We start from the raw sequence: 137,972 nt of genomic DNA on the forward strand, positions 1-137,972 counted from the left end.
TCACGACGCGAGTTCACGAGTCTTGAATGAATATACGCAAAACATAGCAGCAGTAGTTTGAATCGGTACAATGCGTGAGTGGATTGCGCGACTAGATTAAGACACTACAGTTTCTTGTTTAAAATTTGGAAAATGGTACTCGAATAATTAAGGCTAAATTTACACAACTTTTCTGTTGAATTTTTCTCCATTGGGGTAAATCATATATAGAGGAAATTATTCAATAAACACCGTACATATAGGTCGAGTATATCTTCGTTGCAACGAATATGGCAAGCCATGTGGGACAAACACTGCATAATATATCCGCGTATTAATTCGAATATATACGCGTATTAATTCGAATATACATGTGTTGTAGCCTACATGTGTAAAGTTTCGCTTTTTGAAGCGATCTCGCGAGCCCGCCAAAACATTTATCGTTGGTATATGTACACAGCAAGAGCGGAAATGTGTATATTCTAATTAATCCGTGCATATTTTGGATTTAATCCCCATATGTACTTTATTAATACGTGTATATATTCGAATTAATACGTGTATATATTCGAATTAATATATATATATATATAATCGAATTAATACGTGTATATATTCGAATTAATACGTGTATATATTCGAATTAATACGCGGGTATATTTAAGCCATATGATTGGCTAATAATATATACGCGTATATATTCCAATTAATACACGTATAAATTCCAATTAATACGCGGATATATTATGCAGTGTTTGTCCCACATGGCTTGCCATAAACGAATGGATGCAGACATTTTGGTAACCACGAAGTGAAGGTTTCTGTGGTTATGACGCAATTTTTCGACCAATCATGGGCGACTATTTACACATAAATGCAAAACCTGATTGGGGCAAAAATCGCCCCTCCCCGCCCTACCCTTGCAAACAGCTCGGAAAACCTACATCGTGTCGGGAAGATTGATATATTTTGCATGTACCTTTATATAGTTGAACTCCGACTTGAGTAAGTCTAAAAATGATATCTCAGCGTCACTATATATAGTGCTTGAATTTTTAAGGTAGTTTTTATTCATTACTTTGTTGTTGTTGTCTTGTTTTTACCCTTGATGCATAACGAATATATATCAAGTTGTTTACAAAATGTTTGATAATAATAATAATAATAATATTATTATACTCCTAACAATAGGCTATAATATAAATAATAATTTCAATATTGCATTATTGCTTTACTTTCACCGAGAAAAAAAAATCGCAATCAAACCAAATATCAATTTGAAACTCCACTCCCAAATTGGCAACTCCTAACCGACATGATGTACCTCCAACACAAAAAAAGGTTGTGCACAGCTATCTGTGAAAGTTGTTCTTCACAATCCTCTACTGACATAATAGACTTTGGAGGTGGATTTTTCTTCTCCAATTTAAACTATTTTTCTTAGTTTCCTTATAGTGTAGCCTATAAGCTCCAACAGACAAAACCAGTTTGGCGAGGGGGACCCTGTCTTTTTACATCTCTGTCCATAAATCAACTTAATTTGTAAGAATCCTGTAAAGAGCTAAACATAGGCCCGCTGTGATGATAAGATCAGTGTGAATTTGGAAGGTTTCTAACGAACCTTGAAGAAGATTTACTTTTGTTCATAGCAAAGTTGTTGATACATTATAACCAATAGTTAAATGTGTGGAACAGAATGGGTGGTACAACACTATGTATTATATTATACAGCGACTAGATTTCGCGTAACCGGTTTAACCAAAGTTAGGCTCAACTTGGGGTCAGCGGAATCTAGAGGGACATTGATTTTAATCGTCTGGAGAGGGGTAAGGGGAGGGGTCCGTAACGACATAGGAGTCCCCGCAGGGAGTCAGTTATGTTGACACGAGTAACATCTCAGAAACAAACAAAAAACGAAAGTTCGACGAATTTCATCTAACCCTATATAACCATGGTGGAACTGAGGTTACTGGTGCTACTCCGTTTATATGTCGAACGGGGTGGGGGTCCGTGTACATACCTTCATTGTCCTAGCAGGGTGGATCTAGGATGTTAAAAGGGAAGGGGTGAACGGTTGGGACGGACTCCAAATAGGGGCCCTTCAATCAGAAATATTTTTAGACGTGAAATGTTGGATTCATATAGCCACAGGCAAGTTGTAAATTGAGTCGTCTGTAATTAGTTCTACATGCAAGGTTGGGCTGTAATAACGATATAATAATAATTTTTGATGTGGGATTGAAAAGGTGGGTAACACCCCTCCCCCACCCCCACACACAATCCTGTATCCGCGCCTGGCTAAGGGTCTATGTGTAGAGAAAGGTTGAGATCCTGGATCTGAAACCATAGTGCGGTTTACAGTTGTAATGGACTGTAATGAGTGTGTGTTATGACTGTTACATTTACTACGCATTGCTGTTCTCTCATGCCGTAACTAAGCGTGAACTATTATCACAATTTTTAAATCGTACACTAGGACGCAATAGGTATATACATTCTTGTACAATAATTACTGATTGGATATCGTATCCGTATATAAACCGATCGAGATCAGTGGAAAACAATAGATGTGCGGATAATCCGGGTTTTACAGCATTAAAGTGAGATAAGCCTACGTCATCATCTTTGATAAAAGAAAAAGTCGAGGTTCTATAGAGATTCTAAAGAGTTCGTATGACAGTATTTGCTTTTTAAATGATCAGACTATAATGCCAGCATTCATTCACTCAGGCTTTATCAAAAGTAATGTCGGGCACTTTTATAACGACGAATTCTTGAGAACTGAGTAACTGAACCTAACTTTGTGCAACACTAAACCTTCTTTGTGTATATTGGTTACCTATTTGATACAAACAACCTTGACTTGCTGGTACAGAGAAACGGTGTAAAATGTTCAACAGAGCTCATTCCGCCGATTGTAACGAAGATCACATAGTCATGCATATACATTTCCGCCTTCACTTCTCCAAGCCCAAACGAATAGTACATTATTGTTCTGGTTTAGACAGATAGCTCGGAGTTTTATTCTGCAACCCTTATGCACAAGTTATTTCGAAGAGGTACTGTGAAGTTATACGCACAAAAAGGATTAATATACCGTACAGTGTAAACTTCACAAACTTCTTACCTTGAAGAGATACTGAATTCTGTTGGTTCTGTTTTGATGTGTTCAAATCCTTAAAGCATATTTCATTATTTTAGAAGCGTTGTGTTACCCTGCCCAAGTTAAGTCTCATTCAATTGAATAAACTCAATCTAAATAAATTAATGACAATCTAAATGGTTAAAGACAGTTCATGCCATTAACGAAAGTTTATTATTTACCGTGACCACGACATATTACAAATCAGCAGTAATTTACATTGCTCCATGAAATTTATATAACGTGCATTTTGCTTAATCGGCAAACTTGAATGTAGCTCACACCTACATGACGTCATAATTCGCGGTACCACTTTATTGGAAGAGGAATCATAGGCGTACGAGGCGGGGGGGCAGGGGGGCAGACTGCCCCCCCCAAATTTCCAGAGGACAAGAAATTCGGGCAAAAGTCCTGAAAAATTCGGGCAGCCTAAGAGGAGAAAAAAAAAATATATATATAAATACCGGGGGGGCACATGGGGCACGTGCCCCCCCCACTTTTCCTCAGGTTAAAAATGTGCCTTTTTTCTAGATAAAAATTGAGGTGCCTCAAGTTAGCAAGAGGCCAGGGAACCAGAATGAACACTCGGGGAGGGCCGTTTCCGGCCATCTGAGGGGTTTGTAAAACCAAAAATTTTCTAGTACGCTCCGCGCCAACCGATGGTGGCGCTCCGCTCAGATAGTCTAATTTGAATGGAAAAATATTAACAAGAAAAAAAAACTCTAATTCGGAAGATAGGCTACATTAGCAACTAGCATGATTTCACATCATTTTGTCTCAAAAGAAAACTTGTTCCTTGTTTCCCAATTTGCGCATTGGATATTGCAGTGCTAGTATACATATTTTCTTTGAGGGGGGGGGGGGGGTGTTGATGGAGTGATGTGTATACGCAAATAAGATAATACAATAAGAGTTATAAAGGGTACTAAATATAAGGCTGCATCAGTCCAATCGAATTTCTGCAAAGTGCCCTTTGACGACGGTGCCCCCCCCCCAGATTAAAGTGCTTCCGCCGCCCTTGACCTGGACATCCCCGACATGAGTGTATATAAGAAATATATTCTTTTTCATGGATGGTGGGGGGGGGGGAGTGCCTACAAGCCTAGAAGTACAGGTTTATCATATTCTTTGTTATATTTTATACATTTTTGTGAGACAAATTGCAGTCTCACCCGACACAGCGACATTATCCCGCCTACGTGTCGTTGAACAATGTATGTTTTTCTGGAGGTAGCTGAATACTGTGTTAAAATAATAAATAAGGTAACTAAATAGGAGCTTAAAAAAATATACTGTCCCATTTTTCCCCTTCAAAGTGATGTTACCATTTTTTCTTCTTCTAATTTTACAAAATTTTTTGGGAAGTGTAAATTTATAAAACGTGAGATTATAAAATAAAGAATGTTTAGATGCAACTTGCAAGGCCTCAGAAGTGCCGTTTCCGGCAATCTGAGAGGCATTGTTTGCCAAAAATTTTCTTGTACGCTACGCGCCAACCGATGGTGGCGCTCCGCTTAGATAGTGTCACGGGAACTTTCGGGCACAAAAAGTTCTGCCCCCCCAAACTGAAATGGTCCCGTACGCCTATGAGAGGAATGTACAAGCTTATGTTTCTAGAGATCTAAGGATATTAATGTATACCAATGCTCATTGAAATACTGTGTGCATGGCACAAATAGGTCATGGCAATAATTTAGGAAACATAAGTCAAATCTGTTTTGATATATATATATATAATCATATCTATACAACGTCAATGCTATTATATTATTATTATAACGCGCTTCTTACAAAATTGTAACACGAGGCTCTACATTGGGGGACCAAGTACCACGTTAGGATATTCTGAAATCGCACGTGCTTCCGGATAGTACCTAGGTGTGAAATGTGTCGGATATTACTGTCCGCAAAAGCCCTTTTTTTGAAGTGAACACATTGCTGCAATCCGTTTACCTGCCGAAGGTTAAAATTGTCTGTCGTAACATGTCCTTCCAATCTATGTTATTCCGGGATGATATTTTATGATTTAACGAGAGATATAAATCTCTTCATTTTATGAGCATCTTACGAACATCAGTTTGACGCTAGCATAATTAATTTCACACAGAAGCGTGAAAACGAAAACTGAAAAAAATTATAAATATAAAGGTCTAGTTTCGAAAATTATAGATAGTTTAAGATCCTACTAGTCGGCAGATATTTTCGTTTTTGTAAGATTTGCCTTTTCTTAAAATCTTACGCCTTATTTTGATATGATTTACATTCTTGAAAGGTGAGAAAGGTGGCATATATATATATATATATATATATATATATATATATATATATATATATATATATATATATATATATATATATATATAGGCAAATGATATAGGCGCTCTAATCGATATACATCGCGATATCTTAATACCGGTATAGTCATAGTCATCCTGCGTTGACCATTTCCCGAGGACACTTATCTATTTACTCTGGTTAATATACATCCGATAGTCAGCTTACTTGAATCTGTTTTCAACACTAACCCATGCCTGTATGAAGAGTGACATTTACATTGTGTGTGAATAATAGTCATTATAACATTACAATATATTTTAAATATTGTCCCTATTGTGACATAAAGCAAAATCAGTACCTTGTTATTTCTGACTTTGCAGAACTATAATTTTCATAATTCCGCAAATCTTTTAATTTATAAGTTACACGTGAATATGCAAATCTATACAAAAAGCTATCATATTAACACCTTCCTCCTAGAGATACTTTTCTCCCGTCATATTCCAACCACTTTTTTTAATATTTCTTTTTCATATCTCGAATAGTTTGCCGGTGGCATATTTTGAAATGATTTGATTCAAATTTCTCCTTTGTTGTCTCCAAAATGGCTCGTTGACGTCAGATTGGAGAAAACAGCAGTCTCACATTTCTCGGCAATTATTTTAGATCGTAAACAAAATTTGAAGAGAAACACCCGGCAACATTGATGTACCACAATGAAAAAAATATATATATCGAAACTTTATAGCAATTAACAGTGTGATATCGCTTAACGAAATAGAAACCGACTTGGTCAAGTAAAATTTACAACCCGGTGTGGCCAGATTGAAAAGTAATGTTACGTTTAAATGGTACCGTAATTAAATACGTTTAAATAGATAATACAAAAAATGGGGTGGACGGTAAGATTCGGGTGATTTTAATACAGTACGTCATAAATGGTAATTTGATGCCTTTTATTTCGGAAAAAAACGTGAAAAATCTAACCATAAACGGAAAGAAATCGAGATTTTTTACGTTACAACTGATCTCATATAACAGACATAGTTGCAAGACTGTTAATGAAAAAAACAGCAAACAATTCTCAAGTACTTGGAATATGGTATAAATAAAATGCCAGGAAATGTTCTTATAATTGGACGTGAGGAAGCATAAGCATGCAGCTGTTGGGGTGTCTTTGACACATATTACTTGCGATTCGAGTCAAAATGAACACAAAAAAATAACGATATTTCTAATCCGTGGAAGGATGAGAAACAAACAGTTCTCTCTATGGGCAAATTACCACTTAAATTTAGTTTCAGCCTATTAATCAAATTGTTCCCAGGATTGACATATTACTTTCAGTTTAAGAAAAAGCAACAAAAACACAACAGACTTTTCCTTTGGGATATTAAAAAAAGAAGTAAAATTGTAGTAAATTAGGTGAACATTTTTTTCTTGAAAATTAATTTTCTTTGTATGTTTGTATGTATCGGTTTATCTGTCTCTTTGATTTTGTTTATTTTGGGGCCAGCTTGTTTTTTGTGTGAACTTGCTTGACCCTTCCCATGTGTAAGATGGTGCGACAGGGTCACTGCTCTGAGCGGGGGGGGGGGATGCAGGATTGCATGAAGGAGAGTGACACGTCTGCCCCTGGGATCATTGAAGCAAGTGCCCGTTCAAGGGGAAGGGGGCCTTAGAGTATTCTCACCCCTCCCGTATACCCCTCCCCCTTCCCATTACAGGTTATGTATTATACATTCTGAGGCACGTTTAGACTATAAATTCGGTATAAAACTAGATGTCAACGCAAGATTGTGCTAATAACAAATATTCATTTTTTATATTTGGTTGAACTTAAAAGGGGAAGTATCCCTCCCTCCCCCACCCCCCACCCCCTCCTTGGATTTGCGTATGATACTCTTTCTTGCCATTGATTAGACATGGTATTTTTTCCATGCATTTGATTTTTGCTTGATTTTCAATCGAAACTGTATCTATTGCATTGTTTATTTAAAATATTCCCTTTACAGTTGTCTTTGATTTCCCCTCAGATTCAAAAGATATATAGTTTTAAATGTCACGTGAGTCTCTGAAGGATTCTTGAAAATTTTCTCATGTACCCGTCTACGTATCCCTCAATTTAGAACACATATATAATATACATAACAACTTCGGGGAGTTTTTCGTTGCTAAATTGACATTTTCTTCTGACATTTTCATCTGTTGATTTTGTTTCCAACGTTGTTGATTTATTACTATGTTATACGTGAGTCGTTGACCTATACGAAAATTGATCTTGGCAGATTATATTGATGAAATTAGCGATAATGAACTCTGGGAACGCAGGTAATCAACTTTGAAGTTTAAAATATAAAACCGATTGCCGTCGGGGAGTTTTAAAATTCTGAGACGTAAAAGGCGTGTGTAGTTTAAATATTAAAGTCCTAATGACATCCGAGGGCTGCGAAAGTTTGTAGTCGGACACAGTTAAGGGAGTCTTACAAAAACAACAACAAAAATGGGTAACGGCCAATATAATATTGACACAGCTAAATTGTTGCAAAGAGTTTGGCATTTTAAGCTAATTATTTGCAATTAAGTTAATAACGGCAACATTTATGTTGCGAACGGGCACGAATCGGAAGCATGGTCACATAAATGTATGTCGGCTAGGAAACCTTATAATAGAACTGAACACATCTCCTGTTGACTTACACGATAAATAACCAAGGTAATGTTGTGTCCCAGGTCTGGTATATATAGAGGTACCCACAAGATCAATGTTACCCCTCACTGGATAGCTGATACTGTAGCTTTTTTTTTTATAACAGTGAGATTCCAATGTTTTCTTCACTTGTGAACACGCCTCTTTACCCACCAGTAAACAATGTTCCTACACTGGTCTACAATTTCCTCAATGTCCCCAATGTTCGCACTAAATATTCTTCCATTCGTGTCCTTTGATATCCAACTTCTGCACTGAGCGTGTGGAGGTCTGGGGAGGGTGGACCTGTGTGTGTGTGTGGGGGGGGGGGTGTTGTAACAAGAACCAAACCAATAGTTTAACCAGAGCGCTACTATACACTTGGACAGGGTTGTAAACCTAACCAACTAATATCTGAAAAAGCAAACGGCGCACAATGTTGAGACTTATCATGGCGGTGATTTCATTGTAAACGAATGACAGTTTATAGGACATTTAATCATTTGGGTATATCCACATTTGCTCTTCCATATTTTTCTGTCACGTTTAGTCAACAAGAATTAAATTACCCTTTATGCGTCCCATGGGTTCAACTTCATCTGTTTAAAATAGAGAACAAAACTGGGAATTAATATTCCTCGAGTAAGTTTAATCCAGTTTGGGAGCCACATGTCACACCCACAGTCCTGTCAAATTCCACATACGGTTTACGTTCAATTCTATAGAACGCTAAAAGGGTCACAGTAGGTCGTGTGTCAGTGTAGTGAATCTGCTAGTGAAATATTCAAGTCAGATTTTTAGCTTGAGGAAACTCTTATGTTGGCAATAGATAATAGATTGCAGTAGCTGTGTACTGGAGGTCTAAAATGGCCCTCTGCATGAGTTTAGGTCGCTATACATACGGTAGCTTAGACAATACACTGCCATAGTCCTTCCTATCAAACGTTACATCCTACTTCTTTAAGGTGATACAATACAGGAACGGTGCTAGACAATGACTAGGCCACTATTTCTGTGAGGAGGTATACCTCTTCTTTGATAACCTGCCCCCCTCCCCCACCCCTAACCCATTGAAAAATAAGTTAAAAATTACCCACTCAAAAATAAGTTAAAAAATGAACGACATTAAATAATCTCAATTAAGGTAGTTAAAGTGACTATTCAAGGATTATGATGTGTTTATTTAAGTCAAATAGAACATTACTTGTCCCTTCAGGGCTTCCATACTCATGATCGGTTTTAAGGTAGCATACGCCCATTAAAAGCCCCATTGACTTACACACTAAATCACAAAAGTAATGTCTTCTCTAAGCCTAGATAGAAGTTTTCACTTGCTAAACGCTACCCATCACTGGATAGCTGACAAGTTGGCCTTTCATGGCACCATCAATTTTCCGTACCATGACCATGTAGATTTTTTGCTACGAGAGCCGGAACTTTTCGTCACTTGTAAACAAACCTCTCCACTCAGTGGTAAACAAATTTCCTACGCTGCTCCTTGGAGGCCTAAAGGGGTCTAAAATTGCCTCAATTGACCCAATTTTTTAACCACATGTGCTTCCATTTATGTTCTTTAACATCAAAGCCACAAAAAAGCACATCCTAATTGATAACATAGCAAAAAAGTTGTTCTCCTGTTCCTAATTGGCACTTTTCCTGAAGGAGAACATTTGCCGCGGATTGATATAGAGGCTAATAGGAGTATGCCACCTTAAGTTAAGCAAACTCTAGTCAGGGCTTCAATTCTTCGAGAGAGAAAAAAAAAAATCAGAAATAGCTAGCGCCCTCTAAGATATATGTCGATAGTTCACAGGATTATCATGCATGGGCAGCAAAAGGGCTATACGTCATGCTATAGAAGTCTATTATACACATTATTCATTGTCACATATTTTAATGGTGAGGTAATACGAGGTTAACCCCGATGTATTTATGCAATACTCATGTGTTTGTGGTTTTGTCTACCTGCTGGATATCACTGGTGGAAGAAGCTACACCAATGTACACTTCAGGCTCAGATCGGAGAGGACATTTTATCTTGCTGATGAGATCGAAACATGGAGAAATAGGCTGATCAAGCTAACCAGACCTAACCCAAACCCAAAACAGCGTAAACAGAAAACCCCGTCCTTCAAAAGAAATCATGCTGTCCTTCTGAATAAGAGCAAAAATACTTAAAAATATATTCGTTTTAAGGAACGGCAAAGATTGTCAGTTTGTTTCTTGTTTTTGTTTGCAATCTTTGCGTAAAAAAAATTACTTAATTAAAATGATATGTGTTATCCAAATTTGATCTTTTGTTTTTATAATTTATTTGTAATATTCCCTCCGTCAAGTGAGGACGAAATGTTTGGCAAAAAGAACGATCTTAAAAACATCTGCTGTTGGTTGGATTTAGGAATCGTATAAAGTCGCCAGTGGGGAAAAGCTATTAGCGATGGAGTGCGGACGGTAATGTTAAGAGGGCGCTCTACTACAAATGGAATGTAGCAGGGTGGGAGGGGCTGATTGGGGGTAAAGGAACGGGAAAGAGGATGTGACACATATAGACTACCTTCATACAATGGTTTATGGTCATAATGTGTGTGGATGCGTTGTGGGGGGGGGGGGGGGTGGGAGAGGGGCGTGATGAGTCGGAGAGAGGATATGTGGGCGTTGGAGGTAAGTGATGTTGAACGTTGAACTAACAAAAAGTACCTATAGTTTATGCAATGATGACCTACGTTTAGGTTAAACTTGAAAAAGGAAGTATAGCCATGGCTTTCACTACTGGCATTGGAAACATAACTTATTAACAGGTGATAGTTTTGTGGGCTTCGGGTGAGTGATGAGGGGGGGGGGGGGGTGCGTCGTGGAAGGGAGTTCTTGACCCTTGCATGGAACACATCCTGCATGCAAAATATGTCAGAAGATATTTGGTTATTTGAGGGCATACTAAACTCATATGAGGACATAAAGGAATGTCTGATTAAATACAAATTCCCAGGTAGGCTAATATATGGTGTTACATTAATACTTGCAGTCTGGTTGTTTGATATTGATGAACACAACACGACCATATGCTTTGATTTCATACATTTTATACATAAATTCTAACATGCTAATGAAATTATCGAGATGACATAAGTAACTTGTGCGTCTTTTATTAAATATTCCAAGAAAATCTCGGTGAAAACAAGTCAATTTGCAGATTAATATTTATGAATTAACTTTCTTTTAATTTTCTTTCGTTTTCATTTTTTTTTTTAATTTTTAATTTTTAATTTTATTTATTTTTTCATATCCATACATTTTCTCCGTACAGTTTGTTTTTTTCAATATTGATTTTTTAATTTTATTGATTTATTAATCAGGCATATCTATATAAAGCGTCTATTTCTGTGGTAGAACATCGGTTTCTTGTACGTTCGTCCAGCTTCCGTTTAGGGCAATCCTCAGTCGACGGATCCTCTTACTTTGTCCGACCGCATATCTGTAAGATAAAAGAAAAAACAAAGGACTTTTATATGATTTAGTGCTGTTTATAACAATAAGTATAATGAACGTTGTAATCAAACTATCTCAAAGAAAAGCACATCATGTCCTTAAATATCGAAATGATGAAATTAATGAGGTGATGAAATACATGTGTTTTTTATGGGAGTAGGGGATAGGTGGAACCAATACACTTCTGAAGTAGCATTTTCTACTAAGGATTTTTAAGATATAGGTCTATTAATTGCTACTTACCAAAGTTGTAAATTTGTCTCCCTAAACCTCACCTCCCTATGACTTCCTCTGCCCTCTCTCTCCACCTCCCTCCCCCCCCCCTCCCTCCCTCACCCTCCCTCTCCCGGGTTATTTATGGAAAAAGGCATAATTAAAACAGTTTTTCCCACCAAACTTATCAGAGGTCAAGTCAGGTCAAGTCAGGTCATCGGTTGGTTTCCAATATAAGTGGGTACAGGTATACAACTGATGTATGCCACTATTACGCATTTTTCCAGAGTTATCATTTTTGACTGTTTGTATATTTATTTATTTTTTGTTTACTGAGCAGTTATAAGCCCTGGTTTGAGCTTGTTAAATCATTAAATGTTTTGGAGACTCAAAGTGGGAAAACAGAGCCATTTGGAGGACTATCAATGCCCACCGAGTTCTCAGTATAGGAATGTGACATCCTATAGTCACACAATGAGAAGGTCTACATATTCACGAGAAACTGACAATGGACTTGATAACGAACCCTGACCAGAATTATATGCAGGAAGGCTGCCGAAAGTGTTGAGGGCCAGGGAGATAGGGTGGTGGCGGGAAGCCACTACGCGCAGAGCCAGTTTCAGGGAGCTCTTGGAAATATGGGAGGAATAATCCTGTCATGTCATAATACACTTAACTAACCAAAAATGAAGAATTTGAAACAGGGCGTTATGGCTTTCAACGCCTCTGCGTATATGGGACAGTATATGGTCTTATTTGGGAATGAATCATTCAGCACAACCTACGTAGCGTATACAAGGGACGTAAAACATGTTCCTTACCCGGGGGAATGGGTTGGTAAGTTTAGATATAATATATAAAAAATATAATTTACAAAAATATAATAATTATTTATAGGGGAAGCATTACTGAGAAAACTCGACCCAAACCTCTACCGGAAAAGTGTTAAGCAATTTGGCTGAAATTCTTATTAAACAATGATTTTTCGGAAGAAAGAAATTGTTCTTTATACAACTGTTGTCCCAAACAGTGTTATACCCATGCATTCACAATACGATAGGTCTACTGCATATTGCTTGCACTCGAACATTATAACACTATGTGTAGCCTATCCATACATTATTGTAAGTGTTATTAAACATCATATACTAACATCATTGTCAACCTGGTTATTCGTTGCCGTATTTCTGTTTCTTTTCCTGGTTGCTAAGTGACCTTGCGTCTTCTCCAGATCCGATTTGATCTCATCCAACATAGACATGACGTGTCGGATGGCTTTCATCCTCTCGTTAATCTCATTCAAGACATTTGAGGTCATGGATTCAAATTCATCTCTTTCTTTTTTCAATCTTTCGCTTCCTTCTTCCGTTGACTTCAACACTTTCTGCTCTTCCTCTGAAACGTCTCCATGGCAACCTTCAGCCTGATCCATTTCTCCCTTCAAAGACGTTACTTGCTCCATATTTGGATGATAACTTAGCAATTCGTGTATGAAGTTACCTTGGCCTTTAGTCGCCTTGTAACCTGTTTCATGTCAGAACTATCTCATGCTATACAGTAAAATTCCCGACGTTCTAAAGCGAATTTAATGCTACAAAGAATTTGCCTGGAATGGTAGGTATTCAGCATACACGATTTGCATCACAAATAAACGCACAGCTAGATGAATACATTTATATTGTTATCTCTACATAGTACTCTGTCTAATTGCACTCTTACGAAAAAAGAAAGAAGTTGGACATTGTTTGGTAAATATAACTTTAGCGTAATTGGTAAACGAAGGCCTTTTGAAGTGCGAATTTGTTACATTGCGCCATCACTTTTGGAAGTTTACGTATTACTTACGGAACTCGGTCTTAGCAATTCCAAGTGGTTAGAAAGCCAACAGAAGCTCAATCCGAATGATTGGTCGTGAATGAACAGTGCAAAATGATGTACATCAGCATCTCATCACTTTCTCAAATAACGAGGGAGATAGAGGCATACCATTCTTTATCACTGTGGTGTAGCCATGGTGGGCGAAATTGTTTCAGACTAAGTGGCGTCGCCATACGTTTCGAGATGGAGGTAGGGTGGGCGAGGGGCACAACAAAATGAGAGCAACATGCGGGGGGGGGGGGCAATGAATGCAGGTAATGTAAGTTGGCACCACGGAGGCGTAGTAATATCGGCATGGGGTCCAGTGGCCCCCACAGGGCCCAGGTGCCGGTGAAGCCCCCCGAAGCTTGGTAGTTTTTAGCTAAGATGCGTGTACCTTCCTGCCTAGTTTTCCTTTGGCATTGCCTATTTCAACTGTGTGTGGGCGCCAGGGAGCCTTCATTGAAATTTGTAAGGGGTAGTGCCATCCCGCCCCAACCCTCGGTGAAGCCACTGTTCAAATTCCAATTTCCAGATTCAAGAAGACTCCGACCAGCAACACTGCAGAGGAGCAAGCAAGTTTGAATAACTCATTAGCATCTGTCCCATCAGGATGAGGTCTTTAGCTTATATGTTGTTGAGCGGGCACTGTGACCGCTACAAAACGCCCCTCCCTCCCGGCTCATACAACCAGGGGGGGGGAGGGGCACAACAAAACGAAAGCAACATGCGGGGGGCACAGAATGCAGGAAATGTAAGTTGGCACCACGGAGACGTAGCCATATCGGCATGGGGTCCAGGGGCCCCACAGGGCCCAAGTGCCGGTTAAGCCTCTGAAGCTTGGTAGTTTTCAGCTAAGATGCGTGTACCTTCCTGTCTAGTTTTCCTTTCAATTGTGTGGGCGCCAGGGAGCCTACATTGAAATTTGTAAGGGGTAATACCCTCCCGCCCCACCCTTGGTGAACTGCCACTGTTTAAATTCCAATTTCCCGATTCATAACGACGGAAATACCAAATCCAAGAAAATTCCGCCCAGCTACACTGCAGAGGAGCAAACAAGTTTGAATAACTCATTAGAATCTGTCCCATCAGGATGAGGTCTTTAGCCTGTAGGTTGTGGAGCAGGTACTGTGACCGCTACAGAACGCCCATCCTTCCCCGGCCCATACAACCGCTTCAATTTGCCAATGTTATGAATAAAAGATAATAAAGATAAAATCAAATAAGATGTTAAAGCAAGGTTCGTGGTTGCTCTCGCACATCGACCTTCACCTAAAACAATATTATATGAAACAATTGCACCTTGGTTTGATCAGTAACTTAAGATACATTGTTTAGTCGACTAGCAAACAGGATCATTAGTCCCAGCTCATAAATTAGAATAACGATATCCACGGAAAACTACCCAAGATCACTGCACCAACTGCAGCATGCATAATAGGTCAAAATTATCATACATATTATGTTAACAGTCTTCGGGCTATATCTTCCTGATCAGTTCAGTCTCCCCGATGTCCCCGATACCTCTTATATGTTTTCTTTGTACCGGTACCGTTACGTATCGATCCGCTGACGGATTTTACTCTCCTTCTTGTGTTAATTCTTGCAGATACAGGGCATTTGCGAGAAATTTATATTTGTCTCTAACACCAACGAGTGCTATGTCACCCCTTTCTTCTTTCTCCGAGAAAACCAGTTCACATCTTTAGCGTGAAACTTCCCAAAATCGAGTACAACGTTATTGCGATTCGATCGATCCCTTGTTGCTACGGTGCTTGAAAGTTTATATATGAATATTCATATTACTTATATACATCGTATTCTTCAACATTTCAAAAATATTTCGAGTTCTAAAGGGGGATATTTTTAAGTGCTGCAAAAAGATATGTTTATTTCCTAAATTTAGCAGATTTATATGAAATCTAGAGTACTAATTTGATGCAAATTTAAAAGAAAAAGGAACTGCGTTGGTTTTTCGCACAACAGGTGCTCTGTAGGCACGATCACCGGCCTGTTGCTTTTTCGCTTGGTATAGTACGGAAGACACGTTATTTACATTACAATCAGAGAGGCAAATTGAAAGGCGGACGAAGGTACGTGATGACAGTATTCAGTCTGTGGAGAAACAACGAACGAGGAAATCGATAAAAGTTGATTGAGTAGACCATGATGAATGGTGTTTCGAAGTGAGTAGATCTTTGGTCAACTTATGCTTAACTATGGACGATGTTAACGTGTTTATCGCTAACATTCATGTGATTACATTTACAGTAGCCTAAGCGAATTACGAAGAACTCCGTTTCTAATTGACAGTGTTGTTAGTGCTAACATTACTACGATAACTCCATTGTTACAGCCACAATCTAAACCAAACTTGATCGGTCCAGTATTTTGCCCTGAGATCTGTTTGCAGCAGTGTATTCTCAAGAAAGTGACTAACAACGGTGAATGTAATGTACAGGTGGGCATAACTAAGTACTAAATTAGGCAGGTACATTAGGCCTAGTAACAGTTTGGTTATATAGGCAAGAATAAAAAGGCCTAACTTGGACCTAGACCTAGGATAGCCTATGCCTAGCCAGTGTCACTGGGGTGGACCTAGGACAGTTATTTAGGCGAAAACACTTGATATCTAACTAAGCCAACTTTATATGAGCTGTGTTTTTGTTCCAGTAATTTGGTTAAATCTTAAGCTAACCCTTTCTCATATTTATTGATACTACTTAGTAAGTTGAGTCTCGTCTATCCGACATGCTCAGTGATTAACCTCCCGCCACGTATCACAATCTTGCGCAATGTTTATTGTTTCCTGGAAATTGTTAATGTTAACGTCCTTTAATTGTGACTTTATTTTTTGAAGCAAGGTAGTCACAGGCCTTCTTACTGGTTTAGCAGTATGTCTCAATGCTTCTCTTACTAAGACCCTGAATATGGAGAATGCAATACATCTGGTCATTATTTGATGTGATCCCTTCACACTGTTTTGGAGGTTTTCTCTCCATATAAAGCCAAAGAGATAAATGTACTTGGCCATTTTTACTATGTAATAGCTGTCTCTGCATATTATTGTACGGTATACCCGTTGGGAGCTGTCTTGCATACAAGCTGTGTACCATGTTGCAGAATAAATCAGAATGATCTGCTATATATTAGCACATGATGTAAAGTCATTTATGTTAAAGTTGCAAGGGCATTTGACATGTAATACAAATTTATATTTTGGTACTGTAATTGGTAAAGGTGATACACATGTATGCCGTATTCATGAAAAGGAACCATGTGTAAACACATATATATATAAACCATATATTTCCCGTATGAAAAATATTTAACCATATATACGGGATGTAAATCGTACAGTAAGCACTTTTCTTTCTTTAAAAAAAACCCAATTTCTTCTGAAAAGAACCAAAATTTCTTCCAATCCTACAGATGATTGATTATGTTTGAAAACAAGTAAATCATAACAATCAACTGCAAGGTACAGGGTTAACAAACTTTCCATTACATAGATTTTCATGCTAATAATAGTCAATGATGCTTTTCCAAATTTTCCCTGATCTGATTAGCTAATAGTCCCGTATCCTTTGTCTGAAAGCATTCTTGCATCCGTAGTGCTCAATGAACGTAACTTTCCCGTTTTAGAGATAGCAAAGTTTGTGCTACCATATATGCACTCAAATATCACAACGTTAGGCCTAGTTGTCATATAGGTACATTTTGACAACATGCGCTCATTCATGCATGGTACAAGATGCACTTGAATTTCTGCACCTATCATGAAATATTTGAATTGTTTTGATCAGAAATGTTGTGAGTTGAGACAATCTATGAATTTGTGGGAAGCTACATCTCTGATACTGAAAGGATTTTTCATCCTCACAGTATGCATGTCTGTTCCTTCCACATTGATAGAACTTTGCTAATTAATGTAAAATGTGCATTCATACCACAGCAATATCATTATTGCCAACTTGTGTAAATTTTCGAGTCCCTTTTGGCCACATGTTTCAGTCAATTTTTTGGTGCAACGTTCGTGTGTAAACTACTGTGCTTCATGCATCATCAAAAGTATAGTCATTAAAGTTTAATATTTTTTAATCAGCATTGTGTAATACTTGGGCCTACTGTAATATTCGTGGAGCTGGTTGTTAGCAAACACTGCAAAGGACCCAGGGTAAATGTTGGATCAGGTTTTGAGCATTTGCATATGTGTAGTTGAATCTCCGAAGTTCGAATGGGCCTATTTACATGCACTAGTTAACTGTGTGGAATTTAGCGAGAGATCTGCTAACTGTAGGTTCAGGAATTAATGAAGAGTTGCTTGTTGGTGAAATTGATGCAAGGTCAAAGCATGGAGCTATAACAGAGTAAGAATGTAGCGAGTAGGGAAGTACAAGGGCGGTTGAAAAATTCGTTGAAAGGGGCAGGGCCGGCAAAAAGAGGGCCGGGCCCTGTAAAACAGCGAATCTAGGGCAATGGGCCATCTGCCCTATATATTGTGCATTCACAAATTATAGGCAGTGATGTCATAGCATGTTTACAACTACACTAGTAAAAGTAGGTCATACAATAAACACAAGTGGTGTTCGATCGGGATGCAAGCTTTTTTTCACAGGATGCAAACTTTTTGGGGGCCTTGTGTCCCTTTTCTATTAACATTACTGAACACCTCAATCAAAACATTTTTTGTTGTTGAAATTTCATCAGAGCACCCTTGGATGACACTCAATGTCACATTCATCCTTGAAAAAATTGTAAAGCATTGTAAACATATTATTTGAGGCCATAAAAACCTTAAATGCTTTCCCAAAAGTCAGATATGTTTTGTGTAGCATATCTGAGAAACTGACTCAATGGTCTGCGTAGTATATATATATAGATTATAAGCAAAGTCATGAATTTCTGCTGTTTAAAGTGTTGTTGCTCAAAAGTCTAAAAGTGGTAGAAATACAATCAGCTTTGATAGCTGTGCCTTTAAAAAGTCTACATTCTACAACATGTCAAAATTTAATTATGTTTCTAAAGTCTTCCTGTACAGTAGCATGAGGCCATTTTGCCAAGTTTCTTATAAAACTTGACTGATATCGTCTGCATTACATAATTTGCGTATGTTGTGACGATATAAGCCGATCTCATTACATTGCTGGTTAGATTATCAGTAATACTGTACATCTGTATATACTCTACATTACATAATGTACTTTATTGTATTCCAGTATGGAATTTTATGATGCCTCTATTGTCAAAATTTGGTAGATTCATCTAAGAATGACCTCTTAAATTTTAAGTATCTATATAGAACCCACTGAGAAACCAATCATTTTTGCTGTTAGCAAGATGTAATTAGATGTTTGAACTAGAAATTTAACCGTTCTATCTTCTAATGGCAGTCATGAAAGGGAAGTTATATATGATCCATCATGCAAGCGTTTTCGGAAGATGTATAAATGTGCTATGTGTACTGGACTTGCTAAATGGTTAATTTGCCGTAAATGAAGAAATAACTGAAGATACAAGGCATTTTAGTGTTTATTATATAAACATACAAAATTGTATTTACAGTACAGTAGGGAGGTATCTAGTATTAATAACGTCAGATGTGATCCAACACATCTCTGATCGTTCGTTCATGGAATCATGAAATGTTACAAGTGAGACTGTAAAATATAAGCAAATCATTTACATATTGTCCGTTATCAAAATCTTGAGTGATTTTTTGAAGCAGTGAAAAAACGAACTGCATGCTAACAGCGTGTTTATAAGAAAAGCTTTTATGATTATGGTCTCGGCTTTTAACGAGATGACTGTTTCAATAGTCGTGGATTTTTTTCCCTTTCAATTTTGTTTCATTTGATTGATTTTTGTCCTTTAGATGATATTTTGCTTGAGTGGTTCAATGTACTTACTGTACCATGAACTTAATGACTTCTTAGAACATCAGTAAATTTACACAGTTAGGTAGAATGAGCACTTCATCTAATTGAAAGCAGAAATTTGTCGTCTTCTATGGGAAATGTGTTCATGTACAGTATTAGTCAGTAAATATCAGTCTGGCTGATATCACTTTCATTGCTATTGCCTATAAAATATTTATATATATCATCTTTAAATAGACTATTTAAACAATCTATGTGCACTGTGATGAAACGGTTTTGGGAGTGTGCTTAAGTTACTCATTAAACATTCATAAAACTGTATTTCGTATAAGATTCAAATGTAAAAGGTTTTCCCAAGTTTTGATCAAGTGAAATTTTATTTTGTGTAATATTCAGATCAAATGATCAAATGTTCATGACTGCCTTTTAAGTGGGTACTTGTGTAATGACAGTTTTGTTGTCAATAGAAGCTGAGGTGATAACTGTTTTGCCTTAAAACAGGGACATTTATAAGCTTGTAAGCCTATTCTACCAGCTTCTTGTGGTCATAGAAAACCCAGCTCTTAATGGGTAAAAAGTGGATATAAATAATTCTGATTTATAGTATGGTATAGTATGCTGACAGAAAAACCTCCAGGAAGTGACAAAATAGAAAGTAAGAATGAGTTTCTCTGAAGGAAAACCTTTAAATAATAAAGTTAGATTAATTCGATGTTGCAAAGTTTCACCAAAATTGATGAAGAAGTACAGTACGTTGAAACTGTATCATATTGGAAATACTTTGGTCATACAGTTTTAGAACTGACCAATACGTAACATTCTAGGGTTCAAGGGATTTCCAACTGGCAGACAAATTTTGCCACTAACTGTATATAGTACAACTGAAGGGAATACAAAATTATTCTGCACTGCTACAGTACAGTAGTTCAGACTCCCATCTCAGTTGATAGGCCTAAGTACTGAATGTCTTGTTGGAATCAGTTTCTTGTATGAAGGTATTAGGGTTAATGTTTTTGTGGGATTAGGCCTTCCTTAACTGGATGTTTTTGGTGATTTGTCAGTTTAGGCTTTGTTCTCAGTGTTTTTGAAGATGTCTTCAATATGTATATATCTTTGTATTTATAATTAACATGTAATATATTCCTCTAGAATAAATTAAATTGCCTTGAAGATGTCCCTTTGACCTCACAGTTTAATACCAGATCTCAAGTTTTTTTATAAATAAATACAAATGGAACCTGTTAATATACAGTAGTATGGCAGTTCCAGTATTACCTACAGTAGTACAGGTAGCATCAAAATTAAATTTACTGTAAACTGTAAAAGTTTTTTGAACCTGAAGGAATCGTATACCGTAAAGCCTTGACTCCTCGGTATTCGTTTCTCTTAATAACGGATTGCAGAATCCGACTTTCTTGTGAGTGAGAGGACAACATTTTATGGAGGTATATCAAATCAATGTCATTTTCTATAGCAGGTTTGGTGTCAGCTGTACAAGGGGATACTGCAATCGGAGACACGTTGAAATGAAGCCAAATGGATACGACAATACAGTTTATATCTAAGCCAGAGTTGTAAAGAATCACTTCATTTTAAGGTTGAGTTAAGGAAGTTATTTTCTTAACTTGACTGTTTGGGAAGAAACTGTCCAGAACAAACATGTTTGAGTTGAAGTTTTGAAAATTTATTGACTCGATATTATGACTGGCTGCTCAAAGTACAACAGTAATCAAAGCGCTTGACTGCGGTTTTATGTAGAGTTTATAACATCTGGGTAGTAATAATTAAAACACTTTGTTTTCTTCTACAGGGTAACAGTTAAGTACATTATTTACATAAAGAGAAGATGTGTACCTACACAGCAGGGGTTCTCCATTGATGAGGGTGGGGGGGGGGAGGGGGTTCATAGGCCAAATCTAGCCTGTGAAAGATTTATGGTATATTACTGTATAAGGGAACCCTAGACTAGAGAAGCCTTACTTACACATTACTCAATAAACAGTTACAGTAGGTATAGTGAGATTTTTTATACTGTATGGATCTTTTGCTCCAACCAAAGTATTCCTTTGTTCCTCTCTTACATGTCTCCAACACTACAAGCAGGGGGTTGGGGGGGGGGTGCAAGGCTAAACAGATACACTCATGTCAGTTAAAGGTAAATAGTAAAGTTCATGTGTAGAGTTGGAGACAGACATGTATGAAGCATTGCTTGTACATACCTGAACCAGTTTTGGGGGATGTTCTCTACAGGTCCATTGGAGAAAGATAAAGAGAAAACCTCAGGCTTTTGAATATGCAAAAATGCAGTCACTGTAATCTTGTAGAAAACACTTGAGGAGACAAAACATATTTGAGTTTCAACCCATTTTGTGTTTGGTCTGAACTTTATTGGAAAAGAGACAAGATGTCCCTACAGTGTTATCATAAAATGGACTCTCTTCTTTTTGTATCTCTCTCAACAGGTTTACACTTTTGAACGGCATGATGGGCTGAATCACATCGAATGAGAGAAAATTATCAAACTGTGCCTTTTCATCGTTTTGCCACTGATCTTACCATATTTAATTTCTTCCTTAAAAGTTACGTCATGCAGTTAGTGTGATGCAATACGTCCAGAAATGTAATATGAACATAGGAGATAGTACCAATATAAACTAGGCTCCCAATTAAGGGTCAACTCCTCCCCCACCATTCCTCTCCCCCTCATCCATCACCATGCCAAGCGGGTCAGTTGATTGGAAGGAGAACCAGTTAACGGTGAGTATTACAGATATTGTAGTTCATAGATAAATGAGAGAATTTAGACTGAAATTTGTCTTTTAACTGTGCAAATTTCATCAAGGTTGCAAAGCTGAATTCAATGTGATTTTCTTTTTACAGTACAATTGAGGCTCTTCCGTTGCGAGGAACTCCTTTCAGACACAATTGGACCAAGTTTTGCATTTTCGTGCAAAGCATCAAGGGTTTAAAATTAAAATTGCCTTGAATGTGAATATGACAAGACTGAGAGTGATAAAGTTGTAGTAGTAGAAATATGTGTGTTACTTGTCTCCTAATTATCGTTCGCCGGGAGAATAGCCAAGAAATAAATGGATCTTCAAATGAAAGGCACATGGTCGACTTTATATGTGCAAACCCTCAGGGTGTATGAACAAAATAATGTAATATACCAAACGGATAAAAAACAGTTTTTTGTAAGGACTCTTATCAAAAATATTACATGATAAGTGTCTTAATTTCTTGAAGAAATTGATTCTACATTAAATGGATATTCTATTTGAGTGTTATGAAGTTGAATATATGCCTTACTATAAACTACTGAAAAAACACAAACATGATACATTTCAACCTGAAAGAAAAACCTGACAATGTGTTGTGCTTTATGTTGGAAGATTATGTTGTTGGACAGACAAGGGCCACATACCTTGTAAAACAGGTCAAGTTTTAGTCACAAAGACTAAACAGTAGTTTGTAAATTTATGACTTGCTTTTGGCATTTATCTGTTTTATATTTTATTATAATTTGTCTAAATATTTTATATTTTATCTTTCATATATTAAATAATAATATACTAATTAAATATTATTGGGGATACTGGATATGTTTAGAATAGAATAGAATCGTTTATTAGATATGCTAACTACAGTTAAGTCGGTAATAGAATGGAGGCTTCATCGACTAGAAGTACCTGTTTTGAAGATTTACGTGTGTCATTCTCCATGCTTACAGGTTGCTCTCCGCATCAGGCCGCTATCGAAGGACGAGAAAAATGCAGGTGCCACCGGGATTGCCCAAACCGTGGACGATCAGGTGAGCTCCATGGAACGTTTATTAATATCCTCTATTATTACTGCACTACACATGTATTCAAAAGGGTGAATCATTTGATTTACTTCCAAGATTTCCACCTCCCCCACCTCCATCCCCCCACCAAAAAAAAGTAAAAAAAGTTGAGAATATCGATATCGATCGAATATCGATCCCATCCTGAAAGAGAAGATCCAGCGTTGAATAATTTAGTGTTCAAGTTTTGTGGTGCAGTTTTGTAGACTCCTGTGTAGCTATAGCTCCTGTGTACAAAAACAAAATCTATATATATATATCATTGCATTTGTATAGCCGTTTGACCATTCCACATGTTGTTTTGCAATGGTGCTACTGAATGAATGACTCGCTGTACAAGTGCACAGCAAACTGTGTCAAGTAAGTTTTTAAGTATTACTTGCACCCCTGCAAAGTAATTGAATTTTTCTCAATGTGGATCAACCATGCCACACAGAACATATACTGGAAGGCATGTAAAATGCCTACTATAACCAAGTTTATAATGCTAAATGAATGATGTTTGATGTGAACAGATTGAACTGGCTGGTGAAACTGTATCGATCAATTGTAGCTACTGTATATATTTTTTTTTCAGATTGTAGTATTGATGGACCCTGCTGCGGACCCCTACGATGTCCTCAGAGCTAAACGTTCCCGAGAAAAACACTTCTGCTTCGATCGAGTGTTTGGTCCACAGTGCCCTCAGGTTAGTTGGCTATTATTTATTTACCTTGCCTCCTCTCTAACCTGTCTCCCCACAACATCAGTACTCTCTCTGAGAGTGAACTTGTCACAGTTTTATCACTGTACACCCTCAGCAGCTGGTCAATGACCACCTCATTCTAACATCTAAGTGTTGGAGAGTGTTTTTTTTTTGTGGCTAAGTGGACTTCTTCATCTGTTCGAATCTGCTCATCTGGCTTTGAAATCAAGACATCTTTTGGTCTTCATCTTGTTATTAGGTCTTTAAGCCTCCCGGCATGGGGCCCCCATAAGTGTCCTTTTCAATTTGGAGTCTGTGTCTAACCTTAGCACTAATTGCACAATAGATGTCATTACCTGTATTGCCTCTTAAAGTTCTTCCTTCTTTTTCTTCCTTTTTTTTCCTTCTTCCTTTTTTTTTGATCATCTTCAAGTGTCACTTTAAATTACAGTACTGTGGTTTTTAGTCATTTGTTTAGATAAAACCTTAAGATGAAACAAATGTTCTTAACTGCACAAGAACTAGGCTACATGATCTTGCCTGAGGACATGTGTGATATGTGTGATATGCTCCATAGTACTGATAATTCAAGTTTATTGATGGAGTTTGAAATTCAACATGAATTTTTGCAGTTTGCATACTTAAAACTTAGCGTTGCGCCAATGATCCTTTGCGATATTGGTATTGGCCGATATTTGCAATTTTGGCAGCATGTCGGTAAAATTTAGCCTCATTGCCGATAACGGCAAACTGATATTGAACATTTATTTTTCTTTCACAACAATGCCACTAATATTGTACCTGCTACCAGATTCACACTTCCACTTCTTTATATGTGCATTGCTTCCTCACTTACCTGTCTCCTCAGAATTATAGCACTCATGATTGCTTTATCATACATGCATTGGCCCATCTAAATGATGTGAAGAATTCCTTTCCCTTAATGAAAATGTCTGTTGTATAATTAAGCAATCACAGGTCTGATAATGGCTAAGATTTCTACCAATTAAAAGCCTCATTAATTCATTCCATTACTAATTTGAACAAACTGATCCCTAACTTTTACACTCTAGTTTGATAGTTAATGTTAATAAATCACACTTGAACATGATGATTGACTTTTTATACAAAAATTCTGGCCATTTCACAGAGAAATAATCGGACTAAAACATTCAGACATAAAACTTTGTTTGGTGTTTGTCGGACACACCGTCACAAACTGAATCAGACTTTTGCACGATACTCATCTTTTGTAGCACTTAGTGCAACAACCTTGCAATGGCCTTGTTTGTACAAGTTTAAGTCACGACAGAGCAAAACATCACTTTTAACATAAATGTAACGGTAAGAGTTCCTGACATTTACCTAGATGCTGGATTTGCACAGTTGATATTGTAATTTGCTATCATTTTTTCTTCTTCTCATTTTGACTTCCTAAATATAATTATTTTGCTTAATGTTCCTTCTGACACACAACAAGCAAATTCCCCCTGTTACATCTTGAACAAAACAGTCAATGCTTTTTAATGAGTTCTCATTATTAGACATTGATTATCACAATTCTCTGGTGATTAAGCAAGGCTTTGTGTAATCGTCCCCTAAGGAAGAGATTACAATTTATGTCCCAATTCATAGCAATTACGTTTGAACCAGGACTGTTTGATTTCAAAACAGAGAAAAGAAGCGGAAAAAAATGAAAGAAAGAAGGAGAGATAAACTAGGTCAAAAAACTTGAGTACAGTCAACTTTTCAAGGCATTATGGTATAATGTTTAATCCATTCTAATCCTAGTTTACTTGTGTTGTCTGCTTTCATTATATCCTCCGTAGATATAGAAATGAGAAAAATGGAATTATTTTTTAGTGATGAATATGGAATATACAGTACATATATGATTAGATTTTTTTACATTAAGTGCAAGCTACTGTATGATGGAGACCTGCTGAGAATATGTGTTCATTCTCTGGCACAGTTGCTTTGGATGTGTGACCAAATTTTGATCTGGAATGTTTTATAGTCATCATTGCTATTCGGTGTTTAATGATCTGTAAACATCCTCTCAATACATGAAGGTTACATTACCATTTACAGTACTGTACCTCTCATTTTAAGTATGAGAACATAGACATGTGGACATAAATAGCCATTTGATTATTCCTACTAAATTTATTATAGTAGGATTAATCAGTTTGCCATGTATCCCCTCCAAATTATCCATACCTTTGCTCATGAATATTAATATATGAAATGTTCTTGTTTGTGAAGGATATATACGTTATGTACTACATGCTTTCTGTGTACAAGACTAATACATCTTTACAATTGTATAGCAATTTGACATGTTTGGCATAGCATTTTGCCATGCGAGACCGGATACATTATTCCCCCGTAGGTGGAGGAAATGGATTCCTGTCTTTCATGGAAATGTACAATTCTTCACATTAAAACTTCTTGTGCATGCCTTAAAGGTATAGGCCCCAAATGATAGAATGCTGCAATTGCTAGAAGTTTTCAAAAATTAATTTACTGGAGGTCTTTGCTCTCCAAATTGTTCTCAGACATTTTTAAGAAACACACAAGATGACTGAATGACCCAGTGAGGAAAGTATCCCCGAATGTTGTAATCAAAACAGAATTTTGACCAAAGGTGACCATATCTAGCATATTTGGGGTCAATACAGCATATCTTTAAAATTCAATACATGTCACAATAGGAGTTTAGTGATTCTTCCTGATATTACCATACTACGTACAACCAAATTTTGCTCTTCCTTGAAGATCCCTAGTCAAATCCAAATTTCCAGTTGGAGAGCAGTGTGTGTGAGATGACATGAGAATTCCTTCACACACATCATCCTTCGCAGGTTGTTTTGCGTCTATGTGTACGCTTACGATAAACAGAAACCTCACAATCAATTTACAGTTTGTTTATTTGTCTGTAAGCTGGGAGAGGCAATAGAATGTTACATGGATATTAATGATGAGGAGTGAATCAAAGGAAAACGGCGAATAATTTAGTGTTTGCATCTATTGCGTAGCAGGTTTGGAGTAAAAAAATTACTGGAAATACTACATGGTAAATGTGCACAACAATTGCTGGACATCTTTTGTTTATTTGTGTAACATTTTTACAATGCGATAACAGATATATAATTCACTGCAATTCACAATTTTAAGGTGTTTCAGATAGACAAAAGGTAGTAAGCATCTTACAACTAAAAGCTGTTCTATTGCTCGTTAAGAATTAAATGACATTAATAATGATACAAGAACAATGGGACTATCTTGCGTCTTAACAGAGGGCGCTGTTGCATCGGTCCTACTGTGCATCATCCGTACTGTTAAACAATCTCTGAATTGAAGTAAAATGATCGTGTGAAAGCGCTCACAAGCTGCAAAACATGCCCGATTAACTTGCATACTGATGCGCTGGGTGATGGTTCGACTCGTACAGTTTCGCCAAAGGAAAGCATACTTTAGAATATAGAAAATGCACGTTTAGGTGATTAAAACAGGTACAGTTGTAACTTGATATGGGACTTGGAACAAAATATGTTTCAAAAGATTCCTTCAGTAATTACTCAACCAAAAATATATTCTACTATTGATGAACTCATGGTACCATTATGACCTGCAGTCATAGACTGCATCTGGTCAAGTTTCGCGGAACTTAGTGCCCTCTGCTACTTTTAGGTGTGGCCGGCGAGCCTCATTGGATGAAACTGGTTTTAAAACATTGGTGTATAATAAACAATCAGATATATATTTCCCTTTCCACCCTTTGGTAGGTTTTTATAAAATAAAATGTTTTAGTTTTTCTTTGTTATCATTTCTGATGATCAGAATGGGACCAGTTTGTGCCCCACAATAAGTTTTGTGATCGGGAAAGATTTGTAATATTTCTACCGATTAAAAAGTACAGGCTATTGGAAATTAAAAATTAAAATGCTCATAAAAAAATTACCCCATTTGCCTTAATTTTGAAAATTTTCTCTCACATATTCAAATTCCACCAGTAGGATGATAACACTGAGTTTAGGCCTTAAAGGGTGTGAAGACTCGCGCAAAAAGAAACGTCTAATGCCGGTACTTTGACCTAGTTCCGAATGAGGTGTAACAGAAGTGTTAAACACTACCATCGATCCCAGAAAATACACACACAGCTTGCTACCGTCGGTAATTAGACACTAGTGTACAGTCAGTACATACAGCTGCGGTCAATACCCACAGCACAGTATACAAACGATACAGCGATGGACATCTCAGGTCCAGCTAAAGATAACAATTAAGGTATCACGTTTCATTACCGTCTGCATTTTGTAGCGACACGAACAAAACGTCACATGCAAGTAACAGAAAGTTAACTTTTTCAGATGGCCGCACGCGGTTTGGGGCGAGTCTTCAATGCCTTTAACTCTGTACCCTGGCTTTCTTTGCTTGAAATGAACCTACAGCTGATCAGTTCCATCTCTCAGAGATCACCTCAAATACTTGGTTGTTCTTTCTACTTATTTGAGTTTACATTAACGTTTACTTGCTACTGTTTTTTCAATGAAACTGCTATTTGCTTATAGATAAGAACCCCCCTTGATTGAGTATCTTTGCTACTCTCACCGGCTTCGGATGTTGAATCTGAATCAATAAGACGGACCTTGGGGATTTGTTTATTCATCTGTTTAGAGGGATCAATTGTTGACTCTCTTGAACAAAAGTAGCTCTCTTTCTTGGTTGTCAGTTATAAGTAAAGTATCAGTCTTTTGCATTTCTGTTTATCAGCTCAGTAGATTATTAAAAACAGAAACTTAAGGATGAGAATGATACAGCCTGAGTAGCACCAGATATTACAAGAATAGACACGGATAGGCGATGTAATGTATGTTCCATTGGCTGGGGGCCTTTGTTATATCACTGCTAGCGATTCTGTTTATCCATTTTTGTGTTTTTTTGGTTGTTTTGGAAAGTGAAGAAAGTAAAGAAAACGTACACCTAAACAATGAACAACACTGAATAAATAAGAAAAACAAAAGTAGTAAAAATAATATGGTATGTAGTGTAGGTCCTTGCAAAAGTCTCTTTATACAAACACTATCATGCATTGGTTACTGCAAATGTCAAAATATGTCAAGTCTCTTTTCAACAAAAATCTTCTCACTTGCATAATTTGTTCCCAATTGTGCAAGAAACAAAGATTCCGCTTCTACATATACTATATCCACCATATATTCACCTGAATTATGTGAGTTATGTTATCATGTGAATTATGTGATGATGTGACTTATGTGATTATGTGAATTATGTGAATTATGTGATAGTGTTGCGGCTTCTCATTGTACTTTATACAGCGTTGAGGATAAAGTAGGGGCAATAAAATGAAATGAAACAACGCATGCACAGATATATTTATTGAGTTTTGAAATTTATTGCAAAAAATATGTTACAAACTGCCTCCGATAGTTTGAAAATATTTTAATTAAGGTAAGATAAATTTTTATAAACATTAAATAATACTCAACATTCCTGTGGAACATTTTCCGTACGGTAAATGGGTATGTAACACATATATAACACATGTATACCAGTTCCTCGAAAATTTTCATAAAGAAGAAATATGGATATTATCAATATTTTGCTGTCGATATGGTCATACCGACGGACCTTAATAGAACAGAGGTGCAGGTTTTCTAAGTTCTACTGCTAGTCCATATATGTGAAGTACAGTATCCACTGTTTTGAGTTTGTTTTTAAAATGATCAATTCACTTTACAAGTACAAAGAAAGCTTTTAAATTTGGTCGTATTTGTAATCATAGAGTCTTGCCCTGGTGTTATAAACAGTTTGATGTGAACCCTTGTCTGTCTTCCAGAGAACTGTTAAACATTAAAAATATTGGAAGCTTTTACCGCAATCCTGCAGAGAGTAGTGAATGATACGCTCTGTAACGTAACCACAGCCCAAGATTAATTTATTTCTTGATAACCAGATGAACTATTTGAAGTACAATGCACTTCAACATGTGATTGATCATGTCACTATAAAGCAGATAATATGTATATTATTATATATGTTTCAATAAAATATCAGGTAGAAAACCTGATACTTAGAAAAGATATGACAATGATTGAATTATAGAGAGTAGGCGGTAGTGATAGATACTAGAGTTGGACTAGGCATCACAGCTTAATTCCATTTAGTGGTACAAAGAGACATTTAATTAAACAGTGCATGACTTAATTCCATTTAGTGGTACAAAGAGAGATTTAATTAAACAGGGTATCACAGCCTTTATATCCCACTTATTTGTACAGAGGGAAAGTTGGACAGGGCATTTCAGCATAATCCCATTTATAGGTACAGAAAGATTTAATTGAACTAGGCATCACATTTTATATCCCACTCATTGTAAAGAGGGATAGTTGGACAGGACATCACAGCTTAATCCCATTTAGAGGCACAGCATATATATCCCACTTATTGTGGACAGAGGCAGTTGGGCAGGACATCACTGCTTATTCCCATGAGAGGCACAGCGTTTATATATCCCACTTATTATGGACAGAAGCAGTCGGACAGGACATCACTGCTTTATCCCATTAGAGGCACAGCATATATATCCCACTTATTATGGACAGAAGCAGTTGAACAGGACATCACAGCGTACAGTTATTGCATTAAATGGTTCATTTTAGAAACATTTGTTACTTTGTAGCAAGTATTAGAACCATTCCTCCAGAAAAAGTCTCCTTAATGATTCTTTTGTACTAATGAGATCCATACATTTTATTTATGCCAGTTTTTTAAAATATTTTTCTTATTAGGCACCACATATAGGATTTGGACATAGTGTTAAGCAAACTGAATTTCCTGTGACACAATTCATTCTGTACTGGTATTAATGCTGTGTCTATGGACTAGTACAGTTTCTTTAACAGTTCGTGCGTGCATGAGTGTGATTTACTGCCAAAATTTCCCTGCATAATAAGAAAGGCAACCTTTCTCTTGTATAATGTCAAACGTCTCCTTCAGGACCTTCATGTTTATATGATCTGTCAATATCAATTACCTTCCTGGTGTCAACGTTTGAACAATTTACTAGTAATTTCAAGGCTAAAGCTTTCACTAATAAGAGAGTATATAACAATGGAAATGGCTTTACTTTCACAGTCTACGATACTAACTGTCATTTCAAATTCCATTAAGATTTAAATTTTTAATTTTGTACAAACTTCTTTCTATGGCGCGCCTGCTCGACGGGAGAATCTCATACTTTTCCTTACCTCTCGGCGGATTCATCTACGTCAGATGGTTGCAGGTCAATTACAGCACTTTCTTTGAGTCCCCCCCCCCCCCCTCAAGATTTAGATTTATCACCTGTCAATAAGAATCGTGAGCCTGCTTAAATTGGAGTTCTGACGAGTAGGGACAGAAATTAAGAATTCTTTTTCAGCATTCTTGCCATTTAATATGCGTGAGGTTTTGTTTGCTTCTAGAATGGTTCTTCTCAATCAAAGTGTGTGGGTAGTTGATTAGAATCCATTTCACTGACAAAGGGAAATTCCTTAAAGTAGTGTGCTTGATGCCAGGCGTGATGGATTATCAAAATTAAAAGTCGGAATCAAGGTTGACCTTCTCAAGTTACTAATTTTGATTACCGCAGCACAATCTTGTCTTCTTGTTATGTTATCTCAAGTCTCATCTTGGAGACCTAAACTATCTGAAACATATACACCAAACCCCCGACTGTGTTGTTCTTTTCAACAAACAATATTTTGGTCTGTCTGTCTGTCAGTCAGTCAGTCAGTCCTTTCTTGTCTCCTCAGACATCAATGTTTTACTTGCTAATTTGCAATATTTTTTCCTAACAGAGATAACATACTCTTTCCTTCTTTGCCAAAAAACACATACTGACTGATTGCTTTTTCTGCCTTATCTAGATGAACCTTAATTCAGCCATAATTATCTTGTCAGTCGCTTCGTTCCTTGTACTTGTAATGAATCTTCTAAACTGTATCAAACCAATGTGAAGGCTCTGTCTCATATCCAGGCCGGCCTGATCCTTCCGTGTTGCATCTCCTGAGCAGTGGCGGAGCTAGGGGTATTGGTCAGGAGGGACGAGAATGGTCTGTAGGGGCGTTTTCGACACTATCTAAGCGGAGCGCCACCACAGGTTGGCGCGTAGCGTACAGAAATTTTGGGAGTAAAGATACTCCCGAGATCGCCGGAAATGACCCTTTCCGGGCCTGGCTAATTTGCAGATAAACGAAGAATAAATAGGTGTCATCGCCAAATTACACCAACAAAATGTGACAAATGTCAATAGGTAGATGAAAGCGCAATAAAAAAGTCAATAATCGCGGATAAGTAAAAAGTGGTAAAGAGCTGAAAAGGGCGCCAGCAGTCCATTTGAGTCTGTCAGGGGGGGCATCCGCCCCCCCCGACTGTATGGACGCTCCGCCACTGCTCCTGAGCTATTGGTATCTATACTTCCCTGCACTCACAACGGATGATCTCCGTACGTCATCACTCTTGAAAAGTAACACTTAATACTCACATCTGTTCTCAAGAGCATTTTCTCTATTTTAAAACATCACTAAACGTGTGTTTGGACTTTGGATATTAGGTGCAATATCAATTCTCTCATTGATTAATTGATTGATTGATCTATCCAGTAGACAAAACAAATGCCTGATCTACATTCATACAGAAAAAGAACCCATATATCATTAAGCATCAATTAGCATCCTTGTGGAGAGGATGATGCGTTGATAGGAAATTGCATGCACAAACTAGACTATTACTCAGTGCCAAGTAAAATGGCAATCTCCATAGATAATACAAGCTTTGCTACAAATTGTAACTTGACCATGTGCGAGCAATTTTGAAGAGCTCTCTCTGCAAATGTTTGTCTTATGATTAAACGTCATGAATAAATAAACTTGGTTACTCTTCTTTCAATAGCAGTGCAAGTTCTGTAAGCAATTTGCTCAATTTTTTTTCGGTATCAATTTCTTATTTGTGAATGTCATGATAGGACACTTACAGTGTGCCTGATAGAGGAGAATAGTACTTCAAATGAAGACACTAGTTTTAATAACAAGATTCAAGTGAATGGCAATGAGAAAGTCACTTGTAAATGAATCCTGTCGTCTGCTTCTCGTGTCTATGTACATTTGTGTACAGTCCCGATAAGCAATGCGTGTGTCCAAGCTACAGTCTGATTGTTGGATTCAAGAAAATACTCAAAATGTCGATTTTGGAAATAAAAAATGGTGGTAAACAATTGTAAAAATGTACCCCTGAGCTTGATTCAATTGTTTGCTTAGCTTCACCAGATATGTGGTGCAGGGGCTATGAGATCAGGACATTAGTTGTTATAGAATACACATTCAAGGAGTATAATAAGAGTTGAGTGCTACAAGGGAACAAGTAACATGACCCACCATGGTTGGTACATTTGTTTTTGCGTGTCTCCAAATTTGACGTAGTCGGTCCAGATTTATATGCTGATGTTAGTCACCTCTGGTCATTAACCATCTTCATTTCTACTGTACCACTCAAATAACCAAGAAATATTTCCTTAAACATGAATTTTGATATTCAAACGAATCTTGATTCAGATGAGTTCATCTCCAAACATTTGATCAGATGATGAGAGAATAACTTGTGGTGCAGTATTTGTATTGCATGGCAAAAACCAGGTACATTTTTCTCTGCACTGTACTGTACAGTATATATCTGGAAAATCTCATTCAAAATTCACTGTGTAAATACACATTCACTCCATAAACGAATACAAATTTTGAAGAAATAATTGTTCATCTATAACACCAAACCTGCTCGCAGCTAAATCGCTTTTGGTGTGAAACGTATAAACTCTACCAGAACGTATATATCAAGAAACAGTGTGTAGGAATTAAATGAAACTTTCACCAGCATTCTCAGATATAGTTCATGTTTTACAGGTCAGAAAAGAAAAATTTGTCTGAAGTTTAAATTTCTTTCAATGTATTCAGGGCCAAAAAATTTCTTAATTTTAGCTACTTGCTAAAAAATGCCAGTGCATAAAAAAAAATCTACTTCCCCAAATCAAATTCTCATTGGCATTTTACCTTGAATTAATATAAAAGCAACATGTGTCTATAACTGGCAGACAAAATGACAATGTTTTCCTTTGTCTACTGGCAAAGGACTAAATCCACTGGCATTTTAGCCAGTAGAATTGCCTGAATTCCGAGGACTGGTACTATTAGCACTACTGTACATACAGTACATGTCTCGGATGGTCTGTACTTTATAGTGTACTGTCATGACACCTCATCACCAGTATATGTTGCATAGATCTGTCAAGATCTCAAAGCATTACCAATTACTGCATCCCATTGCCTCTTGACAACACTCACAGCTTATTGAATATTCATAGGTATTGAAATCCAGTGTGAAGCTTCTACGGAATGACATAGAATTTTTATGCATTAAATTTGCTGCAACTTTAGGTATACAGTATATAAAGTACAGTACCATAACCCATACTCAACCATATATAGTATTAATAGAATTACTGGGAAATCATTTATGATTATTTTCTCACTATTTGCCCTTTCTGTTTAAATTTCATGTTCTTCTTCATCAGGACAATTTTGAACAGATAACAAAAACACTTTAATTGACTGTAATGTCTCTTCTTCTATCGATACTTTCTCTTCTTCCACCCACTCTCCCTCACAGATTTGTTATTTATCGAGGAATAAGCAAACTATTTTGTTCATTCTATCATCTTTTTCCTTGTTTCATTTACAGGAGGAAGTTTACGCAAACACAACCAAAGTCCTCATGAGTAGTGTGACAAATGGATTCAATGCCACTGTCTTTGCATACGGGGCTACAGGTATTAACATCTTCTTTGTTTCGTTGATGTGGAAGGGTATATTCCAGGGCTGCAATCGTCTGTCCTTCTGGGGGAGGTGGGGGGGGGGGATTGGGTGGAGAGACATTACTAAAACATCCTAGTGTACAGTACTGACATAAATATACAAAACGTATCTGCAGTATACAACCGAAACTTTGTTTAAATTGTAGCGGAATATGACACTATTTTCCATGTAAGCCCCCTCCATTTGTTCCAAAAATTTATCCAGGGCTTCCATTAGACCCTTCCCTCTACCGCATAAAATCTTAACCCCCTCCCCCTCCAGTAATAAAATAGTGGTTGCACCCCTGATATATTCCAAAATTTATTCTACTTAAGTGGGAGTTACAGTCAAGTAAATCCCTACTACAGTCTTGCCAACAACAAACGACCAGGTTATGTAAGGTGTGATGCTTCAGTATCCGCAGATCACTGTAACAAAGACCGCTGCGTAAAGAACGTTATAAAATTGACTTTCAAGGGAGTAGAATGTTCTGGAACAATATCCTTGACTATTGCCTATTCCTACAGTCCAGACGGTGACATAGCAGGCAGTTTTCATCAAGGATTTGCTCAGATATAGACCACAATATCATTGTAAGATTTCCTCCTAGAAATTAATCAAACATGTGGCCACAGCTCAAATGACTCGAGTTTTTAATAAATACATTAAAACACAATGATGTTGTACTGCGATCTTATGATACAGCCAAGGCTCACAGATACTCTTTGTTCTCTTGGTAACCGGTTATGCAGTAACAATAAAAAACAAAAACAAATATTCATGATACAATTAGCTGTCCTAGTTTGGTTAGTATTAATGATGTATTGAAGCAAGCACTGCTTGTAATATTGTCTAGAGCCCACTGTGATATGTAGGAGTTTGTATTACTTTATAAAGGCTATATACTCAAATTGTAGTCACAAGTGGACTTAAAATTAAGCATACCCTGGTATAGAAACTATTCTACAAGCTAGGCTGCCATGGGCCCAGAGTCAATTGTCATACTACTTAGACATAATAATTATTGATTATCAATTATTCTAAAAGATGATCAGGAAATTTTATTTATCTGGTATCTCATCACAAAATGTTATGCAAAAATGGGCAAATTGTTATGCAAATTATGCAAATACGGAGAGCTGTTTTTTGTTCACAGGGACCATACAGTAGTTTATTATGTACAGTGTTTAGAGAAAGTTGAGAGCCTTCGAAATTGCTGCACAAAATCCGAGGACTTTTTTACATTCCCTGCTGATGCATTTAGTTGCTGATAGGGGCCCTGCACTGTCAGAGAATAAATTTATGAGTTCTTAAAAGTTACCACGTGTTGCAAATCAGATAAATAAGAATTGTTTTTTTTAAAACAAACGCATGATTCTGCAAATTTATCCAACCCGGTCTTTTTTTTGCTGCAGGTGCCGGTAAGACCTATACGATGCTTGGGACGGACGAGGATCCGGGCATCATGGCCAGGGCCCTGAATGACCTCTTTCAGGAAATGGAGAGGACCAGTGAAGACAACGTCTATGAAGTCTCTATGTCATACTTGGAGGTGAGTATTTTTTTCTGGGGAGAAAGTGGTTTTTCAAAATTAAAATTCTAATAAAGTTTAAAAAATAAAAATTATATAATTTACATTGTTTATATAACTAGTACATAACAAGGCATGGCTCACGTACTGGATGTCAACCCTTCTACCAGGTTTTCAGTAGAATTTTCTAGTCTAATTCTCAAGTTTTATTTTGAGGAAAATTATAGTAGTATCCAAAAAATGAGTTTGTCATAGTTTTTCACCAATGATGGCATATGAAAATCTACTTCTTGGTGGTAAGTATTGGCTTGAAGCCAATGGACACTTTCTTTGCATTAGGAAACGGTGGCATATGTTAGGGTTTAATTGACATCATAGCAGGGATGTGAATTCCGTTTTAGTTTTCACCTTTAAGACTGTATGGAAGCCTCTAAAAGCCAGCGGAGGTCAGTGTTGTTCAGCATTGACTAAAATTTGTAATTGATCCCAATTGTTATACCTTTAACCATGTACCCATATGTTCTTTTATGGAACCCTCTAATTGAGGGCTTCAGTCGAGTGTTTGTAGTTGACCTTAATTAAAAATTATTTAATACTTGTAATAAAATCGTAAAATGTTCCATGTGTCTAGTATGATCGTGGTACTGTATGTTTGTTAGCTGGTTATTATTCAACTTTGGAGATTAGTAAATAATGGGGTTGTCTGAGACTGACTGTAGAATTTGTGTTATGGCTTGTCTAGATGCATGAATTCTGATATTAATATATACATCCATATATATATATATTTATATATTAATATATGTTTGCATGTATGATATTAATACATACATACATATTTATATATATATATTTATATATTTATATCTATTTATATATATATGTATGTATTTTCTAGCATACAGTACCTTAAAACACTTCCACCCTACTTTGCACCTGGTCACCAACAGAACCACCAGGCACTAACACATCTCTCTGTGATATTCCAGTTTTCTAATATGGTAGTGCATAATATGAGACAATGTCGCCATTTTTCAAAGTGTCTTTTCATCGTAGTGGGGGGGGGGGACTGTGAGGGAAGGTGATGGGTGTGGGTTTTCTGTCTTCCCTCTTAACCTTCCAGCTATTGCTTGAGTTTGTATTGGTCTATGTGTCTAGATTGTAGCTGAAATTTACCTACTGTATAACACTTCAAATATGTCTGTACAACTACTCCCTAGTCATTAAAAGAAAGTGGCATGATTAACTCTGTCGTGTCACAATTTGAATTTTCGACATCCTCCATTAATAATAGTACGATATGAATTTTGCTACAGAGCTTCACATTCTGAAAAGATTTTTTTTGTAGGTCATAATATTACCTATTTTTATATACAAAGGAACAGGAAACTTCTCCAACTTTTTTTTCAATTTGATATCAAGAGCTCACTTCATCTCTTTCTTCTCCTCTTCATTTTTGTTTTCCTTTTTTTCTTTTAATATCTAAGAATCTCTTATTATTAACCGTATCCCAAAATAGCACGACTGCAATGTGTTTTCACGACAGAAGACTGGGGAAGATCAATATCTATTGTCTAGGCTGGTATGAAAATAACCATAGTTATATATATTAGTGTTGCTGATAATCAATAATGGCACCCGACTGTAACAGTCTCTTTTGAAGGTCTCAAGAAGACAGTTACTAAAACACGACGATGAATGTCAAAATGCCATGTAGGAGTTTTCATGGCACGGGATGGTTGTCGATTGATAAGACCAGAAAGGTTCTGGGGAGGGGTTTTTGAGGAGGAATAGTAGGGGAACAACGGTGGACGCACGAAGGCGTTAGCAGTGGCATGGAATTAACCACTTTAAATTCAAGATTGTTTAACTAACAAAACTAACTAATAGATTTAACTAATGTTTAACTAATAGATTAATTGTAGCGAGAGCTGTCCAATCAAGGTCATTTTGATGATTTTCCCCATTCCTTAAAAAAGTGCATCAAGAAAACTTTCAATATTATACTATATTATAAATATTATTCGCAAAACTGTTGGTTGAAGTTGTTTACATTGTCATCGACCAAGCTTAGAGCTGGCTAATCTTCTCTGTTGCGCAATATTTTTGGATAGAAACAACAAATGCTGCATACCGTCAGTGGCGGCGGAACCGGGGGGGCTTGGGGGGGCTCAGCCCCCCCAATAAAAAAGTTGAGGGGGCAAATGCATGATAAGCCCCCCCAATATTTACCAAGGCTCCGAAACGTGCATCTGCCCATTTTTCAATGCATACTTGTCGAACTGTCCGATGCACACGTATACTCTATAGGTGTAATAATTTTAGTAATTGCTGGGGGACCCTCGGCCCGTCCCCTGGCTATAGACCACATTGTCACCCCAACCGCGTCTTCACGCGGTTGGGAAGCAGTGAAAAGTGGAAGCAGTGAGTGTGAGTACCTGTAAGTGTAACACAACTTCGTCTTAGGCTAATGACTTGCCTCATTTCAGCCAGTTCTCCAACATCCCCTTACTTAGTGGCGGAGCGTCCATATATACAGTCAGGGGGCGGATCCCCCCCCCCCCCATGACGGATTCAAATGGACTGCTGGCGCCCTTTTCAGCTTTTCAGCTTTTTACTTATTCGCGTTTTTTGACTATTTTATTGCGCTCTCATATACCTATTGACATTTGTCATATTCTGTTGGTTTAATTTTCCGACAAAATGGCGACGACACCTATTTATTCTCTGTTTAGCAAGGCCCCGGAAAGGGTGATTTCCTGCAATCTAGGGAGTATCTTTACTCAAAAATTTTCTGTACGCTCCGCGCCAACCTGTGGTGGCGCTCCGCTTAGATAGTGTCGAAAGCGCCCCTACAGACCATTCTTGCCCTCCCTGACCAATACTCTAGCTCCGCCACTGCCCTTACTACACTCAAAAACATCTTTGCGAGTACACTACGAGTAATAGCTACTCTTTTAAAAAACCATCGAATATACAAATTACAATGTTTTTACAGACTTTTACGTGCAATCTGAGAAATTGCAGGCTTGAGACCCATATTTTAGGGCTGGGTATTCGCAGCATAAAACACTCGGAAAGTGCCGTTTCCGGCCATCTGGGGGTTTGAAAAAACCCAAAATTTTCTTGTACGCTCCGCGCCAACCGATGGTGGCACTCCGCTTAGATAGTCTCCACACATTAGCCCCCCCAATAATTTTTCCGTTCCGCCGCGCCTGCATACCGTAGTGTTCATATACCGAAACAGCTGTTGGGGAAATGGGAGTTGATCATGCAGGAAATACACCAAACATTGTACAGTGTCTTCGCAATGTCATACATGCAAACAAGTCATCATTTTATTAAATTTTGCTCAGACATTATTACCTTTGAAGAAACAACCAGGTCTCAATATTGTCATCTTATTTATCTTTGGTCTTTGGTCATCTCGTAAGAAATCATTTGTAACAGTCGCTCTCTGCCAGAGTTTTTAATGTTTGTTGTAACCAAGGTTACTAGCTATTGGCAAAATCTTTTTTTTCATTTTGAAGTTTGCAAATAGAAGCATTATTTATTCGTTATGAAAATAAGAGTAATTATCACAACCTTGACATGTTTGAGTAACGTTTATGTAGCTGTATCGTTAACCAATGGCTGGAGACGGACATGAAGGCCACTGCCTACGTAGTCAAACTGTTTGTTTGTTAGACTTAATCAACTGTATAGCAGTTTTTAATAAATAGACATATATGCTTTTATGAGAAATCTTTGAAGTTGTCAGCTTTTTGCAAAGACAATGTTGTCGTCTTTTGTGTGTTTTTTTTCTCATAAAATTGACTGTTTTTTAGGATCTCCCTTACATTACAGAACGAAATAACAAGGGTTGTTTGAGGAGTTTTATGGCTTCTCTCGTTGGTTCATGGTTGTCTTTTTTCATTTGAGTGAATTTGTTTCTTCTTTGACCACATGATATAGACCATTGAGATCTCATGTTTAAGGGAACACAAATCCAACCGAAATCTTTAATTTATAAGATACGGAGCTTTGCGAAGAACGACTCCCCAAAACAGCTAAGAAAATATCTTGATTCTTTTGGGAGAAATATCCTGAGTTGTGTCGGGGAGATGTCATTTGATAATTCTGTGATGTCACAGTGCCGCTACAGACTTAGGATCTGAATCCTTGTACATTCTCTCTGTTTTTATTTTAATTTTTTTTCAAGGTAGAATGTTAACAGTGATGAAACCAATTTTTCGGGACAAGTTCAGAGGTTCAATATGTAGAATCGGCGTTTGTAAAGCCCATCTCCATTGCAGAAACTATAACATTGTACATTGTAGTAAATAAAAGAAGAAACATAAAAAAAAATGGAAGCACATGTATGTCGGTTGATGATGTGAGATTTAAACTTGATCAAGTCTTCAGCCTTGTTTGTGAACTGGAACATTAAATCCACGGAATCGCCCAAATGGAATAAGATCATTTTTGTAGCTATTTCAGGAAGTTCTTTATGACAGTTTGATCTCTACCACATAGACCAATAATGACTGTTGTGTGTTTGTGTCTCCTGAAAGGAAAATGAGGTGAGGAGGAGGGGGAGGGAGGGAGGGAGGGAGATGGGGAGTTGTTCATGACAGTTTCATTAATCTTTATTACATAGACCAATAATGATCGGTGTGTGTTTGTGTCTCCGGACTGTGGAGGATGAGAGGAGGGGGAGGGAAGATAATACCGCATGTGGTGAGATGACTTGTTGCTGAAATTGGTCTATTTTGTTGGACCGTGTCATTGTTGGACATTCAAATCATTAGAGCAAAAAGTTCATGCTTGGCCTGATCTGTATTCTCCCTCCACAGATCTACAACGAAATGATCCGTGACCTGTTGAGTCCGTCCACCGGCTACTTGGATTTGAGAGAGCACGCGTCCGGAGCGGTACAGGTCGCTGGCATTTCCGAGGTTTCGACCAACTCCTCGACAGAGGTACGTATACTTACCTTGCAATACTTTATACAGATACTGCTGTCCATGTTTTCGTTATTGATTTCTGATTATTAAAACATTTTGAGGCTCATCAATGAAAGCGGCTGGATAAATCAGTCTAACCTATAGACCATTTGTGTCAGTTTCTCAGATGCAACACAAAGTTCTAGAGGAAATCAAAGACATTAATGAACAAAATGATGTTGAATGTTGGGATCCAAGGGTGCACTGCTGCTCATATAAAAGTTAAAAGATGTATGTTTTGTTGAGTTTTTACAATTTGTCAACAAAAAAATGGATGATCATCAATTCATCATTAACATTTAGGTCTACACCGAGGAGCCAACGTCATCTTCATCATCATCAGTGTAGCCTTAAAGGAGCATTCCAGACCCTAGCTCTGAAATTTTTTTTTTTTTAAAGTTTTTTTTTTCTTTTATCTTTTTTGGTTGAACCATATCATACCAAAGACTAAAATTCTGCCTGGAGTCATCCTTTAAATTATGTACCGTAATCTGACAACTTGCGGTAATTGTAATTATGCCATAATTAATGTGGAGCGATTCCATAGGAGCTGTATGGTTTTGTTGTTGATGCCTATTCAGTAGCGGTTTTGTAATTTTACACATGTATGTCATTAAAATCAATATCAGACTATGTGGGTGGAATGTAGGTGTGTTTTAATGAAGAAGGTAAACATACTGTGTCCATGACTTCCATGCAATGATGACGCAAAGACGCGCTCTGAATTTACTCTTGGCCTCCTTCTTTCTTTTTTTTCGTGTTTGGGTGTCTTACTGTTAACTCCACCGTGAGCTTATTGTAATTATGCAGTTTACTTAATGAGGAGCGCTTCCATATGAGCTGTATGGTTTTGTTGTTTCAATGCCTGTTTAGTAGCGGTTTTGTAATTTTACACATGTATGTCATTGAAGTCAATATCAGATTATGTGGGTGGAATGTAGGTGTTGGTGATAACTGAAGGCATAATCAAGAAGGTAAACATACCGTGTCCACGCAATGATGACACAGACATATGCTCTTAATGTAGTTTTGGGAGGGGTTTTTTTCGGTTTATGGTGTCTTACTATAAAAAACTTTACAATTCCTAGAAAGGGACTTTGATACATTACGAAGAGAATTATCCTTCAAGATAAAATCTGAGATCATTCAGAGATCTTTGTCTAAAAAAAGTTATGATACAAAAATTACAATAAAAAGGAAAGCAATTAAAGACATTGAAAAGAAAAGTAACACAATCAACAGTTTTGAAATTTTAAGTTAAACTGGGAATGATAAAGGAATATCAAAAAGTATACATTAAATCAAATCATTTAAAATTCCATTTTGAATTAAGATAGATGCTCTGTATAAATATGAAATTTTGAAAATTTAAACCCTATATTTTGGTTTTATTGCACGATTTTGTAATTTATAGTTAGTTTGTAGGCAAAGAGAGTTGAGTTCTTTATTAAGAGGTTGTTTACTATCCTTATGAATATTCCTGGTGATTCTAATAAATTCACTTTTAGCTGCACTGTTGTCTTCACAATGGAAGACTGTACATTCTGTTTAGTGTGGTAACGGTCAGTGTTATTTTGTAAATAGTGAGCACACTGAAGGAGAGAGTTCTTCAACATTGACAGAGAGGAATAAATGTTTATTGAATCAACTCCTATCGTCCATGCCACTTCCCTGAATAGAATGTCCATGGTTAAATTTAATCTCGACCTGTGAAAGAGTTAACATCATTTCAGCAATTAAAATTGAATTGTTTTATATACTGTATCAAAAGTGAACTTGAAGTAAGCAGGTACGATTTCATAAGAAAAAAGTAACAAAGAGCATTTTGGTTTTTTTGTCAAAATATATAACATACATTCTAGCTATCCATAGCCTCCTTGTACAAAAGTTGAATTAAGTTTGTTGGTTGTTGTCAATGTGCATCCACTGTTTGATGTTTCCTTCAATTTAAACCGTTGCTACAAAACATGACAACAGCTGTCAATATCTCCAAAAAATGACGTATAAAGTAAGTTTCTCGTTTATGATTTCTCAAACGAGATCCACCTCTGGGGTTTCTTCATTACTATATATTATATAATGATTGATTGCCAAACAGGTAAATTCCCTCCCCCCCCCATTTCTTTATGTTTCACATTGAACTCGCTGCAGGAACAAACACCTGTAGGAATCCATAAGGTTGACGTTCATAAAGAACAATATTTTGAAACAGTTGCTATAAACAGAGATGATTGTTTCAATGTTATTGGCGAGTTGCTTCCATGTCGTTGTGCAAAGTTCATTTAATGTGGGTCTGCACGTTTTTTAATCAAGAGCGAGCGATTCCGGCGTAACGGAAGACTTGAACTTTGAATCCCGTTTTCTCAGTCGCATGAAGGCTTGTTCCGTTTCTTTCTACCAAGGCCTTGCCATCTCAGAAGGCTACAAAGAAGAGCCGTTTTGTAGATATAAAGAGATATAAAAGATAGAATGGTTTATGTTGATCTATATCAACGAGAAACATTCTATTGATCTCTGAAGAATAAGAAAACGGAGAGAAAATCTGTGTGGTTTTGGGGATGGGAAGAGAGTCTTATGGGTGCAAATAAATTATTGTTCTTGAAGGACTTGGGTAATGCAGTGCTCTGCACTTTTTCCCTTGAGAACAAAAGCAGAGGATATCAGTACAAACTTTACGACTTAAACCCTTACAAATAATTTGAACAAATATTCAAATATTTTTGATCTGAATACTCTCAGTCATGTTAGATATAACCATCACAAATAAAATATGTCTTATTTTTTTTGTCACAAGTAAAGTATTTCATGAATATTTATGCATCTGTATTTATGGCGAATTGTTTAGTTTTGATTATCCGGTCAAGTTGTTACGACCGAGTTGGACCGACTTTCCTGACTCAAGTCAAGTCACTGTTATTAAACTCAAGTCACTGTTATTTAAACTCAAGTCACTGTATCAACTCTATCTATAGGCGAAAAAACTTGACAAAAATATCAAATTGACTTCGCTTTGGGATTCAAGAGAATCAGGTCGCGACTCGTTGCTAAGTCTGCGTGTCATTTCACGTTCAAGTATGCGGCTATAAAATGAATGTACTGTATGAAGCTGTTTGAACTTTTAGGCCTTTAGCTCTACCATTCATCTTGAGCGTACTGTCGGTTGCTGCGGAATATTAAAAATCATGTTTCTCCGTACACTAGGACACTCAATATTAAAAGGTGGCTTTTATTTGTCCTTATTTTGTGGTTTATTAACTGCACTTTTGTATGATTTCTCCTATTAAATTGTATGCTTTTTCTTAAGGGGTCATGTTAAGGTCATGTGTTCTGAAAGTTTATAATTATATGCTATTTGCATCTTAAAATATGAGCATATCTTTTCATATTTCTTTGTCTATTCACCTCAATTGTCTGTTTTAGTCAATAGTGACTTTATCCCACTGCTGCCACCATTGTTCGGTTACCACATTGGAAAATGTTTAATCTTTAAATTTTTAATCTAGAAAAAGGTCTAAAAAAAAAAAGCATGTGGTGAAAAACAATGCATTCAAACTGGTATGAATACGTGGTCACCATGAAGGGTACTGCGAAGTTCAATTCCATTATCTCGTTGAACTTCCTGTACTTTATTTCTGTTCGGACTGAGATTTTTAACCTTTAGAACTACACAATGATCTAGTTTCATTTATGGCTCAAATTTTTTGGACATCAGTTTCTTATCTTTGAAAGTATTATTATAGCCTCACCGTGCAGTCGTTTTAATTGTCGTGCCATCAGGTTATGAACCTCTTGATTCGAGGTAACAAAGAGAGAACCCAGGAACCCACCGCTGCCAATAAGACGTCTTCCCGGTCCCACGCCGTCCTGCAAGTCACGGTGCGTCAACGAGACAGAGTCCGAAGTATCAACCAAAGCCAGAGGATCGGAAAACTCTTCATGATCGACCTAGCTGGCTCAGAGAGAGCTTCCCAAACCAAGGTAAATATATTCGGAGGTTTGCATAGGTTTGCATCCCTCGACAACCTGCTAATAGTCCTTTGGTGGTTGAGAAAAAGACCTATCAAAACCTTATCAAATAGAGGTATTTTCATAAGGTTTTTTCTATAAGTTTGTGTCTCATTTATATAGGTTCAACTCTTATGATAGTCCTGGTTAGCTTAATGAAGACCTCCCAAAACCAAGGTATATTAAAATAATAAGGTTTTACACAGGTTTATCTATCATCATTTGACCTATTGCTATCACAGAAACAAACACTTTACTAGAAACACCTTAAACACCTTAAAGAATCCCTTAAACACCTAGAAACACCTTACAAACACCTCATTAAACCAAGGTCATCTCGGATATAAAGTACATAGCTAGCAGAGAAAGACCTGCAGTAAGTACCAAGCCAAAGTTAAATTATGAGGTTCTTTTTTAAACAGAGTGTGTGAACAGAGGGCGCCGTAATGTCGGTCCAAATATGCGTGAATTGTACTGTTTACGGATCGCTGAATTTAAGCGACGGGATCGAGTGAAAGGGCTCACAAGCTGCAAACACGCCCAATAAACTTGGCATATTGAAGCGCTGGGCGAATGACTAGTTCATGGTTCCACTCGTGTAGTTTCACTGACGAAAAAGTTGCTTTAGACATCACACAGTTAAGGTTCTTAAAGCAGTGAGCTTGTCTTGAAACTTTGAACACATGTTTCAAATGATCTCTTCTTCAATAATTAGGAATAAACTAGTTTTATACTTCTAGTAATCTAACTCATGGTACCTCGATGATCTGCAGTCATAGATCGACAAGTTTTGCGGAACTAGGTAGAACCGATGCGCCAGGGCCATTGGTTGACTTGGGGGGAGGGGGGGCATGGCTGGGAGGCCTCATTGTATGTAGGTTATTTTTATTATCTTCCTGTACTGAAGTTGGAACTACCAGATGCAGAAAAGCCTTTCTAAAAGCCTAGAACTTGTATCCATCACGTAAAGACCCTGTCAATGTTGGCGTAGGAATATGGTCTTAAAGACTCATTTTCATATTTTTTTCCTATTCAGAATCGCGGTAAGAGGATGATAGAGGGCGCTCACATCAACAGGTCGCTCCTCGCCCTTGGTAACTGTATTAATGCCCTCTGTGAGGGTGGAAAATATGTCAACTACAGAGATAGCAAGTTGACCAGACTGCTTAAGGTGAGAGTTTGTCATTTGTTGAGGTTGTCATTAATATAAAACCTCAGAGTAGAAAACTGGTAGATTTTAAAGGAGTTTATACAAATGATCACAGGTTTTTTTCAATTAATTTTCTATAATATCCAGATGCAATGGAAAAGTATGAATATTTTGTCAAAGATTACATTAGACTACACTTGAACGCCAAGTAAAGTTTCTTTGTCAATAACAATTTATGGATGGAAACAATCTTTTTGGCCCTCAAAGACTATTCGCTAGAATTTTAAATGTTGATGTAATATAAGTTGATCATGCATTGAAATGCTTTGGACGAATCATATAATTTGTGTTTTACTTCATCAACAGAAACCCAGTTTTACCCAAACTGTATTATTTTCTTCCACCTTATTTGTGCCAGCTTCCTCTCGTAAACTTTGTAACTATGTATTTATAAGTAACATCTTTTTAATTGTTACTCTTTTGTGATATATAGTTATATTTTTTAATTTTTATTATCTTTGACATATTTACTCTCAATCTCCACTCAAAATCAATGCACTCCAATGTATCTAGCTACTTTCAAAAGTTTGTAAAAATCATTTTAGGACTGCACCCCCCACTGACCCACTTCAGGGGCAACGCCTACTTCCTCATCAATTATGAAAAGCTTATGCCTCAAAGTTTCAGGTGGAATGACTCTTTAATATCATACATAATCATGTTGCCTAATATTAGAACTGAAGCAGATTCTTTTCAATATTGTACTCATGTGTTTATTCTATAAACATGACACGTTTCTTTCTGTTTTGGTAAATAGGGTTTTATCTTGTTGGTAATTGCAAGAACATCATGATTTGCATGGTTAATAAATTTAGAACCGAAAGACAACCAGGTGACTTAGCTAATGTTGCCTCAATCTACAATTTGATCCTCGATCGATCTACAATTTGATCCAAGTTACAATTTGATCCTCTTCTCATTTCCCGTTAACAGGATTCTCTCGGTGGGAACTGTAAGACCGTCATGATTGCGAACATCAGTCCGGCCAGCTTCTTCTTTGAGGAATCGAGGAACACCCTACTCTATGCAGATAGAGCTAAAAATATCAAGATGAAGGTAAAATTTCAAACTTAATTTCAAACTCCTGAAACAAAGGCCTGTCGAAGTAAATCAGATGCAGAATACCTCACTGATCACCTTATCATCAGAGTTAGGCTTAATTATATGGATATATCCGGTAGAAAGTTGCATTTCCATGAACAATACAACACACTTCTTACATATAGATATATATATGTATCTTTTGCAAACAACATTTCCTAAGGATATTTCATAGGGGGGAGGTAGTGAATAATTGGGTGAATAAAAATGTCAGGATTTTAATATTTAAACCAAAGATTTCTGGATTTTGAATTTTACAGTGTAGTATTATTTGTTATTTCTCTGATCTCTGAGGTTTGAATACCATGCTAGACAAAGATATTTTTCTTGTTTCAATTCAATATTTTGCAATGATACAGAGCATACTACGAGAATGGTGGTAGAGATCTATCTGGAGCTATGTTTTTTTTTCAAAGGGCCCCTATTCTGAAGGACAAACAAAAACAGAGAACAAGAAGTCAAAAAACAAAAGAAAAGGGCAGTGGGATTAATAGATTAGAATCTGGTCTGTAAGATCTAAACATGGACCACTGGAAAAAATATAATAAATTCAACCCTCAGTTGGGTATGCTCACCCTTAAGGCACTGGGCACACTACCACCCTTACCTTAACATTTTTCAATGTAGGTGTTGTGATGCTGCCAGACACTTTGCTCCAAACATTGATCATCTCTGGCCCTCTATGAAAACGAATTGAGACCTCTGGTCCATTTCTATGGATACGTCCATTAGTTCGAGAACCATCGCTCTCAGTTGATATTAAGAAGTCCTTGATCATTTGGTAATAAAAGGTTGTTACACATACGGATACATTCTTATGCTCTCTGTCTGTCTGTCTATCCGTCCGTCTGTGTTCGTGCATGCATTTCTTGCTTTTGTAAATAATTGTTGCCTTACTTTGTCTTTCTGCTGTATCATTTTTAAATATCAGATAAAGTCTAACACCACCAGTGTGTCGTACCACGTGGCGCAGTACACCAACATCATCTCCGAACTCAAGCAAGAGATTAACAGGCTCAAGCAGAAAATATCATCTCATGAGGAGGAGAAAGGGTTCGGAAAAAACCTCTGTGAGTTGAGAACCAGAATTAAGTTTCCTTAAAAAGTGATAATTATGTTTATTAAAAAATTGCTTATGCTTATCTAGAATTAGTCATTGGAGAGTGTTGCAGAATTGCAGAATTTGTAGACAATACAGCCGTTTCACTGTGTTACAAAGATGACAGCATGGCCAGGTCAGGTCATGGCATGGTCAGATTGTCTGCCCCCCCCACCCCCGTAATTATTAGGTTTTCGGCTCAAAGCCCAACCAGGAATCTGAGTTTCTATTGACCTATTCAAAACTACCCCTGGGCAGTGTTGTTCACCCTGGATCTGTTACATTTGGTTATGGGGGATATGGGTCGAGTGATTTCCAAAAAGAAATTTGTCTGCAAGTGCTGATGAATGTGGGAGGGGGGGGGGCTGCCTTTATCCTCCTCAGTATTTGACAAAGTGTTCTGATGTTGAGGTTTACTTTGTTGTCTCTCAGATGGGTGCATTAACTGGCGGTCACGGGAGCAGGAATGGGGTGAAACATCCCTCACGCTCGCCTCATAAACACTTTGAAACACTTATTGGAAGGAGAGGGCCTAGTATAAGTCGATGTTCGTCAATGATCATTACATGAAAAGGGTTTCAAATGAGCTTTAAATGGGCTTCCTAACCCTTGGCATTATTTAATATTTATTATTATTATTATGATTATCTAAGCTATGTACATCTCTAACTTGGGTAGTTCTTCTTTAATAATAACATGTATCTCAGTTAAATGACTTTGCCATAGAATGATAGGTTACGAGCAGAAACCAAACGAAGTTGTAGATTTATTCCTCGTCTTGAACTTTGACCTCCAGCCATCGATGCTGCCAGCCGAGCAGAGATGGACCGTCTCCGGCAACAGTTGATGTCAAACTTTAACATTCAGATGGGGATACGTCAGGAACTGATGCATGTAGAACAGGAGACATGGCAGCTCTCACTGGAAGCTAACAAACAGCTGTCTGTGATAGCAGAGTAAGTTATTAGATACCAGTGGTTTACAGGTGGTACAGAGGTAGTAATGATTGGTGTGTGAGTAAACATTGATATATATGTGGAAGGTTGTTAGTTTGTCTGCATCTTAATTCACTGAATAAACATCAAATAGGGATGCTTTTAATATGAGCTGTTGTTTAGTGACAGTCATAGTGTTTAGTGACAGTCATTACAGGGACAGAGTTTCATAGGGGTTACGGTAGTGCTGTATTGAGATTCACAAAACTTAAGTGAACTAAACTAACTTATAAGGCTCTAGACTAGACTATACTATAGTATACTGTTCTATACTATAGTATTCTATGCAATACTACACTATACTATACTAAACCCACTATACTTTACTTAACTAAAGTACTCTAAACTATACTATACTGTGTGTCATCCAGACTTGACTGTTGTAACAGCCTTTTATTTGGTCTTCCTGCTTACCAAATCTCGAAGCTTCAGCGCATTCAATACATCGCCACCAGATTAGTTATCCTCACAGATAACAGATCCCACATTCAACCCTTTTTCTCCACCAACTTCACTGGCTTTCCTGTTGCTGAAAGAATTAACTACAAACTTCTCACCCTGACTTACAAACTATCCATGGTTTTGCCCCAAACTATATTTCCAACTTACTCACCTTACAAACTCCAACTCACTCACTCAGATCTAACAGTGCGATTCTCCTAAAGCCACCTCAAATTAAAACTAAAACCTATGGTGAGCGTTCTTTTCAATTTGCCCCCCTCACATTACATCACACTTCATGGAATGCCAGTCGGGAAAGCACTACACATTGAAAGAAGCCGAAGTGACCTAAAACTAGTTGAATCTTGATAGTTCATTGTCGTAGGCACACACTCGCTGCATGACTATCCAAAGTTTTCCACGTTGGGTAAGGTCAAATTCATTGGGGGCAGTATTTTGAATCAGACTAGAAAGAGGTATATTGTAAATGAGAGGAGGAATTTGGTCTTGATCATTAAAACTATTTGCTTTTAACTTTCTTCTTTTTTTCTCTTTCGGTAGATGGGAACAAGAGCAGCTGAGGATGCAAAGCAAACACAAACCCAAATTGAGTCTGACTTTCAACCACAAGCAGAAAGGTGAGTGCAAGCTATAAGAGTTAAATATTGAGGCTGGGAGGTGGGGTGGGGGGTGAGGGAGGGGATACAGTTTGAAAAAATAGATACATTTTATCATCCTTTCTGGTGCAGAGCTTCCCTTATGCTTCTTATTTTACAGAATAGATCCGTAAACTTTTAAAACTGCTAGTATCTCCATTAGACCATTGAATATTTGTTCTGCTGTAATACAGAGGTAAATAGTGACCTCCTTCTGCATAGTTGACCTTTACAGAGAACCAATCAAATAATCAGTCTATCGCCATCTCTCTCAGTCAAAATTAGTATACTAGCTCAAAAAGCCAATTTTAATATTCTGACATTGCATAGTAAGCTCCTGCATAAAATGGTACAATTTTTCCCCTCAAATTTAAAAGATTCATGGCATATTTTCTTCACAGAAGCTAAGTATTTTTTAATATTTTTTTATTATAATTATAACAAAGTATTCATAATCTTCAAAAATTACTATGTGAAAATTCAAATACTAAATTAATTCCATGAAAGCAACTGCAGTGTCAACTTTGTTGAAATTTTTCTAAACTTAAATGTGATATTTAATATTTAATATTGTAAGTGAAATAAAATTTGTGTAATAACATTTTTGTTCTGCTCTTTGCTGACAGAGAGAGAGCTAGATGATATAGATGCCAAGAGTACAACCTCGGAATCACCAGAACCAGAAGAGGTCTCGGATGCGAGACAACAGCTCTCAATCATCCTCAGACAAAGAGCCGATCGCTACAACAAGAGATCCGATCTGGAAGAACAATTAGAAGGCGTCAGGAAGAAAGGATCCATCATGGAAGAGGTATGTACAGACTTTCCATACACCCTCCCTCCCCCCCCCCCTCGTACCCCACATAAAGACAAGAGTGATTTTGTAAGCCATAGATGCAAGATTAGTGATGGTGGCTTTTGTTGTATAGCAAATAGCACAACCAGTTATTAATTTGCGATCTCCCCCTGCCCCCCCAAAAATTTGTCACTATTTACACCTCAAACCAGACCTTGTCTGGTTCCATTTATTTCTTGTCCTTGTGAAAGATGAATATTTTCACATGACCAAAAATACCATATCGGTTCGTGATATGTTCCAAATTAACCCTCATGCCCTGACATATCGTTATTACAGTCATGTCACTGAATTCTTAACTCTAAAATCCAGAACCCATTGGTTCAGCTTCCCCATCTCCCCGCCCCCTCCCCCACCCTCAAACCTTTATTGGTAGGCTTCTGTGTGTAACTGAGGTATAAAAAAGAAACGTGACATCCATTGTAAAGTCCATTATGTTGCCTCAGATTTTATTTCAAACGATCGATAATAAGAAATTCAAAGTCGTTTAAAAGTGGTACATGCTTGTTTTTGTTCTCACCCATGACTTAAAACTAACTCTCAAAGACTAAGGTAACTTTCATAATTACTTACCTAGAAGGACTACAGTTCTCAAAAAGTCTGTCGATAGTCTGTTGTTACGTTGACCTCATGACACAAACATTCCATTCCGCTGGAATATGGAATGCTGAAAAACTTCTGAAAGATTAAAAAGGAAAATCTCAACTGAAAAAGTGAACATGAAACTGAAAACTGGACTGAATTGCTGAATATAGTGGAGTTTGGAAATGCAGATATTTTTGTTTCTTTCGGTTTGAAGAATAGACTTACCCCTGGAAATTGGATGTCACATTTTGTTTTTCATACCTCAATAACACAAACAAGCTTACGAATGGGGGGGGGGGGAAGGAGGCTGAACCAATTGTTTGTTTTGGGCTAGCTCTATACTTTAGACTCTAAGAATTCAGTATCCTAACGGAAGAATATGCGAGAGTTAAGGTCATATCTGTGAGTTTAATACTTTCACCAAAGCTTTTTCTTCATTTATACGGTTGTTCCTAAAAACGAGGTGTTTAGTCACTGTGTTACAGTAAGATGATATTACAAAACTTTGTATATACATATTATTAGACAAAAGAAGAGAAATCAGATATTATTCATAGTTGACAAATATAGAGTATAGTTTTAGAAAATATATTGGAATTTTTCGGTCCCCCTGGGACCTTTGTCAGCAATACTTGGCAGTGTAATGAAAAGTACATGTAATGACCATTCCCCTCCCCTCCCACCCCCCAATAAAAAGAAAAACTTAATTGATCAATGACTGTGAAATGTTTTCTTGCATTTTTCTAGAACTTGCCAAACAAAACAACCAGTGATGAGCAGAGAGAGATTCTAAGCATGCTGTGTAAGGTCCACGAGCTGGAAATCGAGAGTATCCTTTCTGATTAATGTCAGGTAGTTGGAAAAGGATGAGGGAGGGGGAGGGGTGACCCCTCGCAAACATGATGGACCCTTTTAAGTTTTTCTTCCATTTTTTTTTTTTCATTTTGATTTCTATTTAATCATTTTTTTTTTCCATTTTTTTCCGTTTTTTTGTTGAGGTTTGTTAAATGTTTTATTGTTAATATTAAGATACTTCAAAGACTGTCTTTTCCTTAGCGGTCTTACCCCCTTCACCAGACACCGAGTTGAAGTCAGAAGCCCTTGTCAACACCCATGTGATGGAACTGAAGGATGCAGTGCATGCCAAGATGCAGAGCCAAAGAGAACTCTGTGACAAGATCATCCATCAGCAGAAGGAACTATTAGATGGTGAATAAAAATTCTAATATTGGCTCCCAAAATTAAAAATGTAATAACATTGACATCGAGGTCCTTATAGGTCAGAGTTCAATAAAAAACAAGCTGTCCACCCGACAGTCAACGGTACTGATCTTTATTTTCGAGGACAGAAGTTCACAGAGACGAACAAATCCGATCTTTACCGTTAGACTGTGTGATAGGATAACTGATAAACAGCTTCTCTAAACAGCTGAGAAATATCTTATCACGTTCAGGGGATATCACATAATTAACGTTCCTTCGCAGAAAAGGCTGATGACTTTGATGAAGTATAAATATGACATCATCTAGCAACTTTGGGCTTCAATTAATGGTTTTCTTTGATTTATTACAATGTTTTAATTCCATGTAGTAGTGGAGATTGGGTTTGCAAATGCTAATTCTAAAATATTTAAATTCTTAACATGATCATGATGATGATGGCATTGGTTTTCAGTATCAAACACTGTTGACATTCAACCTTGAAAATATGAGAAGTAAAACAAACAGTTATGTAAAAAGTTTCAAATATTTAGTGGCAGTGTGCCATCACATCCCAGGCACGACATTTAAAACTAAGATATTTTTCCCAAACGGTGCAAAATTTATACATATTGATTTATGCACATTGAAATACATATACATATTGATTTCATGCATACGATATTCTTCAGGCACAACAAAGTGAATAGTTGTTTAACCTCCTTTGTATGAGTCATGCTGTACGTTCTTCAATTGCCAATGATGTCATCAAAAAAAAGTCATATATTTAATAAAAATGTTCTAGCAAAACGGTTTGCAATTCTCAGTGGAAGTAAAATGTGACCTTTATCACTCCAAGAAATGGATGATATTTTGATAAATTTTACTTGTGTTGTAGTTAAATTATAAGTATCGCCTTGTGTTACTGAATTGTGGTATTTCTATAAACTGTTTGAACTGTCTGAACTATAACATTTAGAACTTTCTAATAATTTACATCAATTGTAATTTTAACTGTTCCTGGTTGCTTTGCTTTTTTCCCCCAACTTTCTGTTGCAGAATTCTAAATGTTATAGTTCAGTCCCATTAAAGTCTCTCAACAAACTCCATTAATATTTTATCCTCTTACAACATTATATCTTGCACCTCTTGAAGTAAAAAACTCTATAATTGGCTTTCTCTAAAATTCGATCTCTTGGAAATTTTTTGAAGAGTACTACTACAATTTTTGGAAGAGTACTACTACAATTTTTGGAAGAGTAGTTAAAATTCCGTTATTCAAATACTTAAATAATTCCTCGCTAAAATTTTTTTGTTTTCTTTCTTTGCTCGTAGAAAACCACGTTCTCTATACGCAAGAACTGGAGGAGCTGTACGAGCTGTATCAATCAACCGTGCTTGAGGACATTCCAACTTGGAACAAAGACTTAAATCTGCCTCATATTGAAGGCATCAAGGTAAACAAAAACAAAAATAATTATCAACACTTTCTATTCATATCTTGTCGTAAGAACATTCATTCACAGGGCCCTTTTTTTTCCCCAGTAATTTTTACCAAATTTTGCAAATAAGTGGGAACTTTTCTTGTCATACTGGTAAACATAATTTACTGAGACGTTTTTTTCTAAGGTTTACTGTTCAACATACATTGCAGCCATTGGATTCCTTGCAATTTATCTGTGTTTAATTAGGTTTGTGTGGATCTAGTGATTTTAGAAAAAGGAAACCCTTTCTATTGAGATGGTTTCTCATCGTGTTTAGCAAGCCATCCGCTGAGAGAATGCACACGCTAAACAGTGTTCATCCTATGTTGCTGTCATGAGCAGGCCTGCCAAGAGGAAGCAGGTGGGGGGCGGGGGGTATTCCCGGGCCGAGGGGCAATTGGAGGTACCGGGAAAATATGGGATATAGAAGAGTGTATTCTCATTTCACAGTATAGTTAACGTAGGGAGTAATGAAGCGTCACAATAAGGGGGCTTGATGATCGATAATTGTTCTGCGCGGATGTCTCTGGTCATGATAAAACCCCACTGGTTCACCCTGCTATGTTATCGTGCATTCTCATGCGCTTGCATGAATGGACGTGTCATAGCTTTGGTCAATTGTTCAGGGAACAGAGTCATTTATCTGCACTTGGGGCACAGAGGTCAAAAACTGCAGCAGCTTCAAATTTCCCGCTATGACGAGGTTAATGAATAAATATCAAACAACAGAGGTTATATCCCCTGTAGACCAGAAGTGTCTGTTGTGTGAAACTTTGCAGCGCAAAATATCATGTCGTAAGGAGCCTGGCTGCAGCCAGCATGATGGATGCAGCCCCCCCTCCCCTTGAGAGCGTTGCGGTCAAGTGGTTAAGGCAGTGGACTTGTGATCTAAGGATTGCTGGTTCTAGTCCTGGCCAGATCATTTTGTTTTGTCATAGGGCAAGGCACTTTATCTCCATTGCCTCTCTTCACCCAAGTGTATAGATGGGGACCTATGAGATCAATTGTCAGTTGGGCGCTGTTTAGCTGCTGCCATGTGGAGGGATTGTCTCTTTGTGTGACAGGTTATCGTTGACCAGGGTAATATTGTGATGCGCTTCAAGCCATTGGGAAAGGCACTACATAAAAAAAAAATGAAAATATATATGCGTCTGACTTTTGACACGGTGCTTTATGACAGTTCATAAAGTGACGGCTATGCGGCTATCTATCCATCTATACAAGAAACGTTATTAATCCCCAATAGCAATCAGGTAAAAACAAGTCCAGTATTTTCATAGACACCCCAGAGGGGAGATCCTCTGTATTAAAACGACACCTCAGATTCACACAAAAAGAAATGGGGTGAACGGGAACAGCCGTAATACGATTCAGGGCATCAGAGTTTGTGTGATTCTTGGATTGTTTGTTAAAATGTGAAAATTTATACATCTCTTCTTAATAAGAGACTATAAGAAAAACAAAATGGGTTCTTGACAGTAGAGGATTAACCAGTATAGTCCTTTGAGAAAGAAGCATCATCATCAACATTGGGAGGACAGTCATTTCATTTTGATGATGCCCTGTAACCAAAGTGGTACACAAACATTTAAACATGTAAACAAAACAAAAAACAAACAAAAAAGAAGAGGCAAGAAAAACAAAGAACCAACCTTTTGAATGCAAGAAAGAAGAAACAAACTAACCATCATTTTTTGTTGAAATTATTATTCATGCAATAAGTAACATCTTTATCCTTGAAAATTGCACTGGTTTCTAATTTGCAAAATGGTATCAAATTACCAAATTTTTTGTCTTTATTCTTTATGCCTTTTACTGGCTTTCAGAATTATCCCCCCCCCCCCCCTGATATCGCAGTGATTGGTGTAATAGGTAAAATTTACCATACTTGATACTTTGGGATCTTTTCAGCCAATGTATATCCCTCATCTTTAATTTTTTTATTCTTTCTTTCTACCTGCTGGAGATTGGATGAATGCATGAATGTTTATCCACTACTTAAATCTCCGACGATAAATAAAGGAGATCTCGATTTAAATCCCACAGAAAAATTTTCGGGGTATAAAAATTCAGTCTCCTCTTCTGATTATAACCGTCAGTGTTACAAAAAACATCACACGTTCACTTCATGAAATCCATCGACTTATTCCTTCATAGCTCCACAGCATCAGTGTCATTTGTCGTGTGTTTCTTTTCAGAAATATTATGCAAATCACTAAATAACAGACTAATTACGTTCTTATCATTTTTTGGCACGGGGCCATTGTATATCTGACATCAGAGATAACCAGTTTATTTACACTTAGATCGCAAAATGATCAACTTTATTTCTAATTTCAATATGTGCGTCATCTTGAAATGGAGTCTTTATATACATTATCACATGCGTTTTTGAATGCTTGTGTAATTTAGTAGTGGGGTGGGAGGGGGGTGGGGGAGGAAAGAAGGAAATTGCATGTTCAATTTAATGTGCTCCAACAATGAGATTTATTGAAAAAATATCCTTGACTTTTATCAGATCCAGTTTGCTATGAATTTTTCATTTTGACTATTTTGAAATTTGAAAATAGTTATTAAGAGTTATTGCAAAAACTTGGAAATTGCTCCTTTGCGGCTTTTTCTTCCAATGTTTGATGAGATTAATATTTTCAGTTTCACAAATCTATGATACTTTCTCTTGCTAGGAAAAGATTAATGTCCCATGATCTGCCATCGCCTTTCCTCGTACCCCATCTAACCCCTTCTCTCACCTCTTCCACCTTTCCAAAAGACACAGCATTTGTTTCATACCGTGTTTACAGCACTTTAAAATACAGACAATATCAAAAAATTAAAACTAATACTCTATGAAAATGAGCTACTGTGTTATATATTGAACAAGAAATAATTGTATTCAAGTTTAATAGAGGGCCTAACGTTTTGATCCCAACCCTATTAACCAACTTCTTAAGAAGGCGAACATTTTTAAACCTCTGTCTGGACCCCTAACTTTTATAATATTTATTTACCTACTCAGCTTTTTGAAGTAGATGAGGATTAATTATTTATTTTCTTCCTCTTTCTTGCTGTCTCCCCCTCTCTCTCTCTCTCTTTGAAACATTTATTCTGAGATGATCATTGCAACATACTGCTTTAAAGCGTTACATGGGCTCTTGCAAATTTTTTTTTTAACAGTTTGACTGTTAAAGTAAAAGAAAAATTGACTAATAAGATATGCATAGATGCCTTGAAGGTCTGTGAATGCAATTGCATACACAATCAACTGACATAGAAGCAGTTGAATGAAACGAGACCGGGTACAATTCATCTATTTTCCATCGTTCTAGTACTGAACTGTCTATTTTCTACCAAACCTTACAGAACAGCCTTTTTACACAGAGGCAGACCGAAGGCTCGTTACTTATTGAATTTGTCAAATGACACATATCACTTTCAATTTATGAAGGGGAAAATAGTTTACTTTCCATTTCCCCACCCCCCCCTCAAAAAAATTAAAAAATGAAGAAAGAAAAAGAGGAAAAAAGAAAAAGAAAAGTCTACTGCCTGCGGGTGACTCGAGTTGGTGATGGATGAGAAAGCTCACCGATTGAAAACTGTAAAGAAATGGACCTCATTTAAAATGCAGAAATCATTAACGGCAGGAAGGACAGGTTTTGCGACTGGTTTCTGGTGGGATAACCGGGTCGAAGAAACCTTTGTAATGTTTACCGTTGAAAAAAGCAAGGAATGTTAAATGTGTTTCACAGAAAACCGGACAAGTAGAACGGGTAGTGAGAGTTTAATTAATATGCTGACATTTTTCGGTCCCAAAATATGTGCCGAGGGTAACACATTTATATTGAAATTATTATGATTGTTTGTGTGACACCATCTTAGGAGAAAGATGTTACATTGGGCTATTTACTGGCAACATGCCAGTAGATATTTGCATATTTACAAGTAGTCAAAAAATACATATTAAGGATATAAACACATGGCATTTTAGTCGATTGAGAATTGTCGGTCCAAAAATTTGGGCACGATATCCGTACCTGGCAGTCGCCCCGTCCCCTCCTATTACTGCTTGACATCAAGCAAATATTAATCAGGCTTTTCCCATCTTTACCTGATGTTTGCTGTAATTCAGGAAAGTGCCAGTGGGCAGTTGACTTTTAGGATGTTAGATTGTTTACAAAACCACTTGGATTTTTTTCTTTAGCAAGTTGGTGGCTAAAATATTGTGAAATTCTAGTTCAATATGATACCAGGGAGTTGTTATGGAACAACTCCCTGATGATACTATGTACTGCATACTTTGAATTGATAGGAGACAGGAAACTCGGCAGTGAATAATTTGAAAGTGAGGTAACAGATTGGATGTGAGGTAACGTCAAGGACTAGTTATGAATTGCAATAGTTTTTTGTGTAATTGCCGCTTAGAATGAATCTGTTTGAGTCATACCACACTACTTATGAATTGGTTGGAGAGATGAACTTGTGAAAACTCATCTTATGCGTCAAGCATTCATCTTTGTTAAACCAATGCTTATTTTGTTCATTTAATTTTTTTTGCTTTCTTTTCTCTCTTTCTCTCCGGCGCCATGAGCACCCCTTTCCTGGTGAATATTCCCGCGTTATAAATCACCATTATTATTATTTTTATTATGATTATTATTACCTAAAATTCAAAATACCAAACCATAAATAGAAGCTACTCCTTATCAGAATTAAACTCCTCATGATATTACAGCATCTTATCGTAAGACACAGTTGCAGAAAAGAAATTGTCACGACATCAACTCACCTGAGATTAGAACGTAATAATACAACAGTTCAGAATTAACAGGGGTTTTTTTCTCTTACGTTTTCCTTTTGTTTATTTATTTATTTATTTATTTATTTATTTTTGTTACAATATAGCATTGCTTCTTCTGGAAGGCATAACTTGAGAAAAGAATAGGAAGAAAGAATGAAAAACCCAGAACTGTTAATCAAATGGCTTATCTATTGCAATTAGGTTCTGTAGGGTAAATAAAAGTGAAGGGGACCTTGTGTTTAATCCTAGAGGGATCTAACTGTAGAGACAGGGTGCCTCAACAGATCCCTGCATGCAAGGAGATCCTGCTAGGATCAAAAGGATGTCACACCATAGATCTGACTCTCTAATACACAGGCATAAAGTGTGTAAGTTGTTATATACAAAGCCAGTACCTGCATGTGTGACGATCCCTGCATGCGAGAAGATCCTGCAAGGATCAAAAGAATGTCACACCATAGATCGGCCTTTCTATACACAGACATAAAGTGTGAAAGTTGTTATACAAAGCCATTAGCTGCATGTGTGACGATCCCTGCATGCGAGGAGATCCTGTTAGGATCAAAAAGAATGTCACACCATAGATCCGAGTTTCTTTACACAGGCATAAAGTGTAAAGTTGTCATATACAAAGCCATGGCTGCCTGCATGTGTTCATTCTTATTTATGATTAGGTGAAATAATCGCCTCTTGATTTCACCAAAATGGGGGAGGGAGTGAGGGGGGGGAGGAATTTATCTGAGTGAAAAAGTGATTTGATCATGTGAAACTAAGAAGTCCTCCAGGCTTGGATAATTTTTGTTCTTGGTATTATGATGCCAACCAGGTGCATTAAGGTACAATAATGTGTCTCATTGAACATTTGAGTGTGATGTGTCAATACAGCCCGAAGGCTAAGGGAGAGTAAAACAACATTTCTTCCCGCTCGGATGTAAGAGAGAAGAAAAGGACAATACAAGAGGAGTAGACAGAAAGATTAAACAAGAATTGACCAAAAAATAAAATGGGGGGGGGGGGGGAATCGAAGGCGATCATTCATGTGGAGCCTCTGTTCCGAAGATTTTCATCAGAGTGACAAAGATTTGAAAGCGTCCCCAAATATTTTAAGCGGGTGAATTGCCTCGAGGGGAAGCTCATCAAGACAGCGAAAATGTTGTGAAATTTTTACTTCCACTTGGAGATTGAAGTTGGGGGAGATATCGATATCGCCGTGAGCTGTTATATAAAGTACAGACTAAAGAGGGTTTCGAATTGCGTTTCATCAACAGATGTCTCTCTTTTCTCTGTACGGGGGGGGGGGGGGCAAGCTGGACTTGCTGTCAGTGTTTAAAGGAATATTCCTGTGATGAATTCTGAATACATAGCACATTGGAATAGCTACTTAGCAAACATCTCAAATGAACCACATTTTCGAAAGGAAAAAAAATCAGAAAAATTTGAAAAATTTTGAAAAATTGTCTATCAAGATGACATATTAAATGCCCCCCATCTACTGTGATTTCCACTTCTTGGAGTATGGGAGGGTTTAACCAGTCAAAATAAGTTTCATTTTAATATTAGTCGACAACCATATCACAAATTAAGGACCAGATATTTAAAGGGGATGTTTTCTCTCTTTAAGCTAAGACTAATATAACGATTATCTACCACTGGAATGGCCCTTTAACTCTTATTACACTCCCTCAAGAAAATGATGGAACATCAGATTATTTCTAGATATCATTGGATTTTTTTATCATTTGATCATTTTTTTTATAATAAATTATGTTGTTTATATCTCTGGAGATATAGTGTCAAAGGGATTGATGGGTACAATGACATTTTCTGCAAATATTATCAAAAGTTGGCTTTGATGAATCTTGCAGTGTGATCTTGCTTTCAAAGTTTTTTTGTCAAAGATGCCTTTAGCTGAAGAAAGAGAGAAATAATAATTTCACATGTATTTTTTATTAAGCATGTAACATGTTTTTTATTTTCTCTTTTAGTAACTGGTTTCTCAATATACATAGCCAAGAGGTAAAATAAAATTACGAAGCAGCGCCAAAAAAAAATCTTTTTTCTTTGATGGCTGCCGTTTGAGTTTTAAGAAAACTTATTATATTAGCGTATTATTGCCCTTAGCGACTGAATAATGTGGAGCTCTTTTTTTATTTTTGAGATAAGAATACATAGTAAAATGTAAAGTAATATTATTAAAGTCTGTATATAAAAGAGGCTCAATCTCAGTTGGAGCAAGTGTAGCAACACTTCTTCAGCAAGTTTTGACCTTTATAGAGCGCCTACTACATCTAAAACCAGTAGAGAAACACTGTTTTTCCCTCTTCCTTCAAAATTATAAAGTTATGGCTTCCTCTGAGCTAATCAAATAAGGAGGACTTGAAAACTAGTGAGTGTGATGGGAGCGAAGGTATGGGATGTGTAGGAGGATGAGGGCGTAATTAAAGTCTCGTGTACCAAACTTGACTCGAGTACCAATTAAAATGCACACTTTTGAAGAGATCGTGAAACTTTTGTAGTTCTTTAAAGATTCAAAATTTTGTGTTTTTCCCGAAAAATATCGAGTACCAACTAAACTACACACATTTGAAAGTAGAAAAAAACAATGTGAAATTCAGGAGTATAGATTCGTATGTAGAGATGATTGCATAAGTAAATGGCAGTTATGGAAATGATGAGACTGAATACTCCCAATTCAATTAATATATAAAGCTATTTGTTTTGTCTTTGTGTATATATATATATGTTTTGGCTGTAATTATGTCAAAAACTTGGAAGAAATCAGTCTGTAACAATCAAAATTATTTATGGAAATTTATGGACAATGTCTTTGCAATCGTGTCGCAATTGTTGACCTTGCCTGGACGAGTATTTTGCTATTTGATAACGGGTCAAAAAATTTAATTCCCTGGTCTATTACCTTCTACTTCTGGCTTTACATCGCAACAAAGCTCTGATCAAAAATTGAAAAAAAAATTCTCGGCATAATTTTTCGTCCAGCCGCGGCGACGACAAATTGTTTGCATCGTGCGTGTCGTAGAATAGTTAAACATCAATTACACATCGTGCATCAAATTTGGAATGTCGCATTCTGTCGTTAGATCTCATTTTATGCCCATTATTCCTTTCCTTGCTTTTTTTTCCTCTCTCTCATACCTTTAATACTACATGGAGAGCTATGTTGTTATGTCCCCAAGGGAGCTGTTTTGACTTAGCGATACACGAATGCTTCCCCCCGAAGAGAAACGAAGCAGCGAAGAAACACTCGCTGATAATGAACTGCAGCCCGTTCTCCCGTCATGATTGTAGAATACCCCTCCGTACCTCCCGGGTTGATTTTTATCTCTTTCCCACGCGAACGATTTTCAGTCCACACTACTCTTACCGATCAACGGGAGCATATTTAGCTTTTATGGAAAAAGGAGAAAACTTAGGACTATTGATTTTTCTTCTTTTCCTTCTTTAGTTCTCTTACTTTTAACCTGGCAGAGGGGGGGGGCTCTCATCATTTCTTGTCGACTAGTTCCGTTTTTTTTTTTTTTGATATGCGAGCGGCCGTTAATAGTACGATAACGTTTGAAATTGGATGGAAAGCTTTTTTCCTACACTAGAGGGTGTATGAGACAATGTCAAAAATGTTTATAAACATCAACTTAAACATACAGACACGAAATCAAACCAACATTTATGACCGTAGTGACCAGCTTTTGCCGAAGTTACAAAACGTTTTTATCGTCGATTTTCTTCATAATTTTGGGATACTTAATCTTTGAGACCGAGGTTCTTTGATATTCGTGATAAGGTTGATTCCTCATTCTTTTGGGTTTATATTATGTTCTCTATTTTTTTTATGTCTCTGTTTTGATTGGTTCCTGTGTTTTCATTGGTTGCGGTTTTCCTTCTTCTCTTCGTGCAGGGCTCGTCGATGCTGAATTTGAAATCTTCGAAGACATCGGATCTTTATTACGACAACGAGGGCGATGAAATCAAAGATAGGGGGACGGAGAAAACCGAAACGAGAAAACCGATGAAAAAGACCTTAGATATGTACGAGTAAGTAGACTTGACTTCTAAACGATGGAAGGTGGAAAGGGGGGAGGAGGAAGCAAACTTTATCGTTATCCTTGTCTCTCTTTGACAGAGACGATCGGAGTCATCGAACTAAGAAACGATACTTCATACAGTGGACCGCAGTCTAAAAATGACATCACAGAGCCACTGACATTTGGAAGCTTTTAATGTTTTCTTGAAATTCATTACATGGAAAGACATCGTCTATAGATGACAAAGTCGATGAACCTATTATTGGCATTGCTTGCTTTCAGAATTCACAAAATTTTGCACCCAAAAAATAATGAAATAAATGGCCAGATATGTGGCAAAGTTTGGAGTGAACTGAATATTCCCTACTTTTACCATGAAAATAAAAATAAAAAAGCAAGTTTTTACCTCCCAGTAAAAAGACTCTCACAACACACATAGAAAACAAGACGCAACTGCTGACCGAGCTCCCAAAAAAAACAATGTTTTTTTTTAAACTGTGACAATCAAGGGAGATATTCATTTCGAGTATCTTTGTCATATATATTTATATATATATATATATATAAATATGTGTTGGGTTCACTCCTGATAGTTAAAAAAAACTACTGCCTCTTGGTTGAAGTTGGTTCAGCATTTCCTTTACCTGTTAAAACCCCAAACCATTATAGCTTGCAACTCTTGTTGGTATCAACTCTTGTTGGTATGTACTGTTTTGGCAGGGTGTTACAAGTTCATGCCAATAAAAAGTGGTAGAGGTCCTCAGATCATAAATATGTAAAAAAAAATGGCATAATGCAATGCGTATATTATTTCAATTTCATGTTAGTGGTTGTTCTTCTGGAAGGAGAAGTGCGCTGGAAATCTTACCGAATGTACTATTTCCTTCCCCCACCCCCCTGCCACACCCACATGGCTATTCACCCAACTTCCCACTTACAAAACTCACAATCACACTCAATAAACAGTTTAATGTTTTGCATTATGATTAAATCATAATAATACTTCATATTAAATTCTTTGCACAGACAGACAAAACTATCTTTTGAATCCTGGACCCCACACATAGCCCAACCACCCCCACCTCCCTCCCTTTCATTCTGATCACCAAGTTTTATACTAACAATCCTTTTCATTCTTTTCATCCTTTTCATCATAACTTCCTTTTAAGAAATAATTCCTTTTCATCATAACTTAGTACCAGCAGATCCATTAACAGAACTTTTCACAATTTTTTTATTTTGGCTCACCGCATCACCTACTACTTTCTATCCTCCCCATGCCTTCTCCTCTACAACCCCCAACCCTTCCTTCCCCTTCCCCTTCCCCCTCCCCCACCCACCCCTCCCCCTCCACCACCCACCTCTGTTTGCCCTAATTGTCTTGCAAAGCTTGTAGGTCACACAGGTTATGTTATTCCTGTCACTAATCTTTGTAGAGAATATGACTCTCAATCATAGAGATTTAAAGACTTTGTCGGTAGTTAACTCCTTTTGCACTTTATCTTTATAGTCATTCTGATGACGGAAACATATGTCTTTGGCAGTGTCATTTAGAGTTTAAATTCAGTCAACTGTAAAAGCCAGTTCATCTTCACTAGTATATCGGCTAAGCACTTCCACTTTGATAATTTTCCGTGAATTCTTCGGGGAATAATTTCTGCTTTCATGTCAATGGTTATTTCCGATTGTTAATTTATTTATTTATTGTCATTTTATTTATTTATTTTATTTATGATTATTACTGTTATTATTTGGTTTATTTTGCTTCTCAGTAAAATTGAGAACACTAGATTTTTCAGCCCTAGTCCAAGGAGTAGACAATTCAGGGAGAGAATGGACAAAGTACCTTCAGTGCCACACGTACGGATTCATTCCCCGACGCTGACGCGGCACGGTAGCCTTGCCTCCCTGGGAGAGAGGAGAAACAGGCCCGTCTCGCCCCATCTCAACGGACTTCATCCCCTGTCTCCGGAACCGACCACCACGAGGCAACACAAAGAGAACAGGAAGGAAATCATCTTTCAGACGAAGAGCATCGCGGCCAAAGCAGCCAAGAAGAAGACCACGGGCCAATACGACCGTAGGAAGACTTTTGACCGGACTCCGGCGTCTCTCCACTCCCTGCAAGAGGTCCAGGAAGTCAAGGAGGAGGATGATGAGGAGGAGGAGTACGAAGCCTACCTGACGGCCTCCAGACTCTCGCGCCACAACGTGAGGTCGAACAGCCGCAACTCGCAGGTGGCGAGCCGGCTGAGCAATCTAGACGAGGTCGGATCGATCGGCGGGAAGGAGAAAAAGGCTGAGGGCGCCGACAAGAGAGTGAATTATCGGGGAGGCGTGAAGAAGATACACATCAGCAATCGACAGGTGATGCAGCAGAAGATGAAGAGACGAGGCAACGACAGTAACGAGGAGGTAAGTGTCGGCCGATTAGCCATCTAAGGAAAAAAAACAAAAAACATCACAGTTTTGGTGAACTTTAACAGTGGGCGGAAATTTGTTTTTTTGGGGGGGGGGATGGGAGTTGCTTTATGCTTCTAGAAACAAGCTCCGAGGCATGTAGTACACAAACATTGATCGTATCAAACAAGAACATCTTTTTATCCTTCCAGTGACTGCAAATCTCGCAACAGGAAAACAAAACAAAGCTCTATTTTACAGTGTAAGATGGAGTAGTTTATGTTTTTAGAAAAAGGCCGTAAACTTTTGCCCATCGGTCCTAGTTTTTTCTTGATTAAACATGTTTTTGTTCCTTGTGAGTATTAAAGACCTTTTGAGAAGGAAACAACTTGTCCTCTTAATAATAATGCTGACATTAGATCTCCCAAGAAATTCTGAAATCTGATGTGGCATTTGGAAAAATTGCGAATCGAAATCCCTAAAGAGTGCCTGGATCATTCGTCCAGTACCCTGGGAGTCTAGTCTTTGGTGACGTATGACATCGGCTGCCAAAATGATTCATCCACAGTATAGCAACTGCAACCCTCTCATTCCTGAAAGAAATGAGCAGAACTAATGAGATTAAGAGAGGAACGCCCCCTTCAAAAAGGATTATGAATTTGCCTGGCTATGTGAGATGTAATTAATATGATCCAGCTTAAGACAGGTGCCTTGGCAAAAACAAAACCCTCAGGCTCAATGCTCAACAAAATGTTTGACTTGATCATCTACATTTTAAGGTTTGAAAATGAAACCACATACTCAATAACCGACCTATCTTCACCCTTTTATCTGTTTTTTAAAGGCCTCGATAATTTTCAAAGGGTTCCATGCGGAACCTCTAATTACAAGAGAGAAGACTTATGCCATGAGGATCGAAAAAACCTTTCAATATCTAAGAATTTTTTTAAATATCCGAGAACCACCTTAAAAAACACGGTTTGTTTCTTCATTCTATGACTAAAGAAAGAGAGAAGGGGGGGGGGGGGGGAATGGCTCTCAAACTCCTTTAATGAAGAACATTTTTTTTATGAAAGTGTAGAAAAGTGACTGGCAAGAGATAAAAACATGAAATTCTATTAAGGAAAAAAGGGATTGAAAGTAGTCGACTACTTTATAATCATAAAAAGATACTTTTTACAGAAATGATAAAATCTAAGAAAGCCTGGCATTCCAACCCCTGGTGGATTTAGACTGACCTATTCCGGCTAGTAACAAAGTTTACAGAGATACAAAGATACACAGTATCATCGTGTACATATTTGATTTACATGTCCAGGGCAGAATTTGAAGGATTTTTTCGCTGGTGTGTCCCTCGACAACCAGGTCTTACTTTGTTGGTCGTCCTACAGCAAATTTGGCCCCCCCCCCCAAAAGAAAAAGGGAAAAAAATAATGTAGTAAAATAACAAAACAGACCAACATGTACACTGTTGGAGAGATGTGTAGGTTTGGTAAATAGAATACCAGCTGTAGGCCAGTATATCCCCCCCCCCGACCCTTCGATTGGATCATAGGACCTATCAATAAATTTGTTTTATTTTTGGGTGTCTCAAAATTGAGAGAGGATGATGCCAATTTATTATCAATCAAGACAGTTTTCAGCTTAGTGGCTATGATGTCATTATGACTCCTGCTGTTGTCAGACGCATTCATAGAATAACAAAATTTATAGAAAGTTGAAATATCTGCCGTATCAAATGCTGTACGATTCGACCCCAAGATGCAGACGATTTTTAGTAATTAATTAAAACCATGGTCAGTCAGTATTGGCCCCACATTTTAACAGACTAGTAAAAAAAATGTATCAAAACTAATATCCTTGATGCTCTGAAAACCTACCACAAACATCTCATACGAAACAATATTTCCCCGCAAATTTTGTTTTGTGAGTTTCAACTCGTGCGGTCTACTCGAAGAACCTTTATGTATAATATGTAAACCTTTGACGACTTCTTTGAAGTTTCATAATTTTTTATTTCTCATTGATTGATATAATCATCTTCTTTGAAAGCAAAATTATATGAAATATTAATAATTCTTCATGTTCGTTATAAAGCCACATGACAAACTCAGCACCTGAGTTCTGCCAAATAATTCTCACGCCTTGGGTGGGAAAACATTTTGCGCGTGACTCCACAGCCATAAGACTGCTAATTAAACGTGAGGAATATACACCTGGAGATTTCTCTACCCTTGAAAATTATGCCGCTCATTATATTTTCAAAGTCAGCAAAACCTACAGTGGAATGAGACATAGTACCACTCGTCTGAACAGCTTGTGCTTTATACTCTGACGTGATGTCTCTATCAAAATACATCAGAAATGTCATAAAAACAAAGTTTACAACGTTCGAAAAATGTCAAAATATTTTAGCCCTTTTTTTCGACACAGTCGACCCCAAACAGACACTTGTAAGTTGAATGCAAGGAGAGAATGAAATCAATAACTTCGTTCAGAGCTTTTTTTTTTTGCCTATATGGTAGGAAATAGTTTCCTCTCTTCACTTAGTGAAGAATTGGCTGGGTTTGCCCCATCATCATTCACATTAAGATTGACCAGCGCGAAAAAAGAGACAGGACCATTTTTTCATACTGGATGTTTTGTTGTGTCATTGACATTTGGCGAACAAGATGCCCGTGTAGGTCACGCGTTAGGTAAAAGGATTGTAAAGCTCGTTGAAGTACCCATTTTAATTACGACTGCCACTAAAGAGTGTACGAGAGAGTGTTTTCGTCAGGGTCTGAGGGCTTTTAAAGCGGTATAATTTGTGACTTTAAAGGAAAGATTTTATTTTTTTTCTATAGGTTTGTTTATCGATACTTAAATCGACAGTAGCCGAGGAATCGCCAAAAGATATAACATTTTCAGTGATTTCTGTATTTAAGGAGAAATATCACTTTATCAGTCGTGCTTGCTACTAAATCATGACATTGCAAATTTGTGTCCCACATAAATTTGATTATTGAAATATTATAACCCTGGTAAACTTGATATATGTGAGGGGGAGGGGGAGGAGGGAAGGGTTGTGAGGGGGAGGAGGGAAGGGTTGTGTGAAATGCTGAACAGTTTGATGATTTTCATCGTTAAATATTTTGTGATCAGTCGAGATTATTAATAAATATAAACTTTGTTTGAAAGTGTTCATAGTTTAAATGGAAGTTTTGGTTCAGTATAAAAGAAGAACCATTTTTGGGGGTTTGGAAATTTTTTGGTAAATAAAATCACTAAGTTTATAGAAAGTTGAGTACTTTGTGGGGCGTTTTTTTTTTTGGGGGGGGGAAAGGACCACATCATGTGTAGCCCTATCATTGGCGTGATTAACAAGCATTCTCTCAAAAATGTCATTTCAACGAAAGCAGTGTTGTAAATATTATACTCATTCCGATAAGTAGAAACTGCTATTTTATTGTACATCAAACTTGCAGGTGTTTTTCTTCACAAGTTAAACAGATGATTACTTGTAGGTTTGTATATATCATTCCTGTCACACCATCTGCATTAAAGTTGGTTTTTAAAGATGCAAGTTGTCACCATAAATATCCCAAGATAATTGCCATAGTCTTCCAAATCTACCTGTGCAAGAGAAGGTGTGAATCTCAGGTTCAGTTAAGTAATCCAAGGAGGGGTTGGAGTGGCATGGAAGGGGCGGGGGAGGGGGAGTAGGAGGGGTGATTGGGAGGGCTTGGCAAGAGAAGGTGTGAACCTCAGGTTCAGTTTAGTCATCCAAGGATGAGTTGGTGGGGCATGGGAGGGGTGGGAGATGGGGAGGAGGAGGGGTGATTGGGAGACCTTGGCAAGAGAAGGTGTGGACCTCAGGTTCAGTATAGTCATCCAAGGAGGGGTTGGAGTGGCTGGAGTGGCATGGGAGGGCTAGGGGAGGGGGAGGAGGAGAGGTGATTGGGAGGCCTTGGCAAGAGAAGGTGTGAATCTCAGGTTTAGTATAGTCACCCAAGGAGGGGTTGGAGTGGCATGGGAGGGCTGGGGGTGGGGAGAGGGAGGGGTGATTGGGAGGAATTGGCAAGAGAATGTGTGAATCTCAGGTTCAGTTTAGTCATCCAAGGAGGGGTTGGAGTGGCATGGGAGGGCTGGGGGTGGGGAGAGGGAGGGGTGATTGGGAGGAATTGGCAAGAGAATGTGTGAATCTCAGGTTCAGTTTAGTCATCCAAGGAGGGGTTGGAGTGGCATGTGAGGAGTGGGGAGGGTGAGGGGTGATTGGGAGGAATTGGCCAGTCATTCTTTCCTCTTTATTTTCTAAGTGTTGTTTATTTGTTCAAACTCGGTGTTCATTTAGTCTGTCCCGAAAAATAATCAGTAATTATTGTGATTGTATAAGATTGTAGGACCCACAGTAAAAACCCTACATACTAACTAATCTCAAGCACTGGGGGTGATTAGGAAAGTGGTCTCTGAGAATTCTGTCTTTCCTTTGTTCTTTAAATCTTTCCTTGATCTATTGTTGTTTTGCTTTGATCTTTTGTCTTTTCATTTGTTAAATGTATATTATGTTTTTATGTATATTATTCCATCCATGGTTCTATTGTTTTGCAGATCTTGCCTTTTCAGAGGAAATACTCCACTCTGAGTAATTTAGCCATCAGTGAGAGTAAGCAAGCTGGCAAGAAGGCATCAAGACTCAAGTATCCCATCAGCCATCATTCTGGTGAGTGCAGCATATTCGTAACCATTGGTAAAGAAGTACCAGATAAAAAAAAGAATTTTGGTGGCTACCTACCATTGTCGCTACTTTTACCATGTCATTCAAAGACTTCCTTACCCCCCCTCCCCTCCCCCAACATTTTTCCTTATCCCCTCCCCAATTCTCCCTCCTTTTCCCCTCGAAAGAGGGGGGAAAGTGCAGGCCCCCTTTTCCCGTCGAAAGAGAGGGAAAAGTGCAGTCCATATCCACAAATGAACAAAAAGAGACAAAAACAATAAAACAAAAACAATAAAACAAAAACAATAAAACAAAAACAATAAAACAAAAACAATAAAACAAAAACAATAAAACAAAAACAATAAAACAAAAACAATAAAACAAAAACAATAAAACAAAAACAATAAAACAAAAAGAGAGAAGTAGTACTTGAAATGTTACAAGTTTTAAATTCTGTCATCTGAAGAAAACCCTCTTCGCCCCTCTTCGCCCCTCTTCGCCCCTCTTCGCCCCTCTTCGCCCCTCTTCGCCCCTCTTCGCCCCTCTTCGCCCCTCTTCGCCCCTCTTCGCCCCTCTTCGCCCCTCTTCGCCCCTCTTCGCCCCTCTTCGCCCCTCTTCGCCCCTCTTCGCCCCTCTTCGCCCCTCTTCGCCCCTCTTCGCCCCTCTTCGCCCCTCTTCGCCCCTCTTCGCCCCTCTTCGCCCCTCTTCGCCCCTCTTCGCCCCTCTTCGCCCCTCTTCGCCCCTCTTCGCCCCTCTTCGCCCCTCTTCGCCCCTCTTCGCCCCTCTTCGCCCCTCTTCGCCCCTCTTCGCCCCTCTTCGCCCCTCTTCGCCCCTCTTCGCCCCTCTTCGCCCCTCTTCGCCCCTCTTCGCCCCTCTTCGCCCCTCTTCGCCCCTCTTCGCCCCTCTTCGCCCTCTTCGCCCCTCTTCGCCCCTCTTCGCCCCTCTTCGCCCTCTTCGCCCCTCTTCGCCCCTCTTCGCCCCTCTTCGCCCCTCTTCGCCCCTCTTCGCCCCTCTTCGCCCCTCTTCGCCCCTCTTCGCCCCTCTTCGCCCCTCTTCGCCCCTCTTCGCCCCTCTTCGCCCCTCTTCGCCCCTCTTCGCCCCTCTTCGCCCCTCTTCGCCCCTCTTCGCCCCTCTTCGCCCCTCTTCGCCCCTCTTCGCCCCTCTTCGCCCTCTTCGCCCCTCTTCGCCCCTCTTCGCCCCTCTTCGCCCCTCTTCGCCCCTCTTCGCCCCTCTTCGCCCCTCTTCGCCCCTCTTCGCCCCTCTTCGCCCCTCTTCGCCCCTCTTCGCCCCTCTTCGCCCCTCTTCGCCCCTCTTCGCCCCTCTTCGCCCTCTTCGCCCCTCTTCGCCCCTCTTCGCCCCTCTTCGCCCCTCTTCGCCCCTCTTCCCCCTCTTCGCCCCTCTTCGCCCCTCTTCGCCCCTCTTCGCCCCTCTTCGCCCTCTTCCCCCTCTTCGCCCTCTTCGCCCCTCTTCGCCCCTCTTCCCCCTCTTCCCCCCTCTTCGCCCCTCTTCGCCCCTCTTCGCCCCTCTTCGCCCCTCTTCGCCCCTCTTCCCCCCTCTTCCCCCTCTTCGCCCCTCTTCGCCCCTCTTCCCCCCTCTTCCCCCCTCTTCCCCCCTCTTCCCCCCTCTTCCCCCCTCTTCCCCCCTCTTCCCCCTCTTCCCCCCTCTTCCCCCCTCTTCCCCCTCTTCCCCCCTCTTCCCCCTCTTCCCCCCTCTTCCCCCCTCTTCCCCCTCTTCCCCCCTCTTCCCCCCTCTTCCCCCCTCTTCCCCCCTCTTCCCCCCCCCTCTTCCCCCCTCTTCCCCCTCTTCCCCCCTCTTCCCCCCTCTTCCCCCCTCTTCCCCCCTCTTCCCCCCTCTTCCCCCCTCTTCCCCCCTCTTCCCCCCTCTTCCCCCCTCTTCCCCCCTCTTCCCCCCTCTTCCCCCCTCTTCCCCCCTCTTCCCCCTCCTCTCCCCCCTCTTCCCCCCTCTTCCCCCCTCTTCCCCCCTCTTCCCCCTCTTCCCCCCTCTTCCCCCCTCTTCCCCCCTCTTCCCCCCTCTTCCCCCCTCTTCCCCCTCTTCCCCCCTCTTCCCCCCTCTTCCCCCCTCTTCCCCCCTCTTCCCCCCTCTTCCCCCCTCTTCCCCCCTCTTCCCCCCTCTTCCCCCCTCTTCCCCCCTCTTCCCCCCTCTTCCCCCCTCTTCCCCCCTCTTCCCCCCTCTTCCCCCCTCTTCCCCCCTCTTCCCCCCTCTTCCCCCCTCTTCCCCCCTCTTCCCCCCTCTTCCCCCCTCTTCCCCCCTCTTCCCCCCTCTTCCCCCCTCTTCCCCCCTCTTCCCCCCTCTTCCCCCCTCTTCCCCCCTCTTCCCCCCTCTTCCCCCCTCTTCCCCCCTCTTCCCCCTCTTCCCCCCTCTTCCCCCCTCTTCCCCCCTCTTCCCCCCTCTTCCCCCCTCTTCCCCCCTCTTCCCCCTCTTCCCCCCTCTTCCCCCCTCTTCCCCCTCTTCCCCCCTCTTCCCCCCTCTTCCCCCTCTTCCCCCCTCTTCCCCCCTCTTCCCCCCTCTTCCCCCCTCTTCCCCCCTCTTCCCCCCTCTTCCCCCCTCTTCCCCCCTCTTCCCCCTCTTCCCCCTCTTCCCCCCTCTTCCCCCTCTTCCCCCTCTTCCCCCCTCTTCCCCCCTCTTCCCCCCTCTTCCCCCCTCTTCCCCCCTCTTCCCCCTCTTCCCCCTCTTCCCCCCTCTTCCCCCCTCTTCCCCCCTCTTCCCCCCTCTTCCCCCCACGTAGAGGAGGGAACATTTTTCAACGATAGCATTAACTCATGGAGTGCCTAATCATGTGAGTAACGCACGCTAGACCGTTGATTAACCCCGTTCATTCATACACTACCATTTGTGTGGGGGAAAAGTCATAAAACAAAACAATTTTGGTTACATATAACCAAAGATTTATTAAAGTGATGCCCCGTAATTTTACCGTGCGTTACTCACAGGATTAACCACGGTCAGCTGACCTGAATGGACCAATAGGATTTAGGAATCTTTACTAAGTATGAATGAACATGGATTAAACCACACAATACAAATTAAATCTGCCAGTACTTAAATTTCCTATTTTGTCATTTGGGGGAGGGGGGGTGGAGGGAAGAGATAGAAGAGGGAACATTTTTATAACAAAACTTTGTAATGAATCGATAAGAATATGGCTAGGAATTCATCAGACCGTGAAGCACATGTACGAGCGTTCATCTCATAATTTTGTCACAAAATCCAGGACTCGGGTCATTATTCTCAACCGACTTTTGCCGTCCCAAGAGCCCAAAGGCCATAAAGATAATGACGTTTGTTTTCACAATGCATGCTGGCAGCTCTCTGCGGTAATTGAGGCAATTTTCTAACGCAGCGTAACACAGTCTATCACCTTCGTTTACCCAAGATATCGCTGACGGAAATAATCCTGAGAGCTTTACGGCCGATGCGAAAATGCTCAAAATCATAACAGCAATGAAATCGTTCAGCTTTTTTTTCCCCAGCGACTTGCCATATTTGGAAATGTCGGGTTTTTTTTATTCAGTGAACTTGGATTAGTTTCCATTTTTCAGTTTGATACTTTGATTAAATTATTTTTCAGCGTGTGGCTTCTCATGAAACCGTCTCTTGTCTTCGTTGTGCTATGAGAGTAGGACAGGGATTATAAACTATAAAGGCAGCGTCCATTATCATTATTTCTAAATTATTCATATGTAATTCAATATTAAATTTCAATGTCAATAATGAGTTTGAAATGTTTCAATGTTTCCTTTGGAACATTTCAATCAGAAGATGATGATATGATTGATATCTATATATATATATATATTCAAAATTGTCAAATGCAATTAAAAAACAAATAAAAAATGATAAAGAATATGCCATATTTTAGACACTATATTCCTCAAATATTTGGAAAAGTTAATGACCAGAAACGCAGAGAGACTCTGATAGCTAAATTATTTTTATCGTAAACTTCTATAAGTCAACAGTCGATGGGTGATTAAACATACTTTCTTTTGAAATAATTGCAATTTTGGCTATTTATCTAATTTTACCATTATTCCATAATATAAAAAAAAAATTACAATGTAACTTCATGGGTCCTAACTATGGATAGCAGCATTTCAGGCACATGTCAGGGTAATAAATACAATTTAAATAAATCAAACATACAGTAATTAATACTTAATTCAAATTGTGAGCATCAAACACAAACAAGCTAACATAAATTGTCAATTTGCTATAAAATGTTTTGATGAAAAGAGTCGGTTGAGTCCTTCCTTGCTTCTATCAGACTTTTAAACAAATCGGAACAAGATTTTTCCTAGTTTTGAGGAAGCTGCCTATCGATAAACATGTCTGCCATAATCAAGGTATGTCGAAGATGGTTGGGGGTTTTTTTTGGTAAATTTCTTTCTTTTTTATATCAGCTTGGGTTCAATTTGCTTTGAGTTCAATATTTATGAAACTTTTGCAGTCATGTTTCACTTCGAATACAACAATTTACGGCTGGTCCGAGGAAAAGATAAACTCATAGCTGCCCTCCGACATATCAAACGACGATCATGAAAAGTCGATTCAGTTTTTGGACGATGTGACAAATATTAAAAGAGTGGAAGCAATTAAGAAACACTGCTAGATCTCATGGGCAAACTTAAGAGTCAAGTTCACGTCTTTTCCGACATTTGACCGACTTGTGAGACGCATCGAGATTTCTGACGATGTGCAGATAGAATTACATAGAGGAGATTATAGGCCTCAACTATCGTGGGACTTGAGGAAGCCCTCCAAAGAAATTAATATGCCAATTATTTTGGTAAATTGATAAACGTTGCCCGCGAGATGAGGCATGTAACAGAAGATACGATGTGAATTTTCCAGCTTTTATTACAGGTGTGAAGCACCGGAGATTATGAAAAGCAGTACTCAAACTGCAAGAATTTAAAAAAACATGAAAATCGCTGGAAAGAGCTGTAGGCTGCCCAGCTGCGCCGTACTCTACGACAGAAAATCATTACATGCAACATATTATATTGATATATAAATATATATATACATGTATATATGGATAGATAGATATATAGATATATAAATAAATACATATAAATATATATATTAATGTAAATACATATAAATAAATACATATAAATACAAATAAATATATAATTGAAAACGTAATGAGTTGGAAAATTTAGAATAGTGAAAAACCTTCCAGCCTCCACCGGGATTCGAACCTGGGCCTCCCGCTTTATATGCGGACACCCTTACCAACTAGGATATGGACGCTGATTGTATATCCAGAGGTTCAAAACCAGTAAGGCAGGTCGTAATTCCACTGTAGGCGATTGTCACCTGTATCGGACATATAGTTTATATGTTAACCTTTAGTATATGCATGTAGGTACTCAAAAGTTTGTGCATGCATAACACATGCTACATATATGAGATTTTAGAGGTGTACAAACATTGACCTTTGAACTTACTTGGAACCTGCTTGGAACGGTGGGCCGCATCTTTATGATTAGTTTTAGTATTATGTGTCCCCACAAGTCAATCATATGCTATATCTATAACGTGATGTTGGAATATATACACCATATTGTACTGCTGGGAAAATGCTATACCAGCTCGTAGGAGCAGGTAGTTGTTATGGAAGGAGTCATATGGGCCGTATGATCTCGTGCTGCCGATTTTTGTATAAAATAAAATGCGAATAGTTTCGTCGTGTAATTCTCTATAAACATGTGACTGAATGTGTGCTGCTTATGTACTTTTATTTGACGAAACGACTTGCTTCTGGCCTAACGTTCTTCAATACTTGAGGTCAAAATAAAATAAAACTGTGAGCAAACAGCTTATCCACTAGAGAGCCTGTGTAGAAAAAACATGCACATAATACAGACAGGTTAATGAGCATGGTGAACACAAAGAGATAGATGTAAGGGGATTAGTAGACAAGGGATGGAGAGAAGAATGAAAGATAAAAACCAACAGGGGAAGAGGAGAGGTAGGAGATAAACAGTGGAGGGACAAAGAGAGGATTAAGGGAAGGGGGTAGGGAATAAACTGGATAAGGACAAAGACAGAAAAGTGTGGAGAAAAAAGGGGTGGAAAAAGCTATGGGAAGAGGAGTAATGGAGGGGGGGGCAAGGGGAGAAGGAGGGGGAAAGAAGAAAAGTTAGTCATGTCCTTCCTGAATGTTGAGCCCATGAGGTTGAATGTTGCGAAGGCGTAGCATCCACAACCTCTCTCTGCTGATTCGCACTAGCTCAGGACGGCTACCTAAGGATTCAATCCCCTATAGAGATGTAACGTCTGCCCACGTTGAGTCCTAAGGGATAGGTTAATTTGCTTTTGACAGGAAATGGACATGTGAACTCTCCTACTAGACAAAAGGCTAGAAAGTACAGAAACAAACGATGGTCCAGTTAATCTTACTTGTATTTAACGCAACTTTGGAATATATGAATTTACAAAGCAATAAAGTGTATGATTATGTACTGTTCATCGTTAGGCTGATATTCCGTGCGCTGAGCCCAGTTCGAAGAATCTCAGTAACCTGACCCTGCGTCGGCAGAACCTCAGTAGCCTGACCCTGCGTCGGCAGAACCTCAGTCGGCTGTCCCTCAGTACGCTGAACCTCAGTTGGCTGTCCCTCAGTACGCTGAATCTCAGTCGGCCGAACCTCAGTATGCTGAACCTCAGTTGGCTGAATCTGTCGGCTGAACCTCAGTACGCTGAACGTGCAGTATGCTGAACCTCAGTAAGCTGAAGCTCAGTTGGCTGTCCCTCAGTACGCTGAACCTCAGTAAGCTGAAGCTCAGTTGGCTGACCCTCAGTGAACTGAACGTAGGTAGGCTGTCCTTTAGTCTGCTCAACTTCAATAGAGTGACCTCAGCGTGCTGATATTCAGTTGTGTTATATTGAAGTCCCAGCTGGCCGTTTTACACTAGTCTGATATTAATTATGTAAACTCGTACAGATGCAAGGAAGGGTGTAACTGTACTGGATACTAAGCATAGGCAGTTCCTTCAAACTCCGCCCGGTTGTTAATTAGTAATAGTGGTGTTCTATCAGACCCGTCTGCTTCTTTAAGTATAGTCCTCAGCCTCGGTGCCTAGAAAACTGGTTGAAATAATTACTTCCCCCTCACTGTGGTATCTGGGTTTTCCTACTCCTACGGGGATTATATGACTAGCCGGACATCATGCCATAACGCTATGCTGTGCTGTACTGTTCCTCTAAAGGATGTTCTGTACATCTGTGATGTGAAATGAAAATGGAAAAAAAGACAAATGATTTTCCAAGATATGATTTATTTGATTTTAATTGCAAAAGAGACATTCAGGCTCATAGCCAAGGTAACTGGGTTGGAGCCAGCATAAATGTTATGTTTGTTTATTCACTGAGATTGTACCTTGCACTCATTGTAATAACTAAAAATTATTGTTCAAATCTGGGTGAAAGTAGACCCCTTAATGATGCCCCTAACATGTTAAACTAGAAATGTAGCTCACACTCAAAATTTGCCAAAAATGTCAATGTCTTTGCTGATATGAAACTATATGCACATGACAACCTGATCAGATGACAACTACAGTATAAGCAGTTAAGAGTAACTATCCTTAAGCAGTGCAAGTACTGTATGTACGAATGATGCCACATCATCATGAAACATATAAAGAAAACATAAGAAAAGAATAAATGTGCAATTTTTGAACACAAACTGCTTCAGACAGGTAGGTAGCACATTTTACAAGATTGGTAAATGTCTTTATTTTTCAGAGATAAGGAAAAATACTACAGGTACTGTTATCATTAACTTGTGGGGTTTGAACATTTTTGGGTCCCTCACATTTACAGACCTCTAGTGGCTGTATTAGCACCATATTTAGCACTATATGTCTATGTCATTAATATAACATAATACAATAAATGAATAAATGTGTCCAATGTCCTAAATCCGGTTAATCATATACAGTCCTACAGTAGTAGACTGCAGACCTAGTTAAAATGTAGACTTATTTACAGCATGGAATGGTTACAGTATGTACATCAAAAAATTACCAGTCTCCAGTGGGGTACAGCTGCTGGAGTGCATTGCTGCATCAGCCTCTGTTGGGCATAGCCTTTTGTTGAGGAACTGGTGTTATCTTTTCTGGTGGATCAGTTTGGATACCAACCGCTCGAGTTTCTTAATTGGGCACACACCTTCAACTGAAAAAGACAAATCATACTGGGATGTGCAAAGTTAATAATATATCAGAATGCATATTGTACACATAAGCAGGGAAGTGCTCATGAATATTTGAGTGCCAGGCAGATTGGGCGGTAGTGTGATCCACACCCTGGGAGAGGGATCTCATGCATGGGCCACCCCCCCCCCCAATGGACAAATTTTGCACTTGAAATATGCTTAGGTGGTGCTACATTCCAATTCTGTGCCATATATTCTCCCAGATTTTGGTTATGGTAAAATTTATTAAATTATCATCAAAAAGTGCTGGGCAAAAAAGGTTAAATACTGTTTGTGCAGGGCGGCATTCAGAACTGCTGGGCGCAGCTGCCCAGTGTGAGCACATCCCTGACATAGTGAATTATATAACTTCCAACATAAATTACTGAATACCACATTTTGCCCTTCACTAAATAGTCAACAATTCAAATCAATTTTGCAAACACAGAACAGTAATTACACTTCAGGTTACAGAACTTTGCTATTGGCAGCATAAATTCATCACGTCTGCTTTATGATTTACAGTATGTATAGTGTCAACTCTGCAAGTATTCAAGAATGGTTCATTTACTAATTAGTGCAAACCTAAACTAGTGATGTGCAACAATTTCTATTATATTTCTTATTTCTATGTTAGTAGTATACACCTGCAGTATTATAACTCATTTACTAATACCTTACATACACTAAATGTCATAACGTTTGATGTTACAATGGCAATGTCCCAGTAGGCTTGCTCATACACTAATATGTCACCAAATTTCATCATGTTCAGGGATGCATAATTGCTTTCAAAAATATAGCTAGGCTTTACTTATTTCCAAGACTAAAAATTACGGAATATTCTACAGGTGTGCCCTAAACAATGAAGTGTTTAAAAGATACTATAGAAACATGATATGGTATATTATGGGCGACCATTCTAGTTCTCTCACAAATCAGTAGTATCATTTTCATTTTGTATAATTTTTAGAACTGCATGATCAGATTATGTGTAGAGCTATGAAGCCTATGATGTTGTTATATTTTGGCAAATGTCTTTAATTTCTATATCATGATGAAATTATCAATTATTGTAAGACGGACTCAACGACCCCCGGAATGGTGCATCATGTCCGATGAAGCGCATATTTGGTGCGTTATTACAACTACAATGTGTGCGTCAATGTGCGATGCATGCTGTATCCTTTAAATTAAATGTGATAAATTTTGTCGAACATAAAATGGTGACATTCACAATTATTGGTGGCATTGATTTGTTTATGTTGTCCTTGATTTTATGATTAAACAACGATGATAGCAAACTATCATGTTATGAATGCATAAATATGTGAACAGTACCTACTATCCTTCACTAATTCAACAAAGGAGCCTGTAGAGCTAGTGTAGCTTCTTTCTGAGAATTAATTTGGAAAACTTAGTTATATCACTTTACACTACAGTTACCAGGAAAAGCTGCTACCGTTTTTTAAGTTACTATACCAAGTTGGTAGTATTATAGGCAATACTCTAATTTGGGATAGAAAGAGTTTAAATTAATGCGTACATTTTTTCTTTGCAAGTGGAGAGTCATCCACAGCTAAAGTGGCTATGCGGATGACAAACAAGTGAAGCAAAGTAAATACCCTAGCCTATGCATATTAGACTTAAAAAAGTAGAAGAACCCAATGCGTTAGTAACTTAATTCATCTTGGAGTTGCTCAGCAGATTCGAGGTTATTTCACCACTTAAGAACCCATTCTCAGACAAAAAAAAGACAAAACTGAAATGGCTACACAAATTAGTAGTCTATAACTGAGAATGACCATGCATGCAAATATGCAGTAAATTTTCAAGTTGTCAGACTAATTTATTTGTTGCTAAGAACCCTATAATTGTGCTGGTAAACTAGAGTAGGAAATGAAAACAGTTACTTTATTGCGTAGAGGCCCCTGTCCCTCACGTACCTCATTGCATACTAGACTTACAGTTACAAAATAAATATGCCCATATCAAAAATGCTCTTGACAGGAATAACCACCAAATTGAGGTAGGTCCTCGATGGTGCATAATTTTATAAATCTGGGCCGAGCTAGGCTACAGTAGTCCTACTTTTGCTATTGTTCCGCTCATGAGAAGTTGCATTTCTTTCGAGTTTAATTTTCTTGTGGGGAGATCTCCCTACCAAATCCATATTACAATAATGTAGGCTAAATCCTATTCATATTTGCAAAGCTACCGAATCATAAACCAAACACATGATACCGCAAACTTCCATACTGATCATGCTTAGTAGGCGAATGTATGTAGAAAAGCATAAATAACACTTCATGAAATGTTCGCCCTAGGCTAGGCTACAGTTTGTACAGCAGTCTGCACTGCAGTAGCATGGACACTGCGAAGTTCGGACACCTAAGCCTTAAAACACCCCAAAACTATATCTCATGGTATAAATCACCTGAAACTATACTTGATATGGTTGGGTCATTTTGGAGAGAAAATAACTGTAGCTTCGTAGTTTTTCGTGCAATTGGCTCTTGCTGTACAGTAGGTTGTCTCATCCTGAAATTGTGTATTTCTTAGGGGTGTCCGAACTTCGCAGTGTTCCAAACTTCGCAAAACTGACTATACTACTACTGTACTAGCCTATGCCTCTCGGTGTATTAGTTGCCTTAGTTTGTAGTACTAGTAGTAGTAGGCCTAGCTAGCATGATCTATTGAACAATATAACAAGGAAGCCTACAGTAGACCAAACACTTCGGCCGGGAAACAGTATACTGTAGCCTAAATAGTAAATATATAACATTAGTCATTAGCATAATTTGCTGCCTAACTTCTCATATGATCTGCCATGCCAGTAAATGCTCCGCGAAGGTAGCATTGGTCATTTTGTCGATCCCCGATCTCTGTTCCAGTAGATCGTTTTTGGAGACCCAGTCCACGTACGTAGCACCAGCTCAAGTACACTTTTCCTGCATGCAATTCTCTGTCCGTTTTTCCCTGACTGCTTTTGGCATCGGGACCCACAATAAAGCAACCTGTGCCTTCCACCTAAACAGCGCGGCGACGCGGCCGCAATATACATGTTACGTGTGTTATGCTACCACTGCATGAAACTGTGCTATACATTACGTATATTTACATACAGGATTTACACTGTACAGTGGCAGTAAATTACAAATACCGTGTCACGTGAGTAACAGTGAACCAGTGAAACCTATTAAATTGGTCCTCCCTCTAAAAATTTCCTAGCCTTTAACCATTAAAGACGTCCTTGTAGAGTTGTGAGAGCTATTGGTGTCATGTTACATTAGCCCACTGCGACGTACTTTCTTTTGTTTCCCCGGCTGTGCAGTTTCACATTTTTGGACAGTTAGGACCAAGTGTTGCAATCAATTAATGCACCTGTAATAACATTGACCATTTTATACTCTTTACTGTGTGAGAAATGATCCTTTAATATCATCAAATGGCTCATTAATTAATGTCATCATCTGAGCAGCAATGTTGAGCCTTAGAGGGAGCATTCCACAAATATCTTGAAAACCACCTGTAATACTAAGGAAACTGAACATTTTTCCTTTTTTTTCCCCCCGCAATGTCTGACCAGTCGAACAGAATTTACAGCAACTGCCATCAGCTATTTAACCTATTGTGGTACATATACAGTATGTCCCCCTATCGTGATAATTGGGATTTTTTTTAAAGTTTAGTCTTAAATTTGTTCACTACTCCCATCCCTCACATGTTCTTTTAATTATGCCTCACCGTCAAAACAAGCAATAAAATTGACTGCATTCCATAAATGTACCCCCCCCCCACTTAACCTTTCGCTATATATTGTCACCACAAATGCGTACTTGAGAAATTGAGATTTTTATTTTGGCTCATTTATGGAGACCCTCAGCTAGAGATTTTTCTCACACTTAATTGGAATTCGTCGAGAGTGTTGCGCTTAAATTATGAGGGGCCTTTTGCAAGATTTCCGACTTGTTTACAACTTTGAATCAGTCGAACCCTATTAACTTGCTTACACCCCAAACATGTACCCCTTCCCATAAAAATAAAATAAAAACGAAGTGATTCTATTGAAGTAAGGAGCTCTGCAGTGACTAGTTCACTTCATATTCACTTCATATTTACCAAGGATTTTTAATATTATATTTTATAATCTTTTTTGGGGGTTGGGGGGCACCCCAAGTCGTCTAATTAAGTTGGTTGTATAAAATGTCAATAATCTTTAGAAGTATGTTGATTAATATAACTGCTGAAAGGATGATTGCTTTCTGTAGTGAACAAATAACAAAATGAGTCTCTTCCTATTGCTCTGTGAGGTAATTCACCCTTTTTATTTTGACAAGTTGACAAATTATGTAGTTTCCCAAATCTTCCAATACAGCAATTAAAAAATAACACATTTTTATCTTTTTTTTTCCTTTTTTTTTTCTCTTTATCTTTTTTTTTCCTTTTTTTATCTTTTTTTCCCCTTTTTTTTTCTTTTTTTCTTCTTTTTTCTCTAAAGGGGTCTCATTTGACGCTCAAATTTCCTACAGTATTTATTAAACTAATTGAGAGAATTTTGATGATTACTTTCTTGTTGGGTAGGAAATGAAAATGTAATAATTTGGGAAACTGTGGCACAGCTACTTCCATTGCGTTCTCCCATCTTGGTCCGGCCTATGCATATATGTGTGGCTCAAGTTGTTTACATGTATGAAGAAAAAGGTCAGTGAGTTATGTAGTTGTTACAGTAATTACAAACATACAACCAAACAAAGTGGACCCGATTGGAAACCTCTTCCTGCCACCAACTACCACCCCCCCGGCCACCCCCACCTCTCCTCCCATCATCATCATCATCAATGGCTCATACCAGTATTGCATTCGTCCTTCATATAAATATGAGTCGTCAGTCGAAATTGATTTCTATCCTCAGTGGATTAGCATGTCCTTCATATGAAATCATTGGCAAATTTATAAAAGATTCGATATCTCACATTCGAAAAGTAAATATTGAACTCTGTGCTTAAATACCGAGAGCGTGTCGTTCGTAAAACTCGTCGTTTCTGCTTTCGGCTTTCCACCCTTTATCGAAGCATGCCTCTTCATTTGCTGCGATGAACATTGGGCACTGCAACCGAAACCCCGGCAAATCTGATGCCAGCAATCGACAAAGATTCCGATTCCTACGGCAACGACGACGACGAGGATCAAGAAGAGAACTGTTAATATTGACTCCTCGATTGAACTTCTCTCGACCTCCGTTCTTGATCATGTTGTCGCCTGAGAGGTGGAAAGAGAGACTTCACAAAGCTATTGGAGAACAAACCCACTGTAAAATCTTGCTCTCAGATTTTTTTTTTTTTTTTTTCATTTTTTTTTTGGGTGAAGCAATTTAATTTGGTATGGCACTTGCCAAAACATAACAAGAAATCCCTAACCCTAAGGGTGTCGTAAAGGTAAGTAAATGCTCCTCCAGAGCAGGACACTTAAGCCCTGAATCTCATAAACAGATTTATTCAAAGGTAGCCTCGGTGAAAACGAGAGGTTTTGCGGAGGGACGAGGGGGCGTGGATTAAGAAGGAAGGGGTGGCAAAAAAAAAAGATTGGATTGGCTGTCAGAAATTTTTCTTTATTGCAAGGTCGTGCAAGGTTGCAAATCAGTTTAGGAATGTCCCCCCCCCCCTCTTTAGTTTTTCCTGCTTTGTTTGGGATAATTAAACCAGTAAATTAATCAAATATAATTAATTTTAATTCTGGGAGAGTACTGGTGGAGTGGGAAGGTGAATCATTGGTGTGCTGTTTACCTCCAGGACATGTAGAGAATGTAAAAATGGAGATCACTACAGTGCTACTGTTTTGAAGGAAATTTAGAACGAATCGTGACAGATTCAGTTAAACTTTATTTTGCTAGTTCTCTTGTTTTCTGATTTTGTTATACCCATTTTTGTGCCTTTCGAATGCTCCATTAGTGGTATAGTGTTCAATAGTAATAACAACAACAACACATTTGTGATTTTTTGGGGGGCTCAAATATCTCATTCAAATGCGCCTCTTATACAATAGAGTGAAATCAGTCAGTCTGGTTTTGAGCATTGACTTGAACAAGCTCAGGCTGTCAATGGAACATATAAGGGGCAGGGAATTCATTGCAAAGGTTAGGTCCTTCATAGTAAAAGCTACAGTCACTGGTACAGTAGTCTTATATTTTATTCAAGGGATGCAGAGAGCAGGCAATTCATTTTAAGCTTAGGCAATGCAGGGTTAAATGGCCTCTGACAGGTCATATAGAGCCTTGATTGTGCAAAGATGTAAGAAGGAAAAAAAATAGTATCTTAAATTTGATCCAATATTTAAAAAAAAATGGCCAAAAAGACCCAAATGCTTACGGAATTACAATGTGATATTAACAGGATTCAGACATGTCTTTCAATGTTCATTTGGTGATAAAGTTTATCAAGGAATATCATACTTTAATGAAAGGGAGTATTTAATTAATTTCAGTGGCATAGGAAGGTACTTGTGAGTGGAGGGGCTGAAGACTGATGGCCGGCCTGGGGGAGGGGTCAAAGGGGAGGGGGAATTTTGTGCATTTCCAGGTGGCCTCAGATGCAATTTGTTGCAATATAGCACACTTCAACACCCACTCCATTTTGTAAACTTAATTTTGTATTTCACCTGGCCTTAGATGCAATTTGGTGCTCCAAATGAAATTTTTTTCTCATTTGGAAATGAAAAAGGGGTTTTCTGACTTGCGGAGCGGGGGGCGGAATGATACTTCCCCCCTCCACATTTTTCACTGGGGGGCTGGCGCCCCCCATCCCCCCCCGGTTCCTACGCCCTTGATTAATTTACCTTTTACAATCTCTTAACTCGTAGCACAGATAGGAAGTGTTCTATACATCACAGTTCCCAGAAAGCTTCATATAACAATATCAATTTTTTTAACTTTTCCATCTTGTAAGTCCTAGTAGAGCAATATACACATTTTACCTGAAGCGGAAGCTTCCCGTATGTCTCCACCTACAGCTCAGAAAAGTTACACAGGCTGTCTGTCTTTGCATCTAAAATCAACACAGTCCCTGTACAGTAGTATATATACCATGAAAATAAACCTAGAGTGTGACATCATCATCTGTGATGTCATACAGTTATATCCAAGTGGCCCCAGCTGCATCTGTTTAGGAACAAGAGATAAATTCAGTAATTTCCTGTCCAGTCAATATGTTGGGACTTTAATAAGAAAAAGTCTATGAGATGGAGATGCAGATAGACGAAGTATATTCAACTCAGTATATTTGCAGTAGTCCATATGAAGTTGTAGTAGTCCATATGTAGTTGAAGTAGTCCATATGTAGTTGCAGTAGTCCATATGGAGTTGTAGTAGTCCATATATATATAAATATATATATATATATATATATATATATATATATACATACATATGTAAGGTAGCACTTTCTCTTGCATCATCTCAGTTGTTCAAACTCTGTTGTGACAATATGGAGGAGGAGGCAGAGCGCTGTGACACTGATCAAATATTCCATTTGATAAAGTAGCCAATAGTTGGTATTAACAAGATGCCATTGGCTTGGTGGCTAGATTGCAACAGCCATTTGTAGCTGTCCACAAAACTTACAGTTGAAATGTTTCTTTCCGTTCCCACAGCGGCTTTAGCAAAGTAGTCACTAATATTCTGACTGTTTGTTTCTGTATCAAATCCGTCGAATTATGCAAAACAGTAGGCCTGCATTATAGGAATTAGAATTTATTGCGAGTGATATCCGCCCACATCTGAGGCATTTTCGTATCTATTTGTTGAAAATCCTAAGCCGAGGGCGTTGTATGACTTATGAATTTTAAAATCGTCATGCATCTTCTTGTTTTTTGTTGTTCCTTTTTTTTATCTCAAAGGGGGTCGAGCGAGAAAACTTCAGACTCGTATGAGCTAAATCTTTCAGTTCAGGAGTGGAGTCTCTTCTAAAATATCGTCCTGACTCTTAAACTCGAAAGGTGAATTGACTCTAGTTTCAGTATTAAGTATCTCTATAAATGGTCAAATATTCCTTACCCATTTACGGATTCTCATTCGGGAGGTGCTTCATAATGTTTGCTGAAGTTCAATTTATAGCCGCCCTATATATTTAACTTCCTTTCCTTAGTAACAATGTCAACCTACACATGTAGGGTTTGTCATAACATCGCTTGGAGTTGTAATCGCTTCTAGTCTGGTTCATAGCCAGCGGTGTCGTAAAAGAGTTACGACTCGAGTCGCTAGATTTCAAAAGGTAAAAGTGATTCGAAGAAGTTAAATTGTGAGGTGTACCACCATAGATATAATATGGTGACTTTGAGTCCATGACTCGATGTCAGTCAGGAAGGTCATTGGCAGTGACCCGCCACTCAACCAGATAAATGCAGTCACTCGTTACAACTCTGATAGCCAGTGCAGAATAGTGTCGCTATATCAACATCGAATCACATTTGTATGTATGTATTTTAGATCCTCCTGCAAGCAGGAACTCGCGAAGAAGCCTCATTGGCTTATTAAAGCCGCAAGCTGACCGAAGTCAGTCTCTTACATTCATATTTAACGTCCATGATTATGAATTGTTAATTGTCAACAACTCTGTAACTGGACCACAAACATTAAGTTTGGCGTGACTCGAACCGGGGACCTTATGATTGGAAGGCCCCAGCGTTTACCACTGAGCCAACACTCCATAACACACTCCATATGCTACGGTAACCTTTAAAAGGGACTATATATAGCAAACATGCATGGAGTCCACTCTGTACCTGTACTTGTAGTCTAACGGACTATGTGTCATTTCATTTATTTATTTGTTACTTCACAAGAGGAAAACAAAGATTATATACAAATGAATTACAAGCTGTGAAAGAAAGTGGGGAAAGTATTAATTGAATTATCCTTATTTGAACACATCTTCTTATCAGTATGACTTTTATGGAAGGCAAAGACTCTTTTTTTTATTAGGAAGTTTAAGAATTTAATGGCATAATTCAGACTGTGAAATAAGATATGGCTATAGCATGTCGTGGTTGGGGTTCATGGCTCACAAGAAAAGATTTCCCCTTTCCCCTCCCTGTTCACAATTTCTCTTGTGAGAAAAAATTCATGTTTTTTAGACACTGCTGCACTGCCAGTTAGTAGTTTGCGGAATATTTGTCATTAACGAAAAAAGATGAAAGTCACTTTCCAAGTTTTGCACATTAAAAATGCTGTTAAGTGCTTAGAATCTAGGATTGCATGTGTTCAGTACCAGCCATTTAAAAGGGATTTTATTTTTTTGGTTACAATAAAGGAAGGCTAAATGTCATTGACACTTTACATCATTGGGGCATCTGACTATGTGGTTAAAATCATTAAAATGCATAAACCCAGAACACTAAATTTGGAAAGTCTCCAATCAAAAGGCCTAATAATGTTTGTTTATACTGTACTGTATTGTGAGTTGCCTAATTTTCAAGAAATGACAAAATAAATTTTGTCTGTCTTTGTCTGAAGAAGAGGTTTATGACCGAAAAGCTTCTCCAATGACATCTTTGATTATTTGCAACTAGCAAGAGACTTCAAGAAAGAAATATTGTGATAGACTAGTCACAGTTCATTAAAAGTAATAACTTTGTTATTTATGACATTTTTAAAGAAAGTTATGAAAAAAACTAATTAGTTTCACATCGACACATTCTGATATATAGCTTGATTAGATATGAATGGTTGTTTGCAAAGATATGACTTTTGTAACAACATTCTATGAAGTTAAGTTTAAATAAGTTCGTAATTTGGACATTTTGGTTCAAAGATCTGGCGATGAACGTTGTTGTACTTTAAGTCAAATTACAAGAAAGGTAGCTTAAGCTGAAATACTTGGGGGAAAATAATAACAGGAGGAGAATTTATAGCTTTTAGTTTTATAAGCATTTCTTTAAATATGCAGCCAACATCTGAGGATAGTATGTATAAGATGAGTATTTATCCTAACCAATTGTATATTGCTGATATTACAGCCTAGCTGTAATGAACAACTTGTGGCTCTTCAGATATACTTGAGGTTTTGGTTTTAAGGTAGCAGACTCCCTATTGACCTATACACTAAATTGTCAAAGTAATGTGGTCTTTCACTCCTTGTAGAAGTTCTCACTAGCTAATCCCTACCCATCATTGGATAGATGACATGTGGGCCATTCATAGCATCTTAAATTTTCATTTCATGACCATGAAGATTTTTTACTATGAAAGTCTGAAGTTTTCGTCACTTGTAATCAAACCTCTTTTCTCAGTAGTAAACAATTTTGGTATGCTGCTCTTGAAAGGCCTAAAGTGGTCTAAAATTTCCTCAATTGACCCAATTTTTGAATACTCTGACATCTTTAAGCAACAGGGGAAAAAAACAGATCCTGTATGAAAGCACATCGAAAGAAAGATGTTCTCCTGTTGCTTCTCGGCACCTTTACCTAAGGAGGACACTCTTCCGTATTGATAAGGACTCTATATGGTGTATGCCACCTTAAAATAGACACAGAAATAAAAATCGCAGTTAAGTGATGATTTCAGGATGTGATTTTGATTTATCTACAGCAATTGTTTTCTTTTATCTTTGCACCTTGCAACTTAGTAGAGTCCGTCCTCTGATATTCGGGACACAATTGAACACAACATGATTTGGTGGTTCGTTGCAGTTGTTTCGATCATGAAGGAAAAGTCTTTATTAACTTTTGCTGCACTAATCCAAACTTTGAAAGTTTGAGTGCATCAAGTCTCCAAATTATGTAAATCCGAAGGTGATTAATTCAACTTATGTGCAAAGATTTGTATCTTATTTGCCAGAAAATCTGAAAGGTAAATTAAACCAGAAGTGGGGAAGATGGGGATAAGAATTATAACTCATTTATAATCACTGCTAGCTTTTATAGTTTCCAGAAGAATATTGATATCAAATTTTATAGCAATAGATGATCTGAAATTCCTGTGAATACTTTTCGACACAGATTTCAATTCACATTTACATCGTTTTGCGTTAAATCCCAGGTTTCTGTGTTATGCAACAGACATTGTGTCTCTTAAGATTTGTTACTTTTCCTTAAATCGTTTTGGCTCGCAGAGAACCATCCAAACTCCTTCACATCTTACTCCCAGACCTGTACTAAACTGACCCATGAGATCAAAGTATACATTTAAGGTCAAATGATCCAATAGTGAGACTTTCATGCAGGTGTTTGTATACTTGTAAATTTTCTGTTTAAACTATTCAGTAAGAATCCCAAATGCAGTGTAGCTCATTTGCTTGGCTAAGTTTTTCATCTAATGAAGAGAAAGGCTTTGAAATCTTGCTACTAATGTCCCAAAGTGTCCGGGAAATCAAATTTGGAGACATAAAATGGAACCCTGAAAATATTTGCTTTTAAAAGTCCTTTTAGGTGGAAAGACATCTTGGAAGATGTCAGTATAGCTCTATCAAAATGCAGTCTTGACTGTTATGTAGTGCTCTGTGGTTTTGAGTAAAATTTGCTGTCAATGATGTAGACAAAACTTAACTACTCAACAGTTTTAACTAAGAAGGTTTCACAAGAAATTTTTGAGGAGCCAGTATCTTGGACGGTTGTGATGTATTTCAAATCATCAATCCGCAAAGTCTGTCACTCGAACCTGGAATTCTTCCTTCTTTCTACTTATTTAGTCCTTCTTACTGTCTTTCTTACTGCCAAAGGCTACAAAATTATAAGATTCTTGTCGGGCATTAGCTTTTACTGCAGTTCATATTCATATATAGAGCATCTGCAATGTTGATCACAAAATAGCCGCCCAAAGTTTTCTTATATGCAACATCAATCAATTATTCAGTCCATGCAATCATTTATTCATCCATTCATCCATTATTCATCCATTCATTCATTTCTTTTAAAAAAATGCCAAAACTTCTATTTCCATAGCTATGGCAGATATTTTCTGCTAAACAATGAGTTTTACATGATTATGATCGGTTTTCATATTGCTGTTTTTTTTTTTCTTGTTTACTAACCAGGCGAACAAAATGTTGTTACCATGGATTCCAGGTCATCGCCGGTTGCAACAGTTCACCAAGTTGGAGCCGAAAAGGGCAAAGGGCAAACAGTACAGAGAAGAATAAGAGGTAACTTCTGCTTGATTTAGTGTAAATTCGTCGTGGTATTTAAAGGGTGTGAAGACTCGCGCACAAAGAAACATCTCATGCCAGTAATCTGACCTAGTTTCGAATGAGGTATAACAGAAGTGTTAGACACCACAGTCAATCCCAGAAATTACACACACAGCTTGCTACTGTCAGTAATTAGACACTAGTGTACAGTCAATACATACAGCTACTGTTAATACCCACAACACAGTGTATATAGCAGGGATGGACATCTCAGGTCTAGATAAAAGATAACAAGGTATCACGTTTCATTAATGTCTGCATTTTGTAGTGACACGAAGAAAACTTCACTTGCAAGCAACCGAAAGTTAACTTTTTCAGAGGGAGGCACTCGGTTTGGGGTGGGTCTTCAATGCCTTTAATATACCCAATAGGCTTACCAATAGGCTAACCAAGATGGTAGAAAATGCCAGGTTTGCTGGTGATGGTATAGCCAGGAATATCCTTCAGGGTGTTTGTGGAGGTGTGGAGGGGTATGTGTTGGTCACCTTGGGGTTAGGGGGGCTGGTAGGTGCTCAAGGAAAGTTCCCAATTCAGTGAACTTATAACCTCAATTAATTGACGAAAGTACACATTGTCGGTGATGCAGGATATAAAGAACGAACGTTTCCCAAGTTTCTAGTAGTCATGGTAACACAACATGGAGGTGTAGGTTAAAGGTGATTGGCCATAGTTGTGTCCAAGGAGGAAAGGAGTTTGGGTTGAAGAACTCCCCAATTTGCATCAGTGTTTTTGCATTCTAGACTGTAGGATATTGATTCACTACAAGTCTAGTACATACCCTGATGGGCATTTTATGGAAGAGTCTAGGGAAGGGATGGGTTGGGGAGGATTAGGATCTTATATGCTTTACTAAATTTAAGGGCGATGAAATATCAAAGTTATAAGCCCATGTCAGAAAATTTGATTAATTCATCGATTCTGTCAAATGTCATGTATCATTCTACCGTGACCTCTCTTTTCCAGGCGCAACCGTCATCGACTCACCCAACACCAGTTTCATATCTCACAAATCCCACGTTGCCAAACCCAGCGGCGTCCCAGTGAGAACCCGACCGGGAAACCTCCAGATCTCCGGTCACACCGTCCCTCGAAAAGATACAGTGGCGGGACGGAAGATCTAATGCCGTGACCGTAGAAGAGGAAGCCTTCATGGTTTCAAGGTCATTCAGAGAGACGACCATAGACCGAGTTCTTCACGTTAATGATGGAAGAAGAAAAACCGAATTTGAGTCATTCAGATGGAAACAATTCACGGTGAAAGTTAAAACTTCGGTCCCTTTTCTTCTTGTAATCATTGCAGAAGCAAACCTTTCCAATTTTGGAAGAGGGAGAAGGAGGAGGATGCAAGGAGAGGAGGAGGTAAGGATGACCATCGGTTGTGGTTTTGCTGAACAAGAGGTTCCCCGCAAATTTCATGCCAGGTAGTCCCCTCCTAATGGCAAAAAAAAAGTTCAACATAAACGGTCTTCGTTTAAGTTTAGATCGCCACTAGCAAGTCTCTGGAAATCTGTAGAGAAGGAAATCCCGAATTCCTTGGAATGTAGTACGGTCAGCCGACAGCTTTAAGAATCGACCCTCACCTTCCGTAAAAGAAAATGCCAGGCCTTTGCAGTCCTGTCGTAAAAGAGGTATCTAGCGAGAACAAATAAAGTTTAACGTCAGCCCCGGTTCTTCCTTCGGAGTGCTGTTGATAAGTTGATGTCAGATGAGGATGGGAAGCTGATCGAATTCCTCTTCAGAGAGGAAACTGTCGTCCACGATGACTTTTAATCATTTATGAGATCGGAATGAATATGTCCCGAAATGAATATGAACCAAGAACGGCTCTATTCGATACGGAGGAACACTCTTTATTTGTGACATCTCCGGGACGAGAGAGAGAGAGGTTATTCCTCCCTGCGTCATTCCCGACGCATGGAGAAAGAAATCAAGAGGTGGAAATGGTTTGCCTTCCTCCCTGGCGAGATAAAAAAAAAATTGACATGCACATCAAAGTTCTTGTGAAGGGTTCAACTATAGGAGTGTGTTTCTTTCTTTCGCTTTTGTGACCCAGAAATTCGTTGTGACAGACAGCAAAAACATAGCAAAAATTGTACGCAACGGGACTTTTATCATGGAAAATTGAAATTTTTACTGTCAAGTACATGTTTCTCTGCGGCGGTGAATGAAGACATCTTTTCATACCCTCAACATAAATAACAAATCTCTTTATATATTCCTCTGATATTAAATTCAGCAAAACTGGTCAAATTTTGCTCTTACATTGATATGGGTGAAAAAGTTTCTTGTGAAAGGAAGATGAAATATTTGGAGGAAAAATTGAGTCTGTATAAATATATATATTTTAGTGACTTTTGATGAAATTTCTGACGATGGATTTTGTAATTCATTTGAGTCAATTTGTAATATTTTTTTTTATTGTGTCTCGTTAATAATCTGTAAAGCTGATCAGGAATCTTCCAAAATTTTCTGAATTTTTGCTCTACAGATAAAAATTGTAAATATCATTTTAGTCAGTCCTTTCTTTTCCTCTCATCCATTTTTATCTTTCTCTGTCTCAGAGAAATGAAACTTCTTCCATGATTTGCGCCTTGATTTTTAATCGTCTTTCAATTATTTTGCAATCATTTTTTGGAACATTAAAAACAGGAACAACAACACAGATTTGTGTCTCATCCTGATGTATAAAATCAAATAAAATTCTTGTAGATTTAAGGTATTACAAATGGTAAAAATCATTTTTTTGTAAAATAACATGATCTTTCTAAAAATTAACTATGAAAGTAGACCCGTTGCGGAATTGTGTATCTCTAAAGAGCCGTATCGGATGCTTTGATATCAAACCTGATTGATTTCCCAATAGAATAGAATAAATACAAACTAAATTATTCGGAAAACCAAAACTTCTTCAAATACTTTCGCAAATTCTCATCACTTGCGAGTTGAGTTAATTCGTTTGCCAAGTAGATCTGTTTTTGTAATTTTCTTTGAAATTGCTTTGTTCTATTAATCAAGGTTACAATTGGTGGAAAACTTAAATTATTGTCCATTATAGCATATTTAGCAAGCACTTTTCTTTGGTGACATATTTTGGCATCTTTAGTGTATCTCTCCTTGGGTAAGACTTCTCATAAATATTCATTTCACATTAATATTCATGACATAGTTTCATGAATATTCATTATCTCCATTCTGTCTGATCTGACGAGAGCGGTTTCTGTCACACAAGGTAGACGTCCTAGTCTGTGAGTTTAGTGCCTTAAGCCGTTTAATTATCTTCCATTTGACAAAAAGTACGGATGGAGTGAAAGTTCTCGCAGACTCGGTAATAATTGAAGGCATAATATCATCCAGAAGAACTTGCTTAAATGGACTGGGAAAAAGCTTCCTTTCCATTTTTAGAATTACTTATGTCAGTGTGAGGAAGTTTAATAGAGAGCCTGTCATTGTCTTCAGAGATGAGATGTTGTTATACGTGTCTAACTGTGGAAGAGCCTGCTAGGATCGAAACATGAGGCTGTCTTAAAATAATGCTTTTTTAAAGTTTCACTTTTGTGATTGGGTCTGTGGGTGCAGGAATGTGAGTGCGATAATGACACGTCTCATAATTACTTCCTGAATGGTCTTTGGCAAAGACAAGGCTTTTGTGTAGTAATTGACCATTTTCATCCATGGTATCACAATTTTTTCAGTTATCTGCAATCAGTTTATAATCGTGTGTTAAAGTTGTTAAAGTCTGTTAAAGGTTTGGAATGACAAGTTTGCAGGTAATGAAAGCCAATTATTATTTTTATTTGTCAATATTTTATTATCTAAATTATTATGATCTAAAAGAATTGAAAGTATTTTATTTCAGAAAATAACATGGTTATTAGATGTATATGTCATTATGGTGGGTGTGGGGGTAATCCATCTATAACATAGTATTTGTTACTTCAACTGTCCCCCCCCCCCCCCACCTCTTTTAACATCAACAGTGGTTTATTTAATGGAATCAAGTTTTATGGAGAGGAAATAGTATGTATGAGTTGAAAGGATAGGAAGTGGGTAACTTTTGCATGTATCCCTTGTATCATGTATTCAGATACATACTGAAGGTGTGCACTGTATAACTGTGTTAGAACACAGCATGCGAGGAGATGAACAGGCATGGATCCATAGTTGAGGGGTGTAGAACACACTTCCTCTCACCCAATTTTCAACCCACACAAGGGCCCTAATTTATAGCCTAAATATACCTCAAAATGCAAATTTTCACATCTAAAAGTTTCACTATTTTTTTTCTGATGGAGTTGGATTCAATGACCTCCAGGATTCAATGACCTCTATCTTTTTATTTTTAATGAATACTGGGATCCACCCCTCGTGGAAGTTCATAGTTCCATAGTTGATGGTGTAGAACACACCCCCTCTCAACCATTTTCAAACACACACAAAGGCCTAATATATAGCCTAAATATACCTCAAAATGCAACCGTTCCAAATCTAAAAGTTTCATTTTTTTTTTCTGAGGAAGTCGGCTTCGATGACCCTGAGGTCACACCCTATCCTTTTATTTTTAATGAATACTGGGGTCCACCCCATAGTGGAAGTCCCTTTGACGTATTGGAAACCAAAATTAACTGTCAAATTCCCCCCGTTAATCTCCAATGTCATCGTTTCATAGTTCTATAGTAATGGTAGGTCATGTACAGGAAACAAATACCATTAGTGACCATTCCTTAAAATTTCTAGCATATTTTTGGTGTGGGGGGGTAGGGGTGGGGGAGTGGTTGCTTTGGGATGGGGCATTACTGTAGATCTTTAACCTTTATTTACTCCCATGGTTTCTAATATCTCACAAGTGATTCCTGTGGTCTGAACTAATTTCTCTCAAACCTTATACCTGCCTTCATTACCTTCAGATGAGTGTGTTGCTGCACCGTATATTATATATATATTTGTATATGTGCACTCTGCCTGCCGGAGATGTGTGAGTTTTCTCTGATGATAACGGTTAACTCCCCGTAATGATACTTGTTCTCAACAGACCCCACCCCCCCCCCCCCCGAGGGTGGATTTTCTTTTCAAATTTGTTTTCTTACCAAAAAATTTCTTATCATCACTTTTATCTATTCTAATATTGACATAAACAGATATCTTGACATTTAGATCTGACAGATATTGAGTTATAAATACTCGACGACATTTGTTTGGGAAAGATACAGATAGTTTGAAAAGTGCACAGTTCGTATGATCCTGCGACTTTTGATTGCCTTCTATCGAGAGTGACTTTGATGTCTGGTGGTGCAACAACATGAGTACTAGTGTATTCAACTTCGGTACAAGAAATCAAGTCTATTCTTGCATTTAACATCCTATATTAACCGAGGGATCTCAATCTTCACACTTGTCGTGGGAGTGCCTTGTCTTTTTTTTATTCTTCTAATTATTCTTTTATGCTTCTTCGGGTGTGATGTTACAAGCAAATAATATCAAATACATAAAATAATAGCAAAATTAGCAAGGAGAAGTTTTATCTAGCTATACCTTAAGTGCACTCGGATTGATTAATTGTGTAATTTCAGAAAGCATTGTGTGATAGCAAATCTAATTAGTCTAGTCTATCTCTTAAAGAGGAAATGATGGAGTGTAGGGTAGTATTTTGAAAACAGATTAAGAAAAAATAAATAAAACAGAATATTTCATGCCTAATCATATCTCTGTAAACTAAGGTTTTCAAACATTTAAACATTATTTCGGTCATTTCATAGGTTTTTGGGGGTTTGATGAAAATGTACTTTTCTTCGTTTTTGGTCAAATTCCTGACATTTGTCAGTGTTGAAGTAGTTCCAGCCATCCGGATTTTGTCCCATGTCTATTTGTACTATTTAGAAATTGATACATGCATTTGAAAGAGTTTTGAGAAACTTTGGATTCTATGGACCTAGATTACTAGAAGGATATAAACCAATGCCTGCTGAGAGGGTGTCGAGGGGGAGGGGGGTTACACTCCCATAGCATGGGGGTCAATTAAGGGGGGCTGGGATATGGATGAGGTTGGTTCAGGTCACAGCTTCCACTCACCAGGTTGAGCATCATACGACTTAGTTGCACTTTGGGCGTGGAACTCTTAAGTAATAGCTCGTTACACAATATTTTTTAATATATTAACTTTAAACTGGAGTAAAACCGAATGATGCAAGTTAATCTAACTGCAAAACAACAAAAAACTGAAAATATGGAACTTTATGTTCACTTTGGGTAATTTAAAACACCTGTTCAACTTGTAGTTGAAATATTTGATCGAATGAGTGTCTTATGCCGGGCAATTCCATCCAGTATGGCCTAAACTGAAAATAAGGATCTTTATGTTAAATGGGATAATTAAAAACACCTGTTGAACTTGTAATTGAAATCTTTGGTCGAATGAGTGTCTTATGCCGGGCAATTCCATCCAGTATGGCCTAAACTGAAAATGGCCTAAACTGAAAATAAGGATCTTTATGTTAACTGGGATAATTAAAAACACCTGTTGAACTTGTAATTGTAATCTTTGGTCGAATGAGTGTCTTGTACGGAGCAATTCCATCCAGTATGGCCTTTTATTACTATATAATTATTATTATTATCATTACTATATACTGAATAATTGATATATATAGAAAGCTATTGATTATGTCAAATTTTGACGGAAATATCCGAAATTTCAACTGGGTACATGCATTTTGTTTTTGAGAGATACACTTCCGTGTCAACTTTATAAGTAGTTTGAATTGTAAAAATATAATAGAAAAAAATATGTGTGCAATTTATGATATTTCTGTTATGGAATAGACTTGTCAGAACAACAAAATACCTTTTGTAATTTTTTCTTTTCGTGTCAAATCTGTATGAGCGTTTGTGAATGTATTTTGTCTGTGTGTGCATACTCTTGTAGATGCATGTATTTGAGCTGGTGGCATTTGCTGACAATCTCTCGCCATCAAATATGAAGATGGAATATATATTTCATTTAAAAGTACTGGATCTGGGATTTCTCAAAATAGTAAGTGGGGTGTGGGTGGGGGGGGGGGGGGTAGGGGTAGTGAAAGGGGACAAGGAAGAGAAGGGTAGGCAATTAAGTATAGATGAGATAGTTGCAGCTGTGGACTGCATGTATGACACCACTAGTTGGTTCACCTTGTGGTGACACAGAAGAGTTTAACGTCAAAGCGGGTGTTCTTCAAGGGGATACACTCGCTCCATTCATCTTCATCATAGTTCTAGATTACTGCCACCGTCAAGCCATCCCTCCTGATAAAACCAAAGAACTTGGATTCACAATCAAACCAAGGCAATCCAGGAGATTTGAAAAACAGACCATCACAGATCTAGGCTTTGCTGATGACCTGGCACTACTATCAGATACTACTGAACAGGCCCAAGAACTTCTTCTTGCACTAGAAAAAGAGGCCGATAAGGTTGGACTTAAAATCAATTCCAAGAAAACAAATTACATGAGCTTCAACCAACCAACCCATGTACCACTCAAAACCATGAACAACATCACACTTCAGCCAGTCAATGACTTCAAATACCTGGGAGCTTGGATAGCAACCACCAAGCAGGACATTCATGTACGCAAGGGCCAAACATGGCCAGCTGTCAACAAGCTAAGTAAGATCTGGAAGTCGGGACTCCCTAGAGAAACAAAAGTCCTTGTTTTTTCTGGCTCTAGTTGAGCCAGTATTCCTGTATGGTTCTGAAACATGGACTACTACCAAGCAACTGGAGAGAAACAGACGTTTGTTACACAAAATTACTGAGAGCTGCCCTTGATATTAGTTGGAAACAAGATACCCAACACACAGCTTTATGGCGATCTTCCAAAGGTGTCCATGAAAATCAGAGAACGAAGACTTAGAGCAGCTGGACACTACCACCGACACCCAGAAGAAGCAGCCAACAAGTTCATTCTCTGAGAGCCAAAACTGCATTGACAAACATGTTGTGACAAAAGCAGTGATAAACAGTGACAAACATGCATTCATTGATCGGCTACAGGTTTATTTTACCACGAAATATGCTGAAACATATATTCTTCCTTTGAATGATACTTTTTAGAATTTGTCAATATTTTTTACAACGTTTGTCAATATTTTTTGAGGTAAGTTTTATCGAGTCTGAAAAGTCGAATTTAAAGTCGCATTATAACGATAATATGAATAACTGACTATAGTTAAATCAAATATATCTACCGGCTTCAGAAGGCCCTTATCAATACTGTATCAAAACTTGAACCTTTAACAAAAATTAATACGATTGGTCCATACGATTATTTATGGAATATATCGGACCACCTTCTAACATTCCTCCCTTCTGCTCTCTGTGCCATAAATTTCATGATCAATTGGTGACAACAATTAAAATCTTAATACTGTCAAGATACTCCCTGCATGGGCGGTTACATCTTTAATGGACCACACAGAAACCGTTTCACAAAAAGCAGCCTATAATGAATGATCAGTTATCTTGCGAAAAGAACTTCATATATAATATTTCAAATTTTCAATAATATTCTCGCCCAAAAATCATATACGCTGGCTGTAATAGCATATATAATACTGCCTGTCAAGACAAGGACATTTTCATCTATATCTAATATCATGATAATAATAAGGACATTATTTTAGACATTAGCCTTCAAGACACATCTAACAAGCGTATATTGAGATTATGCTCTAGTTACTATCATTATTATTATTATTATTGTAACGTTCTCTCTTATCAAACTTGAACACAAAAAAAAACACCATTAAGTCCTTAAAGCACCCTACTTTGCGTGTCAGAATCTTGGCTAAATTACATTAGCACGTACGTTATAGACCTGGTCACATATATGCATAGAAATCGAAAAGTCGATGAAAAGACAGTTTATGTGCTGCCATTGTCATTCATAATTAAACGTGTTTTCAGCTGGAACGGTCAATCTTCAAGCAATTTTACGTCACGCGCCCATGAAATAAATCAAATCTAAGAATTTTAACACATTTAGCGTCGAGGCGCCCGAAGAAGCGTTACCTAAAACGAATATTCCTGCCCCCCCCCCTCCCTCCCTACCGCGTACGTGCAAGTTGGAATACTTTGAATAAAAAGATATACCGCGTTTCGAGAACGTGCTTTGTATATATGTCATAGTTTAGTTGTCAATTTGTTTACTTTAATCATCTACATTTAACTGTTATCTATATATCTCTCTGTTTATTTATTCATTTTTGTGTTATATATGTTTTTATTATTTTCGTCTTTTTCTTCCCTTTTTGTTTTTAGGCTGTCGGGGGGGGGGGGGGGCTGGTAGAAGGATGCAACAATTTTATATTTATGTATCTTTTCTACTAGAAGAGGCAACAACCATATTTTTTTCTTTTTTAGTTTCAGGTAGAGAAAAAGGCAGGACTTGATTGAAACAAAATGAATTCAAATTGATCGAGTTTCTGCCAAAATTCGTGACAAAATTCTGTCCACACGTGACAAATGTATAGTGACGTCACAAATGAAATGGTATACTTGATGTTATCTGTGAGGCTGCCAAGGGCATGTGCAGCAATTGTTAGTGATCTGGAAGCGAGATAAGTCTTCCTTACCTTTTTATAGTCCTATTTTGGACGAATACTGAAGTAAAAATTGTTCAGTGAAAAACAACATTTTGAAAGACAATTGTTAATAAGGTTAGTAAAAGGAAAGTCCAAACTTGAGAATAAAATTATACGCTGTTATAATTATTGTATAACGTACAGTAAACTATAGTGTGTAAGACAATATTGCCCCCACGTTATGAATACAATTTTTGGTATTTTTTTGTGAACTTTCAATTTTAGACATATGCTTTGACTTAAACTGAAAACTTTTACCCTAACTTAAAAGCAAGAGTCAAATATTTGTTTAATAATATTTTACCATATGTTTTCATGTTGACTATATGGAAACACTTGATTGTGTTAAGTCATTGCTTTATCAGTTTAAGCGTCTATCAGTATATACACGTATAGGAGAATGCACACTGTTGCGGTTGTTTTGGCAAACTTTATTGAGTGGTTATACCTTTGGCCTCGACGCTGGTTTCTGTCAATATTAATATTGAGCATTGTATAACGCTAATAAAATAAAAAATATACATATGGTACGTTATGATATTGAACACACCCTTAGTGTCAAGAGATATGTTCAAGAATTTTGAAGACGTTTGAACGCCATACTATTAAGAAATGATGTAAATAGGGAAAATACGGCAATATTTCATTCATAAATTTCAATCGACAAACACTTTCAATTCTTCTGTCGATCGGATCATTGGTGTAGGATTGTGTTGAGAAATTTGCCCAAAGTCATAGATTGGTTGAACGTCCCCCCTCCAACCCCCACCCCCTCATCCGACCCTTCACGGTGGGCAAAACTATTTCATTGCGTTCAAATTTGTGTACGTAAGATTTAGCATATCTTCCATCCTCTTCAAGTAAAAGCCAACATATTCCCTTCCCCGTCGGCACGGCCAAGTGAAATATTGATACACTTAGTTGGCTATCAAAGAGTTGGAATGTTGACATTTTGTCGTAGGCTTTTATGATCTAATTGGTAAATTGAAACTGGGGTAACGAAGATTCCCCATCTATGGAACGCATAAAGGGCAACAAGTGATGATATAAGTATAGCAATACTTTACAAGTACACTGTGATACTGTAAATAGCCTGCGCGTTATGCGAGGTACACGATGAATATGGGAGAGTACACGATGATACTTTTAGAGTACCCGATGATAATATTAAGTTTATAAAATATGACGGATAATGCATATGTGTATATTTATATCATCGTCATCATCACTATCATCATCACTATCATCACTATCATCACTATCATCATCATCATCATCATCATCATCATCATCATCATCATCATCATCATCATCATCATCATCATCATCATCATCATCATCATCATCATCATCATCATCATCATCATCATCATCATCATCATCATCATCATCACCATCACCATCGTCATCATTTTCGCCACTATTCTCATTTCTAAACATCATTTTTTTCCCTTCCAAAACAGGGGTCGTCAAACTAAGATCCACGGACGATCATCTTACTGAGGACTGAACCACAACCCACCAGACCCTCCCCTCCCCTCCCCTCCACCCTGTCCGAATCGGTCCCCAGAATGCATGAAAGCTGTAGTTTGGACGACGGATGTCGGTAAGCACCGAATATTATTGATAAACTTTCCGGTGTCTTTACAGAAACATTTTCAAGACCCACTTTTGGGTCGCGCCTACAGTTTGCTCCTGACAATGTTGCTCTTACCGTTGCTCTTAAAGATGATAAAATGTCCAAATCTGATTAATATATAATCATTTACATAGTCTTCTTAATTGTTTATGTAACTAGGTAAGTAGGTCAACATGCGATTAGAAAACAAACTTTCGTCAGTGAAATTTCTAAAACAAAATATATCGACACCAAGTAGAGTCTCCATAATGGCATATTAAGGGAAAGGGTACAATCGCATTCTTTAGAAGCTTTTGTAAAGTGGGGGGTACGAGAAAACAAGGGGTATATGTGGTTCCATTCTGAGATCCCTCCCAATCCAACGGTGGAATATTTAAATTCTTCCCATTCACAATATTATGATTGCATTATTTATTTCATATAATGTAGAACGGAGAAAATATTATACCACGTGTAGGATTTCATAAGTTTCACCGAACACAAATTGTGATAAATATTATATATTAGGCATGAGTTTCGTCCATCTCTGAAAGAGAGCGGAATACCTCTTAAAGGGGGAAAAATCATAAGTTGAAGTTACAGCTGAGAAGATACGATATTTAGTACGTGAAGGAAATTACCTCTCCCACCCCACCCCAACCCCCCCCCCCCCCTTCCCCTCCTCTAACGAAGAATAGATTTAATACCTGAACCATCTGTTGGTATAATTGTTATTAAAGGGGGAAAATCATAAGTTGAAGTTACAGCTGAGAAGATACGATATTTAGTACGTGAAGGAAATTACCTCTCCCACCCCACCCCACCCCACCTCCCCCTCCCCCTCCCCCTCCCCCTACGAAAAATTAGGTTTATTACCTTAACCATCTGCTGGTAATATTGTTAACGTGGATATTTAAAGTCTTAGCACATCACAGAGATTGTACTCACGCTACTCCGGTATACGGCCATAGTGATTTCATGTAAGAGGATTGTTCCATATTTAACACCCTCGTAAAATACGGGCAAGTAGCTACTTTCAAAAGCCAAGGGCAGATTTCAATTTAGAGTAAAACCGATTGAAGTTATGATTTCTTTCGGATGTAGTAGAGAACGTAATGTATCCCACAATGCTATTGTAATTAACGTTGTTTACATGTGAACAAAAAAAACCCCGTAAGTTTATAACATATTTATTTTATCGCTGGGTATGCATTTTTTTTTTGATTGACCAAACTTCAATAACAGATCATAGTTTGAGGGACGACATCCTTCACCGATCCAGTGTAACGAGTCTATATTAAATTGATTACACAAAAAAACAGATTTATTTGATCAAATTATATGGTCTATTTATAAATTAGGGGCGTGACAAAAATACATATTCATTAAGGGACAATAACCAAACTTCATGTGACCCTCTTAGGTTAACTTATCGGTGAAGGTATAGTTCTCCTCGGTGAGGGGTGGAGAGGTGGGGTATGGTATGGTAGGGTGGGGGTTACAGGTGTCAGTATAGTATTACAATACGTGTCATGTGAATTTATAAATAATGTTTTAATGTTAGTACATATCATCTCCTTTCCTTTTGATGGTTGGAGGCAGGGCTGGGACGATGTTTCGTGTTGTGGTGTCGAGTGACATAAGTCCCCTCCCCGTGCCCCAGCCTGACCACCGGCATAGTTAGATGAGGGTGACCATTGTTATATATACAAACACAGATTAAACGATCCCCTTATCCCATTGGTCCTCCACCCCACACCCCCCCCCCCTTGTTTCATTGTGCTGATCGGTTTTGGATGATCCTTACCCAACAAAAATGTTCCTCTTTGTTATTTTTATGTTTTGGGTGTGTGGGGGGGGGAGGGATTTATTTATTAGACGGTTGGGAGTGGGTAAGACGAATTATCGCCAAAAGTACAAAATATCAATCAGCTTGCTGCAATGTAAATCAATTGTTTTCAAACACCGGTCAGTGTTTTTCTTCTTTTTTCTCTATTCTCACTCAAAACAGAGTGCTTTCTCAATATGACTTATCTCCTTCGAGCCTCAAGGCAAATCTATATTCGAAAGACTTTGAAACAGACAGCTATAACCTTTCTTGTAGTTTGAGATACTCAGAAGTAAAGTAAATATATTTCTTAACTTTAAACTAAACTGAAATAAAATATGAACATCACGTTACATGCTCTTTTTTCTTTAATTTGTTCGCCTTTTCTCTCTCCATCTCTCTGTCTCTTTTTTTCTTCTTCTTCTACTTCTCTACTATATCTACTCTCAAATAACAAACATGGCCTAGTTTCTGTAATCACCAGCCTGGAATGTAATCAGGTATTACACTGGTTATTACATTAAACACACTTTTTTTTGTGGGTTCATTTGAAACTGTATCAACCAAAAATCTAGTTCATTCTTATCACGAGTTTGTACAAATAAGAGAGGTTTTTTTTATCCTACACCCGTCGCTGAGCAATTTACCCAATTTTAAGTTAGATTACTTACCTATATGTATATCTAAGAGGTTGACAAGTAGATTTTAGGCCACTAATGGTAAAGGAAACACACAACCGTGACATGATTGAAATGCCAAAATGACGCACACCTTTCAAAATTATCTTCAAAAATTAGGTTATAAAACTTGAGCTTGTCAACAAACAAATGCCACTCGTTTCGAAAATACGAGCTTTTCTCACAACCCCCCCCCCTCCCAACCCGTTCTCCTTGTATCAAAATAACAATGTCTGTTCTTTTATTAGATTCAATTACAAAACATTGTGTAGTCTGGATAAAATTCAATTAGCCTATTTTTAATTCACAGATAACAATATAGTTTGAAAAGAAAGACAATTTTCAAGGACATCCACTCCCCGCCCATTCATCGAAATATTCAAAGTCCCTGGTTATAAATGGACAAATTGGTCATGTTTTTCTGTTTCCTTTTGCACTCTTTTATTCCACACTATAGATATGCGGGTTCTTTTTACAAATATCTTCGCAAAGGTGAAAGACTATATTGACGCAGCTTAGGGGAGTGGGTTAGATATAGGCTGGGCGTGTAATGAATGGGCGGGCATAGCCTATTGGCGGGCATATATATATATATATATATATATATATATATAATCTGTCAACAAAGAGCGCAACTTGCTATTTTTTAGTGCTGTTTGGTCATAACGTAGGGCTACGTCATTAACGTTCCTTTCGCCAAGAAAAACCTTTCCCTCTATTATAGAATAAAAAACAAAAGCTAGCACGACTCAGTTGAAAGAGAGCGTGTAGACACATCACACTTTGAAACTTTCTCGTGATCAAAAATGACCGATTAATGTCACTCATGGCTGTCATGTGACGTCATCGGAGGGATGTCAATAGCCGCTAAGCTGCTGTTTAGGAATAATTAAACGTCCCAAGTCCTTTTTAGGTGTCAAACTTCTCAGCCTTTGTCGAGAGGCAACAGGAGCCAATACTATTTATTAATATGAAGCTATGTCAATACTGCTTCACCTGAAGACAAAAAAGCGACGTATCTAGGCTAGAAAATGTTGAGCTTCAACTCTGTTTTTAATATTATTTGTCATACTTAAACATTTCTTTTGACAAGTATAGGCCTACAGGCATGGGGGACTGAAAAATAAAACAGCTGCATTTTTTATCTTATCTTATCTTTCACCTATTATTGAACCCATGTATGTAGTAAAATGGTATCGTGTATGCTTACCGTACAGTTTAATCAAATCAAGATAATTGGCTTGGTATAAGCTACAGGCTCTTTTTGTTTATAATATCTCGAGTTAAAAGACTTGCATTTAAAACAAAACACTAATGTTTATATGACTTGGTGATAAACCCAATTGGTAGATCTTCGAGATTCTAGCTTAATACGGCAAACCTGATGTTTCCCATGACCATTCTACTGCCTATTTTATTCCCATGCCTACAGCATCCTTGCAACAACAAAAAATTAAAAACGTTGTATACTATTGGTTCTACCTTTTCAAAAATATGAACAAAAGATAAAAAATAAAACAAAATAACACGAATATATCATTTACATTAATTCCCAACTCCAGTGCTTACATCTTATACTTTAATAATTTTAATGATATACATACTTTCATGCTAATTATGACATGTTACTAAGTGATTGAAATTTCCTTTTAACCAACAAAAAAAAAGACATTTTGTTTTCCAACTAAGCAGGAATCATTATAACCAATATTGAAATCATCTATGTTGATCTCTTGCCTAATGTGTTAAAAGGATTCATGTTTTATATGTTTGCAACATTTTATTTATTTACTTTTTTCAACATTTTTTATTTCCATATATTTATAATATATACACTATAATGTTCTGTTATTATTTCCTTGTATGTATCTATCACTCTTCAAAATCGTCAAAGATGAATGCAAAAAAAAACGTACAAATTGCCTTTTCAGATGTAATGGAGCTTGTTATTTTTGGGAAATGTACCGTTTATACTGAGATAGAAGAAGAAAGGGGAAAGAGAAGAAAACCGTTTAAAACATTGCGAGAAGTTGTTTACTCCATACGCATGATAAACCTTGGAATGAAGCAATTATTGATCTTCTTTTGGCTGTTAAATTGCCAAATAGCTAGAGAATTAGGATAGAAGGTTATATGTTTGCACGGAATATATTATCGTTGGCCAACCTTGGCCCTAACCGATGAGGCATGCACGATTAATTTCCTCTCATAATAGTCCTCATTTGTAACAGAAACGAAAACATCTATGGCTAGAACGGTCAAGAGGCACGGACTCTTGACGAAAACTATTTGTTACCCGGTAGTTGTGAGAATGATAGGCAATATATATATATATACATATATATATATATATAATATTATATATATATATATGTATATATATATGTATATATATATATATCTACACATATATATATATATTTATACATGTTTATATATATATATATATATTTATATATATATATATATTTATACATATATATATATATATTTATACATATGTATATATATATTTATACATTTATATATATATATATATATACATCCCGGTAGTAAGTTCTATTACAAAGATGTGACAATGTTATCTATTTCTTCCGAGAGTACATGACATCATCATCTAGGGTTGCATGAATCATCACGGGTTGAATAAAAGCCTTTATCTATCCATCAGTTATGTATTATTATGATGTATCCAAGAGGAACATGCAATCCTCGCAGAACATACCTGGATGCCATACTTGTAGTCTTTCACATTCATAGTACATTGACATGCCATTTCAGATGTGTGCCACTTTGAAGGAATAAGTACTCAAGAAGATGGCAAAAAGAAAACGAAAACATCTCACGGAATATTTGTCCTGATGACTTCAGAGTTGCCGAGGGTTTTCCGGCCAATATGTTTATTTAGGTATAGATACAAATGGCCATGTTTTGATATAGAGTTGCCCAAACTGGGTGTGAAGAAAGGTAGTGGTGTCAGGGGCGGAAAGTTGGTGTTCTACTGAGACATGTGTGTATATATATTTGAAAGACACGTTGTTAAATTCTACTGCGAGTGTACCTGGTTATTAATGAACGTGAGGCGTATTTGGCGCATTTGTTTAACCGATGTATGATCGATGAAAGTCGCTGCCAGAACTGTAAATCAAAGTACAAATCATATAGCGTCCGTGGAGGCTGTACGACCGCACGCATTAATGTGCATCGCATCAAGTCATAACACTGTATTCACAGTTATATGAAATTGAGATAGCAAGTTTGCCATTTTAATATACTTTTTTAACACTGTAACTGCACATGCGTAACACACCCACCTAGATTTTCAGGTTCTTTTTTACTACGAAGTTGATCGAAATGTCTCCAATATTTTTAAGCAGTTTGGCAGTAAATTATAAAAGACACCTACATCCATTTACCATAAAATCACGTGATTCCTACTTGTGTTACTATAAGCTTATCTGAACTGATCTGCTTTATCTTGGGTTATCTTGGGTTTTATTGTTGTTGTTGTTGTTATTGATGCTGATGTTGCTTTTGTGTTTGTTGTTAGTTCATGTATTTGAAACATCTTATGAAGCTTCGTGTATTATCCATGCAACCCCTATGCTGTCCTTATGTTTTCCTAAACTGTACGTTATCCATGTAACTTAAATCGTTAACTTAAGACCGACGTAAAGAGTACAATCATTTTATGATTTATTATTGCAATAGTTATTTCGAGATGATTAAGAGATATGTTATTACATCTGGCTAAATTGAAAACAAGGTATACGATTGTTCAACACATATACTGCAAAATAAAGTAGAAAAAAAATCATGTTGCTACCAACATTCTCTTTAGTACCGTTATACTCGTTTATCTCGTGAGGGGCGGGGAGAAGGGGGTGGCTGTGCAGGAGGAGAAGGAGTGGGGGACAGCTATTTTACATTGTACTGCATATCTTGTATAGGCAGGTGGCGATGAACCCCTGTTCTATGTAGATGCCATTTATTACAAGTTACTTTGTCTTTCTTTTCTCGTAAAGTATTGATATTTTACATAATTTCCCAAGTCTTTGCCAAAAAATAAAAAATATGGAAAGAGGGAATATAACTGTGTGTTACATAGCTTAAGGACATTTATTTCGATACGTTTCTGACAGGTAATCGTTCCAAACTCAATTGCAGAGGCACGTTCTCCCATCAGTGGATGAGTGACTTGAATGCATGCGAAATTTTTCTGATGGCAGCCAAACAACCTGTCCATGTATATATATATATATATATATATATATATATATATATATATGTATATGTATGGCGTAGGGAGTTTATATGGTGTGGGGGAGGGGTTGATGAAAGCCACAAAAAAAGAGTGAGGATACATTATCTTAGTGCTCTGTGATGGTGGAACAAAACAAATGGTGGAACAAAGTTTAAATAACTTTCCAACACCCGATTTAAAAAGAGACCGCTTTGCATTCAGTTCATATCAAATATAGCTTACAGACAATTTTAATCAGGTATATAACATAGCCTACCCCCCCCCCCTTCGTATACTCGAATAAATATCTTTTCTATATATGCCTATATATGCTACACTTTCCGATGGAACCCGATTACAAATGGCTCGGCAGTTAATAGGTGTAAATCCTGCTCCTAAATTATAAACGCAACTTCTAGAGGAAATCATTAACTGAAGCAACTCTGTAGTGTAGCCTACTACGAGTTCTCTAGTTATAGTAAGCAATAAATACCTTCCACTGAGTGCATGACTGGGCAGTGATATGATCAAGCCAAGCAAAATCACCCCACTCCACGAACTAAAACTTAGACATGTATGGAAGTCTTATATTTGGCGTTATGACAAACAGGAATTAAAACATAATTGAAAACAGCCCTGAAACTAAGGGATAATCAAAAAAGTTTAATGAAGTATTGTGGAAATGACTTACTTACCACACTTGAAGGTGACCCTGATATGTATTTGGCGGGAATATGGCGTAACCCTGGCAACTCCGGAAAACTGTGATACCGAGAGACATTAATACATCAGAGAAGTCCAATCTTCCAAAAAACGAGAAAATATGTCTATATAGTGTTCCCTGTTGTAGAAATGTTCCATTAGAAGGGATCCTTTTGAAAGAAAATCTCAAATTAACAACACGAATAGTCCGTCCAACATGGGCGTCTATACGAAACGGTCATGCGTAGTCCATGTAGAATTAACAAGTATAAGGTATTATACACTGAGTTGTGTACACCGGTAGTAGCTTAGACCGGTATCACCACCTTGGATGCAACCAGAGATCACGAACAATGCTGTTACGTAATTTCTATTGTAGCAAAGAATTTGCAAGATCAAGGGGGAAAAAGGCCATAGTGAATATTAGAGGGGTTAAAGCGGTATATGTATCATGAAGTGAGAACATGTGTTATATAGAGTGAGGGGAGGGAGGGAGGGGCGGTCCCTGCCCCTTCCCAATCTACCCAATTGCACATATTTATGATCCGCGATGGTTAGCCATAAAATATTCGCAATTAAGGACCCGTCAGAAAGTTTTCATAACCCCATTCCCGTCTCCCTGTGTTTTCATACATGTGGAAGGTTGAAAGTGAATGAACGTCAAATAGCTATTCCATGAGACTTTAGATAAGCGTCTCTTGTTGTGTACTAAACCATATAAGTGAAAAATATTTAAGAGTGATAGTGTGTAGTCGGAACGCCTCCCAATCTTCACCCCAAAGTCGTAGAGACATCATGATCGATTCACTAAGTAATGATGGATTCATACTCAGTCTCTCTCCACCCCTTCCCCTTTTCTAGCCCATACACCCTTCACCCTTCACCCACCCCTTCCCCGTTTCCCAGTCGTTATTGTATAGTAGCCCGATCCCGTTGTCCTTCATTACCTCGATGGATGGATGGATGGATGGATGGATGGATGGATGGATGGACGGATGGATGGATATAAATATATATAAATAAATATATATATATAAAAATATATAAATATATATATATATATATATATGTGTGTGTGTGTAGATATATATATATATATATATATATATATATATATATATATATATATATATATATATATATATATATATATATATATATATGTATATATATATATATATATATATATATATATATATATATATATATATATATATACTCTTGCATACTTTCAGTGTATTTGCTGTTTATATTTTCTATGTTTAAGAAGAAATGGTAGTGAAAGAGATAACTGAAGAAAAAAAAAACACGATCGAGGTAACAGTCCTGTAGCTCCCACCACATTGCGGTACAAAATTTATTGGCAAATCACATGAAAAAAATGTTACAAAAGCACTACAAATGTGATAACAGCCGTTTCATTTAACGTCAGAGCACACATCTATATAATGTTCATTGAACCTTGTTCAGTTTATATCAAACTGTTAACATAAAGATTGGGAAAACCCGTCTTGATTCTAAAACAAAGGAAACAAATAAACTGAGGAAATGAACCTACCCATATCATGTGAAACCCATAAAGTTATGAAACAGAATAAAATAACAAGAAGTTTAGTTTTTTTGGGTTTTTTTTTTTTGCCGGATAATCTCCCTTCCCGTTTACGAGGCTCATCGCTTAATAAATAGTCTCAAAAGGTTTTACGAACTGTTAACAAATGAAAAAAAAAATGATATTTGATAGTAAATAACTGGAACTTAATACAACACGCTGGTCATTCTAAAACAGGCTTAAGAAATATGTAGAAGTGCGTTACGTGTCGCCAGCGTTGTTTACACGAATCAATAGCGAAATTCTATCGTTTACATGAAATATTCCGTGACGTCATAAAGCACATACTTTTAATGCAACGTTGATATATTTTATATACTGGCCTGCATTTCGTAAGAAAAGAAGAAAAATGTTCACCTGCAATCTTAAAACTGACAGATATCTTAGCATCCCCCCCCCCAATTCTGTTGATCATCATCCATCAATCAATTCGGTCATTCTATTTATCCATTTTGCTCATCCATCCAATGACTCAGTCGTTTATATCCATGCATGTGTATAACCATCCTTACATCCAGTCACTCTATTTATCAATGCAATAAAACATTTCATTTTATCCATTCATTCATTTACTCATTCCATTTATCCATCCATCCTTTCATTTATATTGTATCCAATCATCCATTCTATGATCTATGCATGTATATTCATTCATTTTTTCCATCAATAAGTTCACCAATCCATCAATCCTTCAACCCATTGATTCAGCCGCATGCACACATTATCCATATATCCATCCAACAATCCATGTATTTGATCCATCTATCCACTCATTCGTTTCATAATCGTTCCATGCATCCACTTATTCTATCTATGCATTAACAAATTCATTCAATATATCCATCCATCCATCCATCCATCCATCCATCCATCCATCCATCCATTCACCTACCCATCCATAAACTCATTCATCCAGCTATGCACACATTATATTGACAATCGAATGATCCATTCATTTTATCCATCCGTTCCCTCATTTGTTTCAATCCAATTTTATCATCATGTCTATGCATACACAGATCAATTCAGTTTGTCCATCCGTCTATATATTATTCATCCACTCATTCTTACTTACTTCTTACTTACTTCACTTATTCATCCATTATCTATAATTGTTCAGATTCATTCATTTTCCATCTGTCCATTCATCAATCCATCCATCTTCCCAGCCCTTTCATCCAACCATGCACACATTCTATACATCCATAAATCGACTTGTTCGTTTTATCCATACATGTATACATATGTGTACATCTGCACATGCGTACACTCACCCTGTTTTCATCCAACCATGCACACATTATATATATCCATACATCGACTTGTTGGTTTTGTCCATACATGTATACTATACACCCTTATACATATGCACATGCGTCCACTCATCCTGTTTATGCATACACAAACCGTTGTCCATCTATCCTTTGTTCATTTGTTTCATCCATCTATGTACCCATTCAGTTTTATGCAGCGATCGACTAGTCATTGTATCCATCCATCCATCCATCCGTCCATCCATCCATCCATCCATCCATCCATCCATCCATCCGTCCATCCGTCCATCCGTCCATCCATCCATCCATCCATCCATCCATCCATTCACTCATTCATTTTACCCATGTATTCAAACATCTATACGTATATCCATGATACCGATCCACTCATTTTCAATCATGCATCCATCCAAACATTTACTCATCCATACACTCTGTATTTTTATCCATTCACCAATTCAGTCATATTATATAGCTATCTCTCCACTCACTCGTTTAATCCATACATGTATATTTCAATACGTTCGTTCACTCATTATGTTTATCAATCCATCCACACAATTCTGCTTGTTCATCCATTGATCCATTTATTTGATCCATTCAACCATTTAGACATTCGTTTCCACTTTGCGTTGAGAAATGTCACCATGTATGCACATGATTGGACATTCTCATGTACCGATCCACTCATATCCATCATGTATCCATCGATTCATTTATTACTTTCACCCATCAATCCACTCATTCTCTTTATCCATTTACCGATTCAGACATGATATATATATATATATATATATATATATATCGATCCACTCACTCGTTTTATCCACACATATATATGTCCATCCATGCCTCCACTCATTCTGTTTGTCCATCCACTTGTCCATTTGTTTTGTCCATCCATCCATCTTTTGATCCATGCATTAATTCTGTTGATGCATCCAGCGATCCTTACATTTGATCCATTCAGCCATTCGCTTCCTCCATGCGTTGAAACATTTCACCATGTATACACCGATTGTATTTACTCCTGCATCGATCTATACAACTTTATCATCCATTCATTGACTTTATTCACCCATCCATCCACACATTCTACATATACATTCACCGAGTCGTGCTTTCTATCCATCCATCCTTCCAGCCATCCATCAAATCACTCAGTTTAACTATGCATGTATTCATTCATTCATTCATTCATTCATTCATTCATTCATTCATGTATCCACTCATTATATCTATGCTTACACAGCCCCATTTATTTCTACCGTGCATACACCATTAATTCACTCATTGCCGTTATGCATACACCGATCTGATCATTTCATCCATCCATCCTTCAACTGATTCATTTTAATCATCCGTTCGTCCAATCCTATACTTTATCCACCCATTCATCCACAATTTCCATTTAGCCATTCACCGATTCGTTCTTTTAATCCATTCATTCTACCATCCATCGATCCATTCAATCATTCGTTCTTTTAATCCATTCATTCTACCATCCATCGATCCATTCAATCATTCGTTTAACCATTCGTGTAGTCCTAAATCCGGGTTTCCACTCAAGTGTGCACAGAAACATTCATGTCAGTCATGCATACAACCATTCATGCACTCAGTGCCATTATGCATCGACCAATTCGATCGTTTTATTCACTCATCATATCCACCAATCCATTCATCTACTCATTCTCTCATTCAACAGATTCGATCCATCCGCTCTCCTTATAAGCTCCTGCTATTATATCCTCCTCATTCAGTACGTGTCCACCTATCAATAACAACAATTTCTCTTTCGTTCAATTCACTCATTCTCTCCATTCATCCATCCAAACACGCACTATGTCCATTCACGTCTATTCTTCGCCCATTCGTGCAAATCTCTGACTCACTAGCACTCAAGATGGCTATTCAGTTATTCTATTCATTGACACAGTATTTCCATTCACGTATCCATTCTTTCATTCACCCTTCCTTTCCTTCATTCTTCCTTTAATTCAATCTCTTGATTCAACCATCCCAATCCACTTCTCCATCTTTGCAGTCAGTATGGATATACATTCATTCTGTCCAATCAAACGTCATGTCCACGTGCTGCTCTTTTATTCCAATCTCTCATGCCATTCCATTCATTCTGTCCATCCAATCATATTATTTATCCATTCATGAATAACTTTAATTATACCTACCTATCCATACCATTCACTCATTCTCTGCTTACACTTTATATCCATTCTTCTCCTGTTCTATCTATGTATCCACATGTTTGTTCATCCTCATTATGTTCACTCATCCATCCACGCATTCAGCAGACTCGTCCATTCATTTCATATAATCACACATTTTCTCCAATGATACATCCGTTCACTCGATTTCTCCTTCCATACATCCAACTACGCATTCATTATATACATCCACATCCATTCTATCTATCCATTCATTATATCCACTAGAATATCATGTGTGTGTGTGTATATCCGCATTTTCACATACACAAATATATGAATATCAATGTATAACTTTCTATGTGGATGTGCAGTAATTTGCGCACTTGCACTTTATGTACGGTTTGACTGGCGAGCTCTAAAAGTCTAGAACCAGTCTCAGAGGTAAACCATTGGTCCCAAACGCCATCAAAGCGTAACAACTCGAGTCGGTCAAACGTGACCTGCTCTCGTGCTCGACTATACATGACGTATTTAAGTCACACAGAATGAAATGACAAATCCACATAATCTAGTTGCCGGCTGTTAAAAGTCGCAAAGGTGGTGTACAGTTCCTATGGCTATAGTAACAGTGCACAACGCAGGCAAGTTAAGATGTAAAACGCACAAGAAAATTCATTGGAGTAAGTAACTCAATACGCATGCGTTTCCCGTCGAGTGGACTATTTAAGCGGCACACCATGTAAACCCGGAATCCCATGTATGGCATCACATCTGCAGCGTGATATCACGAATATCTGTGACGGTACGTAAACCGCAGCAGTGCCAACAAATAACATATTGTAAGCCTAGCCTACGTCTTTATCATTACCAGGTACGTACCCAAACTACCGATTAGTAGGATATTAGTATCGTCAATGCACACGTTTTCACGCAGACGACCATGTTACTAACGTTTAGTGATAGTGCAGGGATGATATTCCCCAGTACCATGACATTAGAAATAGTTATACAGAATGAAGTTGAAGTAGCAGTTGGCCGAATTCAAATAGTTATTCTGCAGGTAATACCCCCCCCCCCTCTCCCATTACTGATGGCGCTATAGTACTGTACGGAATGTACAGCTAACGTTAAGCTTATATGTGACGTCATACATGGGATTCCAGGCTTACATGCTGGGCCGTCATTACACAGAAAGCCCTTTAACATGTATACGTAAATTCAACTTTGCTGAAAACCTGCCAGCCGAATGCACCTATTGTGTTAGTTTACATATATGAATATTAATTTCTTTGAATATGCATATTCATTCTTACAGTACATTTTATAGATGTTCTGAATAAACATGACGCAAACATACTCGTTGACTCCTGGCAAGGTCTCAAGAAGCTTCTAAATCCTTATGTATGTTCTGAGTCAACTCTGAGCAACCTCTGAGTCAACCCCTGCATGTCCTGATTGATTTAATAAAATACCCAGAAAAACGACAGACCACTGGACGGATAAGGAAAATTGATTATGTAAGATTATTCCCATAAATTGGAATATGTACAAGGCGAAACCTTCTACATTCATTTAGGGTATTCATTTAATGATTTTGTTTTTCTTCATAGCGGACGTTACCGTCAACCATGTTTGAAGATTTTACTAGACACTTGCATATTTGAAGGCGATTCTGTGGTTTTACTGACTAAAACCGTTACTCTCTCTCTATGTACATTCTCAGACTTTATTTCAACCTTAAAGGTGATATTTTTGTGGGGGAAAAAAAAGCGTAAAAATAACCCAAAAATCAATACAGGAGTGAATTTATTTAATTTTGTTCCATCAAATGCTGCCATAAACCAATAATGAACGAATTTTCATAGAATACGACTAGGTAACCTGAAGGTCACATCAAATGCTGTGTTTACGTATATGTAGAGGTATCGGAATAAGATTAAAAAATGAATTAAAAAACACGAATGTTATGAACGTCCGTCTGTTATAGTGTATATACATACTTCCACCGGGCATTTAACAATCTATGTAATACTAACTTCATTTTAAGCTAATCGTGGCAAATAAATACATTTTCCGTGACATTATTTACTCTTTTTTCTTTTTCTTTTTTCTTCTTCTTCCCTGTTCTTTTTGCCTCTTTTGTTTTCCTTCTACTTTATAATTTGGTCCGAACCAATTTAGAGTTTTAAAAAGATTTATCTTGCGATTAAAACCAACTCACAATCAGTGACGAGTAGGGGAGGGGATGGGAGGGAGGGTAGATACCTCTATGTGGTCAAAGAAAATATTATCGTAACGCCATTCGTCCGATGTTGGCGCGGAATGGAAAAAATGCGTATAACAATTCAAGAAAATTTTTCAATCATGAACAAAAGAGGAAATTTGTCAATTTAGAGACGGAAGAAAAATATGTGTCTGTCCCTCCCTCTTTGGTGAAGGTATATCCCCCCTCTTTACTCCTCTCCATTCCGCTCTCTGCAACTCACCTCATCCCCACGCTAACCCTACACCATACCCCTCCCCACATATTGACAATACTCTTACATCCAAACTGACAAATGATAAAGAATGTGTTAACTATCGGAAAATAAAAATACAACAGAAAGTAAACCGCATCGTTGTACGCAGTTTAACAACAGGACAGTTATTCTCAATTATCAGACCTCATTAAGCCTGGAAAAATTGCTTTGTTTTTCTTTGTGACGATAATTAGGTGATATTTAGACGCCTTTCCATAAACATATGGGGAATAATTTGCACCACTAAATGTAGATTTGGCGGACTGAGCCAATAGCTAGTAAAAGTTAAAGACACCATATATTACCCAGAAACCTTGCACCTGCACGCAGACATCTGCATGGTTAGCCGTTATGACTCGTGGTTACATTCTATATGCAAAAATGCGCATAAAGATAAGCGCGTAAAACACCCCACCATTAGTCATGTCACTCCTGTGCAATGCTTGTCTTAAAAATCTTAATTTAAGTAATATTGTAAATAGCATAAAACATTTACTACTTTTTCTGACCATTTTGTCCTAACAGCTATTTGTTTTTGTTTTTTTACGTCAAAGAATATCCATAGGAATATGTAAGATTCATCCATGCTTTTGAAAGATACAAGATGCCCCTCCAACCCCACCCCCACACCCACCACAGCCACATTAGTTACTTTAATTTCTTTAAACAAAACATGCCTTGACAGATCAATTTGACATTTTAAAACAATTAGATATGTAGACACAATGTGACAGAATAGAAAGGTTGTCAATTCACGTGATATTTCTGGATAACACCTGTTACCCGTTCCGTAACTAGACCCATTACCAAGCTGCCCCGGGCCACAGGGGCGGGGGGCGGTGATAAGTAGGCCGATGAAGCGGTGGTAGCAAGTGCAGTCAACAAATCCGAATGGTCCCGCATATACTCTTTGGGCCCCTTTGCTTATTCATCGAGATGGACCCCTTCTTCACATCTACTGTCGTGCCCAACAAACGAATAATTAAGCGGCCAGTCCACTGCCGTGCATGTAATGGCCCATGTACTGTCTAAGGCCCCTTGGAATTACTAAACGGGTCCTTCAATCGGAAGCCAGGCCCACAAAAAATTGATTTCACAGTAAAAAATAGCTAATAGGAATGGCAAGGAGCTGAAACAATGGAAACGTTAAAGATGCCGTCAAAATGAATTTAAAATGCTTTTTAGAAATTATAGAAGCAATTTTCAACAAGATGATTAATTGTTCGATTAATACATTGATAAAGTTGTGACAAAATGACAAGTTCCATAAATCTAATAAGCGCGGAATTTTAATATTGCGCTGCAAACTGACAAAAGGATTATTTTATTAAATGTCATCGTTTCAACTATTTGTAGTAAAATGATCAATTGATCACTTAAAAAAAAGTCTCGTCTAATCAACACTTTACAAAAAAATTGATGAATTACGTTCGCATCAGAAAAGCCATCGTTTTCAAACCCTTTGCAGGAGAAATGATATTAATTGATCATATGATAAATCTCGTGAATTCAACATTTTGTCACAATATGATGAATTGCAGCAAAGTTGCAGAAAAGAGAAATTTAACATTTAGACGGCACCTTAACGTTTCCATATAAAACTGACCACTGAATTGTGAATATGAATCATGAAAAACTGTTTGCAATGTACATAAACGATCATAATTCGTTCTGTTTTAACGTTTTTTTTACTTACTTACTTGCAGTTGTCCGTCCTTGATTATCGTCTTAAGCATTTAAGGTGACGAAAGCCTTGATATTGATATTAAAAATTACTGGCAGAATAAGTTATAAAAAGTCATGGGTTATTAGTTTTCTTATGTCTTAATATATTGTTCAAATACCCACATCAAAAAGTGGGGAATACAAACAAAACACTGCAGCCCACTAAACAGAGACAGGTCACCCCAAGCCCAAACCATGGTCGTGGTTTAGTAAATTTAGACACTTTTTGACGATCTATTTCAATTGCTATACCTGGGCCCCCTGTTGCTCGTAGGTAAACGCCACTGGCTATACGTGGTGTGAGTGCCATATCTATAGGGCGTCTAAAGGACCGTGAACATTCCATTTAGGGCCCATTTCTGTCGCTACATGGAGGCCCTGTTGCTCCATGTTACTACACCACTGTCTGTAACCCCGGGACGTTGATTAAGATGCATGCTTCTTTGACTTTGTTTAAAGGTAGTCAGTACAGGCCCCAAAATTGCAATATGTTATCAAAAAAGTACTTTCCTGGAGGTCTTGACTCTCCAAATTGTTCTTAGACATTTTTAAGTAACACACAAGATGACTGAATGTCTAAGTGAGGACAATTTCCTCGAAGGTTGTTATAAAATCATTTCAAGAATTTTGACCAATATGTGACCATATTGGAATATCTAGCATGTTTGTGGCCATTACAGCATACATTTAAGTCCTTTCATATGTCGCTATGTACGTTAAAGAATTTATATGCAGTACTAGAGAAGTTATAACGTTGTATCTTTGTTATCAAGCCTGGTTGATATCCTCAACTCATTTCTCCGCGTTATATGACGTACTTATTCCTAAACATTAAAAATATGAATAAAATTATTATAACTGCTCTAAAACCATTCCTTCAGTCGTCTGCAGACTCATTCAACAATTAAAACAAAATTATATAAAAAAAATCGCTACTGACGACAAACCCAAATCTGTTGTAATAGTTCCATACAAATCGGTAAACAAAATGAACGTAAACAAAAATTCGGTATATAAGCCGCGTCAATATGTAGCGTATAGTAAGTAGGTCATGTCTGTTATAAAAGTGGAAAAAAAGATGGCGGTTAATTAGGCTTTGAGTTATACACAGCGGTGTTTTTTTTTAAGGTGACAAAACGCGATGAAAAACACAGCTACGCTATTGCGAATGGTTAAGATATGACACAGTCGTTCTTTGTTGGATCTTTGGCAGGCTTGAATTTCGGGCGAGTTCTTCTTATTAAGCTACGAGATCTGGACATATCCTTTTCACTTTCCTTAAATTCTTCCGCACTATCGTGTCTTCGCCTGTTCTTACCTTTGTAGCTACCGTATTCGCTCATTCTGCGTTTCAGTATAGGACTAAGTTCTCGTGCAACTGGTAACTTAGCTAACTCTAAAATCTTTTGAAAGGTTTCTAAGATCAGGAAATTCTCCTTCGCAGAGACTTCTAAGAAACCGCACTTCCAATCTTCCGTAGCTATGACGTTTCTGACGTCATCAGGATGGACTTGCCGCTGCGTTTCGAGATCTAGTTTATTGCCGATCACGACTATCGGTAATTCGTCCCAATTCGTCCGCTGCTCGCGTATTTGTTCATGAATCTGCTTGACGACCTCAAAGGAGTTGTCGTCGTCGATGGAATACGTCAGTAAGAAGGCATGCGCAGTAGATATGGACAGACGTCTCATGGCGGGAAACTGCATAGTACCCGCAGTATCTAGAATGTCAACGTTGATGCTATGACCGTTAATATGGTATTCTCTACAATGTAAATCCTCCACAGTCGGTTTGTATTTTTCCTCGAATCTATTCGACAAAAACTGCGATATGATGGAACTTTTGCCTACTTTTCCCGCGCCAAATATTACCAAACGATATCGTTCCCCGTCGGCCATACTGCAAACATTTATTTACCTCGTAAACAGGAAGATGTCAGATCATACACGATTTAAAATTCCGTGGACAAAAACCAGAGCTATAGTTGGCCATCTGTTGTTCTTCAGGGTGTACCAAAAACTGTAGCAGATTTTGTTTTCTAATAAGTTTCCTTTTTTTCAAATAAGAAGTGCAAAATTTGCTTTTCCGAAATGAGGCTCAGGTCTTGTGGTTAAGAGTGAAATCCACCGACAAAACCATCTGAAAGTGAAAGAAAAAAATCAAAATATAAATTCAGGAGCATTAAACAATAATGATGAAGATTGCGAACACAACAGCATGAATACGACTAAACATACATACACACACGCACACATATATATTTGAAATATTTAAATATATATATATATCAATATATATTTAAATATTTAATATATATATATATATATAAATGTGGCAAAATCATTTAAAGATCTGATCAAAGATTTTTCAAACAAGACAGAGAAGTCATTTAGTTACTACAGTCTCGTCTTCACAACGTCAGATTGACGTAAGCACCACGAGAAGCATTAATTTCTTCTCAAAACTCGCTCAAAGTTTGTTGACACCTTCTCGATAGATATTGACTGCTCTATCTGAATTCTTGCCTTAAATTTCACAGATGGGTCGTAAAAAGTAGCATTCAGTTCCTTCAAAACAGTATTAAATTACGAAAGAGTTTTCTGTATACTCGAGCTGCCAATCCAATTTGTGAACAATTTTAAATATAGGTATTGCCTTCTTTCTATATTGATCTGTTCCCAACCGTAGTGTCACTTTTAGCAGCGACCGCAAATATTTTACAATCTCTCTCTCTCTCTCGTTCTCTCTGCTTAGCAATCTCTGCCTGTCGATAATTCTTAGTCGTCGCGTAAGGAGTGATATTTCACACACGACATTAACAGTATTACCATCCTCGTACTTATGGCTGAGTGATCATAAATACCTATAGAGCAAATATCCACCCTATAGGGATATACATATAATATAAAGTATCACTCAATTTATTGCCCCGTCCCTTCTCAATATTTTGTTTTTCTTGTTCTTAGAGCTCTGCTTACGCTTTTCAGATGTGAGAAAGAGATTAACAAGTTTACCACCCTTTCTCCATTTTAAATCTTCTTTTATGCTCTCTTGTAATTTGATTAGCTCATCAATTTGACGTATGTACTGTCACAAGACTTATACTGAGAGACCTGCTTCTCTTCTCGGCCCCCACCCCCCCCCCCCCGTTAATCCCTAGTTATTGTTTTTTCTGTTTTAGATGAAACGTGCAAGATATTGCCTTTTTGCGTGGGGTGTGTCATGTGTGAGAGAATATGAAATTTTCGAGATTTTTTTTTGATTTGATGTTAGTTTTAGATAAAGGTAGATTTTTCAAGCAGTTCATGTGTACGTAGGACTCAGTGTATATAGGCCTATCCATTTTTTTTTTTGGATTTTCTTTTTTGTAAGAGATAACGCTTTCATGTTCAGTGTCACACCTTAAAAAGGACTTTCCGGTGGCTAGAGGTTTTCTGCATCGTATAAGGTCAAAAGTAAATCATAATTGCATGTTGTATCGTGAAGTAAAAAAAAAAGAAGTTACATGAAAGGTTGTCAACTTACTCCGAGTGGGCGATACGACATCACAAATTATCAAAATCAGACTGCGTCATTATTAGAGTTTTAAACCTGGACTTAAGAAAAACAGTCGCAGCGCACTTTTTTTTCTGAGATATTTGTGGGAGTTTTAAAACACAAACTTCTCTGTCATATCAGCTAAAATATGATGATGGGGTTCGGTTTATTACTATCTTAAAAATGGATATGCCCGTGGAAATTAAAGGAAGAGAAACAGAACAGGTATAGTATAATATTTGAAATATTACAATATCTCCTTATACGTCTGAAGTTAAATGATTCGCTGTTGTGACGTCATATTGGGGCTATATTCTTCAAGGGAGTATAGACTGTCCTTGGTATAAAATGTTTGTCATTGATATGTCATATATTGTGAATTTTTAGGTAGATTCCTTTGCTTTCCATGTTCTTGGAAAATTTTCATATTTGTAATAAACGATGGTACCAGGATGCCATAATTTTCTCACCAGAGGAAGGAAGAACGTATTCAATAGCATATTTGTTTTCACACGATTATCAACTTTTGCCACGAGAATATAACCCGTCATATGCGTCATAAGAATTAATTAATATTAATTATAGACTTATCTACTAATTAAAGATGAACGTTCATACATAATGCATGTAAATATGGGATATTATACCCAATTATCCACACCCTCGCTCGCAAATATCCATAGAAAACGCTCATCTTTGTGAGCTAAGCCGTAACATATTTCTTCATATATATATATATATATATATATATATATATATATATATATATATATATATATATATATATATATATATGTATATATATATATATATATATATATATATATATATATATATATATATATATATATATATATATATATATATATTCATGTATATATATCCTTATTCCTTTCTTCTTTTTTTCGTCTGTCTGTTTTGGTGTTTTGAATCATGATGTGTGTCGATTTTCATGAAATATTGGAGATGTTAGGAGCATATGATGTGTTCCTTAAACATATTTGCAACTTGCGTAGACCAACCATATGATAATATCCATTCGTATGAATAATAAATTAGCGTATAGCAGACAATTCGCAATGAGCTTCAAATAGATCGAGATGGTTGATAACAATAATAATAATAATAATAATATGCTGTCAATGGATTTGTTTCTCTCTCCACACTCTCTCTCTCCCTCTCTCCCTGTCTCTCCTTTCACTCGTAAATCTTACTCCACGTGTCAGTTTCAGTTTACAATCATGATATATGTCTATCAGCTTTCGAATCATTTTAAGAGCGGTGTTTCAAATCTTGTGGAACAATATCTCGAGCGACAAAAACAACAACATTAATTATACCAAAAAAGTGATAAAAAAGAAGATAAAATAAAATATGAAAATTCTAAAGAAATCCTAGAATATTTAAGAACAAATTTGATGTTTATTAGTTTCTTGGGAGGAGTATAATATATGAGTTAAAGGAATAGTATGATGGCAGACTTTGTGATATTTATCTCGAAGCAAAAACATATATATTTTCTACACTGTTCGTTGAAACTTCATCTCAAAAGTGTGTCCGTAAACTGAAGGTATGGGTTAATTAAATCTAACGTAGTTTGTCTGGCTAAAACCCCTCCCTTAGTCCAGGCAGTGAATCACAATTTTACGTGGTATATATGTTTTATGCACAAATGGAGGTTCCTGAAAAGTTACACTTTTTTTATATTATACTATTTCTGCTTTCATCCTCGTAAAATGCGATATACTTGGAATGTCTGAATGTCAATAATCTCTTTGGCCAGAATTTCATCAACTTATGCAACGTTAAATTAGATAAATGATTTTCCCTCGGGTGGATACATTATTCAAATTTTTACAAAGAAAGAAAATTACATTTACGGCTCTAAATTGTCATATGACATAAATCACTCTGCTGTTGCAAGGTGTATTCAAAACATATCTGAAAATGTATCATAATAAAAAAATAAATAAAACAATACATATCTTTGTCATCCAAATGCTAAAAGGATGCGCTTTTGACGTATAAAGATGCAGATTTTGCTTTCTTCTCCAGCAATTATGTTAATTAGCTAATCAATTTCAGCTATTAAAAATAATCCCTTTAAAGGTTAAAAGTGGTACAGTGATATGACTTAGACACAGTGTACGTAGCGTTACAAGAAGAAATCTGTAACTTTTTTTGGACATAGGTAAAATGAAAGAAGTCAAAAGCCTATATGGAGGGTTTGGCGTACACGTTATACATACAATATAAACAAGGGTGGAAATCAGTTACTTTCTATGGCGCACACTCGATAGCGTGCATGTATAAATAGTACCTATAAGAAGATATCTTACTAATCACCAACTATTCAGCAATAACACATCTGTAACACGTGTTATCATGTTCGTACCACAACTAAGGTTATAACGGATGAACAAATTTAATACCGTAACCAGATTCTGTTGACAAACCCTATTAGAAACATGCTGTCACCACGGATGCATGCACAGCGTATATATCGAAGAAACGGGATCAATGTTTCCTTACCAACCGAGCATGCCTTCATCCATGTAAAGTCACATGCGTGGCCTTGACCATGCCTTACAGTATTAAACGTTCCTCTATGTTTAAGGATTAAAAGTCTTGCAATGGAAATAGAGCAAGGCTTCTCAATAATGTCTTGTAAAACTCGTATAAAATAGCATTAAAGAAAAAAACAGGGAAAAAATACTACGATTTCTGGAGTGACATCAAAGCATGAGATATTTAGTTTTACTTGTACCGTTTAACACAAAAATAGAAAAGACATATGGTATGAACTGGAAGAGAGTCACGTGTGATCGTAGCGACAAGAACAACAAGAACAATAGCAATAACAACAATGGAGAGTTCTTCATTGTTCTAACCAACATTCACCGGAAGTGAGGTTACGATTTTCGTATCCGCACCTTTAACTTTGTTATGATGTAACAGTGCGAACTACGGCCACGTAGTTCTACGTAGTTCTACGTAGTTCCACGAACTACAGCCACGTAGTTAGATGTGTATATGTTTATTACTGCCTGAGAAAACCATGAAAAGTATAATTAAGTTCTAACATTACAGCTGTATACTGATAGTATAATGTTTGTCCGTGAATCTGTTTGTCTCACGAAAGAGGTGTCAAATACACGTCATCGTCTGATTTTTTAATCAATTTTCGTTTTGTTTTGTGAAATTTAATGCTTCCCTTGTTAAGTATTGAAGAGGTTTTATGGCGCACGTCTCCATCTTCTTTATTTAAATGTTCAATTTGTAACCAATGCAACTTTCATTATGGCTACATTATATGGAAACTTTAGGGTGCCATTCTAAAAGTTCAAATAAATAAGTAAGCATGCAATTTTATTCTTTCATTAAAAGTGATAATCTGGTAAGCAAGTGTGCTTATTGATAAGAACCACATAGAATGAGTGTTCCATTTTGTTCTTTTTTAGGAAATTCTTTTTAATCGACTTTTCATTGGGGGGGGGGGGTAATCATTTTGATACTAACTTGATCATAGTATTCACTTTAAAATTGTAGCTAAATTATACTTAGTGCTCATTTCAAGCAGATTCATCACTTTGTTCTATAATTTGTAACATTTATAACTGGTCCGTTCATCATTTGATTAACAGATGTTTTCTAACAAATTTTCATGATTTCTTCAAACAATACGATGGCACTTAAACGCCTCCATATTCTACACACATATCGAATAACTCACTCAATAGCGATATATTGCCACAAGGAAGCCGGTTCGAAGAACTATTAGGTAGATTAAATGGTGCCGTGTAGCTATTACAAAGCGTTGCTAAAATTCCGTACACATATGCTATATATATATATATATATATATATATATATATATATATATATATATATATATATATATATATATATATATATATATATATATATATATACATATATACATATATATATATATATATATATATATATATATATATATATATATATATATATATATATATATATATATATATATAAAAATATATATATGTAGCCTACCTATATATATTGTTATCATATATACACTGAACGACAGAAATCCCTTCATTACTATGGATTACTATCATGGTAAAATGCCGAGATTTTACCATCCACTATAGGAAATGAAAAAGCACTCAACTATAAGGTTGTATAATGCAATATTAACGGGGCTTTCGTTTAGATATAAATCTCTCTGCGATGCAGTGATGCGATGTAAGACTAATTCAAGCGAGCAGAATGTCCCTTTTTACTTTATCTATCTATCTACTTTGCGTTCCTTGATTTGATCTTATGACGTACATATTGTATGTCATTAGGCTCACAGCTTATCATCTTAAGACACGTAGACTCACCCGCTGGGAAATCTTTAACCGCTTTTTATACCCAGGTCAGCATATACTGTGACACCTCGTCCGCGTCATATAAAGGCAAATTGACAGAACTTAAAACAACGGCATATATGTATAGACACATAGATATATATATATATATATATATATATAGATATATGGAAACGTACGATTTCTTCCCGTTCTTCAGTTCATTACACGTATATAACCAAATCAACACACACTTGAACGGCGAAAGGAATTGTGACGTCATGGAAGTTACCTGCATAATCAGAAGAATTGCGAGGCGTTTTAGTAAATGAAGGTAGGATTTAGACGGGTATAGACGACGGAAACGTGAAATGAGGCAGTCAATTTAACCTAAAAAATTAAGAAAGCCGAACAACCGCCTCTGGAGGTGCTTTCATTCGATACTTCATTGACAGGTGCGTACGCATGAAGTGCATTGAACTTCGTATCACGGTAGAGCTCCAGTTTAAGTTTTAGTATTGCCAATGGCTGTATTAACTGGCACACAATCTATCCATGAATGTGGGAGTTAATATATATATATAGGCTATGTATAGGCTATATATAGGCTATATATAGGCTATATATAGGCTATATATATATATATATTATTTCCCCGCAAGATACACTGCAATTTACATTAAAAGGCAATACAATTATGCAATACAATATGACGTAGCGTTCATGCCAACTAACTGTACTAACATGTGTGGAACTTACGTGCTTTTTTCCGTACAGCTGTCGCTTAAAAATAGCTTGTTTCCAGCCCGAATCGCAAAATTGAACTTTACACGGCAAGCTTCAATATTTTTCAAAATATTTGCATTCACTGGGTTTTCCCCCCCTGAATTTCCACTTCAATATTAATAGCCTGACTCCCTATATATTACTGTTTCCTCCGCGCACACATAATAATGAATGATACGTTGACGATAACCTTTTTTTTTAAACTATGCGTTACACTATATGACTTTATATGCCTAGTGAACAAAGTTGATTAACACTTATCAATCCATCCTGCAGTCATGCGTTGTGTTTTAAATGGAATCCCGGTGGATTTCTCTCCTCTATTAACCATGGTAAATGATTCGGGGAAATATTTAGCTAATTAACCAATCCTTTTTTTCTTCTTCTTTTTTTTTTTTGAGGACATCAATGTGTTTACTATTTTTGTTATACTATTTTATTTTTAAAAAGTTTGGCATGGGGGAAAGACATTACGGACGGAGAGATAGCCAACGATGCAGAAATTTAATATCGCTTAACCTGGTTTCAGGAGCACATAAATTTCGCAATTAAGTGACATTTTATACGGTTTAGTTCGTCACTGACATGCATGGAGTTTTCTTTATCTTCATAAACTGACCTCAGGCAATAGGACAAGCAGTTTTAGCTTTCTAACGAAGATTACTTTTATAGGAATATTCCATTGGCAGGCAACGTAAACAAAAATAATATGTTGAAGGAGAGGAATAATCCACACTGTTAGTTTTAAAATGCCCACTTCAGTAATTTGTTCTTTGTTTCCGAACCTGTTTTGATTTGGCTAAACGTTAAATTACTCATCGACGTGGATCACAGTTAAAGGGTCTATGACGTCATCAGTGACGTCTTTAGACGTCACACTTAGGCTATTATAATATCTCTGGGGTACCTTTAATCATTATTGCCTTAATATATTTTCATTAAAATGCAACTATTCTTTATAGAAATATCGATATATTTGCTTGTCGTATTTTAGAGAGAGAAACGTCTCTATTATAACATATATATTGTTTAAAGTGCATATAGTGTAAAGCACCATAAAGACGTTTACTTTGGTTGCGATCTAACATATTGAACGAGTACCAGAAATATATTCCAACATTTGAAGAAAAATATGTTTTTAGAAATATTTGATGGACAATCTGCTCTGAATGTCACATATAATGTTCTTCTGAGTATATATATATATATATATATATATATATATATATATATATATATATATATATATACATAGGCCTCTGTAATATGAAAGTAATCAGTTTTTCCCTCGTTGTTTTGCATTTAATGTTTGACCTTGGATTGGGTATAGTGTCTTATAGTACACAACAAGCAAGAATAAATAAATAAATGAACTTTAAATAATGAACGGCGGATCTGACGGGAAGATATGTAATACTCGTTGAAGCGGAATACAACCGATACAACCAATACGACAGCTTGTAAGGCACGTTTCTATTTAATTAACCATAGCCTATGTTATACGCTCCAATATCTTGACAAGTATAACCGAATACTGATCCTCCTGAAGTATATAAACTAATTGGACAATACGTGACGTTATAACATAATCTTAATTAAACATTTAACAACCTTCCGTTAAGCTAGTATATATATATAAATATATACCAAAGCATGTGCGTAACGTGCTATATAGCTTAATTGGGTGACGTAGACATACACGTGACGAAGATAATACGTATAAAGAGGTACATATAGTTACATACAGGTGACAGGTAACTAAGACGTATGCAAACATTATGTATGCATACATTGTGAGAAACACGTACGGTTTACACACATGGGTGTCAAAGTGTGAAATACGTATCGATATACAACTTAGCCGTAAGCAAAACAAGACATACACGTCCCCTTACGAGACGTATATACACATGTAATAAGGGCAATGACGTATACACAAAACGTGTATACATACACACTAATGCCTGGACATAGATGTATGCATACACTATATATATATATATATATATATACATACATATATATATATAAATATATACATATATATATATATACATATATATATATATATATACATATATATATACATATTATATATATATACATATATATACATATATATATAAACATATATATATATATATATATACATATATATATATATATATATATATATATATATATATATATATACATATATCCATAATGAAATACACAATGATATGCACAATGAAATACGCATTTACCTACAAGAGGTATACATACATATGCGTGACAAATACGCCTACGTACGTACGGATTAAGTTAACATACGCTGTATAGAAATATACAAAATGTACGTATACATACATGAACGTAGCCTATACAAATAAGACACATGTATACTTTTCGGGACAGAATGTGGCAGAAACAATGTGGCAGAATACATACAAATTCGCACACATACAAGACGTATCAAATTATATAGACATACACATACAAGTTCGTTCCGCAGTGAGAAAGACATTGATGCATAAAGGCAAGTGATAAAGGCATGTACCTAACAGTATCTAGCCAAATATACAAGACGTATACATACATACATAGAAGGTATAGCCTACGTATTAAAAAAAAAATGTTACGTCAACGCTTCATTTCGTGAATGATAAAAAAAAATCGGTGTTACTTTTATTGATATAGCCTTCTTATTAATCACTAACTTGTGAAGTATTGATGTCGTCAATTCTGCAATACTATCTCTCATCTGTTCATTTTGAAGGTAAAGAAGATAGCATCGCTTCAGTAAGTAAGATTGCAGTATTGATGATTAATTCGTTCATTCTTCACAGCGACTTATCTAATCCCTAAAACAAAAGATGATGCATGGGTGTTCTAATTTCCACTACATTCTCCACTCCTCCATCTCATGCTGTATATCATATCAGTATAACCCTATCCTATATACATGTTATACTTTATACATGATATGCACATATAGCACACAATAATATCTTACTGGAGCCAATATTGGATTGTTCAATGGTTCATCTACTGTAGATGAATACACAAATAGTGCTTTGTAAGACACACCTGGTCGTAATATTACGCAATCAGCCTTTGTTCAGTGTCACAAAGGATTACATACTTAGTGATTCGTAGGTTATGCAGGCGTTTGAGCGTGAGAATGGTGGACGGGAGGAGGAAAGGGCTACGAAGGAGGGGGGGGGGGGCGGGAGTGAGGTAGTGCCCTGTCTTTCAAGAGTATAAGGGGTCTTCTACCTATATTGACCGTATCGTTTGCAAGATAAGAAAAATTTACACCCAAGGCCTGTAATACGAAAAGTACTTTATGACTGGAAAATGATGTCGCAAAATCGATTGATGGTGATAGGAAGAGGGAGAATAAAAAATAAAATAAAAATTGGAAAATTGATATTTTCCTTCTCTGTGCCTCTTTTGTGGTTTTGTCCGGAGGCTTTAATTTCTCCCAGCTGACCAGATAAACCTCTCATGCACAGAGGTACTGTATAGTTCTGGTTCAGGTTTAAGTTTGTGATATACACAGAAATGGTTTACCCTCGTGATTAAGTGATGTTTATCTATATATTTTATATTTTCACTTCAATGTTGTTATTTTCTTTATTCGTGTTTTGTTTGGTTGACAGGATGCTTTATCGGAGTTTAGTTACAGTTACTGCATAAACAAATAAAGCTGAAATTGATCAGATATGGAGATGTAACTCTTGCGGGCTTGTAAAAAATGCAATGCACGCAATCTTACAGTCTTTAAAGCTACAAAATTATGCTTCTTTATTTATTTATTTATTTATTTATTTATCATTTGGTTATAAAATGACCCAGCATTTTAAAGGTGTATTCCGGAGGCAAACAATGTACTTTATTTTATTTTTTCTCCATTTTTTTTTACCAATCCAAATACCTTTTTTTATTATTTTTTCCTAATTCTTCACCAACTGGATACTTTCTATTTACAGATTTCTTGAAACAATGAAATTCTTTAATAAAGAGAAAAACCACACGAATGATTTGCTTGATTGAATGTAACCAATTTTGATAGAAAACACCCACAATCTTCCAGCTAGTGTCTCACATTGCGTCTTGTTGATTAATCCTTGAAAATGTGATACCTTACGAAATGCTTGTTTATAGGTCAATGTTCTCTATAATTAGAATTTCATCAAAATGGAAATTTCTTAATTGGTATAGTAATATTCTTTTTTCCTATGTGAATTAGTGTTTTGAGCATTATGAAGCAGAACAGAAGTGGGGGGGGGGGGGCGAAAGAAAAAACATTTTTACGCTTAATTGTCCTGATGACGTCATTTCACTTTGCTGTTTGCCAAAACACATTCACACAACAGCACCGATTCATATCTGGTTTTGAACTAAAGATGCCGAAATTTCCCAGCTCTTTTGTTAAGCAATTTCCCTTCAGCCCTGGAAAATCCTTCTAAGCATTATTTGTCTAAGTAAAGTAAATTGTAGAACAAACAGGCATAATTTCCACCGGCATAACCTTGTATAGTATCTGTGCGTATAGACGATATCGTCATATATATATACCAGTATAGTGCACGTGTTCTTGGCTATAATGGAAGCCACATAAATCCAGAGCACACCGAGCAGGTATTTTAATGCCATTTCCAAAGAAGAGCATTCGCTGAGGTTATAATCATTGTTCAAGAAATTTTCATTTTAATAGGCCTAATCTATTGCAGGGCTACACGCACACCACTAAAATGTCATATATCATGTGCGGTTAAAAACAGAAAAAAATAAACTTAAGTTAAGATAATCACGAAAGACTCTACCGAATAGTCCATCAATATCTGATTACGTCAAACTATTTATATCGAGTAATAACGGCGGCAAGGTCGCCGATATCCTATCTTCTTGTTAAATTGACTTTAATAAATGTTTACTAACGATGCTTGCACTAGCAGCTAATGTGGTATGGATATATATATATATATATCTATATATATATATATATATATCTATATATATATATAGATACATATATATATATATATAAACATATATAAACATATATATATATATATATATATATATATACATATATATATATATACATATATATATACATATATAAATATATATACATATATAGATATATATATATACATATATGTATTTGTATATATATATTTATATATATTTGTATGTATATTTATATATATATATAATTGAAATCGTAAATATATATATACATATAGATACACATATAAATATATATATATATATCTATATAATTGAAATCGTAAATTTTGTAAATATATATATATATATATATATAGTCCATCAATATCTGATTACGTCAAACTATTTATATCGAGTAATAACGGCGGCAAGGTCGCCGATATCCTATCTTCTTGTTAAATTGACTTTAATAAATGTTTACTAACGATGCTTGCACTAGCAGCTAATGTGGTATGGTATGGATATATATCTATATAAATTTATATATATATATATATATATATATATATATATATATATATATATATATATATATATATATATATATATATATATATATATATAATTGAAATCGTAAATATATATATATATATAGATACACATATAAATATATATATATATATATCTATATAATTGAAATCGTAAATTTTGTATATATATATATATATATATATATATATAAATATATATATATATATATATATATATATATATATATATATTTATTTATTTATTTTTATTCCACTTTCTTTTTTTTAAATTTTATTATCTTTCTGACAATCGAAAATCATCGACAAATGAAAGCAGTAAAGGGTAAAGAAATAGTGACACGCATACCTGTTATGACCATTTGCTCAATCCCTCTTTCTCACTCCTGATTCCAAATGCTCTCCCCGCCTCTCCAAAACCTCCCCCGCCCCTCCTATCTCTCCCACCCTCCCTCCCCGACTCTTTGTACATCAGAAAGAATTGTCAGTAACACCTATACAGTCCTATTCAAATGTTCAACTTGAGAAATTGCATTTATCGAGATTGTTCGAACCATGGAAGTATTAGGTTACACTTCCATGTTTCACACAATATGTACTTCAAGGTTCCATTTATAACATGTTCTAATTGCTTTATCTTGAGAATCAGCCGCTTTTAAGTTATAGAGACCGATCTATTTCTCGAGTGAAAACTAAACATGTCGGAAAAAAGCAGCACTCGTGCACTATCAGTTCGAAATGTCGAGATTTATAAATTCCACATGCACCTTTTGGCCATTGACGAAGCGCAATCCATTATGACGTCACAGTAACGGACACCATGAAGCATTAATGTCACTTCGAACGTAACAAATTGTTATTAAGTTATTCATCGTTATAATATAGAAAGATCTACAGTTTCCTCCTTAAAACAAATTTTCTAATAACACCACTTTGAAGATGCAGGAATCTTTTTTAGAGAAGATAACTTGAAAGAAAACGTGTATTTAGTCCTAATATGCATTTTTGTTAATGCAAACGTTACACAGAATTATTATATTTTTTACATCAAAACGTTGAAAATGCAATCCTTATTTTTATTTTTTTTTTGTGGAAAAGATAACTTGAAAGGAAACGGGTTTTTATTCCTAATATGCATTTTTGTTACATGCAAACGTTACACAGACTGTGTTGTTCGTATTTTTTTATAGTCTTCTTACATCGAAAAGTTGAAGAAAAGAAAGGAAATTAGAAAAACAAATACCATTAAGGTTGTACATTCTCACCGGTAGCTATTGATCGCTCCTATACTGATATATATATATATATACTAACACTAATCAATGAAGTAGCGACATTGCAAACAATGTGGGGGAGGCGAGAAATTACAAAACATGTTTGTTAACATGATTTAAATTTAAAGGAACTGTATAAAGAGCTAGAAAATGAGCTAGGAAAGAACATATAATCATGTTTTAACTTTATCTTTAGAAATGTTGTCTCCTTAGAAAAGTCTAACCAATTTTGATGTATACATTTATTTATTTATGTATAGGAATTTTACGGACAGAGACAGATACTGCAAGCGTGCAAATTTCGGTACATGAGAATGTCTGTGTGGTATAGGAGGGGCCGTATTCGTGGTATTGGTCGTTTGGGGTGGGGGTGGGGTCGTGTTTCTTTTCTTTTCTTACACAACGTAACGCGTACCGTCAACTGTTGTAGACCCACTATAAGGAGAGATTAGCTATGTAAACTTGTAATAATATGATTAAATTAAGTGGTAGGTGAGGTAGAAAAAAAAGGAAAATTTGTTGAAAGTGAAAATATATTTCATTTCGTAAGTGACTAAGAATATTGCTCTGAGAAATATATATGTTTATGTATATATTCTTTCTTATTTTGGAGTGTAGATGGGGAGGGGGGGGGGAGCTTATGGCATTTGGCCCTATAAATGTTCTATTTGAGCCTTATTGTCTGTGATTTCTTTAAGTTGGATTTAAGCCCCTGACTGCTGCTTTAACTTATATGAACAAGATCTTCAGTCGATACGGTTAGCTTCAAGCTAAATTTTTGACACAGAACATGAAAGTATAGATATAAAATTAGATTATGTAGAAATCCCCCAAAGGAGAGAGTATATGCAAGGCTAAAATTCCTTGTATTACATTGATAAGAAATGATGCGTGTTTTGTGTCAATGTCTGACATTGCTGTATACAAATGTGAATTAAAACAGAGAACCATTAACGAAATTAGTAAACTTGTATGGAGGGGAAATATATCAGGTGGGTCTAACTAGAACTATATGAAATGTCACATACCGATGGTGACGTGTAGGCTACAAGTATATCGAATTATTTTAAAATGAGATATGCAGGCTGCGACGACGCAATCGTTTTCGCCATGAATATTCACGACGTACAGGTATAGCTTCGATCCATACCATGTACGTATCTGCGTACAGCTGTGCAGCATCTTAGTACATTACGGGATCTTGAGAGAGAAAAAACAACTGCGTTCTCGAAGGGCACCGAATGTGTACTACAAATTCAAACGTAAGTTACACTAGGATATAAGATTGAAGTATTATGTCTATCAATGCGGTAAACATTATCGTAGCTATTAAGCGTTGAATTTCGACCACGTGTAGTCGAAGTTTCGACCACGCGTTGACAAACATATCGCATGAGGGATCACGATGTAACTTATTTCGAGCGCGCGTAAAGGAGACATACGTTATGGCCCATTTGGCTTGCCATAGACGTATGCATGTAAAGAGTAACATGCTGTAACATGATTGATACAACTGTTACCATAAGGTATTTAAACAAATTTAGACTATTGCGAAACAGTGCAGGTATAGGCGTGTTAAGTCGCCCGCCATTCGTCATTTCAACTTTGCGCATGCGTACTTGATATTACAATACGTTTTTTTTCCATCAAAATCTATCAATATATTCATCTTTAGATACAGTGCCATACTATATGACAAACAAAATAGTAAAAATAAAACTGGCAAGTGGTTACGATCAAAAATATTTACCTTTTGATGATTCCCGTACGTATAAGTAAAAAAACACATCTGTTTCAGTAAAAAGCAAACATCTTACCCAAATGTTTTCAGCGTAACGTCCAAAATCTTTAAGTATCCCCCCAAAAAAAACAAACAAAAAAAAAACCTTTTAACAATGCAGACGATTTTTGTTTTGAATTGTTACATCGATAAAAGGGAGAAACTAATCATTCGAAAAGACCAAACGAGGAATCCGGAAAAAAATGTTACAAAATACTTTCAAATCAATAGGATTGTATCCCACAACACTACATAGGAACACCGCATTTTCACCACATATAAAATCACACGCTCACTGTGTTCTGAGCTTTTCTATACGCAAATATAAACACTCAAACAGTAGGGATTCAACGCTTTCTTTACAAATGTATACTAATATGTAACTATAGTTTATAGTACGAATATCAAACTTGATCTAGAGTCATTATATATATATATACAACCCACACCTACCCATAATCCGGCCCACCCACCCACCCTTCGTAAATGCAAAACAAAGTCCCTCGGAGCGTTGTTCCATTATAGCAATGCACTAGTTTTTATTAGAGTGAATAATATAACAAGAGGATATTTACATATATATATATATATATGTTTGTTTCAAATTTCATTGGTGACCATAAACTAGGGATTTATTCGGCTGTAATTTGGCACAGGCATAGTTTATTGAAGAAAACAAACATAGATAAATGAACCTTCGCATTTGTTTAACTAATAACTATCCAGCTGTTCTGAGTTAAAATAGGGGGGGGGGTGGGGAGAAGGCGGGGGATCGCTTGAAGTGATTTCTTTTATAGTCAGTTTAGCACGTAATCGAATATAAGGACAGTTTTACCGCGATGTGATTGTTGTGCAGCACGTGTTTTATAGAAAACGTGCCACGTGACTGTCGACTCACCTTTTTGGGATGTTATTTTACTTCCCAAGGCGTATTTAGCTGCATAAACTGCATAAACGTACTACCCCCAAATATTAATATTTGTTAAAACTGAGATACGAAAATAGTATTTGGTATGTAAACCGTTCATGACAAATAAGGGTAAGGGTACGCGAGCAGAGGCGCAACCACGTTTACCTTTGGGAGCCCCCACCCCATCTCCCATCTCACGGGCAGACATAATATTTCAGACCATTCTTGTGTACAGTACATAAATGTATAACACATGAGCGTCACAACAACCTGAACAGCCGAAAATTCTTCAACACTGTTTCAATACTATAGTTGTAAAATATTACACCATATTGCACGCAAAGCTCCATTCATTTCACTTACAAAAAATTCTCGATGGAGGCGGTTGTGCGTGTGTGTGGGGGTGGGAGAGGTCTGCTTTACAGCACATTCG

At 37.2% G+C, this 137,972-nt stretch overlaps 3 protein-coding genes and 1 long non-coding RNA gene across 10 annotated transcripts in view; 1 reads left to right on the forward strand and 3 right to left on the reverse strand.

Annotated features, from left to right (window-relative positions):
* Nucleotides 1–11,211: 11,211 nt before the first annotated feature.
* On the reverse strand, nucleotides 11,212–13,360 carry LOC139960137 (uncharacterized). The gene is made up of 2 exons (XM_071958263.1): nucleotides 12,940–13,360; nucleotides 11,212–11,559 (listed from the first exon to the last, which is right to left on the reverse strand). The coding sequence occupies exons 1-2, from the start codon at nucleotides 13,246–13,248 to the stop codon at nucleotides 11,539–11,541; spliced, it is 330 nt and encodes a 109-aa protein (XP_071814364.1). The 5' UTR covers nucleotides 13,249–13,360; the 3' UTR covers nucleotides 11,212–11,538.
* A 2,028-nt stretch (nucleotides 13,361–15,388) lies between these two features.
* Nucleotides 15,389–97,794, forward strand: LOC139960027 (kinesin-like protein KIF19). 3 transcript variants are annotated; one of them, XM_071958041.1, is made up of 23 exons: nucleotides 15,389–15,829; nucleotides 16,000–16,104; nucleotides 21,985–22,279; nucleotides 23,253–23,333; nucleotides 23,944–24,054; nucleotides 34,846–34,933; nucleotides 36,374–36,510; nucleotides 41,325–41,450; nucleotides 45,252–45,452; nucleotides 46,516–46,650; nucleotides 47,623–47,745; nucleotides 48,722–48,860; nucleotides 49,686–49,845; nucleotides 50,887–50,963; nucleotides 51,608–51,792; nucleotides 53,170–53,251; nucleotides 53,500–53,631; nucleotides 54,958–55,079; nucleotides 63,815–63,951; nucleotides 65,714–66,356; nucleotides 70,932–71,043; nucleotides 91,291–91,398; nucleotides 92,407–97,794. In XM_071958041.1, the coding sequence occupies exons 3-23, from the start codon at nucleotides 22,238–22,240 to the stop codon at nucleotides 92,562–92,564; spliced, it is 3,099 nt and encodes a 1,032-aa protein (XP_071814142.1). In that variant the 5' UTR covers nucleotides 15,389–15,829; nucleotides 16,000–16,104; nucleotides 21,985–22,237; the 3' UTR covers nucleotides 92,565–97,794. The 3 variants fall into 3 exon arrangements, with proteins under 3 accessions (XP_071814142.1, XP_071814140.1, XP_071814141.1); XM_071958039.1 differs by having other exon boundaries at nucleotides 15,389–16,104; XM_071958040.1 differs by lacking the exon at nucleotides 16,000–16,104.
* LOC139960028 (uncharacterized) lies at nucleotides 83,369–110,408 on the reverse strand. Its single transcript, XR_011790281.1, has 3 exons — nucleotides 110,119–110,408; nucleotides 86,237–86,420; nucleotides 83,369–84,526 (listed from the first exon to the last, which is right to left on the reverse strand). It is a non-coding gene; the product is annotated as an uncharacterized lncRNA (long non-coding RNA).
* An 8,852-nt stretch (nucleotides 110,409–119,260) lies between these two features.
* The window catches only part of LOC139960020 (GTP-binding protein Di-Ras2-like), a 71,660-nt gene continuing 52,948 nt past the window's right edge, over nucleotides 119,261–137,972 (reverse strand). For 3 of the 5 annotated variants that reach the window (XM_071958027.1, XM_071958024.1, XM_071958025.1), the window contains exon 2: nucleotides 119,261–121,562. In XM_071958027.1, coding sequence (XP_071814128.1) covers nucleotides 120,596–121,321 — 726 coding nt within the window. In that variant the 5' untranslated portion in view covers nucleotides 121,322–121,562 and the 3' untranslated portion in view covers nucleotides 119,261–120,595. Of the gene's footprint in view, nucleotides 121,563–127,500; nucleotides 127,523–128,059; nucleotides 128,255–137,972 lie in introns of those variants that run through there. The other 2 variants (XM_071958026.1, XM_071958028.1) reach the window with 2 other exon arrangements.

Source organism: Apostichopus japonicus, chromosome 19, assembly GCF_037975245.1.
Source record: "Apostichopus japonicus isolate 1M-3 chromosome 19, ASM3797524v1, whole genome shotgun sequence".
Classification (NCBI taxonomy): Eukaryota; Metazoa; Echinodermata; class Holothuroidea; order Aspidochirotida; family Stichopodidae; genus Apostichopus; species Apostichopus japonicus.

Excerpts from the sequence above, each read along its gene's own strand:
- LOC139960137 (XM_071958263.1), bottom strand. The coding sequence starts at position 13,248 with ATGGAGCAAGTAACGTCTTTGAAGGGAGAAATGGATCAGGCTGAAGGT. Across the intron at positions 11,560-12,939 it reads ATAACCAGGTTGACAATGAT|ATATGCGGTCGGACAAAGTA; the intron begins GTTAGTATATGA and ends TTTATCTTACAG.
- LOC139960027 (XM_071958039.1), top strand. The coding sequence starts at position 22,238 with ATGCCAAGCGGGTCAGTTGATTGGAAGGAGAACCAGTTAACG. Across the intron at positions 51,793-53,169 it reads AAGGATCCATCATGGAAGAG|AACTTGCCAAACAAAACAAC; the intron begins GTATGTACAGAC and ends GCATTTTTCTAG. Across the intron at positions 53,252-53,499 it reads CCACGAGCTGGAAATCGAGA|ACACCGAGTTGAAGTCAGAA; the intron begins GTATCCTTTCTG and ends CCCCTTCACCAG.